Source organism: Lissotriton vulgaris, chromosome 6, assembly GCF_964263255.1.
Source record: "Lissotriton vulgaris chromosome 6, aLisVul1.2, whole genome shotgun sequence".
Lineage (NCBI taxonomy): Eukaryota > Metazoa > Chordata > Amphibia > Caudata > Salamandridae > Lissotriton > Lissotriton vulgaris.
The window spans coordinates 1477467370-1477611548 of NC_141694.1; the positions used below are offsets into that span (position 1 = coordinate 1477467370).

General features: G+C 46.0%; 1 protein-coding gene across 2 annotated transcripts; it reads right to left on the reverse strand.

Moving 5' to 3' along the window:
• Positions 1-25797: 25797 nt before the first annotated feature.
• MDH1 (malate dehydrogenase 1) lies at positions 25798-107829 on the reverse strand. Of its 2 annotated transcripts, none has more exons than XR_015296671.1 (9): positions 107662-107801; positions 96195-96293; positions 89914-90010; positions 67854-68029; positions 63291-63413; positions 60937-61113; positions 54338-54451; positions 30326-31220; positions 25798-26951 (listed from the first exon to the last, which is right to left on the reverse strand). XR_015296671.1 is itself a non-coding variant. In XM_086927621.1 (9 exons), the coding sequence occupies exons 1-9, from the start codon at positions 107662-107664 to the stop codon at positions 26014-26016; spliced, it is 1005 nt and encodes a 334-aa protein (XP_086783747.1). In that variant the 5' UTR covers positions 107665-107829; the 3' UTR covers positions 25798-26013. The 2 variants fall into 2 exon arrangements, 1 of the variants encoding a protein (XP_086783747.1); XM_086927621.1 differs by having other exon boundaries at positions 25798-26139; positions 31131-31220; positions 107662-107829.
• Positions 107830-144179: the final 36350 nt, after the last annotated feature.

The window sequence follows — 144179 nt, forward strand, 5'->3', positions numbered from 1 at the left end:
GGTAAGCCGTCGGGGCCCGCGGCCTTCCCTGCCGCTAGATCTTGTAAGGCCTCCGACAATTCGTCTAAGGTAATGGCTTGTTCGAGAATTTCTCTATCAGCCTGGGTCACTTTAGTTCCCATTCCCGTCCACTCTATCTTTGGATCCTCTGAAACCGGTTCCTCCTGATACAATGCTTGGTAGTATCTTTTAAAGACATTTAAAATTTCCCTCGGCTCCTCATAACTCCGACCCTGCTCTTCTATGTGGGTGATGATATTTTTAGAGGCAACCTGTCTAATGCGGAGTGCAAGTGCCCTCCCTGCTTGTTCCCCTGTTTCATACAGCCTGCTTCTCGGTGCTTGATATTCCGCAGCTGCTTTTTTGGCTAGTTGCCTCTGTATCTCTGCTTTGATGGAACTCACTCTTTCTAGACTTTCTGTACCCTGCCTCCCCTGGGATATATCCTTTCTATGCTGCTCCTCAGCATCCATCAGTTTATTCATTAGTTGTTCTCTCTCTAAATTAAGCCTTTTCCAATTCCGAACGGTATAGCTGGTGGTTTCTCCCATTAAAGCAGCTTTATAACTATCTCAGACAGAGTTTTGTGATGCACTGTATCTGTTTGAATCAAAGAAAGCCTGTGACCAATTCTTAATATACGCCACATAAGTACTATCTGTTAGGTGCTTCCTATTGAAAGTCCAGGGTCTTGATTTTTTAGCTGGCCTATTAATGTCAATTGTTAACATCAAAGGGTTGTGGTCTGATATTATCATTCGTAGCTTGCAGATTTTGACCGAACTCAACTCCGTGGCGGATGTCATAAAATAATCTAGCTTAGAATATTTCTGGAATGGATGTGAAAAATATGTGAACCCGGAATTCCCTGGTTCGATACTCCCCCAGACGTCCCTCAACCCATGTGATTGCATCATCGAGCATACTGCCAGATATACCCAGGGTTTACGTCTGGTGTATACAGTTCCCCCCCACGAAGTCTGCTGAGATATTCAAATCCCCACAAACCACTATGGGGGCTGGCCAACTCGTTAGTTCCTTCTCCATGCAGTCAAAGGTATCAGGATCGTCGCTATTGGACCCATAGATACAACAGATGGTGATGCCCATATTCATTTCACATAACACCCACTTCCCCATAGTGTCCGCCTTAAATCGTTTGGCTCCCCCCAAACCCACCTTACTTATGATAGCCACCCCCCTAATAGAAGACGTTTGGGAGGAACAAGAGAGAGTCTCATATCCCTTTAAATTTAGCCAATGCGGGACTTCCGGAATATGGCGGCGAGAGCGGTCAAGTGATTCCCTAGCTCCCGCCGGCGGCCGAATTACAGCACCGGTTTCGATGTGCCGGGACCCGTGATATAGGGTTCCTGGGCTGTCGGAGCCGTAGTGAGCACCAGCGACGCCGAATAATCCATTGGGGGCGCGGTGGCAGCACGCTGGGACGGGCGGAGTGCGGCGGACTGCCTGTACCGCGGAGACCGTGGGCCGCCCCTCCCCCCTGCGGCACTAGAGGAACGGCCTGGCAGGTTCGGGGACACAGACCCCCTGCAGTTTGGCGGTGGCGGGTGGGTCGGCATTGGCTGTCCGGCCCGAGTAATCATAGCACACCGGCGAGAGGGGCGGGCAGCCTGGTGACCGGAGGCCGTGTGAGGACCAACCCCCGAGTCGCCGGGGAGGCAGCTGGGCCTGTGCTACCGCCTCAGCAAATTGCAGTGCACTGGAGGCCCAGAGTGGCGGCCCCCGAACTAGGCTGCGCCCAGACCCCCGGGACCCACGAGTGAACGCCGCACCCGCTTGCAGCAGCGCATTGGGGGTGACGGGTGCGGTGCCAGCACGTCCAGGAGGAGAAGAGACGGGCAGTGTGTGTGGCAGTAGAGGCACGCGGGACGCGGTGAGTGGCGCCGACCAGTCGAGGGCACTGCGGCTCCTTGGGCCTCGAAGGAGGTGGCACGGAGGGCGCCCATGACTGGCCCAGAGTGGAGGTGAGGAGCGGGACGCCATTGGTGGGTGAGCCCTGCGCTAGCTCCGGGGGCGCGGCACCGAGGCCGGAGAGAGGGCCTCCCAGCAGCGGACTAAGAGGTGCACCCCTCGCAGGGACCTGTGGGGCCGCTTGGCGCCCTGCCAGCCGGGGGCCTGGTGAGTAGGGAGTTGCTCCTGGAGGTCGGCGGAGAGTGGAGATCCCAGCAGAGGCCAGTGGTAGCGCAGAGACTCCCATTCCCTGACTTCACCAGCCCGTGTCAGTAAGAAGCAGCGCGCTACAGCTGAGCGGTGGTGGTTCACGACTGGAGGTCGGACCGGACACGTGAAGGGGTGCCCCTGCGTATAGCGGAGAGCTGCAACGAGGCAGTCATGAAAGGGCACCGGGGAGAGCGCCTACGCCCGGCGAGGCTCGCGACCGCGCTACAGGTGCGTCGCAGGGCCAGATACAACGGACCGCATATTAGGTCTCAAGGAGCCGGCTGGTCCGACGACAAGGCGGGAGGAATGTGCGCGGGCAGGCCGCCCAGGGGCAAAACGGTGAAGGAGATGTTCGCCAAGTCGCAATCCCCCCTACAGAAAGGCGCAGAGGCTCCAGCCCTGAAGATGATGGAGCAGGCCCCGGACACTGGAGCGGAGCCCATAACGAAGGCCTTTCTGGAGTCCCTCTTCGCTTCTCTGCGTGATGATATCCAGACCTTTAAGACGGAGTTCACCGGCGAAATTCGAGAAGTGCGGCGCGAGATGGATGGCATAGGGGAAAGAGTGGCAGACCTGGAGGCCAAGAGTGACGAACAGGATACAGAACTTTCCACCCAACAACAGGAAATTATCCGGCTGCACGATCAGCACGTCGACCTGCAGCTTCACCTGGAAGATCTAGAAAACCGCTCTAGGCGCCATAACATCCGAATTCGCAATGTGGCCACGTCAGACGCTACTCAGGACGTATTTCGCTACACCAGAGAGCTCTTTAACCATGTCCTGGAGCGGCCACTAGATTCCCCTTTACAGCTGGACAGGGCCCACAGGACCGGCCCGTCCCGAGCGGCAACGGCGCCCCCCCCCAGACATATTGGTGTGTGTTCAGGACTACCGTACTAAGGAGGAGATACTGCAGAAATCACGCCGGAATCACCCGATTTCGTTCCAGGGCACGTCCCCGCTGCTCTTTCAAGATTTGGCGGCACTTACACTGCACAAGCGGAGACTCTTCAAGCCGGTTACAACCCACCTGCAGAAACATAACATCCCATACAGCTGGGGCCACCCCTTCCGCCTCATTTTCAAAGTGGGGAACAAGCAGCACCAGCTCCGATCAGTCTCTGAGGCCTGCACTTTGCTAGGTATAGAAGCACCTACAGACGGGGCCGAGGCCCAAGGATCGGCTCCGGGGACGGAAGGGGAAAGGCCGCAATGGACTCAACAGCGTAGGAGGAGGCGAGTCAAGAAACCTCCGGCGACGGAGATCGGGGCGGGACAGCGCGCGGCAGTGAACGCAGTGGCTACAGATAGCAACGCCGGCCCCACGGGATGAGGGCCTCCGCGGCTCCTGGTGACCGGGTTGTGTGTACTGGCCGCATGGCCGTTGGCGGGAGGATGCTCCCGGACAAACTAGTAAGACTACCTTACTTTCCCTTTTTTTCCTATTCATCCTTGGATGAGAGACAATGACAATTTGCAGTTGGGGGGGTTGGGGGGGGGGAGTTTAAGTTGGGGTGAGTTTCTTGGGGCTGGGCGGTGGGTGGGAGATGGGGTGGCAATGTGGTTCATGGTCCGATGGTGGTGTGGTATGTCTGCCTCCCTGGGGAGGGGTTGGTGGAGGTTGGGTGAGGCGGGTTGGTCTCCCGGATGGGGCACTGTGGACGCTACTTTAATAGCTACTGGTCGTTTTTTTTTTTCTTCCTGAATGACTCCTGTTGACTTTGTGGTTCTTACTTTGAACGTGAGGGGGCTGAATAATCCTGTGAAACGCAAAGCAGTCCTCTTGCTCTTAGAGCAGTCCAAGGCAGACATCTGCCTCCTACAGGAGACGCACCTTCTGGCAAGAGACTGCCATCGCCTCCAATCTAGCAAGTTTCCTCTGCAATTCTTTTCCTCATGCACAGAGAAGAAGGCGGGGGTGGCAATCCTGGTGGCACGCAAATTTAAGGGAAAGGTGCTGGGTAAGATAGCGGATATTAAGGGACGGCTACTGGTTTACAGGTTTGCACTGGGGGACCTGACATACACGATAGGCTCGATCTACGGGCCCAATGAAGGCCAGGAAAAGTTTCTGCACAAGGCGCTCACGGAGGCCACTGACACCGTAGACCGTCACCTTCTGCTGGGAGGGGATTTGAACTTGGTTTTCGATAACTTGAGGGATCGGTCCTGTCAGCGCTCTAGTCAGGTGGGTGCTTTCTCAGCAGCGGGTCTGGCCCGACTGAAGGACCTGGGGCTAGTGGACATTTGGCGCGAACTTCATCCGCGGGAGACTGACTACACACACTTCTCGGCGGCACGCAAAACATATGCGCGACTAGATTACCTGCTTCTCTCCACGGCTGCGCAGTCGCTTGTCACCAGTGCAGAGATCGGTACGGCGTCCCTCTCGGATCACGCCCCAGTCATGGTCTCTCTCGCTGGGCCGACGAGCCCGAGGGTGGGCAGGGTGTGGCGACTACGGGACTCGTTGCTCTCCAAAAAAGAGGCGGTCTCTAGGATTCAAGGGGCTTTAGAGGGCTATTTATTCCATAACAGTAATGGGGACACTACGCTGGCTACCCAGTGGGCTGCGCTCAAGGCCGTATTGCGGGGTGAATTTATCTCGATCTCAACTGCGGAGAACATAGAACGTCAGGTCAAGAGGGATGAGCTAACCCAGAAGACAAGGGAACTGGAACAAATACATAGAAGGACCGGGGCCCCGAGGATTTGGCGCCAATTGAAGGCTGCTCGTCAGCAGCTGGCAGCGCTGGACATGGATAGAGCAGAGTATGCATCTTTAAGGTTGAAGCATGCATACTACACAGGTGGGGACAGGTGCGGGCGGCTGCTAGCGCATAAGCTACGCGCCATCACTCAGAAACGGGAGGTCCGGGAACTGAAGGGGAGAGATGGTGCATGTGTCACCGGAGATCGGGCGATAGCAGGTGCTTTTAGCGACTTCTATGCTACCCTATATGAGGCGGCCCCACCCGACCCGGAAGCGGAAATGGCCTTCCTGGAGTCGATCCCGTTACTGGCCCTGACCCAGGAGCAATCTGAGGGCCTGGAGAAGGATATCCGCATAGAAGAAGTTATTTCGGCGATTTCCCGACTTAAACCTGGCAAGGCGCCGGGCCCGGATGGCTTCCCAGCGTCCTTCTACAAAACCTTTTGTGCCCAATTGGCGCCGCTGCTGGCCAAACTCTTTACCTCGTTCGCTGAAGACGGGGGGATCCCTGGGGACCTACTCGAGGCCTCCATAGCTGTTATACCCAAACCGGGCAAGGACCACACTGAATGCGGGGCCTACTGGCCCATCTCCCTCCTGAATGTGGAACTCAAGCTCTATACCGGGATCCTCGCCTCCAGACTAGGCCCTTGCATGGGGGGCCTCATTCAGCCGGATCAGTCTGGCTTTATACCGGAGCGACCGACCTCCGATAACACTAAACGGGCCCTCCACCTCATCGAGAAGGCATCCCCCACGCAGGGCGAATACATGATGTTGGCCATTGATGCGGAGAAGGCCTTTGACAGGGTGCACTGGCCCTACCTTGAGAAGGTGTTAGGGGAGGCTGGTATGGGACCCAAGTTCAGGATCAGAGTGATGAACTGCTACAAGTTCCCCTCAGCCACGGTCCGGGTTAATGGTTTATCCTCCCCCCCCGATTCAAGATCGAAAGAGGCACTAGACAGGGGTGCCCACTATCCCCTCTATTGTTTGCCCTCTATATGGAACCGTGGGCACAGCTAATCCGAACGGATCCGGAGGTTAAGGGGATTAAATTTGGAGCGGATGAACACGTCGTAAGTCTCTACGCCGATGACGTCCTGTTGTCCTTTGCTGAGCCCCGGAGCTCACTCCCAGCCTGCATGGTCGATCTAGAGTAGTTTGGCAGCGTATCGGGCTTTAAAGTCAACATGACTAAGTCAGTGGCCCTAGATCTGTCTCTGTCGGCGAACACGCGCACTGAGCTGCAGGACAAATTCCCTTTGCAGTGGGCAACGGAGGCAGTTCCGTATCTCGGCATCAAACTAGCTCCCTCTTTACAGACCACGGTGGAAGTAAACTACACCCACCTACGACAGACGGTCAGACGGGAGTTGGGACAGTGGAAACATTACCCGCTGTCGTGGCTGGGCAGGGTGGCAGCGATCAAAATGACTGTTCTCCCCCAGATACTTTACATCTTTCGCACTATTCCCCTCGCTCCCCCTAAAGGATGGATCAAACTGATGCAATCGGAGCTCTCCAAATTCATATGGAATGGTAGGAAGCCGCGCCTGAAAGCCCAGATAGCGATGCTTGCCCCAGAGCAAGGAGGCATTCGGATTCCAAACCTAGCCACATACTTTCAGGCGGCGCAGCTACGTTACATGGCGGAATGGGTCCAGTGGGAGTCAGGGAAGCACTGGTTGTTCCAGGACCAAGCGGTCGCTGGAAGGATGCTGCAAGAGATCCCGTTCATGCACAAGGTCCATAGGCCCCACAACCTTTACGCGTCCTTCATCACCCGAGTCCCGCTGGAGATTTGGGATCAGGTTGGGGTTGCGCTTGGCCTCACCACTTTGCCATCTCCACTCACCCCCATCCTCGATAACCCTGACTTTCAACCGGGGATGGATGGGAAGGCCTTCGAACGTTGGAAACCGGCTGGTTGCCACTCCCTTTGCCACGTGTATGGTCCCGAGGGAATAGTTCCCTTTCCGCAGCTCCGACAGGAATTCGGCCTCCCAGAATCAGAGAGGCTCCGCTACTTACAGGTTAGACACTGGGCCCTTAGCACGGCGGTGAGATCGGAGGCGGACAGGCGGCTGACGGATTTCGAACGCTGGTTGATTACGCGCAAGTCTGACAAGCAGCTAATCTCTAACCTCTACAAAATGCTCATACACACATAGGTACGCTTACAGCGCGAGTAGGGCACGCTGGGGGAGAGAGCTGGGGCGGTCCTTCACACACAAGGAGTGGGAAGGGATATATTATAGAGTGCGACACTCAGCTTACCATATGGGGCTCACAGACACTCTCACGAAGGTGGTGACCTATTGGTATTACACACCGGAGCGGCTGTATGAAATGGACAGTAGCAAGGACCCCTTATGCTGGCGGGGATGCGGACAACTGGGTACCCTCACACACGTACTTTGGGAATGTAGTTTTGTGCAGGACTATTGGCGCCAGGTATTAGATGATGTGGACACCCACTTTGACACCGAAATCCCACGCTTCCCTTCCTATGTCATTCTGGGGCTTCCCAATGCACTGACCTACCCCTTACGATCGCGAAGGGGACGATTGGTGGCCATAGCAATAGGCTCGGCGCTGCAAAATATCCTGGCACATTGGCGCTCAGCTCTTCCTCCCACGCACCAGGGCTGGCTCCATCGACTGTGGATGGTCCTAGGTATGGAAAGGCTTTCTTTGTATAAAACGGGCGAGGGGGCTAAATATGCTGAGCTTTGGCAGCCGTTTCTGGCCCTTCTGTCCTCGGAGTTCGTGGAGGTAACCTGCCCGAGATACCTTAGATTGTTGAGGCTGACGGAGACGGACCAGGAAGGGAAGGGCACCAAATCCGTCTGTTAGGCTACTGGACGACGCTGTCACACCAATTGGAATGAGATCATGGACCACGGGGGGAGGGTGAGGGAGGGCATGGGGGGGCCGGGACTATTGGGGGGGGGGGGTTGAAGGGGTTGAGGGGATGTTGGGGAGGGGGAGAGTTCGGTTCCCTTGGGTTCGGGAAGGGGTTTGTTGTTTAAGGAGTGTGTCGACCACCGGCGTTGTACGGCAATTGGGGCGGGCTCCGAGACACCAAGGCGAAAGGAAGTGAGGGTCTATAGAAGGAACAGTAGCGGTCATGAGGTAATACTGCAATGTTTGAAACGTGGCCGGCCCATGATGGGTTGTAGGCGGCTTGCTGTGTATAAATTCGCTTTTTGGTAATGCAATGTCGTCCTGGACTCCCTCCACTGTACTCGAACCCTAGGTTTTAACGAACTGCTTGGCTACCGCTCACAATTGTTTGATGATCATTCTGTGTTGACATGCTCAATAAAAGATATTTAATACTAAATTTAGCCAATGCTTTTCCCCCCAGGGCAAGTGGGTCTCCTGTATACACAAGATATCCATCCGTACTGTTAACAAATTCAGCCAGTCTTCCTCTTTTTTTCCAGTCATTTAAGCCTCCTATATTCAAAGAGCATATCCTGAGCTTAGACATGCTTCTGTCTTAAATGCTTCCTTCTCTTCAACTGGCCAATTATCATGCTGAAAACATATTTGGAATACAGATCTTATTTCAACTTTATGAATGAGATTACATTTGCATTAGTGTCATAAATGTTCTTTTTTGCATTTGCACCCACCCACCACCACCACCCAACCCCCACCCTCCTACCCCTCCCCCCCTCCACCCTGCCACCCCATGTCCCCTGACCCCCCTGAACCATGCACCCTCGCTCGTGAAGCGCTCAGACAAAGTCTGTGCATATGATGGGTGCAGTATAGCAGTGAGGACTTCCTTACTTACTACTTAATTCCAGAACCATATAATCCAAATAACATTATAATGGAGCAATCAGCAATACTTCTAGGGCTTCCAGACTCATGCACTATACTCATACAATATACTATACAATCTTAGAAATATCACGAGGCTGGATGAAGCAATCTAGGGAAAAGAAAGAGCATAAGAGGGGAACACATAAAAAAAGCAGATTATCTGTTCATAGAATCCAAGTACTCCTGCGCCTTAATTTCTGACGCGAAGTATTGTGCCCGCCCTTCATGAATTATTTTGAACTGTGCTGGATTTATAAGGTATGCCTGCATTTTCTTATCTTGGAAGGGCTTAATCAGTTGTCGTAGTCTCCAGCGCCTCTCGACCGTAGTATGGCAAAAGTCCGGTCGGACAAAGAATGACACCCCTTCACTTGTTCTTTTAGCATCAGGTCTTGCCTTTTCGGCGATAGATTGTCTCAGGACAAAATTACCCAGAAAATTTAGGATTGCCCTGGGTTTATCTCCTTCCTTCGCTTTGGGGCGTATCTTGAAGGGGGTGCGATGTGCCCTCTGGATTTCACTGGCCCAGCTCCAGTTGGCCAGCTCGGTAAAAGCTTGCTCAAAGAGTTTGATTACGTAGGCTCTTACATCGGACCCCTCTGAGCCCTCTGGTATGCCCAAGATCCTTAAGCTATTCCTCCTGAGCCTATTTTCCAAATCTTCGAGCTTCCATTGTATGTCCGTTGCCTGGGTACCATAAGACTCGACCTTACTGGTAGCAGCGGCGGCCTCCGCTTCTGTTGAGACCACCCTTTCCTCCAGATTCGATACTCTGTCCCCCACATTAACACAAGCCTTAGATAGTTTCCTTACTACGCCCTTCATTTTCCTCATTGCCGCTTGGGCCTTGCGATTGTCCTGCCTGGTCTCCTCCCTATGTGCTATGATCTCCTGGTGAATTGCTTCCAGCATTGACAGTTGAGTTGATACGAGGTTAGGGCTCCCCTGAAATGGTGTTGTGGATGAGTGGTCCCACCTCAGACCCCCTTGGAGCTGTACTGGACCTTTCAGAGGGGAGGCGGATTTTACTGCAGTTGACAGATGGTCCTGCTCCGGATCGCTTTCTGATTCTGCATTGCTCTCATCTATGTCAGAGCTATGCTCCTCTTCCACTTCGGACCAGTCAGCCTCCTCTGACACTGAAAAAAAACATTCACTGGGAGCCTTCTCCCTATCTATCTCAGGAGCCTGGGGGACAGAGTTTCCAATAGCAGCTTCAGAAGTATTGAACAAGTCCTGGATCTTATAGTTCTAGTTTGGCTTTGTAATTGACCCAGGGCGGCATTTGCTCGAGTAACACCCTCCTCTACATCGCCCATATCCCCCAAGCCTACATTCTGGGGCGCAGTGGCCTAGCTTGAGGCATCCCCCAGCGAGTTAACGACCGCTCCGTGTGAAGTGCTTTTGGATACTGGGGTGAGGGTACCTTCATCGCCCTGGGGTAATCGACTGTCCATGCTGGCTTTTAGACTGCCAACATCTACCAAGCCCGCAGAAATACCGTTGCCAGTACCCTCCGTTTGGTAAACAACCTCACACTCCTCCATTATTGCAGCCTCAGTTACTTTAGCCCCCTTCTCCTTACCGCTACGGGTAAACATCTCTGCAATGGTTGTGGTTGCCGTTGTCTGTCTGGTCCTGACAGTGGGCTGCTTACTTTTTTTCTCCGGCTCCTGAGAGGGTGTTTGTGCTTTCGCTTTCGCCGGTGTTTCAGTCTCCACTCCTGCACTGGTTATTGCACCGGTTGCTCCTGAAGCGCCTGTGGGATCATTACCAGCCTTCTTTTTTAGGGATACTTTTCCCCCTGTATTCACTTTTGGGGCCATCGCTCGTTGTTGTTCTATCTGCGGGATCGAAACACTCCTGGGGCTCCGCGACCTCCATTTGCTCCGTTTGCTCCACTTCGTCCTGCTTCAGAGCTCCGCTCCGAGTTCTACCTCCAGCGTTCTTACGCCACGCCGCGCCGCCCACCAATGCCGTGAACACCGAGAGGGAGCCAGCAGCCAGGAGACAGGAAAGCCTGGATCAAAGCCGCTGCTGCCTCATGGAGACGACTCTCCGGACCCCGCAATATAACCCGGTAAGTTACCGCTGCATACATTGGGCAACGGTGTTAGAAGCTCCCATTCGGTTACTGAATGGCATACTCTTTGAGGTTTAACCGACCATAACCTCACTGCTTACTGCAACTCAGCCGCAACTACGCGGCCACCATCTTGCTTCTCTCCCTCTCCATTCTCAAATTGGAGTAACCTTTTCCCTTCAGCCAGGGGAAATAAATGTTCTTACGGAAGAACTAGGGTTTGAGAAAAAAGAAAAAAAAAATCTAAAGAAACATCTAAAGGCTTCTTTTTCTTGCAGCAAGATGGTCTGGGGGCCAATGTCCTTGCTGCCACCACCCTATCAATAATGGCCTGCACTTGTATGTCGGTCGTCTGTATCAGGGTAGACTGGACTGCTGCTCAGACACTTCCCCCTCTGATATGGGACGAGGAGAATGCTTCTTCTCAGTTTCCCCTCAATAGTCACAGATACCATAGGTACAAAAAATAAGTGTTTAAATACAAATTAACCTATAACCCTGACCCAATAAAAATGCATTGCTCGCTCCATTGAGGTAATCTCTGCAGCAAACCTATCCTTCGGGCTGCCGAACCCAAAAGAATTTCAACAGAATGCAGATGCTGCAGGAGGACACACAGGAAACCTCAGTTCCTGTTGCGGCACCTGCCAGAAGCTTTCTCTAGTCCTCTGGGCCCAACCCATGAAGGGTCTCCACCAGCCAGGAGAAACCCAGTGTGCATGGTGGACCGGGTGCACCCCACCTGCCAGTTGTGGAGACAACAAAGAGCAGGTGATTGGCAGGGTCTTTTATTAGATTACAGGGAGTGTCAGGGGAGGTGCAGGAGGTCTCATGCAGTCAGGAAGCCGGAGGTGGTGGTGGTAATGAAACTTTCCATTGTGTACCTGATGTATCATTTTGAAAGATTTCCGCTGGACTTTCTGATGCAGATATGCAGAACAACAAGATCCTGTGAGCTGTTGAGAAAGGTTTCGTATTATATAATATTGTACCTCTTCAGAGTGCAGTTGCTGAGGAAGAAAGCAGATTTTTCTTACGAAAATGGGTTAGGACGTTTTAATTGTTACAAGGCTCTTTTTGATTTGCCAATGCAACCTAACCAGGAGCATACCATGCTGTATCTGCAGTGTTGCTGATTGTTATACATAAATTGTGTATAAACCCCCCCCCCGGTTTTAAATTAAGTCTCATTTTCCTCCTGAGACTCTGTTCGATTATTTTGAGACTATTTCTCCCTTGGGATGCTGCAAGTACTCTTCATGAGCTTGCACCTTTTAATAGCCCTACATTTGGATAAGGATTGTGTTCTGTATCCAAGCCTTTATGGCAAACTAGGCATTTTTCTGTATTGTGTATTTTAATAATTCTGTAATAAATCCATTAAACTTTATTTTTATCTAGAACTCCGTTATTAGAAAAAATGTACCAGTTTCTATTTGGAATTCTAGTCTGCTAAATTATTGAGTTAATGATAGGGAGTGTAGTCTCTTGCCTCTACATCCACAAGAGATATCTGAGCCGAACTGCCTAAATTAAAATTCAAGGTGAATAAGATATTGGAGTTCAGCTCCCACAACAGCAGTAGAAAGATGCAAGTTTGTGTAATTGGATCCATGTTTCTGGTAAAATAACTTAATCCTACCTAGGAGTCTCAGTGAAATGGTTTAGTTTCAAGCAGTACACAGGTAGGGAGCATACATGAAGTGCAATTGAGTGGGTGATGAGGGAAACATCCTGAATAACCACTCCGGAACGAGTTCCAGAGTCACGCAAGCCAAGGGACGACTTGCCTGAACAACGACTCCGCCTTAACATTCATTTGGCTAGCCCCCATAAGACCCCAGCTCGGTTAGTGACAATAATTTAAGGAGAGTGCCTCTTCGGTTTGGCAGCTACAAGAGGTTGACAGTAGCCTAGCAAGCAGGAATCGCTGCCAAAAACCTACTTACCCACTGTGTCCATCGTTGGTGCATAAGTAGTGCCCTTCTACTGGCAGCTGTAATAGGGGCTTGGATACAACCTTTGTACACCTGCTCCCCTTCCCCTCCTCCCGTGATAACTGCTAAATAAATGCACAAATTAAAGGGGTTAAGTGAAACCCCCCCCCAGCCGCATTTAGACCCCTGCTACATGCCAAGTGGTGGAGGGAGGCTAAGAAAAAAGAGGCAGAAAGGTGGGGTACCAAAAGTGTCAATTACCATGCTCTTTCCTCAAAGGGGAAATTCTCCTGTACCTAGCACAAATGCCAACTGGATAGATTTTATCCAAGCTTGCATGATATGAAGCGGTCAGGGGGTTTTGCACAAAAAAAAAATCTAAAAAAAAATTAAAAAAAGTCAGGTCAAGTTTAAAATAAAATAAAAAATGCATGACAATTTTGAAGGTTGGGCAGCTAGGTTTGCTTAGCCAAGGTAGTCAATCAAAAAACGGATTTAAGGGAAATTTATTTTCCTTGGTCCGATGCATGCTTGAAGACTCCTAGTGGTCCTGATGGAGGAACACTACATTAAACAAGCATTTACAATGCAATGGTTTTGCCTTTGTTAAAGTTAGAGCTATTGGCATTGCTCTTGACATTTTTATTTATGTTTTTTTTAACATAAATAAATGGCATTGTCATTTACAATGCCACTAGCTTTATCTCTCGCAAATGACACCCACACAGAGCCCCCCACACACACAGCCACACAGAGCCCCCCACACACACAGCCACACAAAGCTTCCCACACACACAGAGCCCTCCACACACACCCACACAGCACAAGCAGGCAACAGGGGCACACGGAGGCACAAGCAGGCAACAGGGGCACACGAAGGCACAAGCAGGCAACAGGGGAACGAAAACAGGCACAAGCAGGCAACAGGGGCACGCAGAGGCACAAGCAGGCAACAGGGGCACACGGAGGCACAAGCAGGCAACAGGGGCACACGGAGGCACAAGCAGGCAACAGGGGCACACGGAGGCACAAGCAGGCAAAAGGGTCACAAGCATGAATTGTAATTTAGACGGGGCTGAAGTGGAGAACGGTCAGTAGGGAAGTAGTGCGGCTGGTGCAGTGGTACCAGGCCGAAAGGTGAGGGGGGGTCCTATGCTTTTGACTATGGCTGTGACGTCGGTTTGTGCTAAACCCCTCTATTTGTCTGTTGCACTTATAAGCTACTCTATTTCCTCTTGCGTTGGCATATTTTATCTTTTCCAGTTTCTTACTCATCATTGTTTTTTTTACCTGCAACTCTGTTTGTAGCTCGATCATTTGTAAGGCGCTCTGATACCCACTTGATCACGTCTGCGCTATATAAAACTTTATATAAATAAATAAAATGGAGATGGGGAAAATTGGTTGAATATTCAAAAACCAAAAGCCATAGTGTAAACGTTCTATCACATCATAACAGACCCACCCAACAAACTGAAAGTATTCATCACATGGAGCCAAAGTGACCAACAAATGGGTCAACTGAGAAATGATTGAACCCAAAAAAGGCAAGCTGCCAACTGGAATTTCTATTGCACAGCTCTCTACATGAAACGTGTACGACAAGACAGAAAAGAAACCATAGAATGGGCTACCATAAAGCCATTAAGACATAAGAAAAAGGTCTAATTTGAGAGGGTCACTGACGAGGAGCAAAGCAAAATGAGAGATCTTTAATATATTCCAAGGTCGTACCAAACTCATACCATGCATAATCATATAGCCTCTGTGTGACCCTGAAACACTGCAGCACTCTCATTACTTCATTAAAATGAAAATTATCACATAAATCTGAACCATCGCACTCAACGCCCCTGTCCCACATTACCCCACCACCTATAGAAGCGTGAGTGAAACAGCAATGTGATCTCCCACATGTAGGAAGGGGGGGGGGGGGGAGATGGATGAGCAAAGGATACCAACCACCGTGGCAGTGGTGGGAATGAACTTACAGGGGATAAAGGAGGAGAAACAATGGACCAGAACCACAGTTGGAGAGGAACGAGAGGGAAACGGGGGAAGAAGGACAAAGCCCCATGATGGAAGTCATACGAAAGGGTGCCGTTCCAGTGCAAGTGCATTTGGAGTCCCAGCCAAGAAAGCAATTTCTGGCATAGTTTGTTGCACTTTATAGGGCAGCCAGCCTGTAATGATCTTACTGGAGAACTAACGATAGGATGGGACACAGAGTGTATGGGGGATAATGATGAAACATGGACAGGAATGGGCAAGAGGGGGATACAGCCGGGGGCAAGAGAGAAAGGACAACAGAAAAATCAAATCAAACATCCCTACTCTCTCTTAATACTAGTTCAGCAGTTTGCATCATTTGGATGGGGAGGAGAGACAGAACCTTGTTGGGGTTGGTGAACGGATGGGACAGCATCAGGAGTCACAGTGGACTGAAGGCTAGGAGTGGGTTTAGATTGGACACAGAGAGACTAGGATGCGCCTCCCGCATCCGCAAATTATGGGGGTGACGCCCATGCACAACCCCAGCGACACTCATCTTTCAGGCCTATAGAAGTAGGGCTGCGTCTCACTTTACGGAGATTGTATATATCCCTCCATTAACCAGGGTCATGACCGAGGAAACGTGATCGTAGAAGCATATGACAGCAGGGCTATGCCATGTGCTAAACAGGCACCATAAAGCCTACAATGGCCTAATTAGGTAGCAGGTTACCCAGAATTACGAGGAATAAGAGAGCAAATGAGCCCTATCCGGGTATAGCTGACAGTCTTCTACAGCAAACATTTAGATGATTACAAATATCTTACCTATGGAGAAGTAACACTGCCTCCGGGTGCTACATTAGACAATAGACCCGGGTAGGCAAAATTAACGTACAGGTATACCAGGGGTGAGCTGTCCCTAGTGACACACTATGCATGCCATTGAAAGCAGAGCTGCCTCGCTAGGTTACATAGATCTCGCGGGCCTGAGAGACAGATTACACAGATCTGTTTCGTGCACAGCGATATCCATCGGGTTACAATTACCTGCATGGATTGGACAGCCGTGGCCCCTCCCACCTCTTGGATACAGCGCTGCTGCCCAGAGAACAGGAGCCCCTGGGGAGCTGCTCAGATCCAGCGCCTCTTGTTTTCGACCAGAGATATTCCATCTATGTTACCCCACCCCCCACAACCATGAGGATCCTTTCCCCCACTCCCGGTACAAAAATCGTCCGAGCACTCCTGCTTCTTTCAGAGGGCTCGGGGAACAAAGAAATTCGGGTAATCATTGAACTCGGGGGGCGAGTAAGAATAAAAAAAAAAACAGAGGGGCTCAAACTCCTCTCGGGAGTCATATCTCCGCCGCCCCCCGCAAGGGGAATAACCAGGACAGTAACTAACAGAGAAGAGTCCAAGAGAGAAAAAAAACACCGAGGATACCAAGAGTAAATGGCAACGAGGGGGCACTCAGGTGCACCAGCCCCGTGTGCTGAAGACGCCCCGAATGGAGACACCGCTTTGTTAACCACAAGGCCGCCAGGGCCTCTTGGTGTGCTGAACCTCCGGCAGTGCCCACGTAAGGAGGCCGCGGTGCCTCCCCCGTGCCGAGGTCAAACGTGAAACGCCTCACGCAGGGAAAATCCCACAGAGCCAGGCTGAGCCTTTCACCCCTGCATGCCCACTGTGGCGTTGAAGAACCCCACCCCCACCCAATATACGTACCCCACACGGGGTTCCCGTTAAGCCCAGCTACTGCATACCGCCTGACTAAAGGGTGCATAGGAAGAACGGAGGCCATAGTACGATAGACTCCCTCTTCCGCCCACCAGAGCGTTGAGGGATGAAAGCAAGAGGACACATGCAGCAGAGGTTTGGTGTCTGAAGAGAAGCCGCATGCGGAGAGTTTGTGGGCCTTGGTCCAGCAGTCCTTGTCTAACAGCGCCAAGACCTGCTCTGAAGCGACGGAAAGCAATGTTCGTCTCGTTTCTGTGTAAGAGGCTGCCGTAAAAGTGGACTGCCCTTGAATGAGGAGAAGCTTATTCTGTGAGTGTGGAGGGCTGGAGGTCCCCCGCAGCGGCTGCCGGCGGCGGGGAAAGGAGCAGGGGCGGAAGGGGTGGCAGGGGCCTTCTTCGGCGGCGGGGGGGGTGACGGGGAGCGGGCGGCAGGGGGCTTCCGGGCCTGAGGGGGAGACTGGGAGCGGGCGGCGGGAGCCTTCCGCGCCGGGGGAGACTGCGAGCGGGCGGCAGGCGCCTTCTGGGCCTGCGGTGGGGACAGAGAGCGGGCGGCCGGTGCTCTGCGTGGCTGGGCGGGAGAAGGGGCGGGAGAAGGGGCGGGAACGGGGACGGGAGCACAAATCGACTCACCTGCACCTTCGGGAGCCCCGCGGGCGCCGCCATACTGCTTGCCGTCTTCCTTCTTGTTGCGGGGGGCGGGCACTTCCGGCCGGCCGCGCTAGGATTGGCCGGCCGGCCGGCCAGTCACGGGGTTAGGAGAGACGCAGAAGTGCCGGCAATGCCGGACCAGACACGGGGGTGTTCCCGGCGTCCCGTGACGTCGGCAAAAGCCAAAGAATGTCGGGAACGCCCCCGTGTCTGGTCCGGCATTGACGGACAGGCCCCTCGTCCAATGGCAAGGCTCCGTTTACGGAGCCAGCCAATCAATGGCGAGGGCCGACCCAAAGCACCCTACAGTTCTCAACAGGATTTCGCCTGCGCGAAAAAGCTGCGCAGAGCGCAGCTTCCGCTAGGCAAAACCTAAAAACGAGCAATGGCATAGCAAATAGGTCTCGCCTTTGGGACCTTATAAGTATTTTAGTCATGCAGCACATTATCTTGGGTGCTACAACATCTCGTGTTACTACACGTGCCACTGGTGACTGGCCATGCTGTGGCTAGAAGCACTGCAGCCTGTGCGTCCTGCGCGTGACAATGATGCCATTAATCTGTCCTTAAACGTTCTGTTCTATGATGGCAATGGTCACGTTTGACATTTTCATCACCAAGAGCTCTAGCTTACACAAATGCGAGACATATTTTATTGTAAGTGCTTGTTTTTATCTCCCACTTGACCGCTCTAAAAACATTGGCATGTATAGCCAAATCCCCTATAATAATGTACTCTCCAAAACTGAGATTACTGCACTACCTCGATCCACCTCACTTTACATAACTTTGCTGCCACTACACCACCCTACATCCCAACATTTTAGAAGGGGAAAGTTGGGAGAATTGAAAAAACTAAAATCAGGAGAATGTATTTCCACCATTGACTGTTATGTTTACTTGAAAAGGGGAGTTTCCCGCCCTAATCAAGCGCTTTGGCATGTATTCACACCTACATCCTCTAACAAATTTAAGTTGATTCCTTTGCAAAAATCGAAACAACTGTCCGTAGGGATCTACCAGTTACTTTGTGCCTTTTGTAAAGATCAGAACAAGCAACTGTTTGTAAAAAAATGTACTTCTTTTAATGAAACCTATTTTATTGTGATGCGCTCTAACACATTTGGGTAATGTTTGTGCTATGCAAAAATGCATAAATGAACGAGACAGCAAGCGAACTGGACACTTCTCGGTCCAGGTGGAGACCAAAACTGAAATGCTAATGCTAAGCTGAAGGAGCAGGTCGGGGTAAATAATGAACCAGTCACATTGAGCAGCACAGAAGAGGGTGGAGTCCCCAAAGAAGTCGTAGATGGGAAATAGCACTGGGAAATGGCCTTAGTTTGTCTTCAAGTTTTACTGCCGTGGGTTTTGCCTGTTTTCTCTTTATTTTCTCCCCATCCCTCCCCCCGTAAGTCTCAACTTTAGACTACATGTCTCGCGTGTCTTCGCTGAACAAAACGCTGGTGTGCCATGCCTGTGCTGCCTGAGTATAGTGCGTGGCCCATACCAGGACAACAAAGGGTAGGAAGAACGGCAAAGAGATACTCCTGGCAGGGGGGGGGTTGGGGTTAGAGAGGAAACATCACGACTAAGTTGGAGATGAGATCTAAGAAGACACGGTGACTGAGAAGGGAGGAAAAAGGTAAGGAAACAACTGGTCTGAAACACCCTTTCACTTTGAGTTCTAACCTGTGATGTCCTAAAGGGAAAGAGTAAGGGGAGGGGGCGGGGAGGAGGGAGCGAGGGGGAGGAGGGAGCGAGAGGGGGTGGGAGGGAGTGAGCGAGAGGGGGTGGGAGGGAGTGAGCGAGCGAGAGGGGGTGGGAGGGAGTGAGCGAGAGGGGGTGGGAGGGAGTGAGCGAGAGGGGGTGGGAGGGAGTGAGCGAGAGGGGGTGGGAGGGAGTGAGCGAGAGGGGGTGGGGGGGAAGGGAGCGAGAGGGGGGAAGGGAGCGAGAGGGGGGGAAGGGAGCGAGAGGGGGGAAGGGAGCGAGAGGGGGGGAAGGGAGCGAGAGGGGGGAAGGGAGCGAGAGGGGGCAAGAGAGAGAACGAGAGAAAGGAAGCGAGAGGAGCGAGCGAGCACAGGAGTGCTGCGTGCGTGCAGTCTGCTCATTTTCAAAGCACACACTCATGCTTGTGGTGCGCCCCTGCGCGCTCCCACAAGGTGTATGCCACCACAAGCACGAGTATGTGGTTCGAAAAAGAGCTGAACAACGGCTAAAAGTCTCCTATGCAACGCTTGCGCCCTGCGTAGGAGAGACCTAAAAAGCAAGGGAAGTACGCATGACAGTGGAAGCATTCCTTGACCAAAAGGAGGATGTAGTAAGTTTTAAAAAAAGAATACATAAATGGCTTTCAATTCTGAAAATCTTAGTGCCACTGCATGTAACCAAAGGCAGTGCACAGCTTTTCAATGGTTTGCGTGAAATGTTAACTACAGCCTTTACATACATTCTTCAAGTTAGAATATCAACTAAGCAGCAATTTAAATCTGTGCTTCAAGAAATTAATGTCGACACCTATAGCTCATAGCACCAGTAGTAATCTTTTATACATCGATCTTTGCCGAACAAAATTCAAGGTTCTACTCATCAAGAATCTGGGAATTGCTGAAAACTTTTAAATCGTGCAGTAAAAGGAGGGCTGTGCTAATGGTGACCCCGGCCCCATGACGCTGCCAGAGGTGGGAGAGAGATTAGATGCTACGAAGCTTCTACTATTGCATAAGTCCTGCATTTCAACACTATGGTCCGTCAAGGACAACTCAAAGTTTGATTCCTAGCAGAAAATAGGAGCGCTACCATAGCAAGTAAGCAGAGCAGCTACTCTTTAGTAGATTGCTGCAGCTATGCGTCCTCCACGCCTTGAGGCCAGCCTTCCATGGCCTGAACTAGCTGCCAGATTCTACCCCAACAACCCCTCAGCCAGTGCTTGAAATGGAAAATTAAAGTGCACGTACTCTGTACAAGAGTACCTGCTCGTTTATAAGAAGTGTCAGTACTCTCCAATTAAAAGTATTGAGACTCTAGAAAAGTGCCGGTACTCACCCTCTCAAAATAAAAAAAGTGCTGGTACTCCTTACCGGACTGTAATGGCCCATTTAAAGCACTGTCCTCAGCACCACCCAGTCCAACATACACACTGTAAACCAGCCCTGCGTGCCACTCACTTGCATGAAACTCGGCTGACTCCATCCTGGGCCACAACAATAGTTCCCCATGGTAGACTTATTAAGAGCTGCTAAAACAGGTCACGTCTACTGGTCCAGAGGTCATTGCACTGGCTTCAACCTTGAAGGAGAGTGAAATCTTGACCTGCACATGTGCAGAAGTACCCACTCCATCGCCCCTCCCTCTAAACCAGACCTCTCCAACGAGTAGCTCTCCAGCTACCTGCAAGTAGTTTTCCTATGTACAGACCAGCCTACTAAATTAATCGCCATTTCTTGGATGTATTAACGTACGAGTTACTTACCTTCGGTAACTATGTATCTGGTAGAGAAGTGGTCTAGCTGCAGATTCCTTAACTTAGAATATCCCCAAGCGTGAGACTGCATCTGGAATTTTTTTGCAGCAGCACCTCTGCGCGCCAGAGGACGGCGCCACTCGACACCGCCCAACGTCCTCCTCGTACATGACGTTAGCTAGGTCATACAAGTCCCTCCTGGCGCGCGGACATCAGTTTTCTTAGGAGAAACTTTTCTGTGTCACCACGCGGAGCCACCAACCAAAAACTGCGAAAGTATGGGAACAGTGTGTGAGGAATTAAAATTACGTGAATAAAGTAGGTTGGTGGAAGACACCATACTAAAGCCAGAATAGACATCGCCTAAACATGTAAGTGGAGGCTGTGAGAAAGAGCCCCGCAAGCAAAGCGGAGGCCTGTTCCCAAGTTTAACAAGGGAAGAACATCTCAACTGACAGAAATAGACTAATAGTGCCATGTGGAACTGTGGCGTCCACTAAGAAGAGAACACAGAAAGAACAGCCCACCGCAGGAAAGAAAGGGGAGACTGGCCTTTCCCTTGTAAAACCAAAGGGAGGAAACCGAGCACAACAAACCCTCAAAGACAATGACCACGAGGAGACTAGGACCCTGAGGCAGTAGATCAAATTGAAGGGAAGGGAACTGTAGAGTTAAACGAACCTTCCTGTGAGTCAAAGGTACCATATAACAGAAAAAAAAGCCCCTCTGCAGAGGTTAACTGTACATGAAATCACCCAGGGGAGTGCAACAACCTAAAACCCCATGGCAACTGAAAAGCCCAGTGGATAACACTACCAGAAAATGTCCTCACAGAACGGGGAGGCGTTAAGGAATCTGCAGGTAGACAACATCTCTACCAGATACATAGTTACCGAAGGTAAGTAACTTGAACAGAGCCATCTAGCCGCAGGTTCCTTAACTTAGAATAGATATCACAGCCATACACCAAAAGGGGAAAAACTGTGGCATAAAAGCCCAACAGCAACCCCAGCAGCTCGAAGAGCAGAAGCCACAGGATAGAAGATATCTGACAACAAGCCAGAATGGTGCGGAAAGAAAGAAAAGAGAAGAAGAAAGAAAAGGAAAAGAAAAAGAAGAGAAGGAAAGGAAGGAAAAGAAGGAAAGGAAGGGAAAAAAGGAAAGGAAGGGAAAAAAGGAAAGGAAGGGAAAAAAGGAAAGGAAGGGAAAAAAGGAAAGGAAGGGAAAAAAGGAAAGCAAGAGGAAGGAAAGAAAGAAGAAAGAAAAAAGGAAAGCAAGAGGAAGGAAAGACAAAAGGAAGGAAGGAAGGAAGGCTGCCTCTCCACTAAATGGTGCACGAAAAATGTAATAACCCAAGCTTGGAATGAACTTGAAGAGATGCAACCAGCGCCCAACAGACCAGTTATAATAGGAGGCCAAAAGTGCTGGAGGTAAGAGCCCAAAGGCAAGCCAGAACCTGAGCAATGCATTGGAGAGAGCCAGCAGGACAAGAAGCACGCCAAGCGCACACCCAACCTCAAAGGGTAAGGAGGGGCACCAGCATCAACCCCTAACCCGCTGAATCAGGTAGAATATGCTGCCGGCAAAGGGCAAGAGAGACCTGAAGTGGCATACACAGAACAGAAGAGCGCCCGACCTGGCAGCACGAAGCCAGAAGGAGAAGTGTTGACAGTAACGGATGACCACTGCCATCAGAAGAACCGTCCCACAGGTGTAGTTCTAACCAGAGCAGGCCACTCCAGGGAAAGGCCCAAAAACGCCAAATCAACGAATGGTGAAAAGAGTCTTAAATCCAGAACCAACACTACCAAAGAGACTGTGTCGAACTCCAAAAAGGGAGTATATATGACAATTGGAAAAAACACCCCAGGAAGCGGAAGAAAGGGGGGCCCTATGGCAACTTGCACTTAAAAAGGGCCCCCCACACATGAAGATATTGATTCAGACCTCGCAACCCTAACAAGAGGTGGCAACGTAGGAAGAGGAAACCAAAGTAAACGGCATGTAGACATAATGTATATGCCGGACCATACCCAGCACATTGAAGAGCAGGTAGGAGCAGTTTACGAAGAGGAGACCAGGAAAACTCCAAAAGAGTTGGATAACCATGGTGAAAGCCTATGGCACCTAGGAAAAACATAGAACACAGTACAACAGACATGTAAGTGGTGCATATGCCCCACATAATTTCCAGGCCCAGGTGAGATAAGCAAGGCTATATAATAGCGTACAAGTAACCCACATGGAGTATGTATACCCTGGACAACGGGGGACACCTCTTAGGGCAAAAGCCAGGTGAAAAAAGAATGCAGCAACAAACCGAACCATAGACCGAGTGCCAGGACGTAAAAAAAAAAAACAAACAAAAAAAACACTACTGAGCTGGACTACCGGCTGAAAGCCACAAGCGGAGGACACAGCAACCTGTGACATCTGGCCACAGAAGGCAAACATGCAACTGAAAGCAAAATGCATCCAAGAGATGCTAGTAAAAGGGTAAACACCCTTGACCACTTAAAATACAACGTAAAGCTTACTGCTCATGTTAAACAGAGCGCATCTAAAGGCTCACTGCCTATGTTAACCGCATCGCTGCTGCGGCGATTTTTGCGCTGTGCGGCTTTTTTCAGAATACCGCGTTACATGACGAGCTGAGCTTGTCATCAGCAGCGAAGGGGTTAAACACATAGCGCATCCAACTGATGCGAAAATGAAAGGATGCCACAGAAGACAGGCCTAAAAGACCTAAGTGGGAGGATGAAAGCCCGCCAGCAGCCGGTGAACCTCCGACTCTGCGTGAGCCTCAAAGGGTAAAATCAACCAGACGTTCCCGGATATTTTCAGGGAAGACGCTGTCTCGCAACCAAGCATGATGCCATAGGACAACAGAACTCGCCATGGCTCGGCCCAATGAATCTGCAGTATCTAAGGCTGAACGGATTATGAATTTGGCCATCTCGAATGGAGTGAAGATCAGTGAGAGTACCCTCGGAGCTGGCAGTAAGTAGTTCTTCTTACAAGAAAGGTTGGAGAACCCTGCTCTAAACAGTCTTGGCTGATATACTCTGAGCAACCAGACACCCTTCTGCTTGAACGGCTCAGAGTGCTCCTGAATGGGAGGGCAACACCCCCTATACTCCTTAACATCAGGAATCAGTGCTTAAACCATACTCTACAGAGAAGTATCTTTTCATGGCAGAGTTGCCCCTTCACCACCAGTCTTGTTTCGTTAAGATGAGTAATCTGTTTAAATTATCCACGTTTTGGCTTTCCTCCCCACTCATGGGGACTTTAGCTCTTCAGCCTATCCCATTGCCTTCTAGTAGGGCCACCTTCATATACCGGTGAACCTGCTTCATCTTCACCCATCAGTTTCACTCACTAGCCTGACAGTAGAACAGGGGTGCTTTCTGACATAGGTTAGATGCTTTGTTGGTAAGGAGTCCCTCCCTCTGAATCATGATTAGCGTTTGTCTCAAGTGTACCCCTTAACTGCAGCTTGATACTTCTCAGGGACAATTCTCTTGTTTATGTCCATGCAGCCCTGAAGACCCTTGTTGTCATTGTGATCCTTCTTCCTGAGCTCTGCGATATAACTTTGCTCTTACGTTCACAATTCATACATGTAGGATATGCTAATGGTGAACGCCCTGCTTCACACTAGTGCTAATCACATTTGATCCACAGATCCTGGTAGATAACTCTGAATCGGCCAAAGTTCTTGCAATGATCTCTTCCTCCGAAACCTCACAGTACCATGCCCCCTCGCCCTTCTATTTCCTCAGACATACCGAATAGCGCAGGAAGTAGTGGCCTACCAGTAACCCCGATCAGGTAGCTAAGCTCTGCCAGCATAGTTTTGCCTACTCCGCGTTCCGTTGCGAACGCGGAGTTTAGGCAAAACTATGACTACGTGGAGGAGTGTAGTTAGCCAGCCCCTCCACCCTCCCAAAGTGATTAAAAGTAATTAAAAAAACACTTGCCTGCCGTGGATCCCTCCTACCCGCAGTTCTTTACTGATAACCCCTACATTGTACGTCTTGCAAGTGCGCACACGCAAAATGTACAACGTAGGTGTTATCTAAAGCCCGTAGCGGAGTGAAGTTGCAGAGTTATTTTCTAACTCTGCAACTTCGTGTAGAGGTACTACGCCTGCTCCGCCCAGGCTTACCCACTAGGCAAATATGAGGATGGAGGGGGAGAGAGCAGACTGAGATGAAACGGGATAGAGATTGCTCTAGTTCTACTTAAGGGCCAGGCACATCCTTTGTGAACAAGAACTATATCACATGGCTTGCAGTAGAGGCCACATGAAAGCCTAAGTAGTGCAGGAATCTTGTTCCCTCATGCTCCTTATTTCAAGTTTGATCACAGGTGTGCTGCAAGGTACACTTTGAGACAATGTTATGACTGCTTTTATATCAATCATTAGAGATTAAGAGACCGAAGGGACAAACCCCTCAAATTACAAACAACTGCATGCATAACACATTTGATGCGTCAATTCCAGCCAATCTGAATTAAAAGAGGGAAATCACCCCACTGAAGTCCGGCCATATGTTTTACGCAGTGGTTAGTTACCTTTAAAAGAACTACAAAACTCTCCAAGTATTTAGCGATTATAAATTACACTTCATGTAGTTTGAAAAAATATATATAAATAAAATCTTTGGGTGTGTGGTTATATCGGGAAGCAGCTGTCAATAGGTTTGTGTGCGGGATCGAGGTTGCAGTTCATTTTTTCTTCCAGGTCAGGTTATTAAGTGAGTTGTTACCACATAACTTTGTGCTGCTACACAAAGAACCTTAATATTTTGCTTCAAAAGTCTAATGTATTGTGGTTCATAGTTTTGTATTGCTGAAATGTACACTACATTTTCATGTGCACCAAAAGATACAGCTGTTAATGCAAAGGCTTGTCGTATCGCAGGAGTTCTCTATTTGAAGTATCTTTTTGGTGGTTTGGTTTACAACCAAGACTAGACCCTGGGAAGTAGACGGGTGGCAGGGTGCATATAAAAATTTTAAGGTGGGGGAATAAAAAGTAAATGTGCTCCCAGTTTGATGCATCATTGCCAAGTATACTAGACTGCAATGCAAGATGGGATCTATTTTTTTATTTACATTCTCTTTGATGAATGAATCAGATTACAGCTCATTAAATAAACCATTTACAAAAAAAACCCCACACAATCTAAATCAAACACCAAGTTATTTATTTCACGGCTGTTTTTTGAACCATTATAATTAACATTACAGTCATAATTTTGATGCAATCTTTAAGATAAATGACCTTGATAGTTTAAAATAGTTTCTCTCCAAACATATGGTTAAGTGCTACTGTAGGTTTAAAGACAACATTTCATCGTCTGGGCATTTAGGTGCTTTTCTGAAACTGGAATTTCATCTAGTCAAGCAGTAGCAAGAAATTCAAATGCAGTTTCTTTCTCCTCCACCAACTCTTTGGCTGTTAAATCCATCTTCTCGCGGGAGAAATCATTGATCGGTAGCCCTTCAACAAAGCACCAGCTTTTATTCTGCATGGAAAGAAGGTACACCAGATTGAGAATTAGAAATACATTAAATGAGTCCAAAGAACATGCATGTTTAGTCCACGTAGTTGCACAGTATCATGAAAACAGCCCCTGAAATAAAAGGTGCGTTAAAAACTGAATAGTAAGGAGAACCTTTTTCACATTACAGCTTAGTTTAAGCCAACTTCAGTGAAATAGATGTTCAAACCACCAGGTTTTCAGATTCTAACTATGCAGTTGGGAGAAGCTCAAGTTTTCTAGTGCATGGTTACTAGACCTACATTTAATAGCAAAAATTAATCTTAAAATCCAACAAGTTAGTAACAGGATACAATGAAAAGTGGGGACGGTGGGTGCCCAGCATCAGATGACAGCTTAGACAAAGTTGATAGAAGACATTTCAACCTGAATTACTTCAGGTAAATTAAAACCTAAATGCAGTGGGGATGGGGCATGGATAAAAACATGATTAAAAACTCATTGCCTAGTTCTACAAATGAGGCCCTGGCCAACAGCCCATTTGCTAGGCAGTTCTGGTTAAAAAAGGTACATGGTATCAATTTTCTGCTCATTGTTGCCCAGAAAAGCCCCATCAAAATATGGAGGGCAAAAATATGCCTTGTTTGTGTTGAATGAAGACTAACAGTCGATTTGTGGGTGAAGCCAGGCAAAGCAATTCATATGTAGCTTGGTTCCTGCACTGATGCATCACCCAAATACATGTATTGCCATATTACGGTCACTATGCTATAAAACAGTACAGCAGGTCATCAACAATATCATAAGCTACATTTAATGAGGTCATACTGGATCAACTGTATTGTATTGTGTATTGTGGTATACTTATAGAGCGCAGCCTGTCACCACCAAGGGCATCCTGGCGCTTTGAACCCTGATCCAGCAACTTCAGCAGCTAGCCTATCCTCGGGAAGAGGTAGGTTTTCAACGCCTTTCTAAAGGCTGAGAGAGCCTCAAGACTCCTAAGGGATAATGGCAGGGAGTTCCAGAGTTTAGCCGCCGCTACTCTGAACGATCGGCCACCCATCCTCACTCTCTGGAAGCGCGGGACTACTAACAGCTTGGATGACGAGGAGCGTAGGGCTCGAGATGGGAGATACCAAGCAAACATTCCCCGCAACGGGATTGGTCCCAAGCCATGAATAGCTCTAAACACAATACACGCTGCTTTGTATCGAACACGAAGGTGGACCGGCAGCCAGTGGAGTTCCTGAAGCGCTGCTGTAGATGAGCTGTAGTAGGGGCGGGAGAGGGCAAGTTTGGCCGCCAGATTTTGTACCCTTTGAAGCTTGCCCAGTAGTGTTGCAGGGGCATCCAATAGTAGTGCGTTGCAGTAGTCGAGTCGACTTAGGATGGTACTCCGCACTACTTCGGATCTGGCTTGCTCCGGGAGGAGAGGTAGGACCTTGCGCAGCATACGGATGAGCATCATGCACGTTGAGGTGGTCTTGTTTACGTGCAAATCCAGCTGCAAGTTAGGCCCAAAGATGACCCCCAGATTACGCGCCGAGTGTGTGGCTGACACGGTCTCTGAAAAGGACGGGGGACAAAAGTCATTTGGAAGGTCCCTGGGGATTCGGTCGCTGGAGCAGTGCAGCACCTCAGTTTTAGTACCATTGAACTGTAACGAGTTCAAGCGGAGCCAGTCCGCTGTGGCCTGCATGCACCGATGAAGTCTCCAGTGGGACCGCATCCTGTCCCTCCAGTGAAAAGACCAGCTGGGTATCATCTGCATAATTAAATGCAGAGATCCCAAACGATTTAATAAGCTGGACTAGAGGGCGGAGGTAGATATTAAAGAGTATAGGGCTGATGGCTGAGCCCTGAGGTACTCCTTGTCCCACTCTCCGCTCCTCTGAACTGAAGGGAGGGAGCGACACCCGTTGGTGACGATTATCCAGATAGGAAATTAACCAGTCCCTCGCCTTGTCTTTGACCCCACACTCTTCCAGCCTCGCTATCAAGGTCGGATGGCTGACCGTGTCGAACACGGCCGACATGTCGAGCAGCACCAAAAAGGCCGCCCGACCACTGTCGACTCGCGCCCGCAGATTGTCTAACACGGTCACTAACGCGGATTCCGTCCCATGAGCTGGGCGGAAGCCAAATTGCGTCTCATCCAGCCAGGTGTTCCCTTCTAGGAAGCCGGATAGAGTGCGGGTGACCAACTTTTCCATGATTTTAACTGGAAAAGGAAGCAGGGAAATTGGCCGGTAATTGGAAAGACAGGCAGGGTCAAGCGTAGGTTTTTTTAGAAGCGGGGATACCACTGCCTTCTTCCAACAACCCGGTACAATCCCTGTTTCAAACGACTGACAGCAGATGGAATGTAGAGGCTGGAAAAGTTCCTCCTGAAACAACCTCCAGAGTTTTGGCGGAAGAGGGTCAAGAGGCGAGCCAGATGAGATCGTAAGGGCTAGGCTGCCAAACTCCTCCAAGGAAGGCAGAGGAAAACTACTCAGTTGGGGTCGACTGGCCTCAATCGCCGGAGCTCCCCAACTGGAAGCCTGGTCCAAGGAGGGCAAAGAAAGGCTACTCAGCTGGGGTCGACTGGCCTCCATTGCCGGAGCTCCCAAGCTGAAAGCCTGGTCCAAGGAAGGCAGAAAAGAACTACTCAGCTGGGGTCGACTGGCCTCAGTCGCCGGAGCTCCCAGACTGAGGGCCCGGACCAGGGAGGGCGGGGGAGAGCTACTCAGCTGGGGTCGACTGGTCTCGCTTACCGGAGCTTCCAGACGGAGGCCCTGGTCCACAGGGGAGAGGGGAAAGCTACTCAGCTGGGGTCGACTGGCCTCAATCGCCGGAGCTCCCAAGTTGAGCACCTGATCCTCTGGTCGGGGTCGACTGGCAGGTGAGGTCGGAGCTTCCAAACAGAGGTGAGAAACCCCCTGCAGGGGTCGACTGGCCAATGCCTCAGGAGCTCCCAAACCAGTGGGAGAATCAATTGGATCCTGCAGACCCTCCAGGATTCTGCGGATTTTCTCCTCAAAGGCCTCGGCAATAGAATCACAGAGAGCTTGCGATGAAGGGACAGAACTGGCCACACACGTGGGGTGGGCGAGGTCTCGGACAATTTTAAAAAGTGCCTGAGCCTTGTTAGGGGCATGATTCAAGGTGGATTCAAGATAGGACGCTTTAGCCACCTTGATCTGAGCCTTGTATTTTTGTATGGCGGACCGGAACACAATTTTCTCCGAATCTAAGTATTGTTTCCTCCACGCCCTTTCTGCACGTTTGCAGTCGAGTTTGAGCTGGCGAAGTTCGCTCGTATACCAAGGACTGGCTCGGTTCACCCTACCCCGTGATTTCCGAAGGGGTGCCAGCTTATCCAGTGAACTCGAGATGGACTGGCAGAAGCGAGAGTAGCTCTCCTCAGCTGTATTACCAAGCTTAAAGTCCTTGCCTAAAATGTTCGGCAGAGGGGAGGTTTTAAGAATTCTGGACCAAGGTCTCTCTAGTTTGGCTTGGGATAATCCGGCCTCCCGTGAGGTGTGGTCCTCCAGCCAGAGAGAAAACATGACCAAGAAGTGGTCTGTCCAATACTGGCACTTAATATCCTCTACTGAAACCCATAGTGGATCCGCGAATATTAAGTCCAGGATATGACCTTTCCGATGCGTGGTGACATTTACCAGCTGTTCCATCTTGATATCCATGCAGGCTTGGCTGAGGGAAAAAAATGCATTATCCCTTGAGCCGCCTGCCCACAAGTTGAAATCACCAAGAATCAATAGCTTGGAATGGGAACTAGAGAGTTCATAAATCAGGTCAATAAGGAGTGCTATAGTTGGTGCTGGTCCTGGAGGACGATAGCAGAGGACACCTGAACACAGTTTCAGCTCCTGCTGTTTGACTGTGAAGCCCATCAGTTCAAATCCCGATACCTCACGAATCTTTAGCTGGGAGAGAGTGAGCGAATCTTTGTAAATAAACCCGATTCCCCCTCCTCGATTAAGCGGGCGAGGGGTGTGACTAATTTTATAGCCTGAAGGGCAGGCTAAGCCCAGCTCCACCTCACAGTCTTCCCGAGTCCACGTTTCTGTGAGAAAGAGGACATCGAGATTTTCAGACTCAATGAGGAAGGCAATTTCCATGTGGTGCTTACAAAGAGATCTAACATTAAGCAATCCACAGGAAATTCGCTTGGTAGTAGATAGACTGGCCTGGTTCTGACTGCAACAGATGGACGGTATGCTGAATGATTCAAACATTCTCCCCCAGATAAGAGATCTGGGTTAAATCTATCGTTCTTTTGCCCACTATGCCACCCCAGTTTGGACCCTGCCTTATGCAAATCAGTTTTGACCCTGTACCTCATGGGAACAGTCCAAACCGAACTGCCAAGACCTGGCCTGGCAGTTTGGGCTGGACTGATGTGGCTAGGTCCGAACTGGAATGGCGAGCAAAACAAAACGAAAGATTTAGGCCCAGATCTCTGTACTGGGGTGAATGTATGACATTGTTCTACATTCTGTCCATCATTTGTTCTTTTTGCATACTGAATAGATCAGCAGTAGAATCAGAAAAGATAGTGGAACGAGACAGAAGCTTGAAAATAAAAATGTGCATGTGCATAAACATATGCTATACCCTACCCTGCCATGTCCTTCAAGAAATTGTGTCATTAAGATGAGTGAGAACCCAGAAAATTTAAGACAAAGGAAAAAGCATATTAACAAGTACATTTTAAATACAGGGACTAAAAATTATATTGAAAGTACTAGAAATATGATCCCATTACCCACTAATCAAAGTGTAGGCATTACAGCCTTACATCTTAAAAATAAACACAAATAATCTAAACTACAGGAGGCAATTAGAATCAGTTCATCGGCACAGCTTAACAGTGACTGATGAACGAATATGGTTTAAAAGAAAAGAAAGTTTCATACAAAACAATAAAATGGGAAGCCAAATTTTGATCACACGGGGCATGTTGTAGAAAAGATTTAGACTTCAAAACAAACAAGTACATTTACCTTGATAGTCACAGGGAACGAATAAACCAAATCTTCAGGGATGCCGTAGGAATTGCCACCTGAAATCACTCCCATGGAAACAAATTCTCCCTGAAGGAAAGAAAGAAAAAGCAAGCCAATTAGTAGGAGAGAAACAGATCACCTTCCAACAGGTCGAACATCATTAAAACATACAGGAGAAGTTGGGGGTGATTCTGGAGGTGTACAACATTAAGTAGTGAATAACATTTGGGAAACACGATTGCCCCATTACACTGGTTACGGACGATGTACCAAGACTTCTCAAAATAAATCCAACAAAAGGCGACCTCAGTACCTGAAATGTTGCAAGTTTCCAATAGGTTATATCCGTTGTACTAAGGACGACAGCCACAAAACATTGACAGCAGAGAAAGAAATACACCAGAAACAATTTCTACTCTATGAAAGCACAGGAATGTTTCAACATAAACCCAGAAATTCAATGCAATTTTCTGTGCAATTGTAGTGTTAGATTCCAACGCAGTTGGGTACAGAAGTTGATGTTTTACCAACTCATTTTGGAGACTAATAACTTCATATTGTTGCTACCTTTTTGAGGAGTATTAACAGTGTTTCTTGTAAAAGCGACAAGCTCATGTTGGTACTGTGAAAGGTCTAGACCAGTGGTTCTTCACTTGTGGTCCAGGGACCCCTGGGGGTGCACCGTGTCCAATTAGGTGATGTGACTGCTTAGAAAATTAATTAGGTTTATATAAATGAAGCAGCAAAATTTAAAGTTGAAAATTTTCAAATTTTTTTCCAATTAAAGAACGTTTTAAGTTGGAAGCTAAAGATTAAGTTAATATCCTACGATTGGTTCGTGGCAGTTACGAGTACATCAAGAACAATATAGGATGGATGATTATTTGCTTAAATTTATAAACGCTCAAACCTTTATTAAAATTCAGATTTTTTATATTTGTGAATAAAATAAAATATTTGATTGTTTGATTAATGCTAGTTTATATATTTTTTGTATCATTTCGCAGTTTGAATAATCGCAAATGCTTACTCTCGAAAGATTCAGTGGGGATAAGACTTCAATTATAATTTGATTAGGGTCTGCAGGTTCCAGTAATGATTGGGGTGGGGGGGTCCACAGAAATCAAAAGGTTTAGAACCACTGGCCTAGACCATACACAGTACCCATTCAGGTATAGGTTCCACTAAAAGAACTGTGCAGAGGAAATGTTCTATGTTAAGTGATGTAAATAGTGAACCTTTACAACATGTTAATATCCGTGTAACTGGAGGTTGACAATCAGAAAGCCCACAAAATGCAAGCTGAATGTAGTTCTACGAATAAAATAAAATAAAAAAAAACACCTACTGAAAGCCGCACTTTGGTTTGGACTACAATCCAAAAATCAAACAGCCAGACAAACAGGCTGTAATGTACGCCCCTTGTTTTCCTAACTATGTAAGAGTAGAATCTTGTGAAGTGGTTCCAGAAAGTTTGATTAATAGTATCTTTGCTCAAGAAGCGCCATTTCCACAAAGTAGGCAAGGAGAGCTTTCTGAAACAGTGTTCACGGTGAACATTTTGAGAAGTTATTTTCTCATCTTGCTATATTCAAGAGGAGAGACAAGAGTTTGAGAAGAGTGGTACATTTATGAGAGCCATGGTGCTTAAGTATGTACAGTCTAACATCACATTTGTCAGTCTTGTATATTCCACCCTGTCTACATTTAAAAGTGCTGGGGGGCTGCCACTCAAAGAAACTGGAGGACTGTCAATAAATGCAAGTTTCTAAAGGTTTTGGTAAAAGACAAACTGACTCAACACAACACAGCCATATGCTTAAGGCAACCTTCCTGTGTACTACTCAAAGCCCATAGGACCGGGTTTGGATCGACCTCTCCCAAGGGCAGCACTCAAAATTTAATATTATATTCTGACCAAATGTAAGCGGCCTATACCCTTTTTCTGTATTTAGTGGTTTGATTTCAGATACACCAAAGCAAAATAAAACTCACCTACAATACCCAGGTTTTTAGCATACAGCTATCACTGAAAATAATAACTTCATCCCCTATAGTCTCTATGAAAACCCCAGAGCGGTCATAAAGATTGACACAAAGTGTTACTTGGACGATTAAAACCAACCTTACATTTCCGAATCGATTTGCAGGTTTCTCTAAACTCCCTCTGTGAACTTCAGAGTAGAAAGCCTGCGAGTAGGTACCTCACATATTGGCACTTCTTACAAGTGTTGGATGCCAATGCAAGCTTTTGCATGATTCTAAAGTTCCAGTGTAACCTGAAGCATAACACACTAGCCATATCAGTTTATCAGGTATGTTCATATTGATTCATGTCAAGCAAACATTTCCTCCAGCTGAATTCTGCGGTGTAATCTAGTACTCCAATTAAGCCAACAGATCTGCATATGGTCAGCACTTGAGGAATTCACTGTGTCCAATAATGTGGATACTTCCTATATCTTCAGCGGTCAGAATAATATTTTGGATTTTCAAATCAACCGGTATAGAAAGCGCCATGTGCGCACTTTAAGCAGGAGAAAATGCCACAATTTCCTACATTTTAGATAAAAGGGGAGCTAGGCCCAAGGGACGAGGTTTCGGCAGGGCCGTATTATCGTTTTCAAAAGGGGAATGGGCCTTTACCTCGCTTTCTTTATAAGCATTCACAATTTCGCTTTATGGACAAACTCATTACTTTGTTTGTTCCGGTACTTTTATACCTTTTGCTTTGCAATTACTTGTTTTTTCATGGATTCATTTCAGTACGAAAAAGACAAGTGTCTGGTCACACCTGTGTTATAATCATTTTACAAAACATTCAAACCATAAAACATTACATCACATTAGACATTAAAAAAAAACAAAAATACACAGAAGGAAAATACATCCAATACACGCATATTTATCAACCAATGTTACTTGGCTGTCCAAATTAGTGATCCAAGACTTTAAGTCTCTATATCAGGTATCTGAATGCACAGGGAAAAATTCTTCTTTATTAGAATTACATTTTTCTGGAAAGGAATTTATTTCACAGGCTGGAATTCAATTCTTCATTCCTCTGTTCTCTGATCGTGTGCTGACGTGTTTCGAAACCTGGGCGTTAAATTCCAGGATTCTCGTCAAGACTTTTAAATTGTGGCATCTTTGGTTTTTGTAGTATAATGGATGTGCAATAAGACATTTAAGATTCTATTTTTTATTTTATTGCAAATTGTACCCGAGAAGCAATAACCTTCTCATCTAGTATTAAGTTTCCACACCGTGGGATCTCTGATTGGGGAATTTTTATTTATGTTGGAAAACAGAAGGCCTGTTAGGAATGTCGATTTGATTGCCTTGATTAAAACGACTTATGTCTTTTGTCCATTTCCTACCTTTAATTTTCTTCTTTTAAATCTATTTTCGGAGTGGACAATAATCTCCGCTCAGTTTTCTCGCATTTACGATGTTTCTCTCTCGCTTACTGAAATAAAATCAATGGGAGCGGTTATCTATACTGGCCTCAGTATTTCGGCGTTTATATCAAGGTTAGAGTTGCGCTTACCTCGTTAAGCCATAAGATTTGTGTCACCTTAACGGATACCTTTCAAAACGGCAGACATTTTCTTCAGGGCTTCTATTAGTATAGTTTTTCAGGAATTCTGGGTGAAAGTTTTATATCTCTTGGCCCAACAGTGTGCATTTAGTGGCCCAGTGTGTTGCATTGCGGGTCAGGTAATTTGCAGAGTGCTCTACAATGTTGACAACTCAGTCATGGTGTTGAGGCCTGTCATGGCACTACTGTATTTAAGTATTAAATATGCCTCTTTTTGATGTAGAGCGCCATCTATATCAATTGCACGTTTTGATGAATTGATTGTCGCTAGAACTGTCCATTTAAACAAATTTTCTCCATGCGACTCCTCAAAGTGCTCGACCATTGGGGCAGTGACTACCTTTTTTATTCTTGACCTATGTTGGGTAATTCTGGTGTTAACCTGCTGGTTCGTCTTACCTATATAGATTTTCAAAAAGGGCCACATCATTGCATAAACTGCATTTTTGGTTTTGCAGTTAGTGAATTCTGCATGTTTCCATTTAATGCGGTTGTGGCAGAATTCCGTGCCTTCTATGGTGGTGTTGCAAGCCACACAATGTTCACATTTGCGATGGCCTTCAATAGGTTTTAGGTTCCATTGTGATAATAGGTCACTTTTCTGTTTAGGTAGGGAGAAGTCTGCGCGCATTTGTTGTCCTATACTCTGGTACATTTTCCATAGCAAACAGAGGTTTAAGAAAAGGACATTAAAGATTCAAGGAAGTGCCAATTTTTCAATATAATTTGTCTGAACTTATTTGTGCCAGGGCCAAATGTTGACACGCACACCAATTTGTCCAGGTCTTTTTTTCTCTTATTTGGTGGAGGACTCACTCGAGGTGTAAACCGAGTTCTTTTGGTCAAATGTTTCAATAATTTTTCTGGGTAGCCCCTTTCGGCCATGTCAATACAAAAAGGCGGCTGCGTTTTTTTCACAGTCCATTAAATGGGTGCAGTTTCTCCAAACTCTTAATAGCTGCCCATACGGTAGGTTCTCTTTAAGGTTTCTAGGATGGGCACTGCTATGATGTAGGATGGTATTTTTGTCTGTCTTTTTTCTATAGAGAGGTCGCCAATTGGTTTGCTACTGGAGCGACCTCTACATCTAAAAAAAGTCATCTGAGTTTTGCTAGATTATACAGAAAACTTTGTGTCTGTCTGGTATGGAGCCATTCGTGGAACGAATCTAACTCCACCTGGCTCCCCTGCCACAGGAGTCAGATATAGTCTGTATATTGCAGCCACTGTAGTATATGACCTTTAAAGGGATTGTTCTCTATAAACCTTTCCTCCTATTGAGCCATTTCTGGAGCATAAGGACATCCCATAGCGGAGCCTTTCACTTATACAAAGAATTGATCGTCAAATCTAAAATAATTCTTCACCTCCGCTAGTTGTAGGATAAATTTGGTCGGGACCCTATTGGGTAGTTCTCTGCTATCTAGATATAGTTCCATCACTTCCAGTGCCTCATGCAAGTGTATAAAGCGATGTGACGTCTAGCGTCCCCATCAATTGGGTCTGTTCATGAAATGATGAGCCTTCTATTTTTGTTATTAAGTCTGTAGTGTCTCGCAGATATGACTGTACTTCTTTGAGAAAGGGTTTTAAAAAGAAATCTACATATTTTGCAATTGGTTCTAGAATAGAGTAGCAGCCCAAGACTATCGGGGGGGCTCCTCTAGATTCTTATGAAATTTTGGCACGAAGTTCAATATCGGTTTTCTTGCGAACTTTTTCGTTAAAAAGTCAAGTTCTTTGGCTCACAAGAATCCTCCTATTCCCAATTGTAATATTTTGGAGATTGTGTCTTCTACGGCTTTAGCTGGGTCATATTTAACTGGTCGACATCAAGTTTTATGGTTATAACAGATATAACCAGAAACTTGTCTTTTTTGTACTGAAAATTTAAAAAAAAAAAAAAAAAAGGAAAATCACAAAGCAAAAAAGGTATAAATAAATTACCGGAACAGAAAGTAGCGAGTTTGTCCATAAAGCGAAATTGTGAATTCTTTTAAAGAAAGCGAGGTAAAGGCCCAATCCCCTTTTTGAAAACAATTTCCTACACGGCAGGCCAGACCTCAATTGCAGTTCACTGTCAAAGCAATGTTTATTTAGACCATAGTCATTAAGCAGATCTAAAAAACAATTTGAACAAATTAAAACATCACAGTTTGTACCTTCTCAAAGTTAAAAAAGTTGTTAAGTTTTCAATGAGTGGTGCATATTTCGACGCTCTTAGTCGGGAATACTCAGCACATTATAAAATTATACAGTATAAAATATTCTTTAAAACAGTCCTCATTTTTAAAAATATGTGATACACTAGTACAAAAGTTAAGATTGTTTAAAATCACTACACATTTCAGCTAATTCTCTCGAAGGAAACTGGATTTCTTTCATATAGTTCCCCACTGCAATCGCTATGTGAAGATTTGGCATTTCTGTAAGTATTTCTGCTGCCTTAATCCGTTACCTTTTATCATATTTTAAAAATGTCGGGCGGCGATAACGTTTACGCTGCTCTAATAGTGTTACACAGTCTAGAAAAATGTGCAATATATCTCCTTTAGTGCCCAAACTACACTTACAGTAACCATCAGTGTGACATTTTTCTTTTTAATTCTTCATTTACTAGCCAGGGGTTTATACCTATTCTCAGTCTTAAGATATCCTGTCTATACCGGTAATTAGGTAAGATACCCAGATAAGGGAACCAATTTTCTTTGCCATCAATCCCTCATTTGTTGCAGATTTTTTCTTCTCTAGGTATACCATATCTGCTCTTCTTTAGACTTCTTGTCCGTGTTTCGTGAGATAACTTAGAGAATTCTACCTGCAGGGAATCCTGGGAGATTTTCACCTTTATGTTTTCACAGGCCTGTGATATTTTCTTCCTCATCTCTTTAGCCCATTTTAGGCTACTTAATAGGATCTCTTTCCTACACCATTGTGACACCTTCTGGCCGTCCTTCCTCTGAATCCCAAACTGGTTTATCACTAAGGTAAAGGACCTCTGCTCCATATAGTATTTGCGGGGGAATCATTGCGCTAAAGGCCTTTAACAGAGGTCTGTGTGACATAGCATAGTATACCAGCCCAGGGAAATCTGTTCTCAGTAGGCCCCTAAATTCCTCCCTTTTCAGTTCAGACCCTTCTGCTCCACCCCATTTCAACATTTCGGTGTGCCATTCCAGTAAGGACGGGGCTCTAGTGGCTTTCCATCATGTGGTTATGGCTCTTTTGGCCAAAAGGAGCGCTAGGTTCACAAAACGCGGGGCAGGGTTGCCCTTCTTTTCATGGGGTCCCAGTATACAGTATTCCAAATGGTCATTCTGGCGTGCCGGGGCCACTGCAGTCAGTATCTTGCACACTGTCACCCAGTAATGTCCCAGTCTGGAGCAAGCCCACACCATGTGTATCAATCCCGAAGCAGGATCGTGGCATCGCGGACAGTCACCATCCGCCCCCTAAAACATAGAGCTCAACCTGTGTGGAGTTAAATATGCCCTGTGTAGTAACATCAGCTGAATAAATTTAAACTTTGGATTGCGGGAGACCTTCTTGGGGAACCCCAATATAGTAATACATTATTTGGCCGTGAATGTACGACCCACGTCCCCCTCCCACTTGTCGCATAGTGGCTGTAACGCAGTCGCTCTCTCAACTAGAATCCCAGGAGTGAGCCATTTAGTCAGACGAGCCCCGTTACCCATTAGGTACTGCATGGTAAGCAGTGTGTTCGCTGGTGGTTCAGTGTCCTAAGGCGACCATGTGACGCATATGCATCTTGGAATATGTGCATGCAATAGGAACGCCTCCGGGGCACCATGGATGCGCACAAACGTGTCATGCGACATCAAACCACCCTCCGCAAAGAAATCTCCTAGTGTAGTAATGCCCGCCTCAGTCAACGCTTTTAGCGCACGGCCAGAGAGTACCCCAGAACGTGTGGGAATGCCCAACAGCAGGATGGTGGGGCATACGGTGCCCTCCCTCCAGTGTATCTTACCTCACTCCGCCAGTAAGTGATAGCTGACTTCAGTAAGTAAGGCAGCGCGTCAACGCGGGGGGGGGGGGGGGGGGGGGGGAGGGGCTTGTGGTAGTAAGAGCCTGTGGATAATTCCCTTATCCCCATCTCGCGACATGCCTAACTCATGCAAATTGCGACCTGCAGGACAATATGCCAGCCATTGCAACTGGCTGGCATAGCAATACGCAAGTAGGTCTGGTACCCCCATACCGCCCTGTTTCGCGTGAAGTTGCAGCTAATACTAACAAGTCTACGTCCTGTACCCCATATTAGCTCCGTCATCAATGAATACAGTACTCTAAAGGACCTCATGGGGACAAGTATCAGCAGGTTGGTGAAGAAATAAAGGAGCCTCGGCAAGAGCACCATTTTTGTGATGGCTACCCTGCCCGCCACCGACCGGGGCAGTGAAATCCAGAATTGAACCTGGGATTTAAGAGAGGAAATCGCACGTCCCAGGTTGCCGTCCAGAAGGTCCGATGTAGTGCGATAAATATGTATTCCGAGATATTTAAAGGTGTCTGGTGCGATGTGAAAGATCCAGGGACCAAACCGGAAAACCCCGTTCCTCTCAGCGATAAAGAAATACGCATACGATTTGGCAGCATTGATAGCCAGGCCAGAGAGACCCTGAACAACTCAAAAATGGCAGGCATAGGATGAGGGTCAGCACCCATACCCTTGATATAAAGAATAAGATCATCCGCATATGCCGAAACAGTGTGGAGTGCACGACCACGCGCTATACCCAGACAGCCTGCAAAAGTACGAAGTCTGTGTAGGAGTGGCTCCAATGCCAGGATAAACAACGGTGACAAGGGGCAGCCCTGCCTCATCCACCGGGCCACAACATATTGTCCTTAGACATGCCACCCCGTTCGTGCCCGCGCCGTGGGGTTTGTATACAGCAAGCGTACCCATGCTATGTATTTGAGGTATGACAAAGCGTGTAAGAGTATACAACATATAATCCCACCGAAGGGAGTCAAACGCCTGCCTCAGATCAAGAGATATGCAGCCTTCTGTAGTCCCCGTACCTTGTGTGCCCACATAACCTGATGAAGGCGTCCGATGTGGAGTGCTGTGCTCCTACCAGGCACAAACCCACACTGATCGGAATGTATCAGCGCAGGTATAAACTTAAGGCGAGTAACCAGTAACTTACTCAGGATTTTATAATCCGTGTTGAGGAGTGATAATAGTGTATAGATCGAAATAAGCAAAGCATCCCTCCCGGGCTTCAAAAGTGAAACCACTAATGCCTGCACTGTAGTAGCGGGGAGCCCGCCTCCATCCAATGATTCGTTGTAAAGACGTTGCAAGTGAGGAGTTAGCAGGTCAGCGTACATTGCATAAAATTCGGCCGGGAGACCATCACTCCCTGGAGTCTTACTACGTGCTAATGTCTTAATTGCCTGTCGTATTTCCACGCCAGTTAGTGGTCGCAATGAGTCGTCCCATTGTGGTGGAGTGAGTTGGGGGATGCATATACCATCAAAGACCTGTTCAAACTCTGTAAAGTCCACTGCCTGACGTTATTGACAGCTTCTCATAATAGTTTTTAAATTCGGTATTAATGTATAGTTGTGTGTTTAGCACCACCTCTGTGTCAATCCGTATCTCCAATATAGGTGTGGGCAAGGGGGCGTTCCGGACCAGCCACGCCAACAGTGGTCCCGATCTATCAGCTTGTGTGTTCTTCTTGTGTGTATAACCTGAGGTACACTACCCGCAGCTCCTCAAGCAGCTGCGCATATTGAAGGTTGGCCTCGCTCATTTGTGTCAGTTGGTCATTTGTCCCCGCAGCCTCCCCCTCCAGCGCGGCCAACCTGCATTCAGTCTCTGTAAGCCACTTAATAAAAGAATGGCTCACTCCTGACTTGGTACTAATCGCCACCCCCCTGATGACAGTTTTGATGGCATCCCACTCCATTTGTCGGGAGCTAGCAGACCCCATATTTTCGGAGAAGTAGTTGGCGATTGCTTCCGAAAGGGTAGTGCGGAGGACCTCCAGCATCTCAGGCTGTAGTTTCCAATTCTGTATCGGAGTTGGAACCCTACCCCACTGCATAGTTAATTCCACAGGGTTATGATCGGACAGGGTTTTCCCCATATGGAGTACCGAAGTAATGAACTCTAATAGGGCGCTGGAGCATAGGAATCGGTGTATCAGAGTGAGCAGTTCGTGTGGAGGTGAATAAAAGGAGTATTCCCTGTGCCCAGTGTGTTTTACTCGCCATACATCCTGCAGTTCCCACCCTTCCGCCCAGCCCCTAAGCGCTTCCGCCATTTTTGTGCTTTCAGTGGCATGCAGAGGGGGATGAGACCTGTCTAAGTCAATATCCAACACAGCATTGAAGTCGCCACCGATAACCTGCTGATATGCCGCCCACTCCGACAAAGCTGCACCCAGTGTAGTCAGATATTTATCCTGATCGATGTTCGGTGCATATATACAGCCCATGACCACATGCATCCCATCAAATAAGTCGTGAAGCAGCACATATCTACCGTTTAAGTCTACTTTCTGCTCCAAGAGCTTGAAAGGGACAGTACTCCGCAACCACACTACTGCTCCTCTAGAGAAAGCTGAATATGTTGTAGAGAACAGCTGTCCCCGCCATTTGTTCTGCAATTTGGTCACTTCATCACTGCTAAGATGAGTTTCTTGTAAATAGGCTATAGCGATCTTCCGTCTATTAAGCTGTGCTAGAACCCGGTGTCTACTATGAACTGAACCTAATCCCCTTATGTTCCATGTGCAGTATGTGTTATGTAATGCCATTGTGGTACCAAAGGTGAAATTGCGTTCTGTCCAGTGGAGATAAAGAACCTGTAATTAAAAAATAATGAAAGGCAAAGCACGCTCACACAACAACTCCCCAATACCAGGTTCCCCCATAGAACAACAGAGGACCAAACAATTAACACAAGTCCAACATGGACTGCAAATAAGAGATTCATCATCGCATTCGCCAGGGGGTGGAGGCCAGAACTGCATCAGTTCGTGAAGACAACATAATATACATACTAGCATGTCTTGGTACATTGACACTTCCCTATAAAGCATATATGTTCCGGACCCAGGAAGTAGGCCTCGGCGCAATATATACAGTGCCCATACTACTTATACATTACCACTCCCGGGCCCCTCGAAACAAACATCAGAAGTCTCTGGCAACCTGGGCAGTAATTGTGGGAAACAGTGGCATGCTAGCGTCGGATTCAGAGCGCACAGTATCGGCATCAGACGAGTGCTCCGAGGACACCACAGTTTGAGCATCATGAACCGCCAATGTAAAGAGTGCATCCTTCTGTCTAGTAGTGATCTGCCCAGAGGTTGGGCCAGAGTCCATAACAACCGTAGCATTACCATGACCCAATCGGGGTAGTCCAGACGTTCGAATCGGGGCGGCACAATGTAGTTGTCCTGATGGCAGCGAAACCTGAGAGTTCTCTGGTGTAAAAGTTATTTCTAGCCAGCCCGCCACCTCCTCAGGGTTCTCAAAAAAGTATGACTTCTGACCATAGATCACCTTCAGTCTAGCCGGGAAGAGCAGCGCGTATTTCAAGTTGCGGTCACGCAGGGGTTTTCTTCACCCATAAGAATGTGGCCCTCGCTTTCTGGACTGCAGGGGTAAAATCCGGGTAAAGCGAAATAGCTTGATCTCGAAGTGCACAGGAGCGTGCTCTCTGGCTGCCCTCGGGATAGTGTTGCGATCCTTGTAGTGTAGAATGCGCGCTATCAGCAGGAGAGGCAGTGCGCCCGGCCGAGGAGGTCTGGAAGGCACTCTGCGCTCTCTCCACACTGTAGAGATGTGAGGCCCACTGTCGCCACATGGTTTCTCAGCCATTCCTCCACAAACTGTAGGGTTGGATGCCTCGCTGCGTTCCGTTATACCAAGTATGCATACATTATTGCGGCGGGAACTCCCTTCCGCATCATCCACTCGGTCCTGCAAACCCTTCAGTTGTCGCTGGAATTGATCAAGTTGAGTAGAATGCGTGGTCTGCTGGGGTATTAGGTCTAACAGTGCTAATTTATTAGACGTTAACCTACTGCAGGCGGACCACAAAAAGCTAGCCAATAAGGTGAGACTAGTAGAGCTTGTGTCTATGCGTATCTCCAGCGCCGTACGTGAGTCACAGATCTTCAGGATCAAGTCTCCAGCTTGGCTTCGTGGGGGTCCGTACCAGTGGGAGATATCACGTCATTGTCCGAAGTGCCAGAGGGGATCACTGCCAAACGTAAGCTGCGGCGTCCCATCTACGGCGGCGTCAGTCTGTTTGTTTGTTTGTTTCTGGTGCGACCCATCTCGCTTCAGCAGCCCTCCGTCCACGGGAGATCCCTGTAGGTCGTCACTCTAGGGCTCCACTCCGCGCCAGCCACACACCCAGTGGAACACAGGTCTTCGGCGCACCTCAAATACTGTTCAGACAGTTCTGTACTGGGGTGAATGTATGACATTGTTCTGCATTCTGTCCATCAACTGTTTGAGCATACTCTTCCCACTCTGTGACAAATGCAAAGACGCGAGTCCTGTGCTCTCCACACCACTGGAGTCAAGCTATCCTGGCTGAAGACGGCCGATAGCCGGAAGCCGGTCCTAGGATGCTTGATTCCGGTCAAGGAAAGACATGGATTGGCAGTTCGGGCTGGACTGTTCCCATGAGGCACAGGGTCAAGGCTGATTTGCATATGGCCATGTCTGAACTGGGGTGGTGTGGAGTGCAAGAAAACGATGGATTTAGGCCCAGATCTCTGTACTGGGGTGAATGTATGACATTGTTCTGCATTCTGTCCATCAACTGTGGTTTTTGCATCCTTTATCTCATATGCATCCAGTAGATCACTATACCAGAGGTGTACTTTCTTGGGGCTCAGTTTAGGATTAAAATCCCACATTATGAAAAACATATCAGATTCATACTTTCCGCATAGAGAGTCTAGATCATCTTTAAAATGCTCCAAATCACGTACATACTCCTTAATATTCTCCCATTGCATCTACAAGTTTATAATAATTACATTTTCTTATTTTTTTATCTAAAACCAGCAAGGACAATCTGCATATCAAAAGCCATTTACATTTCACTTAACAGAATCACGTTCTTTGCTATTTTTGGAGACACTATGGTCATAATTCCCCCTCCCCCCCCCCACCCCGTTCCCCAGGTTACTTTTTACTCCTATTTTACCAAGTTGCGGGGCAGCCTGCCCTCAGATCTTGCGGGCTTATCAGGTACTTGTGTAAAACGCTGCGCTTGACTTAATCTCGTCCTTTTTTACCTGCTGTTTTTCCCCTTGTTTCTACTTTGGATTCCCTCTTTCTGCCTATAGCTCTTCTAGGTTGTCAACTATAGTTTCTAGAACTGTATCTACAATTCTCCTCTTCTTAACATCGGATATAACTCGGGAACCACAGCGCCAATCCAAACACCCAATACATCATTGGAATTGGCAGGGTCTGCAGTGTGACATAGGCTATATACCCCCCCCAAAAAATATATGTTCTTTAAAAAAATATTCCTTACAAAACAAAGTAGTCCCTTGGAAGTAGCGCCGGCCAGGTGCGAGAACTTGCTGACATGGGGAGCAAAGGTAAAGACGGCGCGGAACCGACATCCGGTTCACTGAAATGTGCGGACCTGTGGGGAGGAAAACTAAAGCGGCGTTCAGCGGGAGGAGCACGGACGACAGCGGCGCTGACAGTAGGGATACGAGGTAAGGGACTTCCTGGAGTGTGGAAAGGAGCATAAAATTTGTTCAATTCACATAATTCCTCACTTTGCATCTAGCAGCGGCGACAGTGGGGACGCAAGATAAGGGACTTCCTGGAGCGCGGAAAGGAGCAGACAAGAATGGTGATAAAAATGCCAATGCCTCCGATACCCTCTTCGGGTGCAGTGCAACCGTTGCAACTCGAGTTGGGAGCCGTTTCCTTTCCTATGGGCCCTGATACAGAAAAAAAGTCTACATAATGGAAGGACGGTCACTGAAGCCGTTCCGGTTTTTTGCTGGTGTTCACTCAAAGCAACGCGGCCTGGCAGCACATTCAAAGACGCAATGCCGTGTGAGCGTGGTGATTGTTTCCAGGCAGCAAAGGTGCTCCATGAAAAGCAAGACGGAGGCGCGACGCTGCGTTATTCAAGGTGGTCCTGTCCCAGCTGCTTAGTTTGTTATGGCATAATTTGGTGGCAGGCACAAATGCTGCACGAAATAAAAACTGTGACAGGTGTCAGTATTGCAGGGGGCCCTGAAGCAGCCTTAACGTCGGGGCGAGCGGGGGCCCAGAAGCAGCCTTTTGCTCCCTAGTGTGTGTGTGTGTATGTATATATATATATATATATATATATATATATATATATATGCGGTGATCTTCTAGCCGAAAGGAAGAAGCAGGACCCCAGGGAAGCAGTTGAAGGCTTTTATTCAAGGTTTGTGGCGGATGCATTTCTGGCTGTTGATATGCCGTCGTCAGCGCCTCCAGCCTTCACAAGTAATGCAGCATACCGTAGACTTGAACCCGCCCTTTTGTAGGCCTTGTTGTTGAAGGTCAGCTCCACCCCCCTGGTGATCCACGCATCACACCTGTGTAGCAGTCCGTGTGAAGGGAAACTACACGTCCCAGAATCCTTCATGTACAGGACACCGGGAAAGTTGCTGCGGGGGGTTATGATGCAAATGTTCACACCATCCAGCTGAATATATATATATATATATATATTACATACATATACACACACACATTATGAGGGGTTTCTACTATTACTACAGTCCCTTTCTGTTCTATAGACTGAGTCTATTGGTCTCATCATATGTGGCATTTGACCTCTAATTCCTTGCAACTCAATCTTTTTTAAGTATGTTTTTTGCGTTTAAGGCCCCCATTGTTTAACATTGTAACTTCTAGTATCCGTGAAGGGTTTTCTTGAAGCATCAACAATAGGTCCATCATTGAAGAGGTGGCAGTAGTGGAGATATCTAAATCATGTTGGCTGTTCTTCTCTGGATCGTCTGTTCTTACACATCTGTGTTTCCCGCTGTAGTTCATTTGACCATAGGACCGATGTATTTCATTCCTCACACCAATCAATTCGACCTTTCGCTAGAGTTCCTCATTTGACCTGAGGTCTCTAGTACCTGTGTGTGTAGCGAGAATAATTTGGGGGATGAAGACCAACGCGGCGCTGCTAACAATTCATTTTGACATAAAAGTGACTGGTTTAACAGAAATTATGCCTCCAATAATTCAACGATTTCTACAGAACCATTCCCATTCTCCTGTACTGCTTCGGCTTCCAAGGCTCTCATGGGTGGATCTACTCTTTTGTAGTGTTTACCTACAAAGTCTTTCACGGATTTAGTGATTGAAAGACTTCCTTTTTTTTACTAGCACTGTCTCTTTAGTGGTCTTTTTATTTTTCCTCTTTTGCGGTGCTGCTTTCTCGCTTGCTATGGGGCTGGCCTGGCTCTCTTCTAGGGTCCTTGATTCTCCAGAAAGTTCCCCTCCCGGGACTTTGCTCAGTATGTTTTTTGCTTCCTTTTTGGCACCATAGCCCTCGACCCGTCAATATAGCAAGTATATTCTTATTTTACGAACTTATGTACTCCAATTTTAACTTTCCCCTCTTCAACGAACCCCTAAGTTAAGTTTAACAACTACTGTTTGCTTTGAGGGGGCTTTTAGGTACTGCAATCACACATACACTTACCTCTGTTATGCCTTTATCCCGCCTTGCCCATCAGTTTGCATGGAGCTCAGTACTTTTTAGCTTGAAGTTATCCTGCAAATCTACCTTTCTTCTACAGGGGGGGGGGGGGGGGGCACCAAGCTTTATTAATGCTTTAGGTGCCCTCCGTCCCTGTACTTTCGGGGCTATAATAGCTCCCTTCTCCCGTTTTTACTGGAGCCTTGTCTGGCGGCTTCCGTGGTCTATTTCTCCTCCAATGTCGCGGTGCTGCGATTCACCTGCTCCTGGCTCAGCCCGGCTCCGCACCGAGCTCTAACATCCACCAGGTCCAGAAAGTAGAGGCACGGATGCATTGTGGCCAGCTGCTCGCGTTCCATGTACCACGACTCAGACCACCGAGTGGGCGGGCTCTTCTGACATTGCGCGTTGAGTTACGCAGGCAGGCAGGGGGGGCAGAGAAAAACAGTGGCTTCTCTGCTACAGACACTGAGACAATTGCAGTTTAAAATGCAGCAGTGTAATAAGCAGCACATGTGGAGAAGTCAGAAATCATTAACCAATGTTAAATCTGGTCCTTCATTGGGGGTGGTGGGAGGGGTGGCAAAGGGAGGGGTGAAATACTATGCACCTTCCTTCCCCTCGGTGGCCAGAGTCAACATAGAACAGAAGACACAGTATGAACAGTAACATTTTTACTTTGCTCTTCTCCACAGACTTGTACCAGTCCCTGTGACAGCTTGCAGCTCTGGAAAGACACTTGGAAAAGAATGCGCCCCCCCCCTTATATTTGGCTTACAAAGTAATAACCCTCAACTCGGAAGTCGATAGCTGCTTATATTAACAAGCATTTATAATGCAATAGAGATTGAGCTATTAGCATTGTAAATAGCAATGCCTTTTATGATATTAATAGGCATTGTCGTTTACAATGCCAATAGGTCAAAAGCAAGACCTATTGTATTGAGAGTACGATGTCCCTGAAGCAGGCGCAGAGTTCAACATTTAAGATTTTTTTTAATGTAAACTGAGCGCAGTGGCCAGTGGCCCTAAAGCGGGCACCCCATTCAGCATGCAAGTTTATAAAAAGAAATACATAAAACACACGTTGAAAGAGAGTGCAGTGTTCCAGAAGCGGATGGTGCGTTCTTCTTAAAAGTAATTTTAAAAAAATATAAAAATATTGCCATTGTACTCCGAGTGCTGTGGGGGTAGGGGGCAGACACTTTTAAAGTTCGAGCGGCATAGTGCTCCATAAAACAAAGTGGCTGCTATTGTCCTGTGTGGGCGCGCTGCAAATACAAAAAGCAGCCGTCATTGTCCCAGTTAGTCAATAAACAAAATAGTGCTCACCAACTTGGAACGCAGACCGTGTAACAAGCTAAGTAAAAGGTAGTTGTTATGAGAGGTAACAAGTGCAGACAAGGTGGTACCAAGGAGGGACTAACAAGCCAATTTACGAATCATAAGCAGGGCATTTAAGCAAGACAATGACACGCAAACGACAAATATGGGCGGAGAGTGGGCGGTGCTTCCAGTGCAGCATGCCTCGCAGAGCAAGCAGCAAATACGCGCCGTCTTTAGGCTAGACCTAAAAATGCCAGCCATCAGTAGGTTTGAGAAATAACCCAGGCAGTGAATCTGTCTAGTGACAGGTGCAGGCAGAAATAAACCTGTGCCAGCCAGACCTATTGACCAGAGCTGGAGAAGTGCCAGTTCTGGACAAAGGGGTCTGAAACCTGCATCCCACCCCATGTGTTAGGTGCTACAGTGTCTCTTATCCAGGGGCCTTTGGTGGATAGCTCCTAGCACGGCAGGAGTGAAGCTTAAAATGCACACTCAGCTGTCGTCTCACTCTTCTCCATCCTCTGAAATTACTCCACCACACCCACTGACGAATTTGGTGAGGTGAAAAACCAAAATCCTGAAAACTAAAGCCTGTGTAGTCTCCAGCTTGCAGTTTCCTACTTCAGTAGCTTAAACAAGAATGAGCTATGTGTATACCTCTATAACCAGCACCAACACAAAGCTGACCAATGCAGGCAGCCAAAGGCCTGATGCCACAGACTGGGGTTTGCGACCTGCTTCTAGGGCTCCCAGGCCCTCTGCCTGTAGGGGGCTCTCTTGGCCCTAGTGAACTGTGTCACCTTGTAGAGGGAACCGGTAGGACCCCGTGGGGCTTGACAAGAGAGACACGAGGCCTGGCTGGCGGGCTCAGGAGCCCCTGGACACTCTGGCCACCGGGGCCCCTGCTATTGTTTCGCGCAAGGCAGTCTACATGGAAGCACTTCCTTTCCATCTTCCTCCCCGTATACGGTGGGAATGAACTGCCCTGCACAGTCTTCCTTTATAGGGTCCATTTAGCAAGCAAACACTACATCAAAGCGGCGAGAAAGCCAATATCTATTGCTCTATCAGTTGGACTAAACCCAAACACTTGAAATTCACACTTTGGCAAATGTTTGAATGGTGACTCCAGTAAGTCTGGAAGGCCAGAGCTGGCCCTTGTGATGCAAACCCAGCTTTCCCAGCCTGTTGCCTTATAACAGTTGCAGCTAACTGCTTCGACAAGTGCATAAGAAAGTATGGCTGTTTAACTCAAGCACTTGCAAATTACCCATCTGGTAAAGCTTGCCTGAGATCCTCAGAACTGGTCCCACTTTCAGTCTGAAGGTCTCGCCCCTAACCTTACATTGTAAACTGATACAACGCAATAGTAATGATCAACCTTACACTACAGATAACATCCAAGACATACTATCCCAAATGTTTTACTAAACTGCTATTTAGCTGCTTATTGTTACAGCTTCTTCATAGGGCCCCGATTTGTGGAAAAGGCATAGTATGTCAATATATTGGCACGTTTAGCACCATGAATGGGCCATTATACATTTTTTCTTTTATTTTTTAAAACTGAGGAGGTTCCATTTGAATAGTTTGAGCTTAGTGTCTGCTGGGCAGAGGTGGTACTGCGTGGGGTTGTGGAAATTCAATACACTACTTGGGAGAAACCAGTCACGCCCCCCCCCCCCAGTAGAATCTGAAGGTTAATTTTCACCACCCGATGGTTGTACATCACCGCTTACATAATGCAAAGAATTAAACTGTTCATTGAACAAAGCAAACATATATGCTTGAAAAGAAACTCCAAAATAGCAGTATAGTCAGAGTAGGCTACATTTCAAACCACTTAACCCCTTCGATGCTCATGACGAGCTCAGCTCGTCATGAGGTACACCAGTCATACACTCATGACGAGATGAGCTAGTCATGAACAATGGGAATAAATCAGGGTCAGCACAGGAGGGGAATACCATCAGCATTGATGGTGTTAATGTATTTCAGAAACATGTGTAGCTAGCCTACAGCGTGGGTGTCCAACCTTGGAGTAAGAACACCTGTGCATAGCTGTTAGGTAGCTCTGATTTCCGCTTCAATCTTAACTTTTGGAAAGACATTGACTTGTCCGTGTCAATTTAGTGTGTGTGGGGGGGGGGGGGCTGTTGCTAGGGAAGATATGGAGACGATGCAGCAGAGTCGGGAGGGCAGAGCTCTGGGAATGGACGCAGTTAATACCCAGTCATACCCAAGCTGTCACTGCTAGCCCACTGTTTACGAACAAGATGCTAAGGGGAGTGGGCCTACAGAAGGACCCTTTGAGGTCTTCTTAGTAACAGAGCAAAGGTCAGAGAGGTAACCTTCCATATAGTTTAACTGGCATTTTTGTTCAAGTATATCAGCTGTTTATGGACACTCAATAAAATGATGAATTAGTCACATTGTTCGTGAGGGACACCAGGCTATGGTGTGGTCTGTAAGGCTGGCCACGGAACAGCCCCGGCCTTGGACGAAGAATCAGTTGCCACTCAGTGCATGTGTTATCTTCAGCAGTAAATGACGGGCGCTGCCCCCATGGCCACATAAAACAAAGGCCACACAGGGCTTGTGTATGGCTGCAATTTAGAGGCGAACAAAAGCCTTTGGAAGAGCACACAGAAAGCCAGACACCACTCTTGGCCCTTGCTCGAAAGAGGCAATCGCTTGCAAGTGTCCAGGCAACCAGGTCTGTGAACTATTATAAAAACAAGCATTTAAATGCAATTGTGGCACTTGTGCTTTAGCTTAAGATGTTTACAGTTATAAAGCGAAAGTGCGGCAAAAGTAAATAAAGAAATAAAATGATTTGCAATACAATAGGTCTCGCATTTAAATGCGAGACCTATGGCATTGGAAAGAAGTGGCCGCCATTGTCCAATCAGCTTCAAAAGAGAAAGTGCGCATGGCACGTTGAATGTAAGCCAAGTACTTTGTACATGCAGTAAGAGAAACGCAAAGAGAATAGTGCTTACAGACTGAAGCGTTTTGAGCTGCTTCCTGAACAGGAGGAGTGCGGGTTCCTTACGGAGATGTTCAGGTAACTGGTTCCATAGTTGTGGGACCAGGACGGAGAAAGCTCAGCCCCTTTTGATGCAGTGTTATATTGTGGTAGAGACAGGCGGCAGGCCTCGGAAGACTGCAATGTATGGGCAGGATCATAGTTACAGAGGCGTTCTTCAATGTAGGTTGGTGCTTGGCCATAGATTGCTTTATGGGCACTACAGAGGCCCTTAAATTTTGCTCTGCCGGATGGGGAGCCAATGCAATTTATGCAGCAGCGGGGTGGCGTGAGCCCTTCTTGGAAGCCTGAAAACTAGCCTGACAGCGCTGTTCAGTACCACCTGTAGCCTGTTAATAAGTTTCTGGAGAAGGGCAATGTATAGGACATTACCGTAGTCCAACCTCGAAACAATAGTGGCCGACACAATCATCTGTAGTGATGTAGTATCCGCAACTGCCGCATAAGGCATGTGCATGTACCGACCACCGAGGTGACCTGGTGGGCCATGAAAGCTTGGAATCGACTTGTATGCCCAGGCTTTTCACGACCGGCACTGGTAAGGGGGTGGCACCTAGCTCTAGGGGCATAAAAAGGTCACTCCAAGGGTTGCTTTTGGTGGGGATAACAAGGACTTCTGTCCTATCTGGGTTGATTTTCAGTGAATTTGCTGTCATTCAATTCACTAAGTCTTAGAATGTTTTGTGCCAGATCATGTGCCTGGGAGGAGTTGTCAATACAGAGGATGAGTTTGGTATCATCCGCATAGTTGAAAACTCTGCAGTCCAAGCTAGCTAGGGCCGCCACCAGCGGCTGTAGATATATATTAAAAAGAAGTAGGGGCAGAGCCTTGAGGAACGCCGCAAGTAAGCATGCATGCATTTTTCCGATACCAGCTCGCCCAACTGAATCCTCTGGGACCGACCTGATAAGAAAGATTGGAGCCATCGGTATGCCTATCTGCGGATACCCAAAGCAGCAAGTCTGGCCAGTAATTGTGCATGGCTGATAGTCGAACGTCGCTGATAGATCTAATAAAATCATGACGCTCTTCTTTTTTTATTGTCAGCCATAATTCTAAGCTCATCAAGTACTGACCGCATCACCAGCTCAGTACTGTGACGGGCTCTGAAGCCTGCCTATCGCCCCTGGAGTAGCTGGAGTTCCCAAACGAAGGATGAAAGTGTTTTAAGGACATGTTGTTCCACAACTTTCGCCACAAAGGGTAGCTGGGAGATGGGCCTATAGTTTTTGGGGTTAGCAGCATCGGCCCCTGTTTTTTTTTTTTAGCAGGGGGATGACTCAAGCCTCCTTCAGGTTGAATGGTAGGTGGTCAGTCTCCAAAGAATTGTTTGATAGGGTGAGGGTCTGTTTGTCCAATCTGGGGAGGGCCATTCGAAAAATCCTAAGGGGGGATGGGGGAAATGGGGCAGCAGGGATCTGCAGGAGAACCCGATTTGGTCCGGTTCATCAGAAATTTTTGGGAAGCAGACTCTAGTTTGGGAAAAGTGGTGAGCAGCTTGCAGGGGGAGGGGGGGGTGCTAGGAACTGGAACAGGGAGCTTTGATTGATAGGGGTGTTATCAATCTCGGAGAGGAGATCACTGACCTTCTGAAGAAAGAAGGATTGGAAAGCATTGCAGTCAATAAACTCCGCTGCCGAATTCCGCTCAGACTTTTGACTAAGTTCTTTCAATATTCTGAAAGTCTCTGTTGATTTGCAGCGACAGTAATTCTGGTCTCGTAGTACTCTGCTTTTATAGTCATAATAGATTTTTTTGTACGAGGTAAGTAATGTTTTATAGGTTTCCAGCTCAGCTGGGTCATTAGCTTCACGCCACCGTCTCTCGCCTTGGCAGAGTTTTTGCTTCCCTTCTCTCAACAACAAAAGACTGTTACAGGAGATGTTATGGGTGAGGGGACACAACGACTTCCAGTACCAGAGTCCCCTGCGCCATCACAGTAAAAATCCTTGCCTTGGTGAAGTTAACACAGGATAGGCATAGCCAGCCACTGCTCGGGCAAATCTCAGACCAAGGTCATCTATGTTTAGAGACAATGAGGTGGTGGTGAGGAATGCTGCTAAAATTGACATGTATGTCAGTTTGAATCACAGTTTATACTTCGTATGACTTTCTTAAACAAAACAGAGTCTAGTTTTGTCTAATACATAGGCTATAGTAGTGTTACAGGTTATGAGAGAATTATGTAGCACTATATTGCCATTTGTATAGCCTCATGGTTGTGACAGGTTGTGTATTGTAAAGACAAAGCACAATATGAGAACAAAAGAAATCTAGAAAAGAGACATTACATTTATACTTTGTAGAGGTCTTTTGACCAATTGCTCAAAAGAGCATACTAAAACGTTTCCATGATTGAATGTGCACATTTTTCTAAGGCGAGGAGAGGGATAAATAAAGTAAGAAAATAAATGTATAGCATTTACCCATCACAGATTTACTGTCATGAAGAGGAGTAACTGAGGGCTTGTCTTACATTTTGCCAACAAAAAGCTGTAGTCTTCCTCCACAAAAGGTCTGTCATACACCTTGGGGCACTAGTTACAAGAGAGGAACCCCCCCAAAACCGCACTGTGTTGATTTAGGTGGATGTACTTCCTACTCCATTTCTATACCACTCCCAGCCAAGAGCTGGCATTAGAAGCACCATCACCCTATGTCCCTCCCCCGTGGGCCAGAGTATCCCTGGCAAAGATTCTATAGAAAAGAAGTACACGGATGGAAGACCAATGGGGTAAGATAATCTGTCACTTACACAGAGAGAAGCCTAAATGTACCTTTCCTGAAATAAGGAAGGGGGGGGGGGGGGGGGGGAAACGAGTGCGTGTATACCACAGGGAATTTAATTTCACATTCTGCAGGTCGTCTTCCAGTATGTGTGGGGGCGGGGGGGGGGGGGTATGGGTTGGGGAGGTTCAGGTAGCCCCAAATGCTGCACCTGATGGACTACACCATCATAGCAGTGAACACTGCTGAAGGGATGGCCATGTCTACTGGTCTGTCTCCAATATTAGCCCAGCTAGACCGGTTATTCAGGGGCACACCAGCCACGGCAGGAGAGTGCAGGGTGGGATTTAAATAGGGTCCCTTGTAGTGTTCACCTCCAAATAGCTGATTTAATCAACTTCAGAAGGATCACTAGTTCCACCAGGCTATGTGGCTCTGTAAGCAGAGGTATCAGAGACCACTTTTGGAAGCACCCAGCTAAATGTCCCTGATAATCTTCAATATACTGCATGCAGCCCACTGTAGGAGTTTAGAAATTTACCAGTGAAGTTCTTTGCAGAGTTTACTTGAAAGGACATGTTCTATGACAGCGGTAGCTCGGTTTATTTACTTACTCACTTAATTTTCGATTTACACAGAGCAATTCAAGATCACAAGACCTAAAGCTTAAAAACTAGAGAACCCTTTACTGTTTCCATGGAAAACCGACAGACTTCACGGAATGTTACACATTATAGACCCAATAGTTTCCCAGATATAGTAAAGTGCTTACCTCTCGGGTGCCAAACCAGATATCATGCAGATGATCACAGATTGCTTTTGCAGCAGACATGGCACTGGATAACTTCCTAGCTTTGATTACAGCAGCCCCGCGCTGCTGTACTGTCTGCCAAAGAGAACACACAAATACAGTTGCTGGTTTAGTCAGTTAAAATTCTGCGAATACTATGGATAGGGAATGAAAAACAAGTAAATTATACAGTCTGGTATGTTAGAAATTCTGACAGCATACCACCTAAAAAAAAAAAAAAAAAAAAAAAACACGTCTATACCACTTTCACAATTATTGGTTATGTTGCCTTCAGTTAAAGGCCTTATTGCCTAGATGTGCCTTTTTAAAACAACGCTGGTGATGTCTGGTGGCCTTGCTGTGTAGTCTAATGACATTTTCGACTATATGTGCAACTTAATTATACTTTAATATTAAACGAAGAGAGCCTAAGGCCTACTGTTTAACCCAAAAGGGTAACGCTTTGTCTGCAGTTTCAAAAGCAGATACAGCATTTCTAAAGTACAGTGAGATTCCAGCATTAGTGATTACAATTGCATAAGGAAAAGGATGGAAAGTGGGTATATTGCGGTTATCAATAATATGAACACAGCGGTGACAGACTTCTGGGTAAACCACATGAAGTGAATCTTTAGTAGGTCACACTATGCAAGCAGGAGGTTGCCTGCTTAGGTAGGAAAATATTTCCCCCACCCTTGGCTTAAGCCACTTAAGGGGTACAGTCTGAATACCGCGATCTCAACCATGCGTGTTCAGACTACGCAAGTACAATCATGCTTGCCTTAACCACGCATACGAATGATTAAGGGCAGAGCGTGGTCTACCTGCGGACTACTGTGGTGAAGGCGGAAGCAGGAAGATGCCAGGAAGAGACGCAGTGAGCTAAGTGGGGAGGGGGTAGTTTTAGGGACAGCGCAGAGTAGGTCAGGGCAATAATGTAAAGGAACAGGGTTTTCAGCCTTAGGGCAGGGGAATGGGTGGTCTGGCTAGATTTATTTTGGTTTATTTTATTTATTTAGCAACTTATAAAGCGCCTGGTGACCCGAGGGCATCCCCGCGCTGTGAAGATTAAAACCTGCTGAGGGGGGGTAAGGGCGAAGGGTTTATTTAGGAAAAAGGAGGGTTTTAAGTTTTTTTCTGAACGTCAGGTAGTTGGGTTCCAGTCTGAGGGAGCGTGGGAGGGAGTTCCAACCAGTGGATGCTTTTACAGAGAAACGTCGACCTCCGGTACGAGTCCTCTTGAATTTGGGGATGTTGGCCAGGTGATCGTTCTCAGACCGTAGAGCTCTCGGTGCTATGTAGGGGGTGACCAAGCCGCTGAGAATCGCAGGTCCCGATCCATTGATTAGTTTATGGGCCGTGCACATGACTTTAAATTCCACCCTTTGGCGGACTGGGAGCCAGTGCAGAGCCTTAATAGCGGGTTTGGCGGATACTCTGGGAGGTACGCTCATGATTAGGCGAGCTGCTGCATTCTGGGCTCTTTGCAGTCTCGCTAAGGTGGCTTCCGGCGCACCTAGGTAGACCATATTGCTGTAGTCTAACCGCGACATTATGAGGCCCTGAACTAGTAGTTTCCTAGACACGGGCGGTAGGAGGGGGAAGATATTGCGGATAGTCCGCAGAAGCCCTAGACAGGTCCCGGCCGTTTGGGTCTTCATTGAGAGGTCGGGTTCTAGCCAGACACCGAGGGTCTTGATTTCGTGTTTCGGGGTGGGGATTTCCCCGAACACGTCTGGCCAGATCGCCGGGGGGATGGTCGCCCATTGTTTGCCCATGAGCATCACTTCGGTTTTGGAACCGTTGAGTTTCAATGACGAATCGCACATCCACCCGTGAATTTCGGTGAGACAGTTTGGTAATTTGTCTGGGTGGTCGTCTAGTTGGGATAGGGAGACGACCAATTGTGTGTCGTCAGCGTAGCTCACGATTTTTATCCCGAATGGTGATACTACATCTTCCAAAGGGGCCATATACACATTAAAAAGTGTGGGACTCAGGGAGGAGCCCTGAGGAACCCCGCTGGTAAGTGGAAGTGTGGACGAGTGGTGTTCACCGTCCCAGATCTGGAACGTGCGTCCAGTAAGAAAGGACTCTACCCAGCTGAGTGCCATCCCGGTGAGCCCTGCTGTTGCCAATCGGTGAAGAAGGACACCGTGGTTAACCGTGTCGAAGGCAGCACTCAGATCCAGGAGGATCACTGCCACTGATCCTCCTGAGTCTAGAATGCGCCTTGCTTCCTCGATGACGGCAAGCAGGGCGGTGTCTGTACCGTGTCCCGGACGGAACCCGGTTTGGGATTGCCGTAGGATGTTATTTGTCTCGAGAAATCGGGAGAGATGACTATTCACCAGTTTCTCGGTAATCTTGCTAATCCCCGGGAGGAGGGATATGGGTCGGTAGTTTGCCATATCATTTGGATCGAGCTGGGGTTTTTTAAAGGAGTGCCTTCACCACTGCACTTTTCCAGCTGTCGGGAACTGTACCTTGAGCAAGTGAGCAGTTGATAAGCTCCGTGAGTGTAGGGGTGATAGCGGGGGCCACGGTTTTGAGAAATCTCAAGGGTGCAGGGTCTAAAGGAGATCCGCTTTTTATTTTATTCAGGGTAGCTTCCACTTCGTTATGCGTTACTGGCCCGAATGTCTCGAGTTGGGGACGTATTCCCGCCTGATCGGGGGGCTGAGTAATGTTTCTGCGGGTGGGGAGGCTAGGGGGAGGGAGGGATGTGAGGATACGGGCGATTTTATTGTTGAAGTATGCGGCTAGGTCGTTGCTTCTGTCTACCTGGGGGGTGGTGGGCAAGGGAGAGGTGGGGATTTTTAATAGCTCCTTCACGATGAGGTAGGATTCCCTAGAGGAATTTGAGGCTTCCTTTATCCGGGTGTCATAGTGGGAGGCTTTGGAGAGCTTAATTGCAGTTTTATAGGTTTTGACTGCGGAGTGGTAGGCCTCTTTGCTGGCATTATGCCAGTCTTTTCTCCAAAGCCGTTCGGCTTTTTTACAATTTTTGCGGAGCTGACGAAGTTCTGGGGTGTACCACGGTGCAGAACCCGTGTTGTTGGTTTTGTCTTCGCGCATTCTGAGTGGGAGCACAGAGTCGAGGGAAGTCGTGATCCAGTTTCTAAAGTTACTGTCAGCGTTGTCCAGGATATCTTCATGAGTCGGGGTAGTAGATATCAGGGTATTGGCCCATTCTTCAATGGGAAGTTTGGACCAGGTCCTGCCTCTAGTGAAGGTGGCCAGTTTCTGAGGTTTCCTAAGGGATCCTGGAAGTTGGAATAGGACCAAGAAGTGGTCCGTCCAAGGAAGGGGGATGGAGTCTATTACTTGCATCGCGGGGGTGCTGGTGAACACTGGGTCCAGCAGATGGCCTTTGATGTGAGTGGCTCCTGAGTTAAGGAGACGAAGGTCCGAGGCCGCTAGTTCCGTGATCAGGTCGGCTACTCCAGAATCTGAAGTGTCTTCGAAGTGGATGTTCAAATCTCCCACTAAGATAAAATTCGTGACGGAGTGAGCCTGTGTTGCTACAGTGTCTAGGAGGGCATTGGGGAAGGGGCCGGGGTGGCGGTAGATTAGAATCCCTGAGAGGGAATTCGTAGGGTCTAGTTTGATTGAGAATTGGAGGCCTTCAGAGTCTGGGATTTGTGCGTCGCTGGAGTTACAGGTGAAAGCATCTCGGTAGATGATAGCAATGCCTCCACCTCTGCCTAGTGGTCGAGGGAGAGACTGGATGAGGAATCCCGGTGGAGTGGCTAACACTATGTCCGAGTCAGAGTGTGGAGTAAGCCACGTTTCCGTTAGGAAGAGTATGTCAATCTCGTAGTCTTCTATTAAGTGGTGGATAAGTGTCGCATGTTTGGGGAGGGAGCGACAGTTCAGCGAGGCAAGTTTGAGGGTTGCGGGCTTCGGCACTCGTGTGAGGAGTTTAAGCTGGACTGGCTGGCAGTTCGTGCAGCTGACAAAGGGTCCATTCATATCATGGATATATCTGCATGAGGGGGCGATAGAAGGTCTGAGGCTTAAGAGGTCACGACGGGAATATGTGGTTTTGGTGGAGGCTCTGGGAGCCAGGGGGTCTGGCCCTAGGCCCGGTCGTGCGCAGACGGGCTTGCCTTAGGCGCGCCTTCGGCGCGCAAACGGCGCTCCCGCTGCACTCGTCCGCTGCGCTGGAATGGCCGACACATTTGTAGTAGGTGTTATGGGCGTGGCCTCGCAGTGGGCGTGGCTTCGCCTTTGACCGCGCTGGCGGTGTGGGCGTTTTTCCCCCTCTGACAGCGGGGACTCGCTGTGTTTGGAGGGTCTGGGCGGGCAGGCTGAGCGCGTGAGGAAGGCGCTTTTGCTCAGGTGAGCTTCGTGGTCAATTGCAGTTGTATTTTTGTTAAAAATCAGCAGTAAGTGAAAACAATCGTGACAAGTTTAAAAATACAATTTTAGGTGCAGCGTGCTAACCTCCGGCTTTCCGCCTCAGAGGGAAATTAATCAGGAATGAATGTTGCGCTGTTTCGAGCGTTTAAGTAGTCCGGTGGGCGTGGCCTCGCAGTGGGCGTGGCTTCGCCTTGACCGCGCTGGCGGTGTGGGCGTTTTTCCCCCTCTGACAGCGGGGACTCGCTGTGTTTGGAGGGTCTGGGCGGGCAGGCTGAGCGCGTGAGGACGGCGCTTTTGCTCAGGTGAGCTTCGTGGTCAATTGCAGTTGTATTTTTGTTAAAAATCAGCAGTAAGTGAAAACAATCGTGACAAGTTAAAAATACAATTTTAGGTGCAGCGTGCTAACCTCCGGCTTTCCGCCTCAGAGGGAAATTAATCAGGAATGAATGTTGCGCTGTTTCGAGCGTTTAAGTAGTCCGGTGGGCGTGGCCTCGCAGTGGGCGTGGCTTCGCCTTGACCGCGCTGGCGGTGTGGGCGTTTTTCCCCCTCTGACAGCGGGGACTCGCTGTGTTTGGAGGGTCTGGGCGGGCAGGCTGAGCGCGTGAGGACGGCGCTTTTGCTCAGGTGAGCTTCGTGGTCAATTGCAGTTGTATTTTTGTTAAAAATCAGCAGTAAGTGAAAACAATCGTGACAAGTTTAAAAATACAATTTTAGGTGCAGCGTGCTAACCTCCGGCTTTCCGCCTCAGAGGGAAATTAATCAGGAATGAATGTTGCGCTGTTTCGAGCGTTTAAGTAGTCCGGTGGGCGTGGCCTCGCAGTGGGCGTGGCTTCGCCTTGACCGCGCTGGCGGTGTGGGCGTTTTTCCCCCTCTGACAGCGGGGACTCGCTGTGTTTGGAGGGTCTGGGCGGGCAGGCTGAGCGCGTGAGGACGGCGCTTTTGCTCAGGTGAGCTTCGTGGTCAATTGCAGTTGTATTTTTGTTAAAAATCAGCAGTAAGTGAAAACAATCGTGACAAGTTAAAAATACAATTTTAGGTGCAGCGTGCTAACCTCCGGCTTTCCGCCTCAGAGGGAAATTAATCAGGAATGAATGTTGCGCTGTTTCGAGCGTTTAAGTAGTCCGGTGGGCGTGGCCTCGCAGTGGGCGTGGCTTCGCCTTGACCGCGCTGGCGGTGTGGGCGTTTTTCCCCCTCTGACAGCGGGGACTCGCTGTGTTTGGAGGGTCTGGGCGGGCAGGCTGAGCGCGTGAGGACGGCGCTTTTGCTCAGGTGAGCTTCGTGGTCAATTGCAGTTGTATTTTTGTTAAAAATCAGCAGTAAGTGAAAACAATCGTGACAAGTTTAAAAATACAATTTTAGGTGCAGCGTGCTAACCTCCGGCTTTCCGCCTCAGAGGGAAATTAATCAGGAATGAATGTTGCGCTGTTTCGAGCGTTTAAGTAGTCCGGTGGGCGTGGCCTCGCAGTGGGCGTGGCTTCGCCTTTGACCGCGCTGGCGGTGTGGGCGTTTTTCCCCCTCTGACAGTGGGGACTCGCTGTGTTTGGAGGGTCTGGGCGGGCAGGCTGAGCGCGTGAGGACGGCGCTTTTGCTCAGGTGAGCTTCGTGGTCAATTGCAGTTGTATTTTTGTAAAAAATCAGCAGTAAGTGAAAACAATCGTGACAAGTTTAAAAATACAATTTTAGGTGCAGCGTGCTAACCTCCGGCTTTCCGCCTCAGAGGGAAATTAATCAGATTAGGCCAGGGATAGGGTGGATCTCCGGACAGCGGAAGGGGGTTGGTGTAGTTGAATGCCAGTGCAGGAGGGAGGGGGGGGGGGGGGGGGGGGGGGGGGTGGGGGACCCAGGGTAGTGCAAGTAAAGGGGCAATGCTTTAGGCCTTAGGGCAGTTTTAGAGACAGCAGGGGGTGTGGGTACCAGGAGTGGGGTGTCAGTGTCGACCTTAGCCGCACATACCCCTTTACCAATCATGCCTATACAGCGAAACTGTGTGGTAAAGGAATGCGTTAGGACGTATTTGTGGTTTGGGCTGCATGGTAGAGGCACCAAGAGTGGGAATACCATACGAATGGCTACAATAAAAGTAATGAGCTAGGACATTTGCAACAGCAGATCTAATAAAGATCACAACACTAAATAGAACTTAGCGGTTTGAAATTACAACTTTTTTTCAAATGTAGTGAACTGTATACATGACCAAGTAGGCCACTCTCGCTCACCGAGATGAAATCTCCCTTGAGATAGGCGTCATCTTTGATGGCTTCATAGACTCCCACTTCCTTCCCTTGTACCTTGACCTTGGCATGGGTTGCATCTGGATACTGTGTGGAGGAGTGATTGCCCCAGATGATGACATTCTTCACATCATCACACTGCACCTTGAGCTTCAGGGAAATCTGATACGAAAAAGGAAAAACAGCACAGAGTACATCAAATAAAACGGAGCAATGAAAACCTTCACGGGGCCTACCCAGCACCAATGCGATTTGATAGATGTACAAGTAAGAATCGAAAATTCAGCCAATGAAAATAGAGAGAGCCGTTGCTTTCGTTGTCTCAATAGAAATGGAAATTACTGCGTGGTTGATCCCATAATTTAAAAAGAAATAAATAAATGCTGAAATTGTCCATTATGAGGCTCTTCATATTCTGCTGCTTAAAACCAAGGCAAAGACTTGAAGATGGAAGTTCAAATAAAGGTTTGAAAAGTTAGAACTATATTGCATAACCGGTAGGACACCACCAATGGAGATTCTGCGACGGCATAATGAACTACTAGTGAACTAACTTTTATAGAGCATGTTTATTAAAGAAAGTCACCACTAATAATTTGCAGATTAGACAGATGCCCCTTTCACTCATCCATAAACAGACTGTAAGCTAGCTGAGGAGAAGCACCATGTGTGCAAAGCAATGGACACCATCATATATCCTCAATGAACATCTGCAAACACTCAAGCCCAATTTATGGATTACTTTTCTTGATTTTAATGTTTCTAACATCCAGAACCTCAAAAAAGCAATCCGAATACACTTCCACAGCACTAGAATAAACGGTTTTGAATTGAATCTAGCAGGAAGGAACACGTTGGAAGCTGAAATAGTTAAAGCAAAGATAAAGGATAACGCTTCAGGGTTCAATGGACAAACGTGGCCAATTGAAAAGGCAAAGGAGAGGACACCCAAAGTTTGAGGGGGTGGTAACTTTTTTGTATTGCGAGAGTTAAAATACAGTGCAATGCTAAGGGGCTCCAATGAAGTCAAAACAACTGCTTACTGGCAGCACACAAACTTTACATAAAGGCCAATGAAAATAGAAAGATGTCAGATAATTAGCTACTGCGGACCAGAGAAAAGTATTCATATATAATCCCCATTGTTTGGTTCAAGTATGTGTAAATAGGAGCCCACACAGAAAAGGATAATGCTAGAATCTGTATAAGCAGAAGGCGATTAACAGAATAACGATGCTACTACAATACTCAAATAACTACTCCATCTATCTTTAAATCATGTGCACCATGCTTTGTGGCTTTCCAATGATTGGTTTAAACAAATAACCATGATCTTAGTTGTATAGTACTTTTATCCTTCGATCTTAATTCAGTTTAATTATACAATTATTATCCAATTAAAATTTACTGATTTTACTGATCTCAAAAATGGTGCAAGGCTGAGTTCACCTTGCCAGAAATTAAACCAGTCTCCTCAAGATTGCACACCAATCTCAACAGGGCTCAATTTTCAAGCAATTATACCAGCATAATGAATTAAACTGGTTAAAAAAATGAGGGTTCACCGCTGCGCTTTGTAGTATTTTGGCCATATCACCGCTATTCCCCAGTAATGTAAAGGCGTAGCTGCCTACTCCGATGCATGCTGGGCAGACTAGACCACAAAGCTAAAAACCTTTCACCCTTGCACTCCTGCTGGGTCTCTAAACGTGCCTTTTACACCGTCAATCATTCCAGGTTAGCTACATGCACTTCTGACCTCCACCCTCTATTCTACCTTTCTCCAGTATTCATTCACCTCTGCCATCCCTTACTTATGTTTCACTCTCATCTAATTCTCCCAGTCTTCAAGATTTATCACTTCAACCCAATTACTTCAAACATTCCTGCATCACTGTACCAAACTACAGTTTCTCTTCACTCCTCGTTCAACTTTATTTTTTATTCAAGTACCTTTTACAAAGTATAAGTCCCAACAAAGTGGTCATTGAGATATTTTTGCTAGATATTGTGGCCTAACGAGATTCCAGGACGAAAGACAAACACACACGTTTTGAAGCGAATCATTTGATAAGTGAAAGTTATTTAAAATGGGGGACAAGGATTAACATGGTGAAGACGGGGACCTGCTACCACACAAACAAGTATTAACTCCATTTTAGCGCCACTGAAAAAATAAAGCATGTTTGAATTGTTCTACACAGAAACTATGTGGAGACTAAAATGAAAACTGAATGGAGGAAAGGAGGCAGCAGCAACCTGCACAAGCAAGGAACACAATCCTGGGCGATGGTGCTCGTTCGTCATTAGCAGGGGGTGCAGATCAGACTGATGCTCACCTGGGCTTTAGCTCGGTTGTGATCCAGGCGAGTCAAGCAGCTGAAGTTCTCTTTTGGGATGGACGGAGCAGACTTTGCGGCTGTCAAGCAGTTGGTATTGGCTGGATTCCCAACCACCAAAACCTTTAACAAAAACAGAATGACCATCAGCAAGCAAAGTTCATGGCACCAGAAAGACATGCTTACAATTAATTTGCACAGCAAACATCCGAAAGAGGAGAGGATGCACAAAGAGTGCTTTACTTTCCATTGGTTTATAAAAACGATTGTAAAAACACAACAAAAAAACACGAAATGTATCAGCCAAAGTAAAACGATTCGAGTGTTTCAGCTCCGAACCCCAGTAGTATCCAAGGAGCGCTTGTTCATAAAGCACCTTGGGGCTAGCTTTATCTGCATAAAAAGATACTGTTACAAGGTCTTCACACACAGAATACGTAGTGGTTCGGTCAGGAAAAGAAAGCAGTAAATATTTAATATTTCCAAAAGCAGTTTTTAAATGGGTCTCTAGATAATGTCAACTGTTTTCTCTCTCCAGTAGAACAAGATTTGGATTGACATCAGCTATTTGCTCTTCTGAATATAGATATGGTTTAAGGATTTTATTTGCAAGAGACTTGTGAATCACTCATTTGTATGTGGTTAGTGGGGGAGGGAAGATAGACATCTGTAGGTGGCTCCTACTGGAATGTGTGGTCTGTGATGTCCACATTTAAAAAAAATATATATTGAAGTAACTTTTTGGCAAACTATTATTGTGGTCACAGTCTTCTTCAATCAGAAGGTTGGAGATCGTACCCTTGGCTGACCTGCATCAATGTGTAGATGGACTCGGACCATTTAGTCTCCCGTACCAAGGGTAAACATCTACAGATCTATCGGAGCTTTGCTGAACCAACAACCTCCTCTTTCCATGTTCTATAGCAGACACTGATCGCCAAGGGTAGGTTAAACTGAAATCTGCCAAAAGTGAGCTTATGGCCCAGAGAAACATGACAAATTACAGTAGGTACGTCTATCGACTGCACAACTGTCCTCTTCGTAATAAAAAAACCCAGTAAAGATGATATTGGATATTATTCTTACTACAACCACTTGCTTCTGCAGGAAGACACCACATGTAGTTTAGTATGCGCTTTGTTTAGTTAAAAAGCATGAGAAAAAAATGTATTTTATAATCATTTATACCAGTTTCAAGGCTAACTCGGGCACCAGACTGCTTTCTAAAACAAACAAATTGCCCTTTAGGAGACATACAGCATTCTCACAATAAACTAGTCAAACTAATGTGGAGTTTTGTAAAACATGATGCATCTCAAACTTTAAACACAAAGACGAAAACTTTTATAGAGAAACGTTACCAACCGTAAACAATTAGCAGTACTCAAGTGTCCTACTTTGGCAGTAGTAATAACAAACAAGGTTTTGCTGGACGTAAACAACTACTCTTCCCCTTCTCCTTATTTGAACTGCTAACTTTTTGTACGGGATAAATCGTGTGTTAGGCGGTAGTTGTGCATTTGAGTAATATCCAAAACAAGGAGATTTAGGCCCCAAGTACAAGTTCGAGAAAGCATTCCACTTCAGAGTGCTGTGTCATGGAGAGAGAGTAAAGAGTCCAGTTGGATGCGTAGGGCAAGCATAAACCCAGCATTCTTCAATGGCTCCCATGAGGACGATTGGGTTAGTTGAAAGCAGATCTGGACATTTGCATTGTCCGGAGTTTTATGAACAAACTAATTAGCTTCCATTTGGAGAACAGTTAACTTTTCACTATTTCCAGGATTGGAAATACAACACATTCATGGTTACCCCCATATTGGCCCACAGTGCCGGAGAAAGTAGAGTATGATTTAGCCAGGTAAAACGTATGGGAGTTTAAAAAAAATAAAAATTAAGAAATAAGTCAATTATAGAATGCCTTCAAATTAGGTTACAAAAAACAGTTGATGGACAAAATGCAGAACAATGTCTTACATTCACCCCAGTACAAAGATCTGGGCCTAAATCCATCGTTTTTTTGCACTCCACACCACCCTGGGTCAGACAATGACCTAGGGTGGTGTGGAGTACAAAAAAACGATTGATTTAGGCCCAGATCTTTGTACTGGGGTGAATGTAAGACATTGTTCTGCATTCTGTCCATCAACTGTGGTTTTTGCAATTTTCACCCCGAGTGGGCTAGGTATGCTCAGACGCGAGTCCCAGGCTCCCCACATCACTGGAGTCAAGCTATCCAGGCTGAAGAAGGCTGATAGCCAGAAACCGGTCCTTGGATGCTTGATTCCGGTCTGGGAAAGACATGGCTTGGTAGTTCGGGCTGGACTGTTCCCATGAGGCACAGGGTCAAGGCTGATTTGCATATAGCCTTTGTCTGACCTAGGGTGGTGTGGAGTGCACAAAACCGATGGATTTAGGCCCAGATCTTTGTACTGGGCTGAATGTAAGACCTTGTTCTACATTCTTTCCATCAACTGTGGTTTTTGCAATTTTCAAATTATGTTAGTCATAAACCCATTATGAAATAAGAAAGCATCAATAGCAGAGTCAGGCACACAGTTACTCTGCAAGATCTGTTTAAGAGCAGTCGCAAGTTACTACCTCGCAGCATGCCTGGATACTTCAGACAAGACAATCCCTCCATGAACGAGATTCTGGATTTGACAAAAGCAGCACTGACCCATATAAACTTATGGACATTTACCAAGAAACATTCATCATCTCTTCTACGATCGTTTATCTTTCGGTGACTGTTGGCTACAGTACTGGAAGTTTGAGCACCTTCACATCAGGATAGCATTCCTGAGCTTGCCACCTAAGCAGTCATCAGATTCTCAAAATTCATCATCCAAAGAAGGTCTTACATATAAATAGGCTAGGTGTCAAGAATAGGAGAGCAAATTGATTTTAAGGCTCTGCATTGCGTTCAGGGCACTGCTTGCATGTGGGAGAGTGTGTTGCCTGAATACTTGGTCCAGCAGGTCGTCTGGGTGTTTCCAGGCTTCTGAGAGATTTCTTGGGTATGCAAAAGAGGCCAAAATGTTCAATCTTTGCTAGCTAGATAAAGGAAAGGCTGTAGGGAAGCCATGGCTGGTTGGTGTAAGGCTAGAATTTATATACCATTATTCTATAACAAAGAAAGCATTTTTGAGTTGATTGGGTTCTTTGTAAAGCTTGCCATCAGCTTATCATTTCACAGGGCTGTATAGTAGAACCCAAATCAATCGAGAAACATCAGTTCAGCCATCTGTTACGCAAACTCCTACATATTTGTCAAGAGATATGGGAGGATAGTTTCTCACACACAAAAAAAAAAAAACACACACAAGTCTCTAAGAGCACTTTTAAACAGAAGCAATACTTCCGTGTTACTCCAGTTTGGTTCATCCAATAGAGCTCTAAACGTTTCAGGCATTCTATTTAAACTAGAAGCTTTGTTCCCCCCCATGCTTAAAACATAACAGTTCTGCACCACATGCTTCAGTCATCTAACCTATTGTTCCCTTTACATAATGCTGTGCAGAGTTTCCCATCTGCAGTAATATATATGCAGCTTGTTTCTTAGAAGATCACCAATTTTGTCTAACTCTTGGGCTTGCTTGATGGGTGATGGAACCGATGGGCATAGTTAATGTCATTTAGGAAAACTGTTGCCACTTTAGGGCTGGCATCAGTTTACAGGGCATTTTTAGGTCAGCATACTGAGGGTTGCCCTTCTGAAATGCTTGGTCTAGCACTGGCTGAAATGGAGATCCAGACTCATCGCTTGTATTTTTTGCTAATGTGCTGTTATGATAGTCAATAGATTTTCTAAAGAACGCCCCAAGATGCTACTGGATCCAAGCGGGGGAGAGGCTGAACAGGGTGAAACTGTAAATTATAGCAGCTGTTACAGAAAGGGGCTTGGAGGCCACAAACTGAATTATTTTATTCTTCAAGAGGGCAAGCAATCCCCAACTGGAAGAGAAACTAAATGGGAGGTTTTGTAAAATAAGGTCAAAATTACTGTCAGAGGGGTTTAATCCGAAAGCCAGGAAGCAGAGACACTAGGTTATAAAACATTGTTAGGTATTTTTGGAAAATATCCTGACGCGAACTAGCACCAAGGAGACTTCTGCACCTTGGCTACTGCGGTGGATGAACTTTAATTTACGTAGGGACAGGATCTACTTCTAGACGAGCATGTTGGGATGGGGCCAACGTAACTATTTTTGGGAGGATGTACTGGTCAACAAGAAGCTCCTTACATCTGAAGAACTGAGACAAAGTAGAGATCATCATGGGCCATTAATATGACACTTTGTGTATGTGTTATTGAATTGTATCGATCTAGGACCAAACTGAGAGACAGTCTAGAATGTGGTGGGAGGGAGTACAGCGGAAAATTACATCCATGCCATGGAGTTCAACATATTGGAGTTATACAAAATAAATAAAACTGAGAAATAAGATTTGCAGAGTTAGCATTGCTGCTGGAAAATCATTTTCTAAGTAGGTCTTGGAATGCACCACGGGCTTGTCTACTCAGAACCTGGAATAAAAAAAAATGTAAAAACACATTACCTTCACAGTCTTCTTGGAATACTTGTCCAATGCAGCACCTTGGGATTTGAAGATTTTCACATTTGCTTTCAGCAAATCTTTCCTCTCCATGCCCTCTCGTCTTGGCATAGAGCCAACCAGGACTGCAACATCAAGATCTTTAAAAGCCACCTCCTCTTTGTCAGTTGCAATAACCTCTACAAAAACAGAATATTTCAATATTAGGTCATGTATTTCCTACCAGTCATCAGTCCCATGTAAGATTAGAGTAGGTTGTCTCCCCGCTGGATTCCATCCACCCCTCCCCCATCCCCAAAGGCCAGCTACCAAGAATATTATTTTCCTTTAAATTACATAATTTACTCAGTGGCTTTACGGTCTCATTGAAATTTAATCTGGCATCTGCCCCAATGCCCAAACGTTAATGTTTCCTTTCCAGGAGGGCTACAAGCTGGAGGAGCCCCTTCTTGGTTGCTGCGGAAACAGACATATGGAAGCAGCCAACTGTTGACCAACAAACTAAAGTCATACTGCATTACTACCTGAAAATATAATACTGCAGTATCCTTAAATTCATTCTCAAAAAACGAACTCCAGATCATGAAGTACCTTAGACTATTAAAAGCTTTTCTAAACCTTCTCATATCTTTATCATACACATGGCAAGGTACACTTGTTGATGGCTGGCGTTCATATCTTCATTGCATGCCAAGATACAAGCAACTTTTAAGTAGTCAAACTTGCCCAAACATACATTGGCAAAGCCCTCTTAAAATCATGAGAGCAAAAGTTTCAAATAATGCCAGGTATGGACTCGGCATCTTCAAATCGCCTGGGCAACATTTACATACACAGCATATTCTGCAGTGGCCCGAAAGGGAGACCGTTCCAGTTGCAAATTATACACGCTGGGAAAGATCACTCCGAGAATGGTCTAGAAGCACTGTCAAATATACCAGCTGCTGGGAAACACTGTCCACTCACTGCCACTGGTCAAACAGGTGAATAATTACAACTCAACCTACTGGGCAAAACCTGGCGTCTCATTTGAGGACGTCTAGTGAAATGTCTCATATTGAAGGAACAGTTTACTGTGCATACCTACACAAGTAGGTTGCTCAGAAAAACTAAAATTAGGATTTTAGAACAAAAAGCTAGAAATATAACAGAGTTCCCAGTCCTATTTTGGTCCCCAAAAAATAAATACTTCAATCCCGTATATAATGCAAATGTTAACCCTTTCGCTGCGGCGGCAATTCCGCTGCAGCGCTAAGGGGGTGGGGCGGCCTCGGGCGCTCCGACGCTGATGACGGAACCGCTCCGTCATGGCCCTCGGGTGGGCTGTGCTTGTGACGGAGCGGTTCCGTCATGGCCCGCCCGTTCTTCAGAACGTCAGCGCAGGCGCGAAATCAGCGCCGCGCAGGCGCAGCGAGCGGGCCATGACTGAACCGCTCCGTCACCAGCACAGCCCACCCGAGGGCCATGGCTGAGCGGTTCAGTCATAAGCGTGGGAGGGGTTAAAACAACAAAACTGCGTTGTATTTATGCCAGAATGCACCTTGAATACATGCCAATGTTTGACTGCTGTTGGACTTGGCCCTTTTTGGAGGGTCATCCCTGAACTTTTTGCCTTCCTCTTCTACTTTTTCTGACCTGTTGGCTGTTTTATGACTCTGGGCACTTTACCACTGCTGAGCAGTGCTAAAGTGCATATGCTTCCCTTATTGTAAATTGATGTATGGATTAGTGATTCCATGATTGGCTGGTTTGGTTTACTTGTCAGACCCTAGTACTGTGCATGGAGTGTGCCCAGGGCTTGTAAATCCAAATGCTGCTAGTAGGCTTGCAGCACTGGTTGTGCCACCCACAGAAGCAACCAGTAAAAATGTCTCAGGTCTGCCATTGCAGAGCCTGCGTGCAGTCTGGTACTGCCATGTTGACTGGGCAAGTGCACCCACTTGCCAGTCCCTAAACCTTCACTTTTCTTCATATCAGACACCCCTACGGTAGGCCCAAGGGCAGGGTGCATTGTAAGTATAAGGTAGGACATACCCTGGTGTGTGTGGCATGTCCTAATCATGAATTACAGCCATTTTCGTTTTTCACTATTGCAAGGCTGTTAACCATAGGCCAGAATGGGCAGTTAAGATTACATTTTATAATCCTAACTGACTCAGGGAACATGGTAGAAATACGAGTTTAGTATGCCTGAACTCAGAATGATAAAATATATCTTTCAGTGAAGTTAATTTTAACATTCTGTGTTTGAAAATACCACTTTCAGAAAGTAGGTATTATCTTGTCTAACTAACCAAGTCTGCTTCTGCTAGGTTGTGTATTCCTTGTCTGGAGTGTGACAGGGCCGGGGGATTCCAGGAGACAGAGAGAATCTGCATCTAGATGGGAGGGAGGAGTTGCACCTGGGACCTGAATAGGACTGTACCTGCCCCCCACAGTGCTCACTCCACCCCCTGTGGTGCATCCAATGTTTCTGCCCTGCACTGTGAAAAGGAGTCATGTGAACAGAGTGCTCCAGAACTGGTTTGGACTGGGCAAAGGCCCCTCTGCCCTCAGAGGACAAAGGATTTTGGGGTATAAATATTGGGACCCTGATCCCAAAAAAATTAGATCAGATCACTGTTGGACAAACAAGAAGTAACCTTTGCTGAGGAGTGGAACCAGAAGAATCTCATGAAAGACTATCCCCAAGCTGAAGTGCTGCTTGGGGAATTGGACTGCAGTGGTTGCCTGTCTGCCAAAAAGAGGAGAAAGGGACTTTGTGTACTTTCATCAACTTGTAAGATCTCAAAGGGCTTGGAACAGCTTTCCTCCTGCTGAAGTCTCAGGGGCAACAGACTTCAACCCCCAGCTCCCCAGAGTTCTTTGGAAGTGCCTGCTGCGGGATTGCGTGTCGCAAGGAGCTGGAAGCCGGATTCAAGAGGAAGCGTGTCGCAGTCTCTGCTGCTGCCGCATCGTGGAAGTCACTGCTGTAGCGGTCATATTGCACCGCATTGAGAGAAGCATAATCGCAACGAAGAGGAAGATTGTCGCATCTTGGATGTCGCCGCTGTAGTGGTCGTATTGCACCACATCAAGAAAAGCCCCTCACATCCACGGAGAAGCGTGCCGCCGTATCTTGAATGTCGCCGCTGTAGTTGTTGCATTGTGAGGAAGAGTCTCGCAGCCGAAGTGGAACAAGGGTGTCGCCGCTGCAGCGACGCCTCGAATCGAGACTTCTCGCATCGGAGAAGCGTGCCGCATCTGGAATATCTTCACGTCTTTATTTCTTTGCACGGAATATCTTCACGTCTTTATTTCTTTGCACCGGAACTTTGCCACGTTTCCATCGCTGCAACACTTGTTGTGGAAGCGTAACGCATCGTAAGGTATATTGACTCAAAGTGTTGCATTTTAAGAACCACCAAGCTAAAACTACCATTTTAAGTACAGTATTGTGGATTTTTGTAGTTTATGGTCGTGTTAAATCTATATAAAGAATACTTATTTTTGATTAAAAAAAAACTTGTGTGGTGTCCATCTGTAGTGTCACTCGATTGCTGTATGTGGTCACAAATGCTTTACACACTGCCTCGGAGATCAGCCTGTCTGCTCGTGCCAAGCTACCAAGGGGGTGAGCAGGGGTTATTTTAGGAGTGTATCCACTTACCCTGACTAAAGGCAAGGGTCCCTATTGGTCACAAGTACCTACCCGTGCCAACTAGAGAACACCAAAATAACTGCAATATACTTAGATTAAAGAACTTTCACACAACATATGTTTGAGTTGGTGAACGGTTTCTGGTCCTGAACTGCGCCTTTAGGGCAGCAGTAGAAGTGGTGGTTGCCGGATGGTCAAAATTACTATTACAACTCCAGCCCTTGAATATTTGGGGAAATCGAAACCTTCTGAGAAATACTCCAGGAGGCTAATTTAGAATTCCAACTCCAGTCCAGGAATATTATACATTCCCCAAGTATTTATAGAAAAGGTTGACAAATAGTAATTTTGAATGGCAAGAGTGCTGGCCTCTGGGCAAAATGTTAAGTATATCCCACTGGCATGTAAAAGGATCACTGGGGGTGTGGTGTATTCCCAGCCTACACCAGGTCTAGATCCATAACAAACCCTTAATGTTAGTTTCATGAACACAGATTTATTTTTTTGCCTCCAGATCAGTCTCAGTACTTCGGGACAACCTTCCTTTCGGACACTTTATGGTTGTGCAGAAATTGCAACTCCATCACTAACTTCAAGAACGAAGCTACCTTACTGAGTATAAAACCTGGAAGCCCGTAACTACCCTGCATCCATGATCAAGAAATCCCCTAGGAGGGCTCTCAACAACAACAGAGAGGCACTGCTTGAACCTAGGCAGAAAGAGGAAGACATCCTCACCTGTGTAACACACCCAATTCCAACAGGACACAGTAGGCGATTAAATAAAATAAAAAAAAAAAAATAAAAGACCACACTGGAGGATTATTCTATCTGGCAACCTGAACATCCCAATGCCCGCTTCACCTTGAAACGCCCTGAGCAACCTGTGGGATATGTTGGTCCAGACATGCCCACCTAGCAAGCAACAAACAAACACAAAGAATACTCTGGAATTGGACTACTGTCAAAGGACACTATCCTTGTGGCCAATGTGGAGTGTGTCACCTGACAAAACACTTGAAAGAAGTAATCCTTAACAATAATCCAGGTTTGGACCAAACGTACAATCAAGTCAAGTCAAGTCAAAAGTGCTTTATTCGAGTTGTTACTCATAAAAGCATATTATACACAAGAATTTTAAAAACAAATTAAATTTACAATCCAGTACATTGACGCAACACTATAGGTTACATATAAAAATTCATTCGGTTAAAAGAAGAATTAAAACATTTGATAAAAATACTTTTCAAGATGAGAAACGCTGGAGTCTAAAAGCAATTATACAAATGCAAAAAAAACAATCATCAAGACAGAATAGTTGGTTAACTAGCAGTCTCTATCTTGATACATGGTCCTTGATAAATAAAAAGCAGTAATGTCAAATTCATGAGGGCCAATTTGTCACACAGAGAATAGTTATTTAACTAGCAGTCTCTGCCTGAGCATCCATGCCCAACCCAGATATTTTGCTGTAGCTATCAGGATCCAAGAAACTGGAGTCGTACAAATAATTCGCATAGCTACTGAACTACTTGATGTCCCAAGGTTCCTGCACATAGGAGCTAACCATACTCGTCTTGGAATAGCATATGATCCGCATGAAAACAGAAAGTGACCCAGAGACTCATCCCCCAACCCACAAGCTGGGCAGGTGCTATTTCCACCTGAACCCCATTTAGCTGTCAATATTTTTATAGGAAGTGCACCAGCTCTCAGTTGGAATAGGAGCTTCCCGTCACCTGGTTTGGAGATGATATCCCAATATGGTTCCAAGACTGGATACATTTTGGCCTCAAGAAAATGCGAAGACATGGACCCAGAGCTTGAAGCATTTAAAGTTTTAGTAGCAATCCATTCCCAAAAAATATCTTTTAGGACACGCTTAGAAGGGAAAGATGTCCCAGCAGGGTCCTGCCATAAAGAACTCAACCCTAGCTCAAACAATATAGATTTCAATAATTTAAGCCAGCTTATCTTGTGAAAGCCATCAGCTTTGATCACATCCACAAAACCCGCGGCATAATGTGAGAGCTCAGGAGTGGTCCAGAGTCTGCGCCAATACAAGATCGGGCGTAATCTGGCCAAGTCCTTGATTTGTTTCCTTCCTAGATCGTATCGGAGAGGCAACAACGGAGTACTTTTAGGTGTACCGGTAAGAGTTCTTAAAAATTTATTTTCAGAGGCTTGCAGAGATGTAAGATTTTCAAAGCCCCACATTTCAGCGCCGTAAAGTGCAGACCCAATAGCCTTTGCTTCATATACCAATAAGGCTGGTTTAACAGGTTTGGTTAGCGATTTCCTGTGTTCAGAATTAATTGTGCCAGCTATTTGTTTGTGTCGCAAAATAGCAATATTTATATGCTGGCTCCACCTGTGGTCATCAGTTATTTGGATACCTAGGTATGTGAATGATTTAACTAACTCTAAAGGCCCGCCACTCATCATAATTTTGGACTTAAAGCTACGCTGCGGCTTGAAGCTCATTAGTTTAGTTTTCATAGTATTCACCTCCAGTCCATGTTCCCCACAAAAGTTCTCAAAAATTGGCAGAGCACGCTGTAGTCCACTAGGGGTTTTTGATAAAATTAGCGTGTCATCCGCAAACATTAATATGGGGATTTTTAGTCCTGCAAGAGAAGGAGCATCAACATTCGCAGTTACCAATCGAGAAACTACCCCGTTTATGAACAATGTAAATAGAGTAGGAGCCATTGAGCACCCTTGTCTGACCCCTTTTTCAACACGGAAATCAGGAGTGACCATCCCGTGACCGCCCCACTGAATTTTTGCATAGTTAGACTCGTGGAGGCGCAGTATCAGGGTTAGTAACTCATCGGAAACCCCCAAGCTATGCAAGACCTGCCACAGTTTTGCACGTGGGACCAGGTCGAATGCAGCCCGCAAGTCGACAAATGCCGCGTACAGGCTACACCCCCCCAGAACCACGGTTTTCCACTGTGGTAATTGGAAGCGGAACACTTGATCGATCGTGCTTGTTGCCCTTCTAAAACCTGCTTGGAATGGAGATAGAATATTAAAATCCTCAGCCCAGTCGAGAAGCCTATTGACCACCACGCGACCCACGATTTTTTGCACAGTGTCAATAAGGCTAATAGGCCTATAGTTACAGGGCTGAGCTCGGTCCCCCTTCTTATACACGGGGATAATAACTGCACCCCTCCATGAATCAGGGACATCTGCTCCTTGAGCAATTGAGTTTATAAGCAAATGTATATATTTGCACCAGCGTTCACTATCATTTAAGAATATATCAGCGGGTACTCCATCTTGTCCTGGAGCTCGCCCGCGTTTTACTGTACAGATTGCAGACATAATCTCTTTATAGTTAAAATTGTCATCTTCAAAAAACTTCATAGCCGTACTGTCGTCAACTGAGACCCGGGTATTAAGAGTGTATTGCGAACTAAAGAATTTAACCCATGCCTCCTGTGAGACGTTATTACTTGGCGACTCTTCAGCTCTCTCAGAACCCCATTTTACAATATTCCAGAATACTCTGGAATCCTTCCTGTCACTGGCCATTTTCAGTTTGCACCAGTGTTGCTCGTCCCAATCCTTCTTAGCTTTAGCAATGCATACTTTATATTCTTTCCTGGCTAGAGAAACAGACACACAGTCTCGCTTCTTGATTGCCCGGCCAAGGTCGAGTCTTGCCTTCCTACAATCAGAGTTATACCATCTAGCATCTTTTCTGGTAATAACCCCCTTATGTTTATCAGGTCTTAGAAAGTGCGCCTTGATCTTACCAAAGAGGGTATCATGTATTTTGACCACTTCACCCAGATCCTTAGGAGAGGCATTAGCCAGTTCCATAGCTAGAATGGCTTGATCAGTTTCACTGTTAATAATATCAATAGCCTGCTGATTTCTCGCTACAGTGTCCCAACGTAGCCTACGCATATTGTTCTCGGGGATAATGGGCGGAGGGACGAATTCATTCATGCAGCTAGAGTTTGATTCAGCAGGCCACCATTTGTGAGTCACACTTAGGGGGTTATGGTCACTCTCAGATCTTATGATGACTTCCATATCACAAAGGGCAGGCCACAGATGCAAACTGCAGATCACATAGTCAATTCGACTTTTGTGCCTCCCATTGTCGAAAGTTGGTGAGCCAATTCTGTCCCCAGCTGTTCTCCCGTTCATAGCTCTCAAGCCTTTTCCAAGACACAGTGCATTAATAGCTATAATGTCCTCTGTCCAACGGGAGACTGGTTTCAGTTGTAGTTCAGGGATGCCCCAGAAGGAATCCTCATCAGCACCAGTGAAAGCATCTCCCACAACCAATGGCTCAAACGTCCTATTAAGGTCTCCTGCTATAACGATGTTATTTTTAACGGAGTGCTCCTCGATGAGGTCGGCCAAGGTTAGTAATGTTTCAGATCGACCTTTGGAACTCCTAATATAAATATTGTAAATATCAAGTGACCCTGTTCTGTCATTAGAAATCCTAATAAGCTGGATATCATTGTGTCCAGTAGCTATATTTTTAACTGAGAAATTTAGTGCTTGTCGAATCCAGATAGTAAGCCCCCCCATAGGTCTACCTTTCGGACCCTTGACAGCTGACACATAAAAATTCAAATAGCTTAATACAAAGACAGGGTCGCAAGCCCAAGTCTCCTGGAATATACAAATATCAAATTGGGTAACAAAGCCAAGCCAGTCCCCACAATCGAGCTTGGATGTCAGACCAGCTATATTCCAGCAGAGTAGGTTAGCAACTCCAGACAAACGACCCTGGCGTAATCCAGGAAAAGAGTTTAGTACACAAGCCTCACCCTCTGGTTGGACAACCAAGTTATTCAACAAATCATTGGTAAGGCAATTAACATTCTGGGTAGATAAGCTATCCGAATTTTGATCCCCATTAGCTAGTGGTACTTGACTTAGATTAATAGAGAGTCAATCACAGTCATCAAGATTGGAAAGGGCTGAAAATCTATTCTCTAGATTTAGACCCCTCTCTGGTTGCTTCACTTCCCTCCGCCCTTTTGTTGGGACAACGTTCCACTTAGTTTTTAGCATTGTTTTATTAGAGACCCTCCCACTACACTGATAGAAAAAGTCTAAAGTGAGTGGAATGATTTCAGTCGATCTCCGCTGCGGAGGTAGAAGGTTGGGTAGAATATTGGCCAAAACCTCTGGGTCAGAAAAATGTAGGATGACGCAGTCACCCAGAAACTTCTTTGTACTATTGCCTATCCACCTCACCCTTCTAGCCTTTACTATTTCGTCAGCCAATTGGTGCCTACCCCTAGGAGTTATTACCATGTTATTTGTTAACCAATAAAGTGCTTTAGACAATAGGGATGAGGTAGATTCTTCCTGACCAGACTGCAAAAGAGGAACATTGGCTAAAACCAAGACCAATGGAGAGGCCTCAACTATCAACTCTACCGAGCCATTTACAGATTCTGGGGCGGAGGATGCATCTGAAGGAACATCTTTATTCTCTGCACTATCTAAAATGGATATCAAGGGAGCCACCGAAGGAACTGGTAGTGAGGAAGCCCCACCACCCACCAAAGAAGAAGAGGCCTTACTGGACTCAACCCTACTAGAAACAGCATCTGGTAGTTTGCCTACTTCAGATAAGGTTTGATTCAGTAAACCCCCAAGGCGATTCACTTCCTTAGTGAGTTTATCAATTCTGCCTAACAGCGGATTAACAATGTCCTTTATCTTAGTGTCTATCATACTCAGTAAGTTCTTAAATTGACCACTAGTAAGAGACATAGAAACGTCATCCAGAGTGACATCTTCTTCCCTTGCGGATTTGCTAGGGGGCGATGCAATCTTTTTGCGGCTTGATCTGAGCCCAAATCGTTTCGGCTGTGGCTTTTTAGCCCCTCTGGTGGATCGTGGAGCGGGCACCGGAGTGGGGGCTTTGTCCTCGGGTAGTTGTTGTTCAGTCTCCATCTCACTCTCGCTGTCTAACTCAATCAGAACCGACCGGTTCATTACAGCGATATCAGCTTGGTCAGATTCACTTACAGGTGGACAGCAGGAGGTAGGTTGCTCCGTGGACTCGGCAAAAGCTGAAGCCGGCGAAGTTGGTGAACTCAGGGCAGACGGTGAACTCAGGCCAAGCGAAGATCTCCTGTCACTATTAATTTTGGCAACTACCTGAAAGATATAGTTGTCCATAGTGTTTTTTGCAGGGGATAACTTTTTGCCGGGCATATTTCACTAACAGACCATGCTTCTCAAAAGCACGGGGTAAACAGGTGCTCCAAGAGGCAACAATTCAATAAATATCCCCCAGCTATAACACAGGCTCACATCCTTAAATCAGGTTTTCTAGCAGAGTAACGGGCCCAACCCAACCTTGTCCAGCCTCGGACTTCGTCCGGGCGTCCCGCTCGCGTCCCGCGACGCGGAGGGAGCAGCGTTTTTCTAGCGCCTCAGGGCGCGATGACCCCGCTGGAGTGGATCCGGGTCGCTGGGCAGGCTGGGAGTTGTAGTCTCCCTCCGCTCGGCGGCCGCTAAGGTAACAACAGCGGCGGCGGGAGGGAGACCGGGCACAGCAAAGCAGGAAGAGAGGTCAAGTCAGGAACGACCAGCAGCGAAGAAGTCTCCTCTCGAAGGACAGAACACCCGCTCCGCCGAGGGAGCAGCGTTTTTCTAGCGCCTCAGGGCGCGATGACCCCGCTGGAGTGGATCCGGGTCGCTGGGCAGGCTGGGAGTTGTAGTCTCCCTCCGCTCGGCGGCCGCTAAGGTAACAACAGCGGCGGCGGGAGGGAGACCGGGCACAGCAAAGCAGGAAGAGAGGTCAAGTCAGGAACGACCAGCAGCGAAGAAGTCTCCTCTCGAAGGACAGAACAAACGTACAATCACCAATTACAATACCAAGAATTGCTATTACCGGATTCAATGTCAGTGCTCACTGAGGTACATTAGTATGACCACTCGAGCGTTCAAGACTCACATTATTAAACACCGGAGCAACTTAGTTTGTCTAAGATACACCACTAAAATGAGTGCATACTTCATCGATCACCAACACACAGCTGAGGAAATGGGCTGGACGGTGCTTGAAACCAATACCTCTTGGCACAAGCAAACACTCTTTGAAATGGAGCAGCGCTACATTTTCCGCCTTTCTGCCCAAAGCACAGGCTTGAACAACAACATCTCACGGCACAAACTGAATATGTAACCATTAAACGCTGTGTAAAGTGTGTGCATAACCTTGCTCTCAGATTTAGGGTAGAACGCTAGTGAAACCCAAAACCCATCACTCACTGTGTCCCTGACTGCATGCCCTCCTCTAGGGTAATTTCTCTTGTTACCACATTGAATTTTTATAGGAACTCCAAAGTGGGACCACACTAGCACTGCACCACAGAGCATCAATTTGTTTCAATCCACATGTCAGTGCAATTTAGGGAAGGTGTCCATCACTCTTGGTTACCTTTCCCTTTCACCAACAACACTCTCCACTTCCAAGAAGGCCGCTGAATGAGCTAATATCTATCCATATAGCCATCGTATCACATAGTATGGTTCTCAATATGAGACCACTAGCTCCATATTCATGATGAATGGAAAAGGGTGGGACATCATTTCCTTCATTATCTACACCTGATCTGGTTGGTCCCATGACTGACCTAAGAACCACTCTTCGAGACCCAATCATATTCTCAGTCCCCCCCTTCCAATGTGGCCACCGCATTGACCACCCGACATGCACACCAGCCACTGCCTGCAAGTGATGCGAACCACATCACTATTCGAGGGACACCGCCTCACTGTCGCAGCGTTCCAGGCCATATGGAGGCGGGTTGGCAGATGGCAGTGTCCGGATCACCTAACAAGTAAGTTTCCTGGGAGCGGGGCTAATCCATCAACTGAATAAGATAGCCTGTAAACTCTGGTTTGCACATAATCGGTTTCAGAGCTTCACACCCTCCCTCCTTTCTATGGATTACCGTGTTACATGTTGCATTGTTTTTATAGGCATCAATAAGCTCATGACGCCAGTACTACAGGGTAGGGTACTGGAGGATGTAGGGTTTGCCCATTCCGTTCGCTTCATGAAAGAGATAAAATGACACAAGTGCATGATTCATCTGCACTTTATAATTTCCTTAGAGGATCACCACACTGCATTTTACACCTCATCTCCCGCTATTAACTACCATGCCGCACTCCAGTGTCACCACATGGCCTTAATACTCTTATAGATGGAGTACCCTAGGGTAGGGTCTTAAAGGATTTTAAGATATTCTACTCCTGACCACATTACAAATCCATCTTGAGACAATAGTCCATGAGGCATCAGCAATTTGAATATACCTTTAAGGATCTAAATACACACAACATTTGGAGCACTCACCTCGCCACAGTGAAATTACACTGCTCCCATCACTCAGTGGGAAGACGTGTACTCCGTGCCTAATCACTAATGACGACGAGTTTAGTTGCAGCACCGCCAAAACTAACCTACACGAAGGAATGAAAGAAGTAGCCGAATGGATGAAACACAGCCGTCTGAAACTGAACTCGGATAAAACAGAAGTCCTCATCTTAGGTACCTCCCCCTCCGCATGGGACGACTCCTGGTGGCCAGAAGCCCTTGGAAAAGCACCCATCCCGACAGACTACGCTCGGAACCTGGGCGTCATCCTGGATTCCTCACTTTCAATGAACAGACAAGTCAACGCCGTCTCCTCATCCTGCTTCAACATTCTTCGCATGCTCAAAAAAACATTTCGTTGGATCCCCACCGAAACTAGGAAAACGGTCACCCACGCTCTGGTCACGAGCCGACTGGACTATGGAAACACCCTCTACGCCGGTACTACCGCTAAACTCCAGAAAAAACTCCAACGGATCCAAAACGCCTCAGCCAGGCTCATATTAGACATCCCACGTAAAGAACATATCTCTGGTCACCTGAAAAACCTCCACTGGCTTCCCGTCAATAAGAGGATCACTTTCCGGCTCCTAACCCACGCACACAAAGCACTCTACGAAATCGGACCAGAATGCCTCAACACACGACTTTCCTTCTACACCCCCTCCCGCCAGCTACGATCATCCAACCAAGCCCTTGCCACTGTACCTCGCATCAACAAAACCACCATGGGAGGTAGATCCTTCTCCTACCTGGCAGCTAAAACCTGGAACTCACTTCCCACTTACCTTCGCCTTACCCAGAACCACCTAGCATTCAGAAAGCAACTTAAAACGTGGATATTTGACAAGTAATTCCCCACCCCTCCTCAAGCGCCTTGAGACCCTATGGGTATGTAGTGCGCTATATAAATTCTCTGACTTGACTTGACTTCCTGCACCATGTTTTTAACCTATGGATGAGGTTTCTTTTTTCCTCCAGTGATGGAGTCCCTCAATGTGCCTGGGACCCTTCATTTCACCCAAGAAGCATTACTCTGCCTCTCTAGGTAAGTCATGAGGATGCAAAAACATGGATCCTACAACATCACGCGTGCAGGCCTGCTGTGCTCTAGATCATGCATTTGGTAGTGTGGTCCTCATTGACACCTTGTCCCACATGGTACCTCGCCGTGTTGCATATAATATTAACTAATGTCTGTTGAGCTTTGCACGGAGTATGCAGGTAACTCATCACAGATTAACTTGTGAATACACAACTGCACCTATATGGTGCAACTTGACCCCGATTTTTAACTGTTGCTTGTACCTTTTCACAATCAAACAACAAGAGAGTAAGGGTATAAGTATTCACTCTCTTACCCCTAGTCTTAATATTGATCAACAACAGAAGAGTGAAACAGCTGAAAAATAGGAAACCACTAGGTTGGTGAGTGAGGAATCTTTTCAACTACCATTCTGTGTGTTTGCTTCACCACTCTCTCTCTGTTTTTGTCTGTCCCTCACATGACTTTTGCGAGGTTTCCTATTTTTCAGCTGTACCAAGCTTGTACCTTTTCCCCTTGCGTTTCCCTCTTTTACGTGGAATTGTTGACCAGCACCCATCCAGGGGTACACTGGTAAACACTGAGAGGCCATCCATTATTAGAAAGGAGACCTGTAGCCCCAGAGAGGGACATAAACAGACTCTTGGTCCCGACGAAGTGCTGCTCGATCCTTGGGCTCTCAAGGCACGAAACATGTTTACCACACTTGACTAGTAGCTATCCTGGTACTAGATGACCACTGATAGAACCACTGTTTACTTAGTCCTGGTACCCTTTTCCTATAAAAATGGGTTTTATGATACCAGAGCCTATTTTAGTCACCATTCACTCACCACACTTAATTCCTCCACTTGCGTTTTCAGATCAAAAGATCTCCGATACACAGGCCTTGAAAAATCCCCCCCCCCCCCTCCCAAAAATAAAAGTTACTTAAATAATCTACTCGACCCAATTATAATGCTCTTGAACCATAAACTGGTTTCAAATGATGTGATCCTGGGTAAGTATTTTAATTCACAGAGATGCCATTTTCTTCTTTATCATATATGAGAGCAGCTACAAATATGCAAGTTTAGCATGTCTGCGGTGCAGAAAACTGTTGGATTTAATAGACTGAACATTAGCTCTATATAGAATGCAAATCTAGCCACATACAAAATACACTTGACTGCAGACTTAGCTCATAGTTCATTAAATGGACTGTCATCAGGGTTTGGCCAGGAATGTCCCTCACATCCTATTTAGAAGGATTTGCATAGCCAATAGGTCTCACTTTTAGGACCTTATAAGTGTTTAGTCATGTAGCACATTATCCTGGGTGGTTCAATGGTAGCATAATTCCAGAATATGTTTTCGGTTATATAAAGCCCAAATTACATCCATTAAAAAATAAAAAGGCACACAGAATAAAACCTGTATGCCAAATCGCAGGCATAAAGCAAAGTAATAAGTCTTAAGAAGATGAAGGCACCACCCATCCCTCCCTGGGACGGGCCTGGGAATGGGTAATTGCTGATTTTAATAAGGGAGAGTATGCCAGAAGGCCCAGTAGGAGGACCAGAGTGGACTAGGCAGGGGGTTACTATGAAAGAACCAAGCATTGTGCACCAGTAGAGAGGTGAAGCTAATGAATGCCTTGTACCACTGACATTGGTGGGAGTTAATGAGTTTGTCAAATATTACAGTTTTGAGTGGCGTCCGCATCCAAATGCTTTTTTTCAATGTCAGCTACAGTAGTCATGACGGACCAGGAAGGGCAGGTAACTATTGTCTGCTGCTCCTGCTCAGTGTAAAGTACATTCCTCAAGCTCAGAACTCCCAACTGCAGGCCACCTCACTGATGCACAACACTGCCTCTAAATGGTTCGGAGAACGATGTAAAACCTAAAAAAAAAAAAAACAATAAATAAAATATAATAAAAAACACGACTAATTAAGGGAAATAGAATTGTGCAAATGATGGTATTGTTGCAAGAATATCTTATTGAAATCAAAACGGCTACACGCCGAGGAAAGGGTCTAAAAAGGTCTGCATCGCACCAACCCCAGAGAAATATACCCAACCCGGCGACCTATGAGGTGGACACAGAAAAAAGGTACATCACCAGGTCGTCGGCTAAGCGTCAACCAAGTAGTAAGGTAAAAAAATCACAAATCTAAATTTTAATACAATGTGGAGGCAGTAGATAAGACTGAGCTTTCATGTCTCACTAAGCTTTATTACCCTAAACAATTTGGAATTTCAAATTATTTAAAATGCAAGCGCTTAAGTGCACATGAGGGACGATATTCCAACTAAACCTTAGAAGACGGACTAAACGTGTGAAATCCCTTCACTACCCACATTAGAGAATAGCCCAACCCCAAGATGGCCACCACTCGAAGGCAAAAGCCAGTGCGACCTACCTGATATGGCCTCCACGTTACATGCATGAACTGTGATGGCCACCAGCAGCTAGATTGTATAATCGTGACATCAATATTGGAACGTGAAGGTTAGCCATACATAAACCAGAGCGAAGCAAGTTCTATGTTCCAAGATAAGCAGTGTGCGTACACGCAATGTATCTACTGTTGGGCTAATTGGTTCAGGATTTATATACATACAATGAGGGACATGGGGTGCGCATCCATGTTATGCGTTAGTAGTGGAAGGGTTAGTACAATGAGTAACAGTTACTGTGGGCTTAGCAAGCGATGAGTCCGCACAAATCCTCGCAACTGCAGTTAGTTTAATTACAAGCAGTGGGCATCCACGCAGAAATAGGAGTTCAGAGTCAGTATTTCTTAAAAAAGTACTGAGTTAGGCATCCGTGTGGTAGTCGCAGTGAGTGCAGGGAGAAGACATGCCGTCGGATTGGCTGTACAGTTCAGTGGTTCACTCTGGTGGAGCTTGGAGAGCTGTATAGTGGCTTGTGATTGGTGAATTAGACATTTTCTAGGTGTTCATTGGCTGCAAAGCCCCTGGAAATGTAAATACATTTTGTTCCCTATAGAGGAATAACCCAATTGGATTCCCTAGCAACGGCATATGCATCACAGGACTTAACACTGCGGCGAATTTTGAGCGTGAAAATGAAGAGCCCTCCCGTCTTCCGGTGCATGGCTGAAAGTTTAAGTTCACTTTGGTGGCGCTCTGCTAATTTTATCCATGGGCACTATGGGAGAGTTGCCGCCTGATGGGTGGACAGTGTTGCGCATTAAGGGTAGGAGAGCTAGCATGGTAGGGCGGTGTGTGTATATATATATATATATATATAGGATATAGAGGGGAGAGCAAGGTGTAGAAGGCTAGAGTTGTGCGAGACAACGCGGCTTTAAGTTGAAGACAAATTGGCCGCGAAAGCGATCGCGATGCACTTAATGACCCGTGACGGTGGAGACAGATGGTGGCTGCATGCGTGCACACACGCAAGCTTGAGGCCGCCAAAAGCCTGTGATGGCACTTTCAAAAGCCACTTACTAAAAGTCGCGCCAACCAGCGCATGCGCTGGGTCAGACGAGACCTAAAAAAAAAAACTCACTTTTAATAAATACATAACTAAGAAGCATAAAGTAGCAGCCTACTTTATTTGCAATCCGCAAATTTTACATTGAAATGGCCACAGAATTGATCACTTACATGTGGTTATAACCCTTTCGATGCTCATGACGAGCTCAGCTCGTCATGATGCACAGTTGAACTGTGCTGATGACGAGCTCAGCTCGTCATGAATGATGTACTAAAGCATTTTCCAGCACAGGGGGGGAAAACGCCTAGCAGCCAAGGTGTTAAAACTACACTGTGTAATGTTTGGAAATAAAGTTTCTGCAAATATTTGTAATTTGCACATCACCAAGTGTTCCGATTTGTTTTCCTTCAATTTAAATCTGTTTGCATCACACTTGTACTATTCATTTACAATCTGTTCAAATGTTGTAGAGAGAAAACAAACAAGCATTTTACTTCATTTTGTTTCACAATTGTCAGATAGCCAAGCACGCAACGCCCATTGGGCTCCAGCCACCTGCCCCCACCCCCGGTCATGTGTGCGTCAGCCCGGCTGAGACAGCTTCCCGGGCACACAACCACACCAGAGTATTTCACAGGTCTTCAACCCCTTATGCGAATTTCCGCGCTGTGCAGGGGTTTTATTGAGTGTGCGTCGGCACACGCCCACAATGACCGACAGCCGGGAGCCGTCCGAAGCACACAAGGGGTTAAAAGACCATTTACTTGCTAACGAGGCTTTGTTGTGTTTTCACCCCTTCTTAGAGACCCTGCATCTCCACTCTCCATATTGCTGGAAGAATCAGGCCCGATCCCGCGCCCCCCCCTCACCCCAAAATTTGCCTCTAGTTGCGCCTCTGCAGATAGCTCACTTGACAAAAAGCATTAACTGTAATAAGAGAAAGAAAAGTAAAGACCATTTTCCAGGCACACATGGGCAACAATTAGTAAAAATAAAAAAAAATAAAAAAATTAAAACACAACTGACCTCTGTTTTTGAGCAGAGGACAAACGTGTCCAGATAAAACAAGATTTAAAGAGGTCTTAATTGCTCATTCACTAGCTGAAGGAACAGAACACCTGTTTCTTCCAGCTTAAAATTGACTCACCAGCAGGGTCGAGTAAGTGTTAAAGAGCGCCCAATGATGAAGCATGACACCAATCGGTGTGTGAGGCCACCAAGAACTGATTTTCAGATCTTTCAGGGATGCGTAGAATAGCCATATGGTTTAACTCTCCATGACCGCTTGGCTTAGGCGAAACTACCCCAACCTTGATAAATAGGGAGTCTCAGTGCGGACACTATACTTAGGCACTTTAACCACATACAACAGATTATGCAGCTTTGGTTGTGTTCAGCATGTTCTGGGGAGGCACCATGCAGACAAGCAAACACGTTTCAAGTGCAATTTACTTGCAATGAGCCTTCACAAGGTTGCTTTAGTACCAGTTGGCTGGCCCCATAAGATACCTACAGGTAGTCTTTTGAAGCCTAGAGCAGTCACAAATCAAAGTATTGCTTCATATATACACAGCTTAAAGGGACTGAAACTATCAACCAAGAGACAATTTAGCAGCTAGGTAGTTCACGGCGTGGTTGTTATTCGTTGTTGCGCCTTACCGTGGCTGTTTATAGCCTGAAACAATCAATATAGTAGCATTTTACTTGTTAAGAAACAAGTCGAGAAAAATGTTCCGCAGTTACTTCAGTGTGCAATGCTGCAATCAAAAAACAGTGTAGATTGTACAGCACTAACATGCAAACATTATTGCATCGTTTTTGGACAACAAGCGAATGATTCCTGCCAGAAGGAAGTGGTTCCTGGCTGATGGAATGTGAAGTACTGCCACCCAAGCAAACACATTTAAATCAGCACTGCTGTAACTAAACAAATAAAAAGGTAGTGTTTGCTTTCCATACCTTATTGCAGCAGTGATTTTATAGGCCCAATAGAATGATGTGATGCAATCGTTACCGAGCTACGGTTGGGACTCCGTGATAAGACAGCATATTGTGAAGCAAGGCCTATCTACAATCAGCACAGTTTTACAATCAAATAGCAAATGCCTTTATTTTGGTGTGAAAGATATTTACGTTTGTTAAAGAGGCTGTAAGGTCAGAACCAATATCAGAGTCCTCAATGACTCTGTAAATTGGACCTTCCTCACATCACCAGCAGAAACCAGCGTTGAGTGGCAGTGGAAATGAAGATATAAAGTTTGTGCCACCATCACCCAATATATAGAACTAAAAGCCACAGCAGAGGACCTTATGTTGTGGGGGCTGCTGCCCATCAGATGTTACTAAAAAACCAAGCTCAGATGGTCATAAAACTGTTTACCCTTTCACCCTCCGGGTTACACAATGAAACACCTCGTTTTGTATTGTTTTTATGATGAAGGGAAGAACTGCATTTGGAAAAGGATGGGTGGAAAGGAGACCGAAGAGGCAATACTGCGCGTGGGATCAAGTACTTGCAAAAAAGTAGCATTGCTAGTCTTTGAAACATTTGCCAATAGTGGACGTCTGTGCAAAAATTATCTAGATTATATATATATATATATATATATATATATATATATATATATATATATATATATATATATATATATATATATATATATAGAGAGAGAGAGAAAGTAGATGCAATCTCTGCACTTCTAGCTGAAACAAATGACAAATCTGATGTCAAACTCGACAGCTAATCAATTGGCAGCAGAACCAGGATCAATGATGATCAGATTAGTTGACGTTCTTATTCCAAATAAAATACCCAATTTGATTGTTCAGTGTGGTGTGGCCATGCTTTCTGGAGCCCAATGGTTTAGTGCTTCCAGCAGATGCTGCCCTCTGATTGAGAGAAAACGTGGTGAAATTGCCCTTAGTGGAAATCCGAGAGTGCCTTGAAACCGCGAAGTCTGTACCAGGGTTAGAGAAAGGACGCAATTTATTGCACTTTTGAAGGACAGACAACTGGCAGACTATAAAAATTACATTAAAGTTTACAGTTAGTCAGGCAGACAAGTGTGTCCAGGGTCAAAGTCAGTAATGTATCGGCGGCTGAAAGAAAGTCCTGACTCCCCCACCCAACCCCTAAGCAAGCTTCACATAACAGATTAACAATTATCTTTAAATAGAAGAATCACTGAAGTAGAGCTCAACTATTTACAGGGAGCCCAGAACACAGCACAGCTGCTATTCTCTGGGTTGGACAGGAGACAACATGAAACAGATAAAAGCAGAGCTATCCACCTGCTGTGTTAAAGGTAACATCCTCTTTACGTCAGAATGTTGGATATGCAAGTGTACTAATAACTTGGCCGAACAACAATCTGCTGATTAAACCTTCCTTTATAAATAAACGGTCAAGAAAACTACAAAACTCAGATAAAAGGCTTCTAAATATACACAAAGACTGAAGCAGAAATCCAAGGAAGGCAAAGCCTTTTGAGCAGGGACTAAGTTTTGGAATTCATTCCTGAAACATCCAAAGGACACAGTAGAAATGGGCATGCAATCCCTTTCCAAAACTACAGCGACTAAAGTAGCAAATTACAAGACCTGTGCTAAGACCAATGGGCAGCATAAATGTAATCAAACAAATTACAATGTTCCACCTCTTACCTGAAATGAACTGCTCCCTGTCCTCAAGCAGGTAACGGATCAGAAAATACCTAGACAGCGAGTATCTGATGTATTCTACGGCCAAGACCGAGTATCATCTGAACTCAGGAGTACAGAAGCACACCCGGCATATCAGTTAAGAACACAAAAACTACTACACAAATTGGACATCCCAGATGAAGCTCGATGCCTTCATGAATTGCCTGTGGATAAACGTGTGCCCGGCAACAAAAAAAGTAGCCTGTGCTCAAAAGAGACTATTAACAGGGACTGGTGTAAAGGAAGAGAACCTGTCAGGTACCCAGTCATTGAAATTCAGCAAGTCATTAATGACAAATGCAGAAACTGAGGCCAGAATGCTTCATGAGTCACCAAGGGGTCAAGAAGGACGAGCTCTCAGGCGCCCCTCTAATTCGCAAACAAGAGACCATGGTTTGCTACCAAGTGTCACAGCACTGCTGCTTGGAATGACTAGATTTGCAGTCTCCAAACAATGCCCGAAAGCAGAACAGATGTTCCAAGACAGTGCTCCATCACTTCTTGCACAAAAAGCATGGCGAGTAGAAAATAGTTGGGCGGAGTATCCAGATGTAAAAAAAAAAAAAAATTAACATTTACAACGGTTAAACAGACATTTAAATGAGCTACTGGTTTACTACAAGGAAATCATTTCAATACTAATCCGATTTCTCCTTGACAAAGAGGGATATCCTCCTATATGAACAAATATTTAGGTTTTAATTATTATAATGAATTTTCCAGTATCTATGATTATGTAAATAAGTGTTTGAGAACTTCTAGAAAACATTTGAGAGTTGACCAAAAAAAATATATATAATATATATATATAATATATATATATATATATATATATATATATATATATATATATATATATATATATATATATATATATATATATATGAAAAACGCATATTTTTTTTATTCGTGCCCATTAACAGAGTTCACACTTTCCAGAAGCCAGAGCAAAAGACTACTATACATGGATGGTTTCCTTTACATTTATGCTTGGGCCCTTCCAAAGGACGTAATCCTTTCTCAAACGCAGAAAGTTTGGAGAGCCAAGATGAAACGAGGAGTACAAAAGGCAAATATTAAGAAAGACCATCAACTAGCAGGCGAGGGGAGATGGATAATATGTGGTCTAAAAGTCTGTAACCTCTACATGGGAGCAAATATTTGAATATTTTGTCAGGCCCCCTCCTTCCCCCACCTCATTCGCATCCAGTGCAGATACTAAGGAAGCACAATGGCACACTTGCCTTCGATCATTCTCGCATTGGCCACAGCTTTGTTTACAGACTGTCCAACTAGGCCTACTCCAAAAAACTGAAGCAAACATTCAAATCAAAATGTGGCCAACAAGGCAATCGCATTACTGAGCTCCCCAGGTTCTGGTAAACATACGATAAATAGGAGTGCCACTCCACCTATCCTGTGCACTTAGCCATCCATGTGGCAATGCTTTAGGACCGTTAGTCATATGTAAGTGGGTCACTAGCTTCCCAAACGGCATTATCTTGTGCTTGGTGTATTTGGACATGACGAAGGGTAAGCTTTCTAGGGAGATGAAGTACCTACTGCATGGAAGTGGGAGATCAGAACTCGACCTTTGAATAAAACTACTCGTGCATAACTGAGTTGTATTCAGGATGCACACTCCAGATCAGAACATATATCCAAGTGATAGGGGGGTGAACATGCAGTGCCGGTGGTAGACTCTTCAGTGTTCAAAATGTCAGACAATGTGTCGGCTTTGGCCTAATTGCAACATTTTCCAAACTCCGGTAAAAAAAAAAAAAAAAAAAAAAAAAAAATCACTTTTTTTAAAAAACACGTTTCTGCAACTAATGACTTACGTTTCAGCAGTGGGAAAGCAGAGTCCTCAAGTTCCATTACTACACCCTCCATCGCGGTCATCATGGGAGTGATGTCCAACAAAAGGAGGGTTATGGGCTGCAGAGAGAAGGCACATATTAAGGCAAATAAAAGGAAGCGCTCATACACCACGGCATATAGTAAAGGCAAGCAAACATACAGTAGCTAGAAGGAGCAATACATGGGACTTTAGGAACAGACTTCTTTACCCAGCCAGGCATGGGCGTAGTACAAAAATAATGGGAAAGTGAAGTCCCAAAAACAGTGCAGGTTTTACATTTTATTTGGCCTTTTATAAAGCATGATCTTTTAACAAATGGCAGTTCAATGCTGTACACAGCAACAGACTACACAGCCAACATAAGACTAGAATACTGTGAAGCGCTTGAATTTAAAAAAAACATTAAGTCAGAGTTAGTGGAGTAACTTAGATGACAACGCATTTCGAAGTGGATTTTGTCAGGAAGAGTTAAGTCTGCTGGGACAATCTACTAACACTACAAAACAGTCTCCACTTACCATAAGAACTGTAGAAAATGGAAGTTAACTCGTTTGTTTTTCTACTACATTTAGGTGCAGGTGAAACCACTTTAGTGATCACCCATTTCAAACTGGTTATAGCTAGGCTATTATACAAAGTCCACGATAATGAATGGCTTGCGATTTAGATCTGCCAAAAAAAGGGCACCATTTTTTGGACTTTTATTTAACCAGCCCACAGAATTAGAGAGCATGTAGTAAGACACAGTATGACTCACGCCCAAGGCAAGGTGTACAGATTTGAATTAGCCTTCTTAAAACCCAATACCCGGCATTATTATTTTAGTAAAGAGTTTCCTGGATTCAAACACTTCCAAGGTTACAATGCATTACTAAACTACTGAATCACGGTTTGTTTGCTAGAATTAGCATCTACTTTAATCAACCGGTGTAATCAAAACATCTAATTTCCTATATCGTGTAAGATTCTGCTATCCCCCCCCCCAAAAAAAATTAGAAGACCACACTCGCTTTAACAGAACATCTGCTGAAATGTCTGTTCCATAATAACCCCTCTCAGCGTTTTTGTAAAATCATAAGCCACGATCAATAACATCAAATCTCATTTCAGAAGCTTGTTACACACGCACACGAGTTGACCAAGTAAGTTTACTTGAGAATGGGCCATTTTGCTCCCAGAAAGGAATCTGCACCTTACCTTTATTCTGCATTTCTTGGAGTAGAGAAGACTAAACGGTGTTAGAGTTCAGAGATCTACAGCAAACAATGTCGGTCATGCAAACACAGGTCTATGGCATCGTATTGCATTGTTGACCAATGCATCGGAGTCCCACTGCCCCAGTGTTCGGGTTATGTTGGTGGCATTGCAACGGTTCTCTATGTCACACGCAGCTAAATTGATTTGGAGAGCAGGTGTACCGATAGGTGTAGGGTCTTTCTGGGCCTGCAATTTTGCCTGGAATAGACCATCTAGTAAAAAACGCTTCTAGTGCCAGATTTCTTTAGCAGTAGAGCAGATGCCAAATATCAGAAGTAATGGTGTGGTTCTAGCAGAGCGTCTGAACTGGCAAGACACCCTACTCATGGTAGATTGACAAAACAAAAAACAAGTGTAAATGGGGCAGAGTGTCTTGCCTGGACCATCTTGTGGCACCATATTGACCTTGCCCTGGGCAGAAATGCCAGTCACCACATGGGCAACAAGAATGCTAGCATAAAAAGTCAAAAATAAAAAACACACACCTTAGCCTATCATAAAACATCTAATTTTTCTTGGTGAGGCAGGATTACTCCAAGACCCCGCCCCTTAATAGTTTCTGAAAGCCCTTGAAATGCAGAGTTCCGTGAAAGCAGTCCATTTTTAGGGATGTGAAGTTAGAAACTCATTTTCAAAGAAAAGTTAAGCTAGGTTTTGCAATTCGTTCTCGGAACTGACCGTAGACCTGCCCTGCGAGAATGGAATCTGTTTTGCATGGAGACAGACTGCGAGAGAAGAGCACCAAGGTATTACTACAAAAGGTGAGACTCAGAGAGAGTCAATCAATATTTTTTAAATGAGCTTTGGAACCAATTTCTTCACCAGTTTTCTTAGTGACGCGATGTCAGGCGGGGGCTTGGGGCTCAAATAGTGGCTTGTCAAGTGTCGCTGACTTGCTGTTAATTAATTAGATTACCAAAACCCATTAGGAGGATATATTTAGCCGCCGTAAAAGAAAAAAAGAACACATTTTTAAAAACACACGCGTTATCCAATTTCTGGTAGGAGAGGCTTCCGGCCGTCAACGTATATGGCCATATCTCACAGCCCATCTCAGGATAGCAATCTATTGTTTTTCATGCGATGTCAGCCTCATGTTTTCTCCACGATCCGGGGAACGAACCCTCTCCTGCACGATTAACACGGGCTCTGCAGGTTTGGGATCCGCAACTATACTGCACTCTTGCCATTTCCACTTCAATAAAGACAATTCCCCCAAGTCTCATTTGAAGGGGTTAACGTTAGGGCATATCCCATAGTTTTGATAATAGTGGCGTCATCATAGCCACCCAAACAGTGGTCGCGTTTCAAACTTGGGTTGTAATCTAAGAATTGTCAGGTTTATTGTACACACACTTGAACAGGACTGCTTGAAATCCTGAACGCATTATACGGCCATTTAACCCACAGCCAGCCTCAATCGGTGGAATCCCAATCCTCGAACCTAATCTGTTGTGCTTTATAGGGAGCAAACACAAGGAGATGATGGACGAAGCGCTGAAACTTTTCGGACACTCACCCCCAGACACAGATCTGGGTTGAATCCATCATCGTTCTTTGGCTCATGCTTGGCAGTGCGAGCTGGAGGGTAGAGATTGATTTGCATATAGCTGGGTCTGAACTGGGGTGGCGAAGGGGGTTATAGAGCGATCATGGATTCAACCTAGATTTAATAGTGAATGTGTGGGAGGGGGGGGGGCGGTCTGAAAAGTCTCAGCACTCCATCCATCCCCCATCCCCTTATGTGTGCGCATTATATGGAGTCGAGAGAATGCCAGATGCCGCACAAAAAGGCAGGGACACTCTAGGCCAAACACGCGTTTTAACACTCAGGGCATTTTCCTGGTGGGTTGTAGACCGGTTTCGAAATGACAGGGGCACCACTGGTAACACTCACTTTCCACAGAGGGGAAAGGTAAGAAAAAGATGGAGGGTGGCGTTTGCTGGACCATTTTTTGCCTGGGGGGGCTTTTGGTTCCCAATTCCAGCCTGTAGTCTACAGGGTCCCCATTTGCACGGTTTAGATAAGTGTCCATTCTGAGGGAATATTCCACACTTTCTTTCAAAGGCAGCCTTTCCCACAAGATAAAGTTAAAAGCTGCAATTGGTAATTACGTCTCACCTTTTGCTGCCCCTTTCTAATGAAATGGGCCATCCCTTACCAACATCCCATCTGGCCCTTCTAATCACTTTTCTGTTAGTGACTTTTCACTTCTTAATCATCCTGCCCTTTGATCACCGTTTCTCCACAGTCAGCTGTTCGTTCCATCCCTAGGATACATGCTCGCTGCAGGCAAGGGCAGGTAGCATCTATGCATGTTACTCTAGGGTATTAAGATACATACAGTGCTTGAAATGGAAAAACAAGTGCAGGTACCCTATAGCAGAGTGCCTGCTGGTTTCTGAGAAGTGTCGGTACTCTCCCTCAAAACCTAAAAAGTGCCAGTACTCCGTACCGGCCCATTTAAAGCACTGAGTACATACATCCCTACGTGCGTCCAAAATGGTGTTGCCAAATTTTTCAGGGCAGTTATGTACGGATCAAATCTTTGGCTTCATTTTAGAAGGGGATTTTTTTTCTTTAAATGAGTGCCCTTTAAAGATCTTACTTGTAAGCATTTGCAACTAAAAGTCCAGAACATGGGAGATGCGCTACAGCTGCAACTAATAGAACTGCCAGGGCACCGCAGGACAGTTGGCCATTTTCTAGGAATCACTGCCGGCCCTACCACAGATCCACCCTTAATGACACTGCGCAGTTAGTTAGCTGCATGGTGGACAAGTCATAGTTCACAAACTAGCGCCACATGGGATCTGGCATTCTTCACTTCATCACCTAAAGAACGGGCGGAGTCTAGAACACTTCCAATATATATATTATAGGAGCCCTTGAGAGGAAACACGATCTCAGACATAATACTGTGCCAGCAGCTTATTGCTTATGTGGCCAGAATACTCAGTCTGAGCATCCCCCAATAGCACACCCACAGCAAGTCAGTAAGTAGAGAAGTCAGCATAGCAAGGAGATAAAGGACTATTAAAATAAACTCAGGACAGCCCCACTAACAGATGAGCCAGGCTACATGCAAGTGCTTTCTGTCAAATCCAATGTTCAAAATCCAAAAGTTCACAGCAAGCAAAATTCCAGGAATAAATTTATTTTCGATTTCTGAAGCCTGCTTCTGGCTCTTCGACACTCTATATTAAGACGCGATGGTGTGCATAACAAAAATGTCCACATAAAGTTTAATCTTCAATTTGTATACTTTTATGGATAAAAAATGCTTTTCGGCTATTAAAAGCAGACTTGGAGCCCACAAGGACCTCCAGTAACTTCTGAGTAACATTAAAGATATTGGTTTCACTCCCTTGAGTTTTTACAGAAAGCGTTTAAACAATCTGAGTTATTGCTTCAATTACCCAGTTCAATGGCATTCAATTAAACTACGAAAGCTTGGTCAGCCCACCAGTATTGGTAAACTCTGGATTGTACAGATTGGGAACAACAATTGACAAAAGTTCCATAGGATAGTGAAAATGCACTGTACGACTCATTTGTGAGAAAGACCTTGATGACCGCTGGCTCACAAGGACAACTACTGCTAGGCCATTTAGGAGAAATATGGACTTTTGGCCATACTTCACACAGTAACCAACTACGTTAAATGTACATTTTATGGGTTAAAGCTCCAGTGGTCCAGTCAAGTTTTAAAAATGAAGGGTTCAGCAGTCAGACGAGCCTGCTGCACCAGTTTAAAGCCATGGGTTTGCACTTCAATATTCCCTTCTACCGCTGAAGAAGTCGGATATCACATTTTGTATTTCTTCAGGTTGTGTAGCCTTCAGAGCAAATAGATGGGCAGGGAAGTTTCCAGTGCAAAAGAGATTAAACAGATTTGGCTTTTGAAAGAGGTGACCAGTCAGTCTAAGAGTTCTCGAAATTACTTTGAAACCTGAGCCCAATTCCCCTCACCAAGAAATCGCCATCTCTGGGCTCTAGAACTATCAAATAGCCTTTCCATGTGTCACAGAGGCAGATCGTGTCTGCTTCTTCCTTCTTCCAAAAAGATACAAATAATCAGTAGATGGCATCCCTATCCGACACAGGAGGAAAACAGCTCTGCTCGCAGAGGTTCTTAGCCACTTGCAGCACCTGGGAGTGGAGCAGAGTATGGTGAGAACGCACACAAAGACCAAACTGAATTTTAGCAATGTGTCAATTCAAAACTGGACAAGTGTGCAGATGAGTAACCCAAACAATACCTAGGACAAATAAAATTTAAGTAAAATAAGGATTCCGCCCTATAATCTCACTTTGAAGTGATCCTACCATATCGTCTGCTCAATACAGCCAGTGAGAACTATGGTTTTGTGGGTAGCTTGGACAACAGAAACCAACGTGGCCTACCTAACAAAAGAAAGCTGAAAAAAACAAAACAAAAAAAAACAATTTCCAATAGGATAGTTCCATTCACAATTTTTTTTTTTATTTATTCAGAGGCTGCCAGCTGAAGTGTGATTCAACACAAATCACATGTATCTTTGGGAATGTTGGACAAGTTTCAATAATAATTTCAGTTTTGGGCAGAGCAGTAAATGTGTTCCAGAAGTATCACAGTGAGGAAGTTTACAAAGTATGGTGCGGACACTGCAGGTTAACATCATTTTAAGTACACATAGGAGGAAAGATTTTTAACCATGCCCTCAAATCCATATAACAGCACTCAATGCTGCGGTCAGCATTTCTATATCTACACGAGCAGCAAAGCAACCTTGGCCGTTTGCCCTGCTATCCTCGGACTCTTTGTACCTAAAGTCGTGTTTGAAACTAAACAACTAAAGCATACGGTTCACACAGCTAAACATTAACTCAGTCTTGTATTTTTGATGGAATCTAATGGACGCTGGCTGGAGAACAGTGAAGTCAGAAACATTAACTCAAAGGAGAAGCAGGCAACCAACAATTCCTGATACATCGAAAAATCACTCACACACAGGCATTACCTGCTCCTTGCCAAAGACATCTCCCTTGGCAATAGATGGCAGCAACGAGTAGACGATCTGACCAGCAGCGCCAGTCACCAAAACGCGCAGCGAGTCAGACTGTAAAAAAGGAAAAATACATAAAACACAATGCATACACACTATACGGCCTAGCAATTTATGATCTTGTAAATAGAAATGCAAATGCTTGTCATGTGCTTGCTTCAAAGGGAGCTGTTAAATAAAAATAATCTATACTTTTTTTAAAGGATGTAAATTCTGGACAAATAATCATTGAACAAGGGGAGAAAAAAAATCAATCTATCTTGAACACGTTGGATTGGCTGTGGGATTGAAACTCAAATATGTATACGCTACAATCCCTCCATAGAATAGTAAGGGAACCATTAATCCACTTCTTCACTGTTACTGTCTCACACGGAGATCAATGGAAAAACTGAAAATTAAACTAGTGCTCTTAATGCAATGAAAAACTAATTTGTACATAACAATTGCTACCTTAAGTGATACAGTAAACGCAAACTTGTGTTATACAAGCGTGGATCAGGAACCAAAAGCATTCTGTCAAAGTGCTCAATGCCAGCCCTGCTCATTGTTCATCTTTGTCTTTCCCGCCATTCGGAGTCTTTATGGTCTCTCGTTCTGTGTCCTTTCTCCATCACCTCTGCTCATGCCCCTCGATTTAATAAACTCTAGGGAGCTGGAGAAAGAATAACTGAAGCGCTAGCCTCGAATGGCTCAAGCCACCACGAGACACTCCACCCCTCCCCAACACAATGAGATAAGTGGACAGGCCCCGATATCATGTATATATATATATATATATATATATATATATATATATATATATATATATATATATTACCTACTGGCGGTCGCCAGTAGGTAGTTATAGTTAGGATTTTTTTCAATGTTAAATCTCAAAATTCTATTTGGAATAACTTTGGCGCCGGTTGACGAATCTGCCTCAAAATTTCCTCAAAATGGCCTCGCGGCGTTCCGGTCCTTCCCTGAAAGTTTGGGGGGGATTCGTCAAGCGGGGGCCGAGATAAAAGGGGGGTCCCAAAACGCGTTTTCCCCATGTTAATTTCCATAGGGTGGTCGATTTCACTTTTAGCCCGAACGGCTGAATGGATTTCCACCAAACTTGGCATAATTGTAGGGACTGGTAGCCCGATGTGCCTTTGCTATGTCTCAAGATATGTGCTCCAGTGGATTTTGAGTAATTAAGGTTCAAAAAAATATATATATCTATAGCAGCGCTCCGGTACGCGCACCGTGCGCTTACCGCGACTTGCGCGCAGAAAGCTGATTGGCTCTGGGCTGTCTGTAAACATTCTAAACAGTCCGGAGCGGCCGCCATCTTGTGTCTCGGTAGGATCGAGACACGAGAGGTGGCCAAAACAAAGAGGGAAATGACCATAAGGGGGCAGAGTAGACCCCCTAGGTTTGATGTGGGGGCCATAAAAGGGCCCCGCGGAGCAAAAAAAAAAATAAAAAAAAAATTTTGATTTTCGCGGGGTGAGCGCCCGGTACGCGCACCGGTACGCGCACCGGTAAGCGTACCGGTAAGCGTACCGGTAAGCGTACCGGGGAGTGTACCATGGGGAAAAAGAATGACAGTTTTAAAAGTAGCTGTTTAAAAAAAAAATGTTTTGTTGTTTTTTTTATACATACACATACATATATATATAAATGCATATGCATATATATATATATGCATATATGTGTATATGTGTGCGTGTAGAGAGAGGTAGAGAGGTAGAGGTGTAGAGGTAGAGAGGTAGCGGTAGAGAGGTAGAGATTAGTAGAGAGAGAAGAAGAGAGAGGTAGAGAGGTAGAGAGTAGAGAGTGAGTAATAGAGAGTAGAGAGTGAGTAGTAGAGAGTAGTAGAGAGCAGTAGAGAGAGTAGCAGAGAGTGAGTAGTAGAGAGTAGTAGAGTGAATAGTAGTGAGTAGTAGAGAGTAGTAAAAGTAATTTACAATCGTTCGGAATATCGGTGTTTGGGCAGATATGATCCAGGGACCCCCAGTATGCAAGGGGAATTAGTCCCCCCCCTACAAACGCGCCAGTGGCCTGCATTGCAGAGAGGTGTAACAAGGGTGTGGCCTCATTACACTTCTCTGCAATGCAGCTCCCTCGCGCATACTGCAGGCTCCTGGTGGACCAGTTGACCCCAGGGACCCCCAGTATGCAAGGGGAATTAGTTCCCCCTCTGCAAACGCGGCAGTGGGCTGCGTTGCAGAGAGGTGTAACAAGGGGCATAGTCTCATTACACCTCTGCAATGCAGCCCCTGGCGCATACTGGAGGTTCCAGGTGGGCTAATTGGCCCCCAGGGGCCCCCAGTATGCAAGGGGAATTAGTTCCCCCTCTTCAAACATGCACGGGGGCTGCGTTGCAGAGAGGTGTAAAAAGGGTTGTGGCTTCATTACACCTCTCTGCAATGCAGTCCCCTGGCGCATACTGGAGATTCCTGGTGGGCTTTCAGGTCTTATATAGTTAGGAATTAGCATTAAAAAAACCTTTGAAATTCACTGAAAAAACCATAGGTTTCACACCAGTTATAGTTAGGAATTAGCATTTAAAAAACCTATTAAATTCACTGACAAAACCATAGATTTCACACCATTTATAGTTAGCTGGAAATTTTACTGACATAAAACCATTGAAATTCCCACGTTATAGTTAGTTGGACTCACTATAACTTGCGCGCCTGTAATGCACTGCTGATGACGTCACATATTACATCACTCATGACATGGTCAGTGACATCACTCATGACATCACTGATGACACCATCCAGTGAATGTGTGTCTTTCTGAAAAATAAATTTGTTTTATATATGTATTTGTAAAGGTCGATGGAAGAATAAATGTTTAAATAGGTGTGTAAATGGATGTTTTTTTAAAAAAAAATTGGTTGGGTATCTTAGTGAATACATATATTAGCAAGTATTGTTTAAATATTTAAATGTTTGTATCAGTGTTTCTCTTTGTGTATAAGTGGCTGCAGGGGTTGGTGACTGACTCACTGTTTGTATGTGTTTTGAAGACAGCATATGTGCAGGACTGTATGGGTGGACGAGTGTGTATATGTGTGTGTTAGTGAGTGAATGACTGTCTCACTAGTGTCTTAATTAGTAACGACATATGTTTTAATCTAGTATATGTGAGTATTGATGTATATAAGTGAGTATAGTATATATAGTGAGAGATTGTAGAAGTTCCTGTTTAAATAAGTATGTGTTTCTATAAGTGATTGTTTAAGAGAGTAAGTATGGGTAAGTTTCCTTAGAAGTAAGGTGGTAGTGTGTGTATAAATGTATATGCAAATAAATGGATGTTCAATAGTTTATTTGCATGTGTGAGTATGTGTGTGAGTAACTTTTGGATGACTGCTGATGTGTAACAGGATGTATAGGTGTATCACTACATATGATGAGTGAGTATATATATGAGTGACTATATAGAACTGTTGGTGAATGAGTGGATGTGTATATAGATGGTGGAATTACTGAATTGGTTGTTGTTACTGGTGGGTATCTCCATTTTTTTGAAAATGTTGGTTTCTATTTTTGAATATGTGTTTCAAGCGTTACATTACACTGAAATTAGGTCTTTCACTCTGTCACAAGGATGGTGTCATCAGTGATGTCATGAGTGATGTCACTGACCATGTCATGAGTGATGTAATATGTGACGTCATCAGCAGTGCATTACAGGCGCGCAAGTTATAGTGAGTCCAACTAACTATAACGTGGGAATTTCAATGGTTTTATGTCAGTAAAATTTCCAGCTAACTATAAATGGTGTGAAATCTATGGTTTTGTCAGTGAATTTAATAGGTTTTTTAAATGCTAATTCCTAACTATAACTGGTGTGAAACCTATGGTTTTTTCAGTGAATATATATATATATATATATATATATATATATATATATATATATATATACACACACACACATATACATATACACACACATACATACACACACACACACACATTTACTCTAAGCCAAACTGTCTAAGAGACAAGACAGCCACTGATGCTGCAGGAGGACACCAGCTGAAATTCGCTACAACGCGGACTGCTAGCTCAGGATACTAAATGTATTTTCCTTAATTTACAGAATTATTAAAAGCACACTGAAATAATCTAAATTCAAGGGGGAAGCCCAATGGTCAACTTAAGGACCAATTAAAAAGAATCTTTGAACCTCTTGCAAACTTAACTTTAAGTTTGGCTCCTAGATGAGAGCAGGTCGCTAGCTGGATCTCAAAATATGGTTCGGAATATAGGGGAGGGGATCCGGAAAAGGTTTGCTGTGTTAGTTAGGCAAAAGTCACTGCAAACTAGACCGGTTTTATTTTATTTTTAAAACACCCTCAAAGCAAGCAGGCTCTGCAAAACACAACAAGCACATTTGTAAAGTGCAGTTCACCCGGTGGGGATGGACGTTAATTGTTACCCAAATCAGTGGTACACTCGTTGTCCACCTTGAAAGGCAGAATAGACCAGCTGGGATTCGAACCTCTGGCAATGAGGATACATACAGCTCCCTGAAGAGGATGCACCGATACCAAGGCACCAGACACATCTACGATACTTAAATTCCTGCTGGCATGCAAATTGGTGGTTTACAGAATACCCCGATTAGTATCATATAATAAAAAAAAAAAAAAAAAAAAAAAAAAAAACGCCCCACCCACCCAGTCGAAGGCAAACCTTAAGTGAACAGGAAACGTTAGTCTCTGAGCAAAGTGATCTTGAGCGTGCAAAAAGTTCAATAAAAGTCAATTATAAACAGCCATGGTTTCTTAGTGGTCTCATCAGGATAGCCGTTTTTACAATCTAAGGAGATGGAAATTACGTTCAAGGACAAACACCTACTTTAGGAGAGGAGCTGCATCAAGTTTATAAAACTAATCTTATACACAGGGAAAGAGCCTGCGCTGCACGAGAAGGTTTTAGTTCCTGCTACTGGTTTGCATCAATCCACTTAATTTGGCTATACAATTCATTTAATTTCCATACCAAACTGCATCATATACTTCGGAAAGCAAGCAAACAGTTTAAACACATTTTTTGTAACCATCAAGATGCATAAATCAGAAAATGCAGACCACGTGTGTTCTTGTAATACTGATTCCACTTAAACCTCTAAGGAAACGGAGTTCATGTCAACAAGGCAATCTCTGAAAATGTATCAATGCAACAGGTTAACTTGTTAAAGTTCTGCATACAGAGTAATGCCCGGTTACTCCCCTGTAATATTCATTACTCCTAGTCCTAGTATCCCCATCCCATTCCTTAACCGTGAGCAGCTAGTCTGCTCCACAGAAACTTAGTACCTAGCCGAGCTTTTGCAGAGAAACATCCTGAGAATACCAAAGAAAACAATCCCAGAAAGCGAAACAATCACCCCAAAGAAACAATGCAACCCAGGGAGGGAGGGAAGGGCTCAGGAATGGGACGGGGAGACCAGGACTCAGAGTAATGACTATTACCGGTGAGTAACCGGGCATTACCTCCTCGTCCTGTCTCCCCGTCCCATTCCTTAACAGTGAGCCCATACCCAAGCACACTGCGATTGCAAGAAAAAACAGACCAAAGAGTGCGAGAAAAACAGGTCTATTTAATCAACAGAAAACAGTACATATTACAAATCATGAACCGCAGACAACATGAGAGCCAAAAGCATCAGAGGACGCCATCCCCAACTGAAGACGATAATGTGAAACAAATGTATGGGGAGCAGCCCAAGTGGCAGCATTACGAATGTCCTTCAAGGAGGACCCTTTGAACATGGCCCAGGAGGATGAAACGCCCCTGGTCGACCTACCCTGAACAGAAGGGAGAGGACAGTGGTCAGATTCGTAAGCAGAAACCACAGCACCCTTGACCCAACGAGACAAGGTGGACAAAGAAGGACGAAGACCCAGCCCAGAGAGGCCATAGGTGACAAACAAGGAATCAACCTTACGTAAACCAAAGGTCCGCTCCAAGTAGATGCAGAGAGCCCTCAGCACATCCAATGAATGGAGGACCACCTCCTCAGGAGAGGCAGGATCCGGAAAAAGACTGGGAGAACAATATCCTGACAGTGAAAAGACGACAACACCTTAGGCAGAAAAAACTGACTGGGACGGAGAATGACCTGGTCAGCGCTAAAGCGCAAAGGGGGGAAGGGGGGGGGGGGAGCCATCAAAGCCCCAATCTCACCAACCCTCCGCCCAGAAGTAATGGCCACTAGGAAAAGAACTTTAGCAGAGAGGAATTTCAGGGCCACAGAGTCCAAGGGCTCGAAAGGGGGGCCCGTGAAGGCCTGGGGAACCAAGGGAAGATCCCAAGCAGGCACAGGAGAGCGAGAAACAGAACACTGAAGCAGGCGAGCCACCAACTGGGAGACAGAGGACACAGAGGACCCCCGAAAGGCAAGAATGGCAGCCCACTGTGCACGCAGGGAAGAAACCGTAAGCCCCAAGACGAAACCATCCCTCATGAACTCAAACACCCTCACAGGAGGCAGAAGAGAGACCCTTCCCAAGACACCAGGAGGAGAAATTCTTCCAATGACTGGCATAGGACTTCAAGGTGGAAGGGCGCCGAGACAACTGGATACACCGGGCAACCCTGACCCAGCAAACTCAACCTCTCAAGTGCCAAACCCCCAGCTGGAGGCTGCGCAGGGAGACAATCACGAGAAGAGGAGCCGGCAGAGGGGAGGGACACAGGGGAAATCTCCAATGGGGGCAAACCGACAAGGTCAGAAGCAGGGGAAACCAAGACTGAGTAGACCCTTCTGGCACTACTAGGAGAACTTCCGCCCGGTCCAACCGAATCTTCCGGAGGACCAGGTGGAATCAAGGCAAACGGAGGGAATGCAAACAGCAGCCCCGGCGACCACGGAACTGAGAAAGCATTGGTCGCCCACGCCAACCGGGAGGGAATGAGGCTGAAAAACCGAGGAAGAAGGGCAGAATCATCCGAGGCAAAGAGATCCATCCAAGGATGGTGGAATTGGAGGACAATTAGATCGAACAGAACAAGGGACAGACACAGAGGAGGGGGAGCGGGGGGTGGGGGGGGGGACACACCCTCTTCCAAGAGTCCGCTTGCCCATTTTCGTCCATGGAAGATAGACCGCGGTCAGAGAAAGAGGCCTCTCTGCCCAAAGCCCGATCTTCCTGGAGAGGAGAAACAAAGACAGACACATGCCCCCTTGTCCATGGATATAAGCCCGAACCACCTGGTTGTCGGTCTGCACCGAGACAGCCTGACCCTGAAGGAGAGGAGCGAACCACTGAAGAGCCAACCAAACTGCCCTCAACTCCTTCCAGTTCGAGGACTGGAGGGACTTGAAATGGGACCAACGACCCTGAGCCTTGGCCGCACCCAGCACGGCACTCCAACCCAAGGCACTGGCCGTGGACAACACAACCACAGTCCGAGGAAGAAGGAGATCGAATCCCCGGGAAAGAGACTGAGGGGACAACCACCATTGGAGAGCCACCCGAATCTCCGGAGAGACAGGAATCAGAGTCTCGTAGTCCAGGGAGGCAGGATCCCAGTGCGACAGGACATGATGTAACAGGGGATACAGATGCAGCCTGGCCCAAGGAATGAGATGCAAAGAGGACGCCATCTACCCTGACTCCGCAACCAGAGACTGGCGGACACCTGGGACTAGGACAGAAGCCAAGAAAGGTGATGAAACAAAGTCAACTGGCGCACCACGGAGAGGAACACCATGCCCAGATCCATGCAGAAGAGAGCCCCCAGGAACTGGGAGGGCACCAGGGAGGACTTCCGGTAGTTGATGAGGAACTCAAAAGAACCCAGGAGAAGACACCTGGTCCTCATCCAACGCAGCCTGTGAAAAAGAAGGAGAAACAATCAACCAGTCATCCAGATAGGGAAACACCTGCAGCCCCCTGGAATGAAGAACACCCACCAGAGGGGCCAAGAGATTGGTGAAAATTCTATGGTGAAAATGCTATGCGCCGAGGAAAGGCCGAAGAGGAGCACCCGGAACTGGTAGTGACGGGAACCCACAAAAAACTGGAGAAACTTCTGGTCCGCCGGATGGACAGAAACGTGCAGATACGCATCCATTAGATCCAGGGTGGCCAGGAAGCCCCCTGGAAGCACCAGAGGCAGGATGGACTGCAGAGTAACCATCTTGAATGGACAATGGAGAACGAACCGATTGACCCGCTTCAGTTCCAAAACAGGACGCAGATCCGAAGTATCCTTCTTGAGACCAGAAAAAGGATAGAATAGCAACCCTCGCCCCTTTCCAGAGGAGGAACCTCCACAACAGCCTTTTTCTCCAACAGAAGCCGCACATCCGCCAACAAAGCCTCCCTCCGCAAAGGAAGACGGGAGGAGGAGGAGAGGAAAAATCTATCCGGCAACCCTCCGACACAGTCCGAACCACCCAGGCATCCGGAACTGACAACCACTGGGACAGGAAGGACTGGAGGCGACCACCAACTGGCAAAGGCAGATAGTCATTGGGAAGAGGAGGAAGCGGTGACAGCAACACCGGCAGGGGCCTGGGACTTAGACACCTCCAGGGTTCCCCTGGCCACGACCCCTGCCTCGAAAGGGCTGCGAAGCGCCCAGGGCAGGAGGCCCAAAGGCGCGATGGTAGCCAAAACCACGTCTCCAAGAAGGAGGGCGGACAGGAGCCACAAGCTTGCGATTCTCTGCCGATTGCTTGACCATCTCCTCAAGCTGAGGACCGAACACCTTGGAACCCCCCAAAAGGCAACTTAAGGAGGACCGATTTCTGGGAAGACTCAGCCTTCCAGATATGCTGACGTGCAGCGATGGAAGCACCAGAAGCAGCCACCGCCGTACTCAAATGGTCAAAGGAAAGATCCGATAAGTACCGCACCTGTAACTCCATCATAGACAAAAGAGGGGTGGCATCCTCACCGTCCTGCAATAGAAGAGACAGAGACTGAAAATCCTTGAGGAGCAACTGGACCATGTAGTTAGAATAGGTAGTCGCACTGACAGAAAAATTTGAAGCAGCATATGAATACTTCACCGCCCCCTCAACACGCTTATCCACAGAGTCTGCAGGAAGGGCGTCATCCGAGAGGACCAAACCCTGAGAGGAAAGACCAGCCATCAAATTGTCGACCTTCACAGCCTGAGGAAACTCAGCAGCAAAACCCTCCAGAGGGTAACACCTGGACAATAAGCGAGGGAAGGCAGCCTTATCCACCTCCTTCCACTCGTGATCCAGCACCTTGCGCACAGCACCGTGCAACGGGAAGGAGTCAGGAGCTGGCTGGTGATACTGTGTAAAGAAGTCATCCTCCAGAACATCCGTAACAGGAGGAGAGAAACCCAAATTGCCCCGCACATGGGCGAAGAGGCCAGAAAGCTCAACACCCCCGGGCACCCTCATCAGGAACAGCCTTTGGATCCACAGGACCACGAGGCACTTTAGAAGGAGGCCCAGCAGCTTACCTAGCCAGGAAAGCAGCAGCCACCGCCTCATTAATTAATAGGCGTAGGGCATCCAGAGGGGCAGTAGAGGACGAGGCATCCGAGGCCATGACTGCAGCGAACAGCGTCCAAGAACCAAAAATACGCACTCACAGAGGACGAGAGCATGGAACAAGGACCCCAACTTGAAGGAACGAAGTCCTGAGGACTCGAGCTCCCGTGGGACCAGGAAAAGGGGGCCGGACTACAAATCACAGCCGGAAACCCGAAATTCGCCACCCAGGATCCAAAACGGACCAGATGCGCCGTAGAAAAACACTGCCGCGACCCCCTGCCCGCTAAAGCAGGGCGACCCGGGATCGGCAACGAGAACGGCCGCGACCTCCAGGTGAGCACAGACAGCCTAAGCGGCCACTAAAGCGAACCGCAACGAAAGGCACAACAGTAAGGGGGCAAATAAACAAAACACAAAAAGGCGGCCGCTAAAGCACGCTGCCGCAACACAATGAAAGAGGGAAAAAAAGGGCAACACTCACCCATAGCACAGCTAGGCAACCGAAAGCAAACTGAAACAGAAAAAAAACGAACAGGGTGTTCCTCTCCGGCACTTCCCCCTTGGTAACGTGATAGTGACGCCATGTTGGGGAAGTGCAAAAGCTCAGCTAGGTAATAGGTTTCTGTGGAGCAGACTAGCTGCTCACTGTTAAGGAATGGGACAGGGAGACAGGACGAGGAGGTAATCTGTGCATCCCCTGGCAGATCAGCAAGCAGGGGCTTGTTACGCAGTGCCAACACCCATGCTGGCCTTATGCCAGGCCCTGCTACGTGTTCTAAGGCGAAATGCGCTTAATATGGCTGACCTGAGACAAAAGGTAATTCTTCACTCATACGCAATAGAAGACTCACTTGAGCACGATCAACACGAAGTACATTGTTATTTTGCTAAATGGTTATAGTACCTTTAACCCTTGCCCCAATGTTGGCATTTGAAAGAAAAGTTGCATAAATCATACGTGGGACATCCTCAAAAATGCCACTTCTCAACGAGGGGTGTTTATTATGGACCCCCAATAAATCTAAATAACCTAAACGTGTGTTTGGGGGGGGGGGTGGTGAGCTGGCAACTGCCACTCCTATAAAGATAATTCTATAATGTTTAGAAGGAACATTCGAGACAACACTCAGAAGTGACAACAGAGTTACTGCTCAGTATTACCTACGGATTTAGAATATTCTGCAAAACACGTGGCACTATTTGATACCATACCTTATTTTTTTTCCTCCGTTACGACTATCTTTTCACTGCTGTTAGCGGTTACTGGAAGGCCTGGACTAAAGCGCAATACTTCATTAATCTCCATATACAAGAGGTAACGTATGCATGAATCGGTATAGCTACAGAAAGTTCTAATAATGTCTTAGTGAGAAGAAAAATCTTTAAAATCTAAGAGCACACGCTCAGAATCTCAGATTTGGAATGAGGCAAGGCTGTTTGCATTGAGGCGCTCTCCCAACTGCGTTATGACATATGGATACAATAAAGAGGCAGAACAAACAGGCACCCTGCGTTCCCTATAAAATTAAAGTCGCTTATTCGAAAACATGACGAATTGTCAGCTGTATAGTCGCAGCAGGAAACCTATGGTGACAGAGCGCTATACAAGTCTCTCCTAAAATAAGATAAGATGTTAATTTTTGTAATGCTTCTTCGTTCTTTAAATGAATAGCATTGCGGGGTCCGTAAGCGCTGCAGAGGAAACATTGAATACAGTCGGCAGTACAACTACACAACACCGCAGACACCCACAGAACACAACTCTTCAAACCCGTGCATGCCCCAGGAGTGCTAATCCGCTGCTGATCCAGGCTGAGTCAGGACTTACGCCTTCCCAGAGCGTGCAGCCTCGGGATCTGCATTGCTACGGATCCTAAATCCCTGAAATAATAGCAAACGTCATTACGCCTAAATGTCCGAAGATTACAGAAGAACGCCCACTGACCATGGTGCGGATGTATTCCCGGAGCAGGCGAGAAGTCTATTCAATCGGCGGCTGCAACCTCCACACTGGCCCAGGTCACCTCTACGGGATCAGGAGACGAAGGAGACAACCGGCAGCAGAACGAACGACTTTGAATGGTATTTGACCGCGGACGCACACTGTACCGGAAATGAGGAGAAAAGGGGGTTGTAGTTTTATACCGCCACGTCTGTCGTCTGTTTCAAAGCGCCATGTGACAAAGAAAAACTACATTACCCAAAAGGGGGTAGATAGGGGGCTTGGCGACCCATAGCGCGCTGGGACATGTAGTGTAGTATTGACATTGGCGTGAATGGAAACGTAGTTTCTCCCAGGAATCAACATACTTAAAGTCATGTGAAATACCGCAGCACGCGTCACTCTCTGGATTAAGCAATTATCCATTTGGAAAACGTGAATTCATTCATTGCCCTTCCTCGCTGACAACGATCGGATCGAGAGCTGCATTAGAGAGCATGCATGTTAGCAGTGGCGGCTGGTGACATTTGAAAGTGGTGTGGCGTAGCGCGCGTACCCGAACAAACCCCTCCCCCCCCCCAAAAAAAAAAATGTCTTTATGTATGAACTGGCTTCGCCGTCCATGCTGGACTGTTCCCTTTGGAGCAGGGTGAAGATTGGAATGCGTATAGCTGGGTCCAAAAGGTGACATGGTGTGCACAAAAACAACGAATTGGAATGCAGCATGTGTAATCACCTGATGAATTCAAGAATTCCATCCATCACTTTTTTGTATTCTTTAGGATGTTTATTGAGGTCATTTTACTTGAATCTCCTAGTTACTCATAATAGAAAATCGCATGAAATAAATACAAAAATTAAAAAAAAACTGCACGATTTTTAAAGCAAAACTACTAATCCCAGAATGCAACATCCTGTTATCTAAATCGATGAACCAAGTTGAAGGCGTCACACATTAGATGGTTTTACTTAGCCACAAAGAAAAGGTTAAAGTGTGAAATAAAGCATATGCGTGACGGTCTGTGCACTTCCAAAAGTGTGCACACGCAACATCTTGTTATTTTGATAACAGGAGTCTGCACATAGGCGGGTAACGGGTGAGTCTGGTTTGTGACAAAGGGTGTTGGAATTCTTACTTACACTGTATTGGTGGTTTGCTCGAGAGTGACACCAATGCTGGTGCTGTTGTATCATAACAATTTTCACCAGTCTGCCTAGAAATTTATACTCGGGTCAACTACGCTGTCAGAATGGTGTCAAATGTGTCATTTTATTTGTCCAAAAGACCACCTTTCATTCTAAATCGGTGTCCTCTGCAATCCCCTTGGGAACCGCAAAAAAGCTGTCTCCGTTGCTTATCAGCGCCAGGACTGGCTGTGAAGCAGGCAGCGTAACTCCCTGCCCCATTCGGAGAGCGGAGGCTGCGGCATGAGGCAACCCTCGGTCTCCCAAGGGGAGGCTACTGCGCATGTTCGGGCTGGTCAGAAAAATGACCAGCCCAAAGCAAACATGCGCGCCAGCGCCAGTAGCACTGCTAAGCAGCGTGAGCACGCACGCTCACAACAACCCGATCAAGTACAGCCCCATCCCCTTTCTCCCCTATAAGCTACATCTGGTGCGGCCGGTGAAGTTTCAGATGGCGGTGCGCATTGGTTGGTGGGGCAACGCCCGAACGCCCCAATGGACGCACCGCCGCTGCATGTTAGCTGCGCTCTGCAAGTCCTGCGGGGCGTAATTAAAGGAGTGAGGTTGGGATTTTTGTTTAAAATGTCCTTTGGCAACTAAAAACAAGCACTGGCAAAGCAAATAAGTCACGCCTATGCCCTATGCAAGATCTTTTGGCTTTGTCAGTGTGTGTGTTTTTTTAGCCATGCTGTAGAACAGCACAGCTGCTGTGCACTGTATAGTATGGCCTCATAGTATTGTATGGCATAGCCTCATTGTATGGTATGGCCTTTCATTGTTTGGTATCGACTGGATTGTCAATACCCAGGTCTAAAAGGAAGATCACACTGAAATCATTGGATGACTTCAGCTGAGCTATTCCTGTAATAACTGGAGAAGTCATCATAAGCCACCCTGAAGTATGCCTATAGGAAGAAATATTTAAATGAGATGACTGGACTCTTTAGAGTCATCACAAAAACTACTCTAGGATGGTGTTCTGATGACTCCACTGGCAGGGAGTGATTACCTTTTACAACTCCACGAATACTAATTGACAACTTCAGGATGAGTGAGAATTACTCCATGATGGGTTCTATACAATTTAAGAATGACTGCAGATTACTTTAGGATGATTCTACAACAATTTCAGGTTTACTGTCGATTATTCCTGGATGATCCTATAACCGCTTCAGGATGAAAGTTTATTGCTATGGAATGATCCCATGACAATTTCAGGATGAGTGTGGATTATTCCTGGATGATCCTATGACAGCTTCAGTATGGCTATTGATTACTTTAGAAAGGCCCCATGATATTTTCAGTATGAGTGTAGATTACTCTAGGATAATTTAATGACGACTCAAAAATGAGCATGGATTACTCAAGATTATTTAAGGACAACTACAGAAGGAGTATGGATTACTAAATGATGACTACATAACGACTTTCAAATGATTGTGAAATACTCTTGGATGATTTTAAGCCAAGTGAAGGCCAAGCGTAGATTATTCCCAGATGATTTAATTTATAATTTAGAATGCCTGTGGATCACTAATAAATCTTTACATCCGGCCTCTGCTGAACAATGTATCTTTTACATCACACCTCGTGACCGGGCTTGGTCCGAGGGTATAAATAAACGGGCCGATATCGCATGTGGTCTTCCGGCCAACACATATACTCTGTGCGCTGTGTCCAGTTATTATCCCTGCTTAGGCCGTTACTCCCAGTGCATGTCCAGTGCAACCCGCCCCTCTATATTGGCGACGAGGTGTGTGTACTGGCGCACTGAGCGTCTGCGCCGCCCGATCATCCAGAGGCATTGGTGCCACCTGCTGCGGCCTACCGGCGCAGTGAGACCTGCTGCTGGCGCTCCAGAACTCCCCCTGCCTACCTGTGGTCGGGATCGGAGCGGCCGGTGCCCTGCATGTCTCTGCAGCTGTGTCAAGAGCGTGCTTGGCGCTCTGCTTCCCGCTGGAGCTGTGAGAGCGTGGTCCGTGCTCCGGCCGTGAGGCGCGCCTACTGGCAGCAGGGAGTAGCGTGTAAAGACGACGTCTGCCCGGCAACACACCCAGCAATCAAAATAAGGTGCAGCCTGCAGGGCGCTGGTCGTGGCTCGAAGGAGAGGCTCTGGCGCCGACACAAGGCCGTCTGTGAACGCCTGAGGCAGTAAAGGGGTAAATCGCGTGATCAAGCCCAGTGGGAGGCATGCTTAAGAGACGCTCATTCCCCACGTGTGGCAGGCTGCCGAGTGCGAGCAGCAGGAGGAGCAGGGAAAAAAGGCCAAGCTGCTTGACAGAGCAAGGACACATAACAAAACATACATTTGCAATGCAATAGGTCTCGCATTAATTAAGTTTGAGCTATTGCCATTGCTAAATATTGCAACACCAATTGCAACAAAAGCCTATAAATTGTAGGCCAAAAAAATTTGTATTTATTTTTGTAGCAATGGTGGCATGCTGCACTTTAGATGCATATGTTTAAAAGTAAAGTGCAAAACAACGATGGGTGTGGGCTCCCCACAGTAAGGCCAAGCCACAGACTAACTAGAAAACTATACAAGTGCCAATACTGTTATATTAAGTAAACCTTCTCAAGTTCTTCACTATAAGAATCAAACTTAATGTGAGTGCAAGACCTAGAAATCACTCTGAATGAATCACTTTTTATTCATATATTTAGAACATTTGTTGATCTTATAGTGTAGAGAAAGCTTTCTCTACACCATAAGATCTTCTAAATACATATAATTGTATCAAAATGCTCTAAATTGAACAAACTGTTGTCTATGGTAAAATTAGATGCATTATTGTATATTGATTTGTAAATAAAGTATGTTTGTCGGGTATGTGTGAGAGTGTAAGTATGGAATGTGTATTGTTGATCAACGAAGTGTGAAAGTTGAGGATGAAGTTTTTTTCATTGTTTTTATTGTGAAATGGCTTTTGTATGTTGACTGTAAAAATTTGGTGAAATTTAACCAACAAATGTTCTAAATATATGAATAAAAAGTGATTAATTCAGACTGATTTCTAGGTCTTGCACTCACATTAAGTTTTATTCTTATAGGGAAGAACTTGAGAAGGTTTACTTAATATAACAGTATTGGCACTTGTATAGTTTTCTAAAAGTAAAGTGCGCCATACTACGATTGCTACAATAGTTAATTGTGGATGCGTTAACAATAGATGTGTGCACTGATGGCTGGTGGTGTGTGTGCCTGTAGAAATTGTGCACTGATGGCTGGTGGTGTGTGTGCCTGGTGGAAGTGTGCACTGGTGGTGTGTGTGCCTGGTGGAAGCGTGCACTGACGGTTGGTGGTGTGTGTGCCTGGTGAAAGTGTACACTAACGGCTGGTGGTGTGTGCCTGGTGAAAGTGTGCACTGACGGCTGGTGGTGTGTGCCTGGTGAAAGTGTAAACTTGCGGCTGGTGGTGTGTGTGTGCCTGGTGAAATTGTGCACACTCGCTGGTGGTGTGTGTGTGCCTGGTGAAAGCATGCACTGACGTCTGGTGGTGTGTGCCTGGTGAAAGTGTGCACTGACGGTGTGGTTGTGTGTGTGTGGTTGTGTGTGTGGTTGTGTGTGGGGGTGGTTGTGTGTGTGGTTGTGTGTGTGTGGTTGTGTGTGTGTGTGTGGTTGGGTGTGTGGTTGGGTGTGTGGTTGTGTGTTCGGTTGTGTGTGTGTGGTTGTGTGTGTGGTTGTGTGTGTGGTTGTGTGTGTATGTGGTTGTGTATGTGGTTGTGTGTGTTTATGTGCGTGTGGTTCTGTGTGTGTGGTTGTGTGTGTTTATGTGTGTGGTTGTGTGTGTGGTTGTGTGTAGTTGTGCATGTGTATGGTTGTGTGTGTGGTTGTATGTGTGTGTGTGGTTGTGGTTGTGTGTGGGTGTGTATTTGGTTGTGTAAACCGCCCTATCGCATGGTATATGGCATGTGTAAATGCATTTTGCTGCACAGCGTTCCGGTAAACTCCAGTTTAAATTAAGTCCCTGTATGGGTCTAGTGGCGCAGCCAGGAGTGCTGGGACTTTTGTTTGCTTTACTAAGGTGAATATTTTTGCAAAAATTTAAATAAGCCAATAATAAACAACTGAAGCGTTTTTAAAGGCAAGTTTTTTCTTGGAGAACCTTTAGAAATTTCAAGGAAATATTTAAAATCCCATGTGGTTTACAAAATGTTACAGTTTTTTGGCACTTTGAAACAGACGGATTACAAGAAACGTGTGTTTAGTTTTGGTGAAGGGGTCTGTATTTTAGACCACCATAACCGTAATATAACAGTGCGCTATAAAAGCCAGTGGAGGCTAGGGCTGGGGAAGAGTCAATGACTGCAGCGCTACCCAACGTGAACCCAAACAACACTTATGCATTTTAAATGCACCATAGGAGTTGAGGCCTCATTCCTACCAATTTTCTACAGTATATTTATAACATTTCCATAAATACACATACATAAGATCAACCCCACATATAGTATATCAAATAAACATAAACAACTCCTTGTTCATAATTAATAGAGATGTCTTATAATGTTGTGTACACACAAATCTACCTAGTGATTGTTCCTCTTTTTCCTCAAGCTTGAACAATACCAGGAACAGAATCCTTCCTCTAAGGTTTGTAGTTGCAAAATGTCTATCACTTTAAGCTCTCATCAATCAGTAGAGGACCACAAGAAGAATTAGTCAACGTGTTTTAGCTCCTTCCATTAAGCCTCCTTAGAACTTGGAAACAAGAATGTTAAACCAGCATGTCGGTTGGCAAAACAAAACTTGTCATGCCACTACAATAAATCAAGTGAATAGTGTGCAAAGTTCCTCATTAATTGTAATTAACCCAGGGACTTCTGTAATGCGTATTATCTGTACCACTCTTCCGGTATGCCTCTCCTGGCCGCGTCTCTGTCACCGGCTGTGGTGCGCGGGCACTGTGTATGTTGCCCAAGTGTGGAAGTACAGGCAAATCATGCTTCCTTCTCCATGTACCTCTTTTGCATTCAAACTTTCTGTTAGGATTGTTCCTGTCAGTACTCTTTATGAGTTTGACATTTAGAATGTGTGCTTAGATTCTGAGTACATAGGGATTATTCCATTCTATCAGTTTGCATTTATCTGTATCTGAGCCTTCATAGTGGTTCATACATTTGTCTCTGCACCAAATGTAGATCATTCTATAATACATTCACTGTTTACCTTATTTTTCTATCTAAAACTCAGCGTTTATACTGCCAATATGTTATTCTGTTTAACTCTGCTAAATTGGGCTTATCTGGGGAGGAGTGTAGTCTCTAACCGCTAGATCAAAGAGACACTGGAGCCGAATTATTTCGGTAAAAATTGGGGTGATCAAATATGGGGGTTCAGGTGACTGTTGAGGTCCGGCTCCCACAAAGTTGGTAGCAGAGGATGGTTAGCATTAGAGTACCTCCTCTTTAAATGAATTTTTGGCCGAAAGTTCCTAGAACAAAAGAGAAAGGAGTTTTTGCAAACTTCCCAGTGCTGGATCATCCTGCAGGGTGACATGCTGTGTTGCTGTGAGGTCCTGAAACAACTTAAATATGATTGGGAGAACTTTAACACATGAATTTGTGTGTTTGTTGATGATGGATTTCTCTGTTTTTTGGTGAGCTGTTTGGTCATGTGATGATGATTGTGGCTTCAGTTGTTGGACCGATTACTATTTTGATGTAGTATTATTCGTATTTGTGAATCTATTTGATGTTGCTTTGTTTATAGGCGAAAATTAAGTTGGTTATCAGATTTTTTTGACAAATCCAAGATCTACAGATATTTTTACCTTGTCTGTATTGATGTGTATTGAGTAAGGAGCAGCTTACACATTGGTAAGGAAAAGGTGTGGCGCAGTGGCCAGGGTGCCTGACTCCTGACCACAGTGTTCACAAATCGATCCCGGGCGGCAGGTTAGCCCAGCACCATGTGACTCTGGGCAATAGCTTGCGTAATCTTCCCAACGGCCCCCAGCGCCGGGACACCTCCGTCGGAGGTAGCTGTGCGCTTTACAAATGCTGGCATAAAGTGCACGGGGGGTAGTACATTAATTCAGAGTTAGAATTCTGCTGGACAGAAGTTTGCCTAACAAAAACTTGGTAGACTGTTTAAGATTCAATCTTGTTTTTTGGTACTGTTTGCTTTGTTTGCACAAAATCGAGTTTCTACTATTGAGAGTATTTTGGCTTATGAAATACTGATTTATTTTCCTTTCTAGGGAACACAGACAAAGGGTTTATTAATTTCTAAAGGTTTATTGTGGTTCTGCAGTTGTTTCCCTGTTCACTGAGAAACCGCCCTGTGTTTTTCTGCTCAGGTAGGGAAACCACTCTGAAATTGGTGTGATGTCACAGCTAGCTGTGCTCTGATTGGTTAACAGTATAGATGTGCTGTGATAGGGTGATCTTTGACAGAGCTGCGCTGTAATTGGCTGTTGTTCGCTACATTTGTTTTTAGTGTTGTTTTGACTTTTTAGGTTGTTTTGAGCTAGATTAGTTGTAAACATGGGTTGAGTATTTACAAAACTTAAAACTAAGAAAGAGGATAAGCCTAAAGAGGGTCAGAAGTATGGGCGGAAAATTTGTTCCGCTAGCGGAATTTGCGGATTTTCAGCGATTTCGCAAACCGCGAATCGCGCGAAATCGCGGCAAAATCCGCGAATCCGCGAGCGGGAGGAATTTTGCTCAGGAAGCACTTACAGGGTTACAGCAGGTGCCCAAGTTGAAGCTAATTTCTTTGTAACCATACCAGGAACAGAATCCTTCCTCTAAGGTTTGTAATTGCAAAATGTCTATCACTTTAAGCTCTCATCAATCAGTAGAGGACCACAAGAAGAATTAGTCAACGTGTTTTAGCTCCTTCCATTAAGCCTCCTTAGAACTTGGAAACAAGAATGTTAAACCAGCATGTCGGTTGGCAAAACAAAACTTGTCATGCCACTACAATAGATCAAATGAATAGTGTGCAAAGTTCCTCATTAATTGTAATTAACCCAGGGACTTCTGTAATGCGTATTATCTGTACCACTCTTCCGGTATGCCTCTCCTGGCCGCGTCTCTGTCACCGGCTGTGGTGCGCGGGCACTGTGTATGTTGCCCAAGTGTGGAAGTACAGGCAAATCATGCTTCCTTCTCCATGTACCTCTTTTGCATTCAAACTTTCTGTTAGGATTGTTCCTGTCAGTACTCTTTATGAGTTTGACATTTAGAATGTTTGCTTAGATTCTGAGTACATAGGGATTATTCCATTCTATCAGTTTGCATTTGTCTGTATCTGAGCCTTCATAGTGGTTCATACATTTGTCTCTGCCCCAAATGTAGATCATTCTATAATAAATTCACTGTTTACCTTATTTTTCTATCTAAAACTCAGCGTTTATACTGCCAATATGTTATTCTGTTTAACTCTGCTAAATTGGGCTTATCTGGGGAGGAGTGTAGTCTCTAACCGCTAGATCAAAGAGACACTGGAGCCGAATTATTTCGGTAAAAATTGGGGTGATCAAATATGGGGGTTCAGGTGACTGTTGAGGTCCGGCTCCCACAAAGTTGGTAGCAGAGGATGGTTAGCATTAGAGTACCTCCTCTTTAAATGAATTTTTGGCCGAAAGTGCCTAGAACAAAAGAGAAAGGAGTTTTTGCAAACTTCCCAGTGCTGGATCATCCTGCAGGGTGACATGCTGTGTTGCTGTGAGGTCCTGGAACAACTTAAATATGATTGGGAGAACTTTAACACATGAATTTGTGTGTTTGTTGATGATGGATTTCTCTGTTTTTTGGTGAGCTGTTTGGTCATGTGATGATGATTGTGGCTTCAGTTGTTGGACCGATTACTATTTTGATGTAGTATTATTCGTATTTGTGAATCTATTTGATGTTGCTTTGTTTATAGGCGAAAATTAAGTTGGTTATCAGATTTTTTTGACAAATCCAAGATCTACAGATATTTTTACCTTGTCTGTATTGATGTGTATTGAGTAAGGAGCAGCTTACACATTGGTAAGGAAGAGGTGTGGCGCAGTGGCCAGGGTGCCTGACTCCTGACCACAGTGTTCACAAATCGATCCCGGGCGGCAGGTTAGCCCAGCACCATGTGACTCTGGGCAATAGCTTGCGCAATCTTCCCAACGGCCCCCAGCGCCGGGACACCTCCGTCGGAGGTAGCTGTGTGCTTTACAAATGCTGGCATAAAGTGCACGGGGGGTAGTACATTAATTCAGAGTTAGAATTCTGCTGGACAGAAGTTTGCCTAACAAAAACTTGGTAGACTGTTTAAGATTCAATCTTGTTTTTTGGTACTGTTTGCTTTGTTTGCACAAAATCGAGTTTCTACTATTGAGAGTATTTTGGCTTATGAAATACTGATTTATTTTCCTTTCTAGGGAACACAGACAAAGGGTTTATTAATTTCTAAAGGTTTATTGTGGTTCTGCAGTTGTTTCCCTGTTCACTGAGAAACCGCCCTGTGTTTTTCTGCTCAGGTAGGGAAACCACTCTGAAATTGGTGTGATGTCACAGCTAGCTGTGCTCTGATTGGTTAACAGTATAGATGTGCTGTGATAGGGTGATCTTTGACAGAGCTGCGCTGTAATTGGCTGTTGTTCGCTACATTTGTTTTTAGTGTTGTTTTGACTTTTTAGGTTGTTTTGAGCTAGATTAGTTGTAAACATGGGTTGAGTATTTACAAAACTTAAAACTAAGAAAGAGGATAAGCCTAGAGAGGGTCAGAAGTATGGGCGGAAAATTTGTTCCGCTAGCGGAATTTGCGGATTTTCAGCGATTTCGCAAACCGCGAATCGCGCGAAATCGCGGCAAAATCCGCGAATCCGCGAGCGGGACGAATTTTGCTCAGGAAGCACTTACAGGGTTACAGCAGGTGCCCAAGTTGAAGCTAATTTCTTTGTAACCATACCAGGAACAGAATCCTTCCTCTAAGGTTTGTAGTTGCAAAATGTCTATCACTTTAAGCTCTCATCAATCAGTAGAGGACCACAAGAAGAATTAGTCAACGTGTTTTAGCTCCTTCCATTAAGCCTCCTTAGAACTTGGAAACAAGAATGTTAAACCAGCATGTCGGTTGGCAAAACAAAACTTGTCATGCCACTACAATAGATCAAATGAATAGTGTGCAAAGTTCCTCATTAATTGTAATTAACCCAGGGACTTCTGTAATGCGTATTATCTGTATCACTCGTCCGGTATGCCTCTCCTGGCCGCGTCTCTGTCACCGGCTGTGGTGCGCGGGCACTGTGTATGTTGCCCAAGTGTGGAAGTACAGGCAAATCATGCTTCCTTGTCCATGTACCTCTTTTGCATTCAAACTTTCTGTTAGGATTGTTCCTGTCAGTACTCTTTATGAGTTTGACATTTAGAATGTTTGCTTAGATTCTGCCTACATAGGGATTATTCCATTCTATCAGTTTGCATTTATCTGTATCTGAGCCTTCATAGTGGTTCATACATTTGTTTTGAGCTAGATTAGTTGTAAACATGGGTTGAGTATTTACAAAACTTAAAACTAAGAAAGAGGATAAGCCTAGAGAGGGTAAGAAGTATGAGCGGAAAATTTGTTCCACTCGCGGAATTTGCGGATTTTCAGCGATTTCGCAAACCGCGAATCGCGCGAAATTGCGGCAAAATCCGCAAATCCGCGAGCGGGACGAATTTTGCTCAGGAAGCACTTACAGGGTTACAGCAGGTGCCCAAGTTGAAGCTAATTTCTTTGTAACCATTTACAAAATGGTTACAAAGAAACTTCAACTTGGGCACCTGCTGTAACCCTGTAAGTGCTTCCTGAGCGGCGCCTCCTTGCCTACTTGCAACTATTCTCTGACCCTGCTCTGACCCTCGAAGCAGGGTCAGAGAATAGTTACAAGTAGACAACGAGGCTCCTGCAGGAAGCACTTACAGATATAGATAAAGCAGGTGCCTGAGTTGAAGGTCAAATTCAGTAACTCCTTAATCAGCCCAAAAAAATGTGCGTTTTGTCGAGGCTGGGCAGGTGTGTGTTCTCCCCATATCTACCGTCGAAAATTAGCTATGATGCTTGATGGAGGCCTTTGCATCCTTTACTTTCACGAGCTCTATCCCTGTGCAGTTCCTGTGACCAAAAGCTTCTTTCTCCCCATCTGCTGGTCTGATCGGTGCCTGTCCTTTTATACACACAAGAGGCATGTGAACTCGCATATAAGTCCCCCCGTTTCCACCCCCCCACACACTAGCTGTATGCACCGTCTTCCCGCCCTTTACACACTATGATGGACAGCTCACTCGAGAGACCCCGGCACCCTTCGGCGCGATGGCAAAGTTAATCAGCCCCCCAAAAATGTGCGTTTTGTCCAGGCTGGGCAGTTCCTGCGACCACGAGCTTCTCTCTCCTCATCTACTGCTCTGATCGGTGCCTGTCCTTTTATACACACAAGAGGCATGTGAACTCGCATAGAAGCCCCCCACCCCGTTTGCCCCCCACACACTAGCGGTGTGCACCGCCTTCCCGCCCTTTAGCCACTATGATGGACAGCTCACTCGAGGGACCCCGGCGCCCTTCAGGGCGATGGCAAAGTTAATCATCCCAAAAATTTGCATTTTGTCGAGGCTGGGCAGGTGTGTGTTCTCCCCATATCTACAGTCGAAAATTAGCTATGATGCTTGTTGGAGGCCTTTGCATCCTTGACTTTCACGAGCTCTATCCCCGTGCAGTTCCTGTGACCACAAGCTTCTTTCTCCTCATCTGCTGCTCTGATCGGTGCCTGTCCTTTTATACACACAAGAGGCATGTGAACTCGCATAGAAGCCCGGCCCGTTTGCCCCCCCCCCACACACACACTAGCGGTGTGCACCGTCTTCCCGCCCTTTAGCCACTATGATGGACAGCTCACTCGAGGGACCACGGCGCCATTCAGCGCGATGGCAAAGTTAATCAGCCCAAAAAAAATGTGCGCTTTGTTGAGGCTGGGCAGGTGTGTGTTCTCCCCATATCTACCGTCGAAAATTAGCTATGATGCTTGACGAAGGCCTTTGCATCCTTGACTTTCACGAGCTCTATCCCCGTGCAGATCCTGTGACCACAAGCTTCTTTCTCCCCATCTGCTGCTCTGATCGGTGCCTGTCCTTTTACAGAATAGGCATGTGAACTCGCATAGAAGCCCCCCCGTTTGCCCCCCCACACACACTACCGGTGTGCACCATCTTCCCGCCCTTTAGCCACTATGATGGACAGCTCACTCAAGGGACGCCAGCACCCTTCGGCGCAATGGTAAAGTTAATCAGCCCCCCAAAAATGTGTGTTTTTTCCAGGCTGGGCAGTTCCTGTGACCACGAGCTTCTTTCTCCCCATCTGCTGCTCTGATCCGTGCCTGTCCTTTTATACACAGAAGAGGCATGTGAACTCGCATAGAAGCCCCCCCGTTTGCCCCCCCACACATACTAGCGGTGTGCACTGTCTTCCCGCCCTTTACACTCTATGATGGACATCTCACTTGAGGGACCCCGTCGCCCTTTGGTGCGATGGCAAAGTTACACACACATGGTCACTGGAGGCAACTCTTCTGGCCCTACGCAGCTGTAGTGCAGGAAAAGCACTATACATTTACCCAACGAGGTAGCACTTACTAATTAGCCAGTAGAAAGTACTCCAGTTAAGTATGGTGCAAAATCGCAAAACAAATCTGCGAATTTGCGAACCGCTGATTCGCAAAATTCGCCCATACTTAGTCAGAAGGTGCAGAAAGAGGGTATGCCAGCATTTCAATTGAAATTATAAAAATGGGGTATTTTTGTGTGTTTGTATTCCTGAGTAGAATAAAAATACAGCACATGATGAGAAATTCCAATTTCCCATAGATGGCACCTTTAATTTTGAGAAATATTACTTTTTGAGACAGCCCATAAATTTGAGTCCAATGTCTAGAACTACACAGTTTGAAGCAATCAATAAATTGGATTGCATGGCAACAGAGATAGAGAGTGAAGAAGGATAGCTCAATTAAGAAGTCGTTCAGGGCCTGGTTAGAAGCCAGACTAGACGATGAGGAGAAGGCATGGAGAATGGACAAAATGAAAAGTGTTAAAACATTTCCTACTATAGTCACAGGAACAGATCAGGACAATACAAGTAAATCCAAAGAGAAGAAAGAGGATGGGGAATCAAAGGATGACAAATTCTTTAGTGAGTTACTGTTTTTGAATCCTCCTCTGCACACAGATAGACAGACAGAATAGACCAAGACTACTGTTGGGGTTGGTGAAGTGGGAGACACGGCAGCAATGTAAGCTCTTACTGGAGTTGTACCGAGTGTCGTGTCAGAAGTTCTAGCCACTATTGCAATGGATAGTACAAGTGGGACAGAGCACACTGCAGAGACAGTGGTAATAGACCCACTTCATAAGGAGGTCTTTATTACGATCCGTCAGATAAAATTTCAGAGATGCTTCAGGGTAATGTAAATTTGAACAGACTATTGACATATAATAGTGATGACATTAGATATTTGGTCAAAGAAGCAGCTAGGTGCCCCAATGAAACACATGATAAATTAGAAGATTCACTGAATAATTAGATGTTGATATAAGTAAAAGGAAGAATGTCAAATGAAATTATAAAATGGATTTAACAAATGATGAAATCAAGGAGATGGGCCTCATTACATTGAAAGCTCATAATAAAATGTTGGTTGAAAATTCAGGAGATTGGCGCGAGTTAAATAAATATCAAGAAAAATGGAAAAAGGGAATGTAAATAAGAGAAGGATGAAAACAGAGACGCAAAAGCGGGGGAAAGTAAGGCAGGTGATTCAGAAGTGAGATAAAGTGTCTGAGTTTCCTTCAAGAGAAGTGCAAGGAGTGTATTTGATGCACGTCTCTTTGGCAAGGGAAGATTTGTATGCCTTTATGCATAATTTTCCAAAATTGAGAGAAGACCCAGCAAAGTGGTATAATGAGGTTGATAAATTAACACATCTTTTTCCAATGGTGTGGACCGATTTGAATTTGCTGTTTGAAATTTATGTTCCAGGAGTTTTGCGGTTGGAGTGTAAGGCGGTTGCAAGGTGGCGATGCAGGAACCACCTAGACAGGGTCCAAACAATGAGTCATCAACAGACGTAGCGGAAAATATAAGGTGTTGACTGAGCATTTGAAGGAACGAATTCCAGAAAGGGATATCCTTGGGAAAAGATTATGAGGACAACACAGGAGCCTAACGATTCAGTGCATTCCTATTATTAAAGGTTGATGCAGAAATTCAAAAAGCAGAGCAGAGTTGAAAATCTAGAGAAATATGCTTTTGGAGGTTTTGTTTCTGTTTCATGAATGGGCTGAGATCAGATATTAGCAATAATATTCAGCAGAGTAAATTGTGTTGGTCGACAAAAGGCATTGATGAGATTTTGAAATTAGCCAAAAACAGTAGTGATTATCTTGAAACAAAATGGAAGAAAAATTAAAGACAAACTGATAATTTTTCCAGTCAAAGCAGTTTGAAAGGGGTAGGTTGGGTTCAAATACAAATTTTGTGAGAAATGGGATAAATGTGATGAATCAAATGACACACGGAGACAAAGTAATTAGTATGTGTTGGGAATGTTGAAATTTTGAAAAAGACTACAGCATGTCAATTTTGTGGGTGGATTGGGCATTGAAAGAGGTAATGTATACAGAATCTGGATAGAATTCAGTACAACAAAATCAGCAGGTGCCGAGAAATAATGTAATGCCATATATGCAGAACATAGGGCAAAACATGCAGAATCTTCAAATGTTCTGAATGCCAGTACCCTCAGCTCCAGTAATGACACAAAACATAAGAAACAAAATGCCATATAATTCAAGTTACCCGCAGAATGCTATGATCAGCACTGATGAGATGCAGGCACCAGTTTGCAATGAAGCGCGGAGGATTGCTTACTTGGAGCAGTCCTGGAGGTAGGTCAAAGTGGCCCATATTTTGATGGAGAAGTCAAAGACCATCCCCTTTAGTTTCTGATTGATACGGGGGCTACACATTCAACAGTTCACTCTTGGAAGTTCCACACCTAGCCCTCTTGGGAGAAGTCCACTTTGTAGGGATCTGCAGTAAAGGAATTGTTAATCAAGTTTCAGCAGACATGCCAGTCAAAATAGGACAAATGAGGAATAAACATCAGATTATTCTATGTGACTCTTTTTTGCAAGATGAATAGCGTTATTTATTGCACACCGGGATGGAGTTGCAGCCGAAACAGAAACACAAGACGAGGATTCACTTTTAAAACTTAGCTCAGAAGAATCTAGAGTTGAGATGTACCCAGTTTTGACAAAAGAAGACATCCCTCCCGATTTTAGACTTACTTTGAGAGAGGAGGTATGGGATGTTTCCGCAAACGAAATCAGACTGATTAAAACCACAGAACAAGTGACAATAAAAGTGAAACCAGCAGCAATATTTCCCAGAACAAGATAGGACAGATTAACTAAAGAAGATGAGGAGTGAATGAAACCAGTGATTGAGAAAATGATTGAGCAGGGAATCCTTTGAGTAGTCCTTGGCAGTCCATGCAGTACTCCTCTGATGGGTATGAAGAATCTGAGTGGTAAATGGAGCATTGTTCAAGACAACAAAAGTGTAGTTCCCTATTGCCTTGTGATCCCAAATCCAGCAGTAATGCTTTAATAAATTCTAGCGGTGGCAGTATGGTACACAGTCATCGACTTGTACTAAGCGTTCTTTTCAGTATAGTTGCATGAGGATTCACAGTCCCTCTTTGCATTTACATTTTTGAATAAAGTTCGTGTGTGCTATAGAATCTCACAAGGTTAGACAGAGAGCCCTTCCATTTCCCTAATTTCTTAAAAAGGAATTAGAGCCCTTGAAATGGTCTCGTAATTCAGTCCTAGTCCAGTTTATAGACAATCTTTTATTGGCATGCATAACAAAAGAGGATTGCAAACTGGATACAATTGCTTTGTTCAATAAGTCGTCAGAAAATGGACATAAAGTCCCCCCAACAAAAATGCAGTATTGTGAGAAGGAAGTTATCTATCTCGGAGGCCATATTGAATAGGGTGTATGAAAAGTCTCAAAAGAATTAGTTTCTGCAATCCTGAAACTGAACCTCCTGACCAGCCAGAGGGAGGCTCAGATGTTCCTGGAAAATGTTGGCTGGTTGGTTTACTTTCGCCTGTGGATTCCAAATTTTTTCCAGCTTGCTAAGCCTTTAGTAAGGCTGACATTAATGATGTCCAAGACAAGTGCCTTGAATGATTTAAGTCACTGAAAGACTGTTAATGTGTTATGGCCACACTCGGATGCCTGACTACAGTATGATTTTTATTACTTTACCATCAAAAAGATGGATGTGCACCTTCAATGCTTGCTCATTAACACAGAGAGCTCATGCATCCAATTGCCTATTTTTCAGGAGTGTTGGATCTAGTTGCTGAAAGTCTTCCAGGATGTCTTAACTTGGTTGTAGCAGTTTGTTTGCCAATAGAGCAAAGCAAGGAATAGTGATGGGACACACTTTAATTTTTTATGTACAACACCCTGTTGAAATCCTATTAATAAGAATGAAAACAGCACATTACAAACCGAAGCCTGACGCGTTATGAATAGGTAATATTTGGACCTGAAAACATTTAAAATCAAAGGTGCAATATTTTGAACCCAGCAACACTGCTTTCAATTTCAGACAAATGTGAAGGCAGGGAAAATATTATTGATGACGAATAGGAGTAATTGGGTGTATTATATGATATGGTTGTGGGGCCTTATTGTGGAATACACTTGCTAAACTTTTATCAAGTCCAGTCAGTCTTGTTTGAACAATCTTAAGCTCACCCTGGGTAGATATGGCTTTCAAGCAGTGAGATTTGAACAATGGAACGTAGTGTAAAGCATTTAGTAGTACCGAACAATGAAAAAGGAAAGCCACACAACCCAAATGAAAGAAAACTAGAAGAAGAAAAATAGAGTGCAAGATGAGCAAAATCGACTGGAGAGTTCCGGAGATATAATTTTTCAAAGATTTTATCACTTTTAATTCTAACAGTAAACAAGCATTGGTCAACAAAAAACATTGCAAACTTTTCAAAACGTTGTCAAATTCAGTTCAATTACTCTGGCCCAACATAGGTGACCAAATCCAACAGGATGGAGGTCTATGGGGCCAATGGGGTAGATTTGAACACTCCCAGAAAGGGACTTATTCCTTGAATGGTATGTGTTGACCACACTCTCCTGGTCACCCTTTATTTAAGAAGGATCACTGCCATTTTCCTCATCCCCATTTCCAGGGGTGATTGCCTCCTTTAGGTGATCCAGTGCTTTCCTTACTTCTCCCCAGGCTCTGAGGGCTTTCTCAAAACTATCCTTTTTGACAGTGATATGCGGGTAAAAATTTGCTATCCCTGCACAGCATCTTTAGTTTATTAATTTTGAATGTGGGCATGTGGCCTTGTTAATTCCTCTATTCTCTATCTTTGAAAACTTTTGCAGACTTTGCAACTTCATGAAAACTGTGTCTTTGGAAGTTACAGAAGTTAGTGCTCGTGAAACATTTTACTCAAATGTCGACTATGCAGGTTCTCTAGGTTGTCGCTGATTTATTAATTGGCTGGTAAAACTAAATACAAGTTCTGGATCCTAACACTAGGCACTAATGTGAGGATCGGGGTATATTATATGATATGGCTCTGGGACCTCATCATGGAATATACTTGCAATATCTTTATTGAGTTCAGCCTGGCTTGTTTGAACAACCTTAAGCTCAACCTTGGGTAAATATGGCTTTCCAGGAGCAAAACTTAAACAAAGGAACTTAGTGTACAGCATGTAACAGTACCAAACAACTAAATAAGAAAGCCACACAACATGTGAAAGAAACACAACAAAAGTTTATAAATATAGAGTGTATTTTTATGAATTTTTAGAGTGCAAGATGAGCAAAATCAACTGGAGGGTTCCGAAGATATGATTTTTCAAAGATATTGTCACTTTTAATTCCAAACGCAAACATGCATTGGTCAAAAAAAGTTTAGAAACTTTTAAAGCCTTTACAATGCGACCACCATAGACTATAATGGAGTGGTCTTGATGCTGGGGATGCAGCATGAAAAGGATGCTCAAGGATGCGCCGGTTACAGTTGATGGGGGTTCCTTGGTGGTGGTTCCTTAGTTTACAGGTAATGTGGAGAGACTTGGCCAACAGAGGTCAGGATCCAACAAAATACTACTTCCGGGGGTAGATGGACAGCCTCAGCTGGCCTTCTGCTCACTGGATACAGTGGTTGACCGGAAACCCCTTAATGGGGGCTAGTGTCCTTCTGGAGCGACCAATCTAGACGTTGACGACACTCTTGGGACCACGAACTTAAGTGCAACTTTTCGCCATTGAAGATCGGTCTCTCAAGGTTCCCAGCAGCAGCTAGCAGCAAATCTTATCCGGTGGCTAGCAGCTCACTGGTTTGGGCTACTTCAGCTCTTTTGTCCCTGGAGTTGATTCCAGGTGATCAGCAGACCAATCCTTTGAGTCACTGCTTTGGTCTGGGATCATCTTTTCCCAGATTTAGGAGCCACAAGCATAGTCCAAACATTGCTAGCCCAAAGTGCAGCATATGCAGTCACGCAGACAGCGAAGCCTCTCTTTGTGCAGTTCCAAAGGCAGCAGGGCAGACCTTCTTTGGTTCTTTTTCCGTATCCAGCATAATCTAAGAGTCCAGGGTGCCAAGGATGCCCTTTTTATCCCGTTAATGTGCCCTGAGGGGACCACGCAGTCACTAGCCAATGTTCTACTAGGTCTCCACACTCCAAGTGACGACTTTCCAGAGATGTGTGGCATCTGGCAATCGCAGAGTGCTCCCTTCTGGCCACTCTCAAGATGCAGGGACCATTTCTTTGTTGTCAGGAGTTCAGTAGCCCACCACCATACGTGCATGGAAAAACGGTTAGGGCACTGGTCTTCCCTCTCTGTCCTTGTATCCAGCGTGTCCAGCTAAACCAAGGCCAGCTCCTCAGGAGTGTTATCACCATTTACCAATCAAAGGCGGCTTCCCATTTGGAGCTCGCCTTTTGGGCTACCACCCCGAGTGACTTCCTACAAAGAGGGGGTCACACCTCACCTTGTGGCAGGCTGTGATTGATCCTCAGCCAGGGAGTCATTAACACGAGTCCCCAGGCAGTCAGAAAGCTGTCTGTGGGTCACAGCCTTGTGAGGCTACTGGACAAATGGGGCACAGAGTGGCAACTTTCTAAAAGTTGACTAACTTTAATAGGGACACACTTTAATAGTGACATTAAATTCAACATAAGCGTCATATCAGGTTTAATGCCATGATTCATTTGGTATTTCCAATACCCAGTTAGATAGTTCCATTCAGAAGTTAGCTAGCTGAGATGCCAACCAGTAATTCTTTATTAGCCAAGGGTGCTACTAAATTTTCTAGGGCAAAACAACAATTTGGAGATTCTGCTGCTGAGACATATATAGGTATGTATGTCTTACTTAGTAATATACAGCTCTTTGCCATTGGGCTCTCATGTTCTTCCTTAGTGGAGACTTACATATAATGTAAAGGGAGGCGGGGGCTTTGGCATTGGTTTAAATGGCAAAGCCGAACTGGCAGTGAAACACTGCCCTTCCAGTCTGCAGTGGTGGGCTGGGACCCATTTTGTACCTTGGTACACCCGGGGTGGCACAATCAGTGTTGCAGCGCAGGGTGAACATTGTACCTTACATGGTCTTGGTATTCTGGGTACCATATACTGGGGACTTATGAGTAAGTCAGTACTTCCCAATTGGGGATAGCCAATTCAACATACTCTGTAAAGGGTAAGAACACTGGCACTGAGGTCCGGTTTGCAGGCCTCAGTGCACTCTCAGAGTAGAAAACCAGCAGCTAGTAGCACAACTGGGGGCAAAAAGTGTACAGGGGGGAAACTGCCAAAAGACTATTTCCTTACAATGAGTAGGAGCATGACTACATTGAGGTGACTGAGTTATGCTCAAAGCCAAGACCAGTTACCAATGAAATCCAATTAGAAGACTCAGATTTTATACTGTTTGTTGATGTATACTGTCTGAGGGATCCATATGGAGGATTGAAAGCTGTGTAGGTAGTAAGTTCTATTTCAGAAACCCTGGAAGCATCCTCCTTACCAAATGTGACTTCAGCATAAGTAGGGGAATGAATTGCTCTAAATACAGCTTGCCGCTTGTAAGAGAATTTTAATGCGACTATCAATACAAATGTCTAGTATGGTTTGGGAGTTGTGCATGACTGGTCACCTTGGTCACAAAGAGGGTTCATGACATGCTCAGGTGCTCCAATTAAAAACAGCATGTACATATTGGATTTGCTGGATGCAATTCAGAAACCAAAAGAAGTGGCAGTTGTGAAGTGTCAAGCCCATAAGGCTAAAAGAACAAATGATGGACGGAATGCTGAACAATGACAGACATCACCGCCAGTACAGAGATCTGGGCCTAAATCCATCATTGTTTTGCATACAACGCCATTCCAGTTTGGACCCAGCCATATACAAATCAGTCTTCACCCTGCTCCCCATGGGAACATTCTAGCCCGAGCTGCCAGGCCAGGTCCTCCCTGGACAGGAAACAAGCATCTTGGGACAACTTTCGGAGTACCACACCTCATCAGCCAGGCTAGCTTGACTCCAGTGGCATCAGGCTGGCAAGAATTTGGTCACAACAAGAAAGAAGTATTCTGACCAAATGGAAATGTATTTTGCCTTGCAGGAATGGAATATATCTCATGAAAATGAAGATAACAATTTCTCAAATGATAACGTTACCCAGAGTCCAAGCATTGTAAACTGAATTCATGACAGACGTCTTTAAGCGAGTTAAGAGATCTACAGGAAGATGCTCATGATACAAAAATAAAATGGATGAAATTGGGTTACAAAAAGAATGATCAGATTTGTATGTAAATAAAGATAAAAAATCTACTGTACCTGATTCGATGTTGCAGCCCATGTGTAAATATTTGCATAATCAAACTCATATAGGGAAAGATAGCCTACTCAGGCTATTTAAAAAGTGTTGGTAAAATAAAGGATTTCCAAGTGTTTGATTCTGGTCTGCCACCTAAACAATCAGGGTAAAAAGACTTACTGTTATGAATCACATTGGCACATCAGAGTGCCTATTTACAAGATTGCAAGCAGACTTCATTGAGATGCAATTTACAATGTACTCAATCTTGGTAGTCTTGGTAGTAGTCTGTTTGTTCTCCAAATGGGTTGAGGCGTTTCCCAGTAGAAGAGCAGATATCCTTACAGTAGCCAAATTTCAGTTGAGGAAGTTAATACCACGATTTGGCCTCCCGACTTCTGTTGTTACTCACTTCAAGAATGAGGTGCTACAGACATTTTGTACAGCTTTTGAACTAAACCAAAGATTCCATTGCAGTTATCCATGAGTTTCAGGTTACAAGTTACATTTGTTACAAAAGCATAGTAAAACATGGGATAAAAAAAGCAATGTTGCGGTAATATGTCAGAGGGAGGGGGAGGAAGGGTACCAAAACATGTCGACGGGGAGAAACTGTGTCCAATGTCCAGCTGGATAGGTGACGAACGGGGGGATAAACCAGGGCCAATCTCCTCTATAGCTGTCTAGGCAGCTCCACTGAGCAACAGCCATAATGCTTGGACTCCGCTGTCAGGAAATGGTCAGCTATAGTCCAAGAATGTCGAAGTCAAACGAGGGAATAGGAGAGATGAGAAATCGCAGTCCGATCAGAATCCAGGTGGGAAGGGGCATATTGTTTCGGTGGTTGTCACGGCGCAATGAGAAGGAGGCTCGTTGTCTGGGAGAGGCAGCGGCCTGCAAGCCGGAGAAAACTGGGGTCAGTACGGAGTCCGAGGGCGGTCACCATCTTAGGGTTAGGCGTTGTCATGGCCAGATCTAACAGGAGACACCATGTCCTTGAAATTACCCCAGAATAGAGTGTTGAGGTAAGGGGGGCCCAGATGGAATGCCACAACAGCTCAGTTTGGGTGAGCCCCGGTGCCTCTGGGGATCCCCACGGTGTTAATCAAGATTGGTCCCAGTCGCCATCATGAGGTCAGGCACTGCCCTAAGAAAGGCTCAGCAAAGAAAATATTGGCTTCAACAAGGTCCCTGGGCCAGATCTCTATGTCAGGGGGATTTCCGGTAATGCCCCACTGCTTCCATTTAACTGTTAAAATGCGCTACTTGGAAAAGACCCTATACATTCACAACGAGCTCCATCTTGGAGTCAGGCACCGGCCCCAGTCTCGATCACAATGAGTTAGAGCTTGCTGTAACGTTGGTGGCTATTGTGGGCACATAGTTTGTTAAGCCTGCCAGAGTCATCTGTGTCTTCCCCCTAGGAGTCTCCCTCACAAGGCTCAAGCAGTGCAGGGGGGGCGCCCTTACCAAGCCTGTGAACTGCATCGGGCGCATCACCGCTCCTATACTGCTCTTCCAATGCTGCTCATCACACGCTTACTCTTGCCTGCCTCATGGTTGGAGCCTCTGAACAGACAGTAGAGAGGAGGGCCAGCTCCCAACCCGCGTCTCCATCCCATGGAGCCGCCATCTTTGAATCAAGAAACAGCGGCTCTTGTGGAGACAATGACAGGGTAAAAGGGTAATCAGAATGCACAATGGCAATGTAAATGGATTGAACGGATTTCAGACAAAAAGGCAGCCGATTAAACTGTAGTTGCAATTTTATAAGTTTATAGCAAATATTGAAATCAAATTCAAATATCCAAAAAGATTGGTGCTTAGTGTCCCCAGTGCAAAATTGGAACCAAAAAGAGGGAATGTAGTGACATTTGTGACAATTATAATCTGGTTTCCATTATTCTAAACAAACGATCATTAATTGTTTCAACATTTTTTTCCAACACTGTGAATAATGGTCAGTGCTGGTATAATGATTTGTTTTGTCTAAAGTCGACGGCGTTTCAACACTTCAAAGAATACAGGGTCCCTTCAGGACCTAATAATATAGGGACATCTGTAAATTAGAACGGAGAGTGACATAAGCTAAAGTTCAGTGGGAACATTATGTATATAAATAAGTTACTTTAAAGGCCAAATAGCGAGAGGTACCTGGAACAAAAACAATAGGTATACACAGCCACGTGAAGTGAAAACACTGGTTGAGTGGGAAAAAAGGGAAAGATACTCACACTGGACAAATGATCAATGAATGATCGTTTGTTTAGAATAATGGAAACGAGATTATAATTGTCACAAATGTCACTACATTCCCTCTTTTTGGTTCCAATTTTGCACTGGGGACACTAAGCACCAATATTTTTGTATATATTTGAATTTGATTTGAATATTTGCTATAAACTTAATATCACAACTACAGTTTACTCTACTTCCTCTTTGTCTGAAATCCGTTCAACCCATTTACATTGCCATTGTGAATTCTGATTACCCATTTACCCTGTCATTGTCTCCACAAGAGCCGCTGTTTCTTGATATAAAAATACGTACCCTGGTTCTCTGTGAGTAGGGTTTCCCGTGTGTCTGTTAAGCCATCTTTGAATCAGGCCACCGGGATCGCCCGCTCAATCTTGCCGCCTCTCGTGGTCGGTGCTACGATAACCTGGTGAGTAGCATCCGCATTCCACTTTCAGAGAGCACACACTGAGATGGCCTTCAGTTCATCAGGACTGCTCCGCTCTGCTCTGTGAGGACGGCTATGGTCACAGTAAGGAGTTGCTCTCCCCCTCCAGAGTTCCTCGAATTTGCCAGCCAGCCCAATTCCACCATCATACTAGTTCACTCCCCGCTGGTTGCTTCGGTTTTCTAGCGGTGGCGGCGAACCAGGGGCTATAAGGGTAATAACGACTAGCTCTGGGGATAACTTGGGAATTCAAACCACGTGTCAGCCTTGGTGCCTCATCAGGTTGCATCCACCTCCTAAAGGCTGGATTTGCAGATCATTCACAGTTCATATAAGGCAGTACTGTAAAACCACTGCGATGGTGTAGCGAGAGGCTTGTTAGCAGTCTGAAAACTAGGATAAAAGCCAAAAGGCCAGAACTCCTTCCTGTCGGCCATCTTGTTTATCCTCGAGAACAAACTAGCAAAAGCATGTTCCTCAACTGGTTTGAAATGGCCTGCGGCGCTTCCTCTTTGGGCTGATGAACATGATAAGTACTCCAAACAGGAAGACATGATTATCACCCCTTGAAACCATCATGGGTAGAGCAAAGAGGCTTGCACATATACCTTCAGCTGAATTAGTTTCAATAACTGATGATATTGTTCTGGATTATTGCAATGGTCTGGCTGATGGATCACTGACAAAATATAGAAGGTCAAAAAAATCGACCTACAAAAATATCGGAGCAATAATATCAATGTCAAGAATATTGACATCCTATCTACAACATGGTAAGTACAAAAATATTTTTTTAAATATTGATGTAAAAAATATCGTTATAAAAAAATATCGTTTTTTTTAATTAAAAAGATATGTAAAAGAAAATAAATAATGTTTATAAATATAATATACATAGTTAATATATTTTATAATATTTAAAATTAATAAGTAATATATATATAATTTAATAAAAAAGTAATTAAACACACATTTAATATATAATATATATACTTACTTAATAATCAGTTTTATTAATTATTTGAATAACGTATAAATAATTTAAAAAACATATTTTATAATATTTAAAATTAATAAGTAATAGATACAATTTCATAAAAAATTAATTAGACATATACATTTAGGGGCCTATTCCAAATCGGTAAAATCCCCTACAAATAGCTGTACGGAGCATATTTCCCGTACGAATCGAACACCTTTAACGTCCCCGTACATTCGATGAAGTACGATCCGAACCCAAAGCAGATCTCCGTACAAATCGTACCAAACGCTGTACGACAAAAAAATACGTGCAAATTGTATCCGGAACACGCATTACGCGACGTCCGTACGTAAACAGGCAGCAGTTTCCGGCCAAGCAAGTAGGATTTGTCTCTGCGACACTCCGTGCAACCCTTTTTCTACGGGAGTTCAAAACGTCCGTAAAAGCAGAGTCCGACCGAACCGCATCCCCGGTATGCGACATACACGCCATGAACCCCATCGTCCGTGTCATCCCAGTCCTGTACGCCTACGACCTTTGCACAGAAACCGACGACGTCGCATACGGTGAGAACAACGTACCGCAACAGCAGAAGTGTACTTGTACGGTGCGTCATATACGCTCGCATATAGCACCATTGCAATAGTAAAACAAGCCGCACACGCATGCCATAAATGTTGGGGTACGGTGCATTTCACTCGCACGCGTATGGCACCATTGCAATAGTAATATGAGCCGCACACACACGCCATGAATGTTGGGGTAAGGTGCGTTTCACGCGCTCGCGTATGGCACCATTGCAATAGTGATAAGATGCGCACACACGCCATGAATGTTGGGGTACGGTGCGTTTCACGCGCTCACATATGGCACCATTGCAATAGTAATACGAGCCGAACACACACGTCATGAATGTTAGGGTACGGTGCGTTTCACGCACTCGCGTATGGCACCATTGCAATAGTAATATGAGCCTCACACACACGTCATGAATGTTGGGGTACGATGCGTTTCACGTGCTCACGTACGGCACCCTCACAATACTTATACGAGGCGCACACACGCCATCAACCCCATGTGGCCAACAGTATGAGAGTGGGTGGATATGACTCCCAGCAGAGGCCAGACATATAAGGGGTGGGTGGATAGGACTCCCAGCAGAGGCCAACAGTATGGGGGTAGGTGCAGAGGACTCCCAGCAGAGGCCAGACATATGAGGGGTTGGTGCAGAGGACTCCCAGCAGAGGCCAACAGTATGGGGGTGGGTGGATATGACTCCCAGCAGTGGCCAGACACATGAGGGGTGGGTGCAGAGGACTCCCAGCAGTGCCCAGACATATGAGGGGTGGGTGGATAGGACTCCCAGCAGAGGCCAGCAGTATAGGGGTGGGTGCAGAGGACTCCCAGCAGAGGCCAGGCATATGAGGGGTGGGTGGATATGACTCCCAGCAGAGGCCAGATGTATGAGGGGTGGGTGGATATGACTCCCAGCAGAGGCCAACATTATGAGGGTGGGTGCAGAGGACTCCCAGCAGAGGCCAGACATATGAGGGGTGGGTGCAGAGGACTTCAAGCATAGGCCAAGAGTATGGGGGTGGGTGCAGAGCATTCCCAGCAGTGGCCAGACACATGAGGGGTGGTGCAGAGGACTCCCAGCAGTGCCCAGACATATGAGGGGTGGGTGAATATGACTCCCAGCAGAGGCCAACAGTATGGGGGTGGGTACAGAGGACTCCCAGCAGAGGCCAGACATATGAAAGGTAGGTGCAGAGGACTTCCAGCAGAGACCTACAGAATGGGGGTGGGTGCAGAGGACTCTCAGCAGAGGCCAGACATATATGGGGTGTGTGGATATGACTCCCAGCAGAGGCCAACAGTATGGGGGTGGGTGCTGAGGACTCCCAGCAGAGGCCAGACACATGAGGGGTGGGTGCAGAGGACATCCAGCAGTGCCCAGACGTAAGAGGGGTGGGTGGATATGACTCCCAGCAGAGGCCAACGGTATGGGGGTGGGTGCAGACGACTCCCAGAAGAGGCCAGACATATGAGGGATGGGTGCAGAGGACTCCCAGCAGAGGCCAGACATATGAGGGGTGGGTGGATATGACTCCCAGCAGAGGCCAACATTATGGGGGTGGGTGGATATGACTCCCAGCAGAGGCCAACAGCATGGGGGTGGGTTCAGAGGACTCCCAGCCGAGGCCAGCCATATGAGGGGTGGGCGGATATGAATCCCAGCAGAGGCCAGACATATGAGGGGTGGGTGCAGAGGACTCCCAGCAGAGGCCAACAGTATGGGGTGGGTGCAGAGGACTCCCAGTAGTGGCCAGACACACGAGGGGTGGGTGCGGAGGACATCCAGCAGTGCCCAGACATATGAGGGGTGGGTGGATATGACTCCCAGCAGAGGCCAACAGTATGAGGGTGGGTGCAGAGGACTCCTAGCAGAGGGGAGACATATGAGGGGTGGGTGCAGAGGACTCCCGGCAGAGGCCAACAGTATGGGTGTGGGTGCAGAGGACTCCCAGTAGAGGCCAGACATATGAGGGGAGTGTGGATATGACTCCCAGCAGAGGCCAACAGTGTGGGGGTGTGTGCAGAGGACTCCCAGCAGAGGCCAGACACATGAGGGGTGGGTGCGGAGGACTCCCAGCAGTGCCCAGACATATGAGGAGTGGGTGAATATGACTCCCAGCAGAGGCCAACAGTATGGAGGTGGGTGCGGAGGACTCCCAGCAGATGCCAGATATATGTGGGGTACATCATCATCAGCCTACCACAACTACATGGGGGTATGTGCACAACCCTAACTGGTGACTATAATGATAGTGCCATAGCAACACATCACTTACAGCAGTGTCCCACTCCCTGGAGGATGGATTACTTTCACACACTGCGTGACACACCACATGTGGGTGTGATGTCAAATTCCACATGCATACCCACCCATGGAGGTTGCTGGCGAAATACACACCCTACCATCATGACACAATAGTGTACAGTGATGTAACAGCCTACCAAACAAAGAGAGCGAAAGGGAACACACACTGTCACGCACATCCCAGGACTGATATGAATGTCCAGGTGGTGGTCAGACATTCTCCAACATAGGGGTAGTCTGTGATTATACACAGACATAGTGGTGAAAAGGTTGAATGTGTCCATGAAGGCATTTGTACATACTCAAAACACAAGTACAGTGATTTGCAAGGATGGCACAGACGAATGAGCAGTAGACATCGGTGAGCAGGCATGGCCATTGTTGAAGGGAACCGTCACCAAAAAAGGAAATATGCACACATGTCAGCACAACAATTGTCTGCAGTGAAGATGTCAGGTGCCACAGAGGAAGGAACACTCCTTGGGACAATGTCTCTAGCCAAACTGAACACACACAATAAATGATTAATTGCAGAGACATTGTGATGGCCACAGATACCATGGTCCACCTCATGACCATCAACAAAAAACATCTTTCAAAACCCCAAAACATTACCATGACACCAACTCCAGGTCCCTCATCACCAACATCAAGTACCTGAATTGCAATAGTGTTGAACGTAAAATAAAAGGCTTTATTCAGCACGAACAAAAAAGATGTCCAAAAATGAGTCTCTACTCAAATAAGGCCAATGGCAAGTCCAGAAATGTGTCCTTGTAGGGGGACGTTGGGTAGGCCGTCTACCCCAACTTGCCTGCACATGGAGTACTCAATGTGATGTGGACCCTTGGGGGGCATCATCTGGGGCAGGACCAGACACCGCAGGGACAGGAGTGGTAAGGTTACGTGTGGTGGGCGCAGGGGTGGACGTATCCTCCTCAGTGCAGTGTGCAGCACCAAAGGTGGACTCAAACTCTGCGCTGCACACTGAAGCCAGTTTGGAGAGCCCAACCCCTACACCCGAGGACACAATTGGAGTGGAGGGAGAGGGCTGTGAGGGTTGCGCACTGTGACTCTGGCTGCGTGGATGCTGTCTAAGCCCAGTCCCTGTGGATGTGTCTGCAGCCCCCTGAGTGTAGGTGCCAGGAGGTGTGCGCTTCGCCACATGTGGATGTGTGCTGCCTGTGTCTGTTGGGGTGCATGATGGTGTCTTCCTGCGTGTGCGTTGGACAGGTATGGGAGAGGGGAGTGTGGATTAGCCCGAAGGAGCGGAGGGGACGGACCGCTGCAGGAGGGAAACTGCTGCCGTCAGTGATGAGTCCATGGACTGCATAATCTGATGTTGGTCAGACATCGTTGCTGACATGCCCTCCATGAAAGAAAACAACTGGGTCAGTATTTGAGTGGGGCCATGGAGGTCACTCAGCATCGATGTCTGACCAACATGCAACTGGCGGAGTAAGTCCACAGACTCTGCACTGAGGGCAGGAGGGGTAACAGGGGCCGGGGCTGCGGTGCCGGGGCTGAAGGAGACATGGGGGGTTGCATGGACAGAAGGGACGGGAGCAACTGGGAGGGTGGAAATGGTGCTGGAGGGGGCGGGTACAGACTCTGTGAAGCTGCCCGGTGTTGCTGCATATTCCCCCTCCTCCAGGGAGTCAGATTCGGATCCGTCGGCATAGTCAGATGTTTTGCCTTCCAACAGGTCCGCAGACTGACTCCCCTCACCCTCCGTGCCACTGGCTCCCTCTGACTCCTCCTCACTGGTGGCACTGTGCCTGGGTCCCTCCTCTTGGTCCTTGCAGCTGTCTCCTCCTGTTTCTGGTAATGATGCAGTGGGCAAGGAGAAGAAACAGAAATGCATCAGTCACCTGTACACATCTGAAACATGAGCACAAAATTAGTAGGTCACACTGCAAATCATGCCATGCATCATGAGTAACAGCCAGATGTGGGAGGGATGGGCGGAAATAGAAACTAGGAGGCTACGGTGCGTTTCACGCGCTCACATGTGGCACCATTGCAGGGGTACAGTGCCTTCCACATGGTGCTTTTCACACGCAGGGGTGCAGTGCGTTTCACATGGTGATGCGAATGAGGGGTAGGGTGCCTTCCACACGGTTCTTTTCACATGCAGGGGTACGGTGCGTTTCACATGGTGCGTTTAAGACGCAGAAGTACGGTGCGTTTCACATGGTGATGCAAATGCAGGGGTACGATGCCTTCCACAAGGTGCTTTTCACACGCAGGGGTATGGTGCGTTTCACATGGTGCGTTTCACACGCAGGCGTACGGTGCGTTTCACATGGTGCATTTCAGACGCAGGGGTACGGTGCGTTTCACATGATGCATTTCAGACGCAGGGGTACGGTGCGTTTCACATGGTGCATTTCACACGCAGGAGTACGGTGCATTTCACATGGTGATGCGAATGCAGGGGTACGGTGTCATTTCACATGGTGATGCGAATGCAGGGGTACGGTGCATTTCACACACTCACATATGGCACCATTACAATGGTGATATGAGGCGCACACACGGCAGGGATGTAGGGGTACGGTTCGCACAAGGATGTCTATCAAGTACTTGTCATTGCATACTTTCATGTGCAGGCCCTAGGTGTGGCAGCCAGTGATATAGCACAGGGCATTTTATCTTGTTGCACAATCGATGTGTGATGACCTGTGGACACATGTCATGTGTGATGGTGCACTATGTGTCACACATCACCTTGACACTTGTCCCATGTGTAGCATTAGGCAGATTTTGTCATGAACAGCAACACTAGGATGGCACAGTCATCACTACCGGCACCTGTCTCCTGATGCCAGGGACTGGGGCACTTTGTCAACTGACATGTCACGCTCAGCATGACCCTATGTGACTATGTCAGGTGTGTTTCATGTGTTACTATGAGCTTGCTGTTTGTGTTCCGTAAACTGAATCTGCTGTTGGTGCATCTAACATGGGTCTGTGTTTAGATGGGAATGGTTTCACATCTACACACACCATGCCACGTGTGCATTCCCACAGCTGTTTGGTCTGATGATATCAGACATCATATTTCCCCAGGCATACATGTCTGTGTCGTGACAATGGCTGTGTTGTTTTGTTGTCATGTGTACACCTTAATCACTATGTGTTTGATATGTACATTTGACATTCCATGTGACCTGTGCATGTGCCTTGCAGTCATCTGTCTGGATGGGATAACAACCTTCCACTGCAGGTATGGTGACGTGTGTCACTCCAGTGATATCTCGGGCTGTTCACTCAGACCGGCCCAGTAGCTCATTTCAGGGCATGTCATGTTTATTTGTCAATCAACAGGTGTATCTGGCTTTTTGTAGGAGTGCCAGCAAGCTGGCATATGTGTCCTGGATGTATTGCACACACCAGACTCCATAGTGACATGATGTCTAGTAGCAGTTTTGCATGTGCTATGTACATTGTCATTGATGTTGGCTGACTGTTAATCTCCATTATTCCCAAATATGTCCTGCAGGGCACCGCCTCTACCAAGGCCATTCCCAGACTTGGCTACTATGAGGGAACGTGCCTGCATCCGACGTTACAGATTCACTCAACAGTTGATTCAGGAGATGACGAACAAGCTGGCACCACATCTCCAACTGCAACACAGGTATCCTACTGCGCTGACCCCCAAGATAAAGGTGATGGCAGCACTCCATTTTTTTGCTAGAGGTACGTTTCAATTAACCATAGCTGATGTTGGAGGAATGTCACAGACAATGTTCAGCCGTGTCCTGCGTGATGTTTTGGCAGCCATGTTGGAGCACATTGATGAATTCATCAAATGTCCTACTCCTGAAGAGTTGAGAGATGTCAAGGGTGATTTCTATGCCCTGGGAGGGATGCCACATGTCATTGGGTCCATTGATGGGACACATGTGGCTTTGGTGCCACCACAGGCACAGGAGCAGGCTTACCGCAACCGTAAACATTATCATTGAATAAATGCCCTTGTGGTGTGTCTTGTTAACATGCTGATTTCCCACGTTTGTGCATGTTTTCCAGGATCGGCACACAATGCATTCATCATGAGGCGTAGCAGGGTGCCACAAATGATGCTGCAGCTGCGCAACGAGCGGGCATGTCTTGTTGGTGGGTAAACTCTGTTTGTCCTGTGTGTTTCAGTATCTTTTGCTCTGGCGGCATCTCCTGACCCACTTATTTACATGATGTATCTATGTAGGGGACTCGGGATATCCCAACATGCCATGGCTAATGACACCTCTCCGCAACCCAAGAACAGCTGCAGATCAGCGGTACAATAATGCACACGGGCAGACCAGGCGAGTGTTTGAGATGACGTTTGGCCTCCTGAAGAGCCGATTCCGGTGCCTCGATAAGACCGGCGGATCACTCCCATATGCACCGGACAAGGTCTGTAAGATCTCCATTGCGTGCTGCATGCTGCACAACATGGCAGTTGAGAAGGCAGTACCACTCATCCTGGATCCTGAGGAGCAGGAACATCCACCCGTTGAGGATCAAGGGCTTGGTCACGATGCAAGTGATGAGGAGGAGGAGGATGATATCTGGAGTCAACTAATACGCAACTTCTTCTCATAATTGTGAGTCACTGTGAATGAGTGAGCAAGCTTGTAGCATTGAGTGGCATGTGTTGCTATGTTTGTGTCCAGCTGGCTGTATGCAAAGTGACTTTGATGTGTGTTCTGATGTGTCTCGCAAGTGCTGATGTCAGGCCACACAGTAATGGGCAATGACTTTCCATGAAATTTGCATGTGTCCTACATAGTTCCTGTTTCGTAACTGCCCATGTCTTTTGCAAAGATTTTTACAGGTGAACTCTTGTGTGTCTGTCATTCCCAGGTTGCTGTGCCTGTTGTCTGTTTGTGTCATCTTTGTCCTCCAGCTATTCCTCATGATGATTGTAACGTGGGCTGAATCATCGTTCCATGCACGGACATGTGTAAATGTCAGTTCGGGTAAGAGATCCAAACAGGCTTTTTTGTGTTGGTATGGTTTGGGAATGTGTGGGAACTATTTCTGTGCATGTTGTAGTACCATGCATATATGTCTCATCACCATGGATCAAATTACATGTTGCACCACTCCCATGACATGACAGTCACCCTTCTTGACAGTCATCTGTATTGGAGTGTGGACTCTGGTGAAGGCATCAATGTGTGTAAACCTTGCCCCTGACACATTGCGGACACTGTCGTGTTCTAATCTAGGACCCCGATCAATACTGTGACCTTATGCCCCTATACGGCTATAATCCATTTATTCCCCTATATTGGCATAAACGATCAAGAGTGATATTTCAGAAACTCATCTCTGGCCTAACACGATCAGAGCCACATTTCAGAATCTCTTCCTCTGCAGCTTCCTCTGCAGCTCATTAGGGCAAATGACACAGCAGAAGCCACTATCTAAGATTCCTAGATTACACTCGGAGTTCTTCAACAAGATAAAAACTCAGCAACCTGGGAAAGCCCCGCTTGCTATGTTTTGATTAGTAATAGAACTCTAATGAGCACTGAGAGACGATCACTTCCTAGTGACATCTTTATTGACGTCTTATGTCCAAAAACCTACGTCAAACAAGACACCTTTCAGGTATAAATATTACCAACGTTGCCTTAAGCAAACGCTGCCTCAATGATATCGATGATAGCGATGGTGTGGTGAACAAAGGAGCAGAACAGCTGTCCCCTGCAGAGCCCAGCAGATACAAGCTGCCCACGGACGCTGCCCCTCCTCCTCCTCGACGGGCTGAGAGAGACGCTGTCTTTTCTCCTGCCGAGAAAATCCAGCTCCGGCGTTTCCAGCCTACTCTTGCGAGTGACTGGGATATCGAGTCCTGGAAGGAGATACAAGACCTCCAACATTCTATTCCAGAGGTATGGTGTTGACTAAACCCTTAGAGAGAATTCTTGAAGCAAACCTTGCCAAAACCAACTTAACTAAAACTGCTACTTACTTACTCCCTCCCAAGTTTTAGGCTTAGGTCAGGTACACTGGGGTAGGCGTAGTTAGAAGCACCAGTTGAGTACGTTAGTCAAATGTATATATGAATGTATATATTTTATTCATTTTAACCATTGTATGGCTAAGAAACCATATCAATGCTTTTACAGTATTATTTCGCAATCCTCATTTTACTGTACGCACTTTTTTTATAATAACTAGTCTTGCAATTGTGGCAATTCATTTCTCTTCCACGAGAAGAAACACGGTTCAATAAATAATACCTTTTTATTGAAAACACCCGTCTCTCTATTTCTCTGCACTTTGGTGAAAGTAATCCGCACAACTGACTGAGTAAAATAACTGTCTATTGTTTCACACGACTCTAGAGATTGACTCTTATTCTAAGGAGCAAAGTTGTCATGTTTATGCGGTTGTTGGAAAACTGAATCCCTTCTTGTCTGTACCAGGGAAGCTGATCACTTCCTATTCAGTCAAGAAAGTTTCCAGTGACCTCTGAGCTAGTTGGTAACAAACCCAATTAAGTTTAGCATAGTCAGTGGAGACCTGGAAGATCTGCACATCTACGTCCATACTACTGTTTATGTTATTCCAATGCGCAGGGCCTATTGGGAAAATAGGAACTACACTACATGGCGCCCAACATTTGGTAAGGCGATAAAACTAACGCAAGACGTTAGAGTAACTCAGTCGTGCATTTTTCACACAGACCCCTTTCTACCGTAAATACTCCAATAGACGTCTGGAGTGGGTGAAAGTTTAAAATCCGCCCGAACTTAGTAGGAAGAGATTCCTATGTAAAGCTCTGGTTTATTCAACGTTGAAGGATACAGTGTTCCAAAATATTGTGCACCTAATCTTTGTCTCCTTGGAGACCTGTTCTGCAAAACCTTCCTGACAATAAAATGTCAGACGATGATGCCGCAGTAAATGCGACTCAGCAGGGTCCCGATGGTACAGGGACTACTGAACCGGGTGCAATAATCATCCCGGCACATTTAAGAAAATCTATAACGTCGAAACTTATAGAAAATGGACTGACCACACAAGGTGGCACAGTCGTCTTCGTGATAGAGGCACACGAATATCGGCAGACAGAGGTATTCTATTCTTGGATAAAATTTCCAGCGGCAAACACACGAGTTCCACTACTATATAGTAGGGGATCCACCGGAAGAGTACGCTCCTTTCGAGGAGATTGAAATCCCATTAAAATACCAAGAGCACCTGCTCTGGTTTAAAGGCGCCCTAAAACACAATGATCATATTACCAGGCTCGGTCCACTAGGTAGACCAGGAGCAACGTGGCCGGTTCTAGCCAGCTACACACCACATCCAGACATTGCAAAAATGTCTAGAGAAGAACTTTTAGCACAGCTAAAAACATTAATTAAAATACATAGGCAATTAGTCCAATATGTAATGCGGACTGCTACAGTCCAATCAGCTGTTAATATACCACAGCTGACCCCTCATCAGGGGAACACAAATAAAATTACACCACAGAACATACAGTCATGTCTTGGTAAAACACCCATAAAACGGGAACAAATTCCTTTCTGGTTAGCGCAGAAAATTACTCAAATAGAGGCAGTATTTCCGAATACTACCCCTATTGAGAAACACAGAATCTTGACCATCTGCCTTCCAATGGGGGTCGCACCACACGTGGAGGACTGTGACACTTGGGGTACAGTCTTTGCTTCCATTTACACAAAAACACATGGTGTTCCGTCAATGGCGGTAATACCAGAAGTGCTAAAACAGATTCAGAATGAATACGGTCCAGAACCTGCTTTAACTCTTGGTATGAAATTACTGAAAGACTTCAAGCAGGTCTCGGCTATATTACTAGCCAATATAAAAGGAGAAGCAGCATCTGTGGCGATCCGCCAGAAGTTGAAGGAAACAGATATAACACAATTGAGCTTGCCAGAATCATAGAAAAATGTTATGAAGAACTAGGTAGAGACAGCTTGGGTGGAAAACCAGTAAAGCCCCAACTGCTCGAAAATCCTGAAAAATTATTTATTAAAAATAATTCAAACACTCCTAAAAAGAGCTGGGATGGAAATAAACAATCCACTCCCAAAGAAAAAGTTTTCCAGTCCAGAGGAAGGTCTCCTCGACGGATGGAAAGAACTCCGACTCGAGAACACCAGTCTTCCCAGAGGGAGCCCTCTGAGAAGAGATATAACCTTAGAAATAGGGATAATTTGAAGAAGCCTGATAGATATCAAAGTATTGATACACGTCCCTCTCGATCTTTTTCGCAGAAATCGGAAAGAAGAGGACAATCAGACCCAGGGGAGCACACCAAGTCCAAAGACAAGGAACCTGCTCAGAGTAAAAAATCTCAATTTCCAAGAAAGAAGGTAGCCAGTATTAGAGTAATCGAACATGCCGAGAATACTGAGGACACAGTTGAAAAACGGGGAGTGGGCACAGACAATGCTAGACAGTGCAGCAGAAATCACCATAGCTCGCAAGATCCTGATAAGTCATCTGGAGACAGTGGACACGAATGAATACATTCAAGTAGAAACTGCCGACACCAGAGTTAGCGAGCCCCATAAGATATACGAAATAACACTGCGTATAGAGGGTGATAAGACTAGGAAAATAAGGGGTCTATTTTGGGATAAACTCTCAAAAGGCTAGGACATTCTGTTAGCTGAAAAAGATTGGCCCCCAGAGTTTGTCAGGGAGTGCCCCCGTGACGAAGAAATGATTATGCCTGCCTTCTCGAATCACATTTCGATTCACAAAAAATATACTTATGCAAGGAAATGGGCAGTAGCCCAGGCACCAGCATTATATAAAAATCATGTAGGATGGGATGAGGACTCTCCTCCTCACAAAATCCAGTTAAAAAATCAACCAACTGCACAAA

Coding starts and splice junctions, on each gene's coding strand:
- MDH1 (XM_086927621.1), bottom strand. Junction 68,030..89,913: donor TGCTTTCCCACTGCTGAAAC/GTAAGTCATTAG, acceptor CTGTTTTTGTAG/AGGTTATTGCAACTGACAAA. Junction 63,414..67,853: donor ATTCCAAGAAGACTGTGAAG/GTAATGTGTTTT, acceptor TTTTTGTTAAAG/GTTTTGGTGGTTGGGAATCC.